This window comes from Ochotona curzoniae, unplaced genomic scaffold, assembly GCF_017591425.1.
Source record: "Ochotona curzoniae isolate NIBS_2020 unplaced genomic scaffold, NIBS_Ocur_1.0 scaffold_4506, whole genome shotgun sequence".
NCBI classification, from domain to species: Eukaryota; Metazoa; Chordata; class Mammalia; order Lagomorpha; family Ochotonidae; genus Ochotona; species Ochotona curzoniae.
In genome coordinates, this window is record NW_024467119.1 from 6,662,977 (window position 1) to 6,805,223 (window position 142,247).

Sequence of the window (142,247 nt, forward strand, 5' to 3'; positions counted from 1 at the left end):
CCCGGGCTGGCTCATGTAGTTGGACCCCTGCTACCTACGTAGGAGACCCAGATGGAGTTCCCACGTCCAGGCTGGGGCACAGCAGTGGCAAGCATTTGGGGCGTGAGGCAGCAAATGAGAGATCTCTGTCACTTTGTCTTCCAAACAGTAAAGGATGTGAAGCTGCTTGAATGCAGATGCTTCTAGAAGCCTAAGTTGACAGTCACTTAAACTGTGTACCATTTCTTTGGATGTAAGGTAGGATTCAGCATGTGCTCCAGAGCTGTGGGCGCCAACCCTGACTTCACATCGGGGTCACCGACTGTGCTTGTCAGAGGCAGGGCCTGGCTCCACCTGCAGTCACCACGTTTCAGGTGGGCCAGCATGGCGGGGCCCTGGCACCTGCCAGTGCATCCACCAGGGAGGCTTGGAGGGAACTTCTGCATTTGTTTTGACTCTGCCCTGGCCATTGCAGCCATGTGGGAAGTGAACCGTGGATGGGAGATCTCTCTGCCCCTCCTTCTCTGTTAGTTGCTCTGCCTTTCAAACAAACAAATCTTAAAAAAACAAAATAAAAACCTTATATATCCCTTTAATATCCCATGTTTGCCTAGATACCATTCCCTTCTTTTTTTTTTTTTCTTCCCAGATCACTCTTGCATTTTGGAATCATGTCCTTATTTTCAGTTTTATATTTACAGCCCTAAATCACCCCCTAGTTGTTTCCACAGGATTTTGAGTTTTTCCCTGTCACTGTCCTCTTTATCTGTGCGGCCACAGCTGATCACTGCAATGTTGATTGCCCACTGAGCACACCCCCATTCTTCAGTTCTGCTAACAGACACTTGGTACTGTAGCTTTTCGTTATCACCCTGGCAGGCTCCTGTCGGGATCTTGGGCAAGTCCTTAGGAACACCTGCAGCATCTCTTCATGGCAGTGGTTGTCAGCACTCACCAAGTCCCCAGATTCCCAGGGAGCTTTGAAAAGCTGTAGGTGCCAGGGCCCTAAGAAAGTGCAGAGCCTAAGATTTAATATGAATAAAAGAGGGCCTGGCACAGTGGCCTAGCGGCTCAAGTCCTCACCTTCAATGCACCAGGATCCCATATTGGCGCTGGTTCATATCCCAGCAGCCCTGCTTCCCATCCAGCTCCCTGCTTGTGACCTGGGAAAGCAGTCGAGGACGGCCCAAAGACTTGGGACCCAGCACACATGTGGGAGACCTGGAAAAGAGCTCCTGGCTCCTAGTTTCAAATCGGATCAAATCGGCTCCAGCCATTGCGGCCACTTGGGGAGTGGATCATCAGAGGAAGATTTCTGTGTGTGTATATATATATATATATAAATCTTTTTAAAAATATGAATAAAAGAAATATTGAAGTGGTATTAAAGTTCATTTATAGTAACTTCAGTTGGAATCTAGAGGCCAAGTTGACTTTAACAATATCTCTGAAGATGCTCCTTTGAGCAGTGCTCATACTCCTGTCCACACTTGGTTACTCAGGAGGAGAAAGCGGCTGTGAGATTGGGCCAACCCTAAGATGCATCCCAATGTGCAGAGCCCTGAATCAAAGAAAGGGGGGACACTTAGTGAGGCCACACGAACTCTGACTTTCACGGAGGAAATCCCAGATGACATGCCTTTCCTGAGAGCGTCAGCCCAAGCTCTTGGCTTTCTCTGCTTTTTCAGGGTTCTTGGCACTTAAAAATGATTTCTGGAGCCAGTGTTTGAAACATCAGCCAAGTCACTGCTTTGGACTTGTGCACCCCTTAATAGAGTGCTTGGTTCCTGGCTGTGCTTCCAGCACCTGCCCCTTGCTAATGTGAATCCTGGCAGGCACCGGGTGGTGGCTCAAGTCGCACAGTCCCTGCCGCTCTCGTGAGAGACCTGAATGGAATTCTGGGCTTCTGGTTCTGGCCTGACCCAGCCCTGGTTTTAATGGGCATCCAGGGAGTGAACCAAGAAAATTCTCTCCCTTTCACACTTGATCTTAGCCAAAGGCCGAGAAGCAAATAAATTTGATAACAACTGTGAAGATGGTATGAAAATATCAAGCTGTTACAGCCTTAATTTCCCGGCTCCTAGTCTCAATTTTGGATGTATAAGCCATTGCTTTCTCTGCCTGAAAAATTAAGCTGCTATTGGTTCGAGGTGTGAGATTGACTAAATTACTCTTAAGATGAGTTGAGTTCTAATCTGTGTCATGATAGGACTGAGTCTGATCTTGGCAGTGTGTTCATCACAGGCCCCACCCTCCCTGACTCCCAGCAGGTCACTAAACTAGGGGAGTGTGACCTACAGTGCCTCTGCCAGTTGACACTGGGCAGCAGGAAGGCAGGTGGAATGAGATCATCCCAGTATTCATTTCTTCTCTGGAGATGCCCGGGATACCCTAGTTTCTTCCTTGAATTCCTCAAATTCATCCTGTATTAGGGTTGCAGAGGGAAGGAGCATGTAAGCTGAGTGAAGCTGGTTTCTACAGATCCCCTATTAACACAGGCACAAAACACCCCTATACACAGAACTCCAGTAAACTAAATAGCACACAAGATGGCTTTCAGTGACACAGACGTTGAGTGTGGTGATGCCTCAGAGGAGCTGGGCAGATCCGCAGGCTGGCAAAGTCGAGGAAGATCTGATCAAGGTCAAAGGTCCTGCCTCTCCAAATCATGGCCACCCACCTGCTGGACAGTGCCGTACAGCACTGAGCTGAGTCCTCAGCATCACCTGTCCCTGGCTGGTCAAGTCTCAACTCGGGTAGCCTAGTGAAGTAAGCTAACTTGGTACCTCAGTTTGCTTATTTGTAAAACAAACACTCATACTTTTATAATGTTAGTGCAAGCATGAAATCAGTTTTTGAAATGGCTAGAACAATATTAATATGCACTCAGCTGAGAAATCGTGTATTTCTTGTAAAGGATTCAGAGATGCAATGCAAGATGCCAAGGTGCATGGACGAATCCCTCCACATTTTGGTCCAACAAAATGACAGGGATCTGCACCTCATGCTCATTTTTCTCAGAATAGAGGCAATTCTATCAAGCTCTGTGGTCGTGAAACTCATTGTCCGGATCTTGAGTAGCTTGCTAGGGCCATTTCAGTCACCTAGTTGTCACTCCATGAGACAAGCATCGTTGCCACCGTGACCACAGCGCAGAGAGAAGCTGCCTCACTAAGACAGCCCTCGGGTTCAGTGGAAGGGTAGGAAGCCAATTTTTATTTATCAGTTGCCTTTCCTGATTTATAAAGCCTCAGTATCTCTCATACTGGACCAAACATGACAAAGAAGGAGACTGTTTTCACAGTTTCTTTTCATTAAGAAATGTTGAAGGACTTTTCAAACAAGATCCAGTTTAGCTTTCCTCAAGAGACCCTGCCATTCCTGTCATTCTCACGTCCCAAAGGGAGGCGAGGGACAAGTGTAACTGTTGTGTTGACAAGAAGCTAGAGATACGCAGGAAATGGAGCAGTTAGTTCCGCCTGGGGGCTCTTGGTAAGCTTTTTCTTCTCTGTGTTACTCATTCTTTTAGCAAATGGCAAAATGACATTGGCAAATATGAACATATTCTACAAATCTCATGCTGGTACACTTTGGTCCCTGTTACAACAACCAAGTCACACATGGTCTCAACCACAATGGGGGAAAACACAGCCATTTCAGCACACTCTTGGGTTCTCTGAGGGCAGCATTCAGGCTCAGGAGAGTCCACTTCTTCCATGTCTGGAAGCTCAGCTGATGCAACTTGGAGGTGGGGAGCCCCCAGAAGACTCGTTCCCTGGCGTGCCTGAGTTGATGGTGGCTGTGGCAGGGAGTTGCAGGTCCTCTCCATGTTGGGTCCTTGGAAGGGGTTTCTTTGGGGAGATGTGTTTGACCCCAAAGCAGGTGGCTAAGTTCCAAGGGGGAAAGAGAGTGAGAGCAAGAGGAAAAGTGAGAGACACTTGATTCAAGCCCAAGTTGGGGCTTTTAGGGAGAGTTTTACTGGATCCTGGGTTAAAGAACAAGCTTTGGAGGTTAAATTATGACCATGACCACTGAACAGACTCAGAGAACTCTGGAGGGATTTACCTCTTTGCATTTGCGTGTGTGTATGTCAAAGGGGGCAGGTGATACCACCCACACCAAGGAGAGTCCCCGCCAGGAGAAGTGAACCCCAGGAGTGTCCGGTCTCCCAGAGACACTTAGCTGTAACACTAGGGTAAGGAACCGCGCACGCTCCCTTGTGCTTCCTACGTCATTTGAAAGGGCTGCTCTGCCATTCTCACATAGATAAGACAAAGGTGTCCATCTGGTCCCCAAGCTCTCCTGGAGCCTGGATGTCTGGAACTTGTCTTCTGACCCCATGGGGAGGTGGACAAGGGAACCTATGGTCTCCAGATAAATACAGATACTGGAAAAGGTGCCATGTGCGGGTACTCACTGATGCATGTGTCACTCAGCTGCTCGCAAAGCTGATACAGAGGGTCACCAAAGGTGCCAGGCAGGTGCACCAAAGGCAAGACAAGCATGCCAGCCACAGTTCCAAGCTGACACCATTATTTCTCTGTATACATTGCCGTAGGAAGCGAGGGCATGGCTGATCCAGAGGGAAGTAGCCAGGCAAGTCGTGGGCTTGGAGAGCACATCATGTGAGCAAGGGCCAGGGCTGAGAGAATTGATTCTGCAGGATCATCACAACACGAGGAAGGAGACCCATGTTCCTGGGAGCCCACACTCACAGAGGGGTGGGACAGAGTGCACTGACTTTCTTGGTCAGTCTACACAGCTCAGAGTTGTTTTAACTTCCAGAGTTCAGGGTTAGGCTTCTGTCACTTTGCAGCTTCTATGAAGTAACTTAATTCATTTAGTGACCTGGGACATTACTCCCTACTTGTTAGTGTCCCTGTGGTGGCTACATGATAAAGTGTCTATGAAGGCATGTACAGCAGGTGCTTAATACGCCATGACTAGCATTGGCTTCTTAGTGGCTCCTTGTTATCTTTATCTGCCTTTCCTTCAAGAGCTATCTGCTCATTCTCCTTATCTCACTGGCTTCCACCTCCATGCCTCTTGTTTTCTGTGAATTTGTCTCTTTGATAAGGAGCCATTGGCCAAACTTTGCCTAATTTATAGTCTCCCTAATGGACTTGGGCCATCTTTCATTCCTTTTCCATACCACAGACAGGGAGCTGGATCGAAAGCAGAGCAGTCACAACACAAGTCAACAGTCTTGTGAAATGCTGATGTCACAGGCTGTGGTTTAACCTGCTACACCACAATGCCAGGGTCCCCAATGCAGTCTCCCTGATATTACTAGTCAGAGACAAATGGAATACTCTTTACAATGATTGAAGATGAGTGGGGGAAAGTCAGAAGGAGCCAAATCAAGGCTGTGAGGTGAATGCCTAACGATCTCCCACAGACATTCTCACACGCTGCCTTTGTTGGAGAGGTGGAATGGGATGGAGCGATGGTGGGACTGGGGACGGGGAAGGCTCTCCAGCAGAGTCCTGGGACATTCTCATACACTGCCTTTGTTGGAGAGGATGAGAGGCCAGAGTGTTGGGGGAGGTGGGGTCTCTCCAGCAGAGTCCTGGGCATTTTTTCTGCTGGAACTGTGGGTGGCTTTCTCCACACACCATCCTGATGCACTTGGATCATTGTCCTTTGGTGCTGGTTTGCTACTGTCGCATTTCTCTTCTGTATTATCTCATGCTTTCTTTTCAAATCTTAAGACCAAGAAAGAGGAAGGAAGAGATGGTTCATTTGCTACAATAGCCAAGGCTGAACCTGTCCAAAGCCAGTAGCTCAAAATTTCTATCAGAATCCCGAGTCCCCAAGTTCTTGAGCCATCCACCTGTGCCATCCCGGGGAGTACACTGGCAGGAAGCAGGACTCGAAAGCGGAGCCAGGATTCAAAACCACACACCATGATATGGGATGGGCCATCCCATGTGGTTCCTTACCCACTGTGCCAAACAACAGCCCTGTCTTATCTCTGCTTAAAACAAAGTATATGCTAATAAACTATTGGGGCAAAGTCCCCACGAACATTTGTAAAGCATCAGTGATCTCACTGATTCTTCGGCCCACCCGTTACCGTCAGTGGGACGGTCCTTGCTTGGGTGTCAGCAGAATTCACGGCCTTGTTTTCCAGACGGTTGTCTTGTTCTTCTTCGCACCCGACATTAGACACACTCAGCTCTGTTGGAACAAGTTGCTATGAGTATCTTTTGGTGGGGAAACCATTTGGAATCCATGCACAACGTTTTTATAGTATAGACCTCCCCCGTGCTTTCCGGTCTTTTTTTTTTTTATTATTGCTTTTCATTTTATAACATTGTTTCATTGGCTCTGATGTTCCCCCATCCCCTCCCTGTGCCTTCCCCCTATGGTGGATTGCTCCACCTTATTGCAGTATTACAGTTCAAATCCAGTCTTGTTTCTTTTATTGCAAGCATGTGCCATGCACAGAGTCCAACAGACTGCTCTTGACACATCAGATTGTTGCTGCTCTAATCAAAGCTTTTATTCCTGATCACTTCGCTGTTTCTCGTCCCTCCCCTCCCCACCATCTTCCCTCCTCCCCTCCCCTCCCCTCCCCTCCTCTTCACTTCACCCCCCTCTCCCCTTCCCTTCTCTCCCCTCTGCCCTCCCTCCTTCTCTGCCCCTTCCCTCCCGTCCTTTCCCTTCCCCTGGCCCCACCTCCTGTTAAGCACCAGTCACTCTTGGGTTCGGAGCACAAAGAAGACTCTTCTTGATTTTTAAGAAACCAGCAGTCACCCAGCTGTTGCCCAGACATCCGTGTCCCATGATCTCCAACCCTTTGTTCACACAAACCACACACCCCACCAGCCCCTGTTGCTGTCCAGCCCTTCCTAGTCAGTCCATCTCATGATCCCCAGCCTCAACGTTCATCTGGATCCCTTCCAGTCCTTCACTCCAGGGGCTGGTCCCGCCCAGCCTTCCTGTAGTTCCACCTTTTCCTCGGATCTTTATCACCAGATGGAAGAACCCTTTCTCTTTCTGTCTTTCTCTCTGTAAATTTGCAATTCAGATAAAGTTAAAATAACTAAAAAGCAAACAAACAACACACATAGTTTCTCCTTTACATGTTGGATAAAGTTCAAACTCTGAAACCTACTATATGGTGTCTCTGGTAATCTGACTTCATCTCCAGTCTCCTCATGGTCTGTGCCATTCTGCTGCTGGTTTTGCTGGTGGGGAGATCACACTCCCCCATGCTACAGCCTGTCCTCTGCACCCCCCCCCCCCCGCAGCGTTTCACACTTCCTCTTACAGACCCAAGTCCTAGTTGTCTCAAGATCCAGTCCCGAGGCCCTCTGCTGCAGGCCTCCTGGAGCACTTGCTCTTGTTCTTGGAGGATCGCTTTGTCTGGTCTGAATCCCGGGATGGGGTTGTGCTAGGGCCTCTGATGACCCTCCAAGGTGTATGCATTGGTCGGAGAAGAATTTCTGCCCACCATGTGATCTCCATGATGGAAATTCACTACCTTACTGCTGGGGAGGCAGAATGGGGGTGAGTGAGTTTCTTCTGAGAGCAGAGAGGGAGTCTGCAGCCTGAGCTGGTGGCTCGCTGCCCATCTAGTCATCCCTGGCCGGTGGCATTCTGCGTGTCTCCACACCATCTCCCCTCCGCCCGGGTCTCCTTCTCTCCCCATGATGCTTTGCCACAGCACCAACCTGGATAAGGGACCACTCCACTCCCAAGGAACCAGATCTAGCCTGAGTAAGGTCACATTTTTTAGGCATTGACAATATCAGCAAAGATGACAATTCAGTCACAGACTCAAGAGAATGCTGTTTAATTGGGAGCCAGGAAAGAAGAGCCAAGGAAAAGCATTGTTTGAACCATCTGGGCACCCTTGCCCACTGCTTGGCTTTATGGCCACTTGAAAATGCTGATCCAGTCCTCACGCTGGGGTCTCTGATTTCCTCGTGCCTCTGGCAAAGTGAGCATTTGGTCACTGTGGTGTGACTCTTGTGTCTAAATCCGTGGATGTGATAATATGGGATGTTTGTCTTCTAGGCTTGCTAACAGCTCTGTTGGACTGCTTTGCTTCCTTGAACAAGTGAGTGGACACAAAGTCCTTAACCTTTTTATCAATTACTTGGACAGTCCCTTGAGCCCGCTCCCACGCTCCCCAGACCCAACTAGTACATCAACAAGGAAAGACTGTTCTTGGTTTTTATGTGACATGACAAAGGGAGGGAGGAAGGACGGAAGAAAGAACAACAGCAACAACAAAAAAATGATGAACCTTCCCTGCGAGCAAAGTTTCTGCAGGATCCTGGCAAGGCGTCTCTCTTGTGCTTTTCTGCTCTCCAGATGAAATTAAAATGTTCAGGGAGAGGGGTGTATTGTACAGAGTGAGAATCCCTCTTCCTCAAGAGGTGAGCCTGAGACTCAATCTTTGGAATCCGCAGATGCTGTCTTCTGTGAATACAGGATCTTTGCAGACAGAAGAGCAATCAGGACCTCGAGATGAAAAGCTTTGGAAGAGCCGGGTGAGACCTGAAACCATGACAAATGTCCTCATGTAAAATACACAGGGAATGTCTTAGAGAGGGCTTTTTTTGTTGTTGTTACTACAACAAAATACCTGAGGTAAGCTACTATTGAAGAAGAGAGTTTCTTCAGCTCAGGTTCAAGCTACATGGCATGGTGCAGGGGGCAGTTGGTAGGACACCGTGCAGCAAGGAGCACACAGGGGGCCAGGGAGAAGAGGCCAGACTGCAGTCGGCTTTTACAGCAGTCCTTTCTGAGAGCTGCCTGCCAGGGACACAGGACCCTCTGAGAACCACTCACTAAGGGAACAACCCAACCCTGCCAGGGGCACAGCCCCCTCTGCCAGGGGCATGGCCTCCTTTGAGAGCTGCCTTCTAGGGCACAGCTCCCAAAGATTATGGATTTCCTGCAAGAGACCTCACTGCCACCCCCGGCTGCAGTAGCTTCCTATGCTATTGGTCCCATGAACGTCTAACTCTGGGGTCTCAGCAGCTGCAGGAGCTGAGGGATGTATCTAAACTGCTGGCAAGGGAGACTCGACAGGGATCAAGGGGAGGCAGTGTGGAGACAGACGCAGAGGTCCAAGTTCAACAGATGAAAATCTCTGTGCTTCTCCCTCCCTGAAACTCTGATTTTTCAAATAAAATAAATATATCATTTTTAGAAAGCACCTTAGAGTTGCAATTTTAGGGGGTAAAAGAGGCAAGCAGCTGAAGCTACTGGGCATGTTTAACCTGTCCTCCTTAGTTAGATGGATTGGAAGTTCTTTGCTGTTAACTCTTCAAGTATTGCCTCTCAGATGTAGTGGATTTCACTGCTTTTACTGTTACTGCAATACGTATACAAATGTATCCCAGGAGTTCAAGAAATTTAATGAACATGCCACATAGAAAATGAATCAAATGAAAGCTGATATATCAGAAATGAAGAATACAGTGGAGCAAATTAAAAGTACAGCAGAGAGTCTCCAAAATAGCATGAAAGATGCAGAAGAAAGTATCTCTGTCACGCCTCTTTGGAGCGACACTAAAATGACGATGACTATCGAGGGCCTGGAAAAACAGGAACCACCACCACAACCAGCACACACACCGAACGAACACACAGAGAAATGAATGAACGAACAAGCGAACGAAAAGCCGGATGAAAAAGAGGGCGAATGAAAAGCCGAACAAAAAGGGTTTCTTGCCAAAAGCGGGCTGCCTATATACAGTTCTCCACCAATCACTTCTCCCCGTGGGTCCACTGGGCGCTACCTGATAGGCCAGTAGCAATGACATAATCACAGAGGGGGCATCAGCCTATCCCCGTGACTTCCTGTTTGCCTACTGGCAGGACCAACCCCGCCTCCTGGCCCTCGGTTAGCCGCCATCTTGCGACCGCCTATCATGCACTTGGGGTCAGCTCCAGCACAGCACTGCTCCCCGCAAATCTCAGAGTTGGAAGATATTTCCTGTCACCAGGGGAAAACAAACAAAAAGTTGGAAGCAGAGCTGGGTCAAGCTAGAAAAAGTATTCAAGACCTGAAAGACACTATTAAAAGACCAAATATAAGAGTTATGGGAATCCCAGAAGGTGCAGAAAGAGAAGCTGGATTTACAAATGTATTTAATAAAATAATAAGGGAAAATGTCCCTAATCTTGAGAAAGAATTGGGAAACAAGATCCAGGAGGGGCACAGAATTCCCAACAAGCTTGACCAAAAGCAATCTTCACCAGAACACTTGTTAATCAAGCTTTCTTCAATCGACTTAAGGAAAGATCCTTAAATGTGCACATGAAAAAAAAAGTTAAATTCACAGGAGACCTCTCATAGGAAGCTCTACAAGTCACAGGAGAATGGAACAAAATATTCCAGATTCTAAAAGCAAAGAATTGTCAGCCTAGGATAATGTACTCAGCAAAGTTTTCCTTTGTCTTTGAAAATGAAATAAAATCCTTCCATAGTAAGGAAAATTTGAAACAATATGCCTCTTCCAAACCTGCCCTATAAATGATACTTAAAGACATTTTCTTGACAGAAAAAAGGAATAGCATCCACCAAAACCAAAGGCAAATGTAAAGAACATCCCAGTAAAATCACAACAGAAGACTAAATCAATGAACAACCCATTGCTAAAATGACAGGAACAAATTACCACCTATTCATGTTAACTCTGAATGTAAATGGCTTAAACTCATCAATCAAATGTCATAGATTAGTAGACTGGATTAAAAAAATCTATTTGTTGCCTACAGGAGACATATCTCAAAAACAAAGATCTTATTGTTGATAAGAAGCTTTATAACAACTGTTCTGAATTCTGTATCCCCCATTTTCTTGATGTCTTCCTCAGTTAACTCTGAGGTTGTCCCCACAGTCTTAAAGCCTTTGCCACACTGTTCAAAGTGGCGCCTGGTGTGCCGCTAACAGAGTTCTTGATCTGTTGGCTGTCAGGTCTGAGGCCTACCCGGACATATCTGAATCTGAAGGATGCCACATTGTTGCAGTTCACCGAACCAGCAATGAATTCACTCCCAGGTCAGTGCATAGGCAGTCCTTTGCCTCCCTACACAAAATGGCACCTGATTCAGCTTGAGGGGGCAGAATGTGCTGTGTAATCCACCCTGTTCCCGCACCACCCATCTGGGGCCTGTCACTCTGACTCTGCTCCTCATCAAATCAAACAGACCAGCAGGATGGGCAGTTCTTCATCTGGGTTCACCTCCTGAGCTCCCAGCGAATGTCTCTCCCCACCTTGTTGTTGGTGCAGTTCTGGCCACGGGTGCAGTTCAGATCACTGCTCACTGAATGCCACTGGGTTATCCCAGTGTGTCCGCTGCTTTCCTGGGTCTGTCAGTCTCCAGGTGCCGCTCTGCTGTTGTTCTGTTCTTTCCTATTTGCTGGAATGTGCCGTCTCTGCTTCACACTGGCTAATGTTTCTGTCTGTTTAAACGTGTCCTTACCCTATTCTGCCATCTTGATTCCCCACTTTTCTGCTTTCAAGTCTGTGTAGAAGGATTGAGGCGGCCTGTGCAATCCAAGACGTCCCTAACCCTGGTTGAGAGTCTTTATTCCTAATTAGTCCCCGAAGCACTTCTTGCCAAATAAGGAAAGGGCTCTGGTGTGGATGTCCTGGGCCAGCCTCCGGCCTCCTGCCACTGCTGCTTCCCTGGTGCCTTGTGTAGTTGTTGTCTGCAGGGGAGTACTTTGTAAAGCTCGCATAGGGCAGGTGTTGCCATCGAAATGTCTTTTGAGAAGCCTTCCGTGTGTGGGTTCAAGTCCAGGTTTTGTTCCCAAGTAGAGCTTCCTGCTAATGCTTATCCTGGAAGGTAGCTTTACCCCATGGGGGTCCCTGGCGCCCACGTGGCAGATCTGGCTGTGGTGTCTGGTTTCTGCTTCCGCCTGGCCTAACCTCAGCTGGTGCCGGCATTCTGGGGGAATCAATGAGGGGATGGAAGATCTCTGTCCATCTTTCAAATAAATTTTTTTTTAATTTATGGAAAACAATGAAAAGATTTATTTTGGCGCAGAATAATTCTGAAATCTGTGCATACAGAATACATCAGAGGTATTTCGCACATGTGTCTCTGCTGAGCCAGGTGAGTAGTCTAAATGCTTCCAACGACCTGATCTAGTTATCTGTTGAATAAACTTTTTAGCACTTAGACTGTAGTTTACCCTCCAAGCTTTTGCATTGGATCCCATACACACCCACTTGTCCCTGCTGCATTTAGTAATTCTTCATGTTTTTAATGGCAGTTTCATCTTCATCGAGCCATCAAGCCTCCACAGCACAGCAGCCAGGAAAGCCATCAAACATTCTAGAGTGCGGGAAAGAACCGCCCAGCAGGTGCCACAGGAGTGAGGCCAACTAGATGGCCTTCCAGGTCACTTCTAAACGGCGGCATCAGAGAGAACTCTCCTTTTCATGGCTTCTCTTGTGGGCTCATGCTCGCGTGCGTCCGATTTCTTCAGCAAAGTCCGTTCGCAGTGACGGCGTTCCTTTTTCTCTGATACCTCTGCCACGTCTCCATCCTCGATGCCCCCATGGAGCCCCGCTAAGGAACATCCCTGTGCCGCCAGGGGGCCAGGCTGCTGTTCCCCCAACCCCTCCGCTGTGCTCATGGCCCTCAGACCTGGGTAAGCAGCTAGCCCGAGCCTGGCTTCCCCAGTCACTCGGAGCAGAGCTATCTTGTGGCTTTGGACTTCCCCTCCTCTGCACTTACGGGGTTTCAGTACACATTTTCTAAGTGGTGTGTGTTTGGGGCAAAAGGAAACTCAAGAGGCATCCTGATTGGCTGGCTGGCTCTTCAGCAGCCATCCTGTTATGTTGATTTACAGCCTCCTCTTTCCAAACACAAATTTTGTTCTGCAACGGAAAAGAAAAAAGAGGCGTGGTTGTGAGCCGCATGGAAGCCCTGTCCAGAACCCAGCCGGTCGCTTGCTGGAAGCGCCGGCCAGCAGCTCCTGAGGCTCAAGCTGACCGGCACACAGAAGGGAGGTGATGCAGCACTGTGCGCAGCAGAGGGGCTGTAACCTACGGAGCGGTTACGGCCGCGGGGCGCGCAGCAGGTGCTCAGCTTCCGGACAGCCGCCGAGGCTGGCCCGGCCGCCAGGGGGCGCCGCCCGCCGCCCGCCCCGACCCCGCGCTTCCGGCCGGCGGGTTCCCGGCGCGCCCTCGCGACCCGGCCCGGTTACCGGGCAACCGCCGCGCCTCCGCCTCCTGCTCCTCCGGGCCGGCCCTGACCGAGGCCCTCTCCGCGCCATTTTCAAACTGCCCCTCAGCCGGAGCCGGCGGCGGCGGGGGCGACGAGGCCCGCGGGCGATGAGGCGGCGGCGGCGGCGGCCGGGGCTGCCGGTGAGTGCGGCGGGGCCTGCCCGGGCCGCTCCGGCCTCCGGGCTCCGAGCCTGCCGGCCGCGCAGAGGGCGCGGGGCGCGGGGAAGGGCAGGGGGCGCCGAGAGGGGCAGGGGCCCGGGAGGGGCAGGGGCGCGGGGCCCGGGAGGGGCAGGGGGCACGGGGCCCGAGAGGGGCAGGGGCGCGGGGCCCGGGAGGGCAGGGGCGCGGGGAGGGGCAGGGGGCGCCGGGAGGGGCAGGGGCGCGGGGCCCGGGAGGGGCAGGGGCGCGGGGCCCGGGAGGGGCAGGGGGCCCGAGAGGGGCAGGGGGCGCCGGGAGGTGCAGGGGCACGGGGCCCGAGAGGAGCGCTCCCTGCGCGCCCCGGGCTTCCGGGGCTGCTGGGCCGGGGGCGCGCTGCGGGGTCTGGGCGCCCGCGGGCTGGGGGTGACCGAGGCCGCGTGCTCGGGGGTCGGGGGCAGGCCGCGGTGGACGGTTCGAGAGCCCCGCGCGTTTGTTTGAGGCTGTCTTGGCTGGAAGCTTGGAGACGTCCCCGCAGGGTTTGGATGGGCGGGATGTGAGCCCGAGACCTTGGCCGTCATGGTGTTTTAAAGCGCCGGGAGTAGCCGAGGTGTGGATCCTGGGGAGGCCGAGCTGGAGGCCCTGTCCCGGCTCCGGCCTGCCCCGGCCGTGCTCAGGCGGTCCGGGGTCGGTTGTTTTTTTCCTCCAGTCTGCAGGAGTTTCCTGCATGCCTGCCGGAAGCCCCTGGCCCAGGAGGGAGGGTGTGGGGCAGGAGTGACACCAGGACAGGGGCTTGGGGGAGCTGAGGGCCCCCGGGGAGGTGCCGGTCTGTGTCCACACCCCTCCTCCCCGCCCCTGCCTTCCCCCTGGCATGGTGTCTGTGGCAGCGGTTCGATGCTACCTGTTGCTGAGCCCTGAGGCCACTCTGGCCTGGCACAGGTGTGGGTGTCTCCTGGGGTTTGCTGCAGTGCGTGGAGCAGCAGGGGGCTGCTTTGCTTAGCGTCCCTGGCATGTATCCAGAGGTCGTGGCGTGCCTGGCTCACCCACCCTTCTGTCGACAGGTGTTCAGGGGGTTTCCACTGGGACACTCTTGTGGAAGTTTCAGGGTGACAGACTGTGCCCCAAGTGGCTGTACCCTGTTTGTGAGCCGGCGCTCCCAGCTTTGCTGCCATCTGGCATGTGTGTGTGGGATGGAGGCCATTGGCCTCGACTGTGGTTCCAGATGATATTTCCCTGGTGACAGGTGAATGCTTTTTCTGCAGTGCTTCTGTGCAGGTTCCCTTTGGCAAAGTGCCAGTACCAAGACAGGCAAAACTGGATTTTCAGTGTTTTGGGTTTTTTTTAAAGTTTAGTTAATTTATTTGAAAGGCTAAGTTAGCAAGAGGGAGATGTGCCATGCAGGTGCAGGGACCCAAGCACTTGTCTGTCCTCCGCTGCTCTCCCAGGCTGGTAGAAGGGAAACTCAAACTGACGGCCGTTTGGGATATTAGAATCACATCCAGTGGCTTAACCCACTTCGCCACAACACCAGGCCCAAGTTTCACTTTCAATCCAAATATGTTTTCCTGCTGGATTCTTATTGAGCTGTGAAGTTCCTGTTGGCCCTCATGCAGGTTCTGTGTCGTGCACCGTGCTTGCTTCTCCCACACTTCGGTTTGCCTTTAAACGTCCTGGAGGACTGTCTTGATGAGCAGGCACTCCTAATCTTGGTGCTGTCCCGTTTGTCAAGTTTTTCTTTTCTGCTTAGCACTTTGGGAAGGACCACTGACTGTCATTCCCCACCTCAGGCTGACTATTCTAGACTCTTCCATTGTTTTAATGCACACGTTTAAGTTTCTGAAGAGGCATACTTTAATACAGCAACATGAATGTCACAGGGATTGGGTTTCAGTGACTGCTGAAGAACAACAAAAGAGTTGTTTCCTTTGCCAAGAGTCGGTCTCGGTCCTGGGCCCGCTCACGTGGTGCTGTTTCATTCTTTGCTCCTAGGACTTTAGTTTCTGGACGTGAGAAGAACTGAGGCCGGAAGACAAGATGACCACGGCTGCCGAGAGGAAGTACGCTAACATCAGGAAGAGACTGGACCAGCTCGGCTACCGGCAGGCTCTGGCCGTGGAGTCTTTGCCGCTGGTGGAGAAGCTTTTCAGGTGAAAACTCGAGCACCCGTAGGAGCGGGGCGCAGTCTGTGAGCCCCACGGCATGAGTTCTCTCCTGTTTCCTCAGCCTGGCCCTGCTGGAGCCTGGTGCCCACCGCTCACTGCGCAGGCCAGAGTGGGGCTGTGGGGGTCTCTGCTGCTGTGGAGAAGCCCGTCCCGGCTCCCCTGTCTGCTTTCCTGGTCTTTATTTTCTGTCCTGTTAGCAATGGCTCTCTAATATCTTGTTGGCCTTGGTTTAGCTGTCATGTGCTGCTTTAATTGGAAAGTTTTTTTTTTTTTTTTATGATTTTCCCCCTTTTCTTCAGGAACTGTGTTGGAGCGGCTTGAGGTTGGGGCAGGGAAGTTGTCAGGGTCTGTCGTGGTGGGCCGCGAGAGGCGGTGACGGGGAGGGGTGGGTGGCTGGAGATCTTGCGGTGTTGCCGGTGGCTTGTCAGGTGCCTCCTGGCTGGCCCAGGTGTCTGTCCCCTGCAGTGTGGTGTCCGGGCGTGAAGTCACCAGCAGGTCCTTGCTCTCTGCGCTCCTGAGCCGCATGTGCTGCAGGATGTACCTGGGGCCTGCCGTCTGCACTGTGGAGTGGCACTCACAGCGGCCTGTGCCTCTGGAGGGCCAGCCTTGTGACTGGAGACCCTTCATCACTGATCAGTGCCTTTAGCCCATGGGACATAGAACGGGCATGGAAATGGTAGGACATTTTGCCAAACTGTCAGAATACAAGGGTACTTGAGTCTAGTTCCTAGAAGGAGCTCCGCGTAGTGAGCAGCCTGCACCACGCTCACATCCCATGTCGGAGTGCTGGTTTGAGTCCCACCTGCTTCCTGTGGCCCAGCTTCCCATTAGGGCTCCTGGGGGGACAAGTACTTAGGCCCCTGTCACCATGGGGCAGCCCTGGGTGGAGTCCTGGCTCCTGGCCTCACCCATTGCAGCCCTGGCTCAGTGGCCGTCTGGCTGGACCATCTGCATCTGCGTCTTTCTCATGTTACCCTCTGGCTCTAATTAATTATAATTTTCTTTTGGTGTTTTATTTTTGATTAGTTTTTTAACAGATTCAAATAATTCTTAAGAACATGGTGATACGGCCTTCCTCCCCTCTTCCCACCTTCCTTTCTTCCTTTTGTTTCTGTTTTTTAGTTTTTGAGATAACATTGTAAATTTAGGTTACAGTAAAAAGGCTTAATACTCACCAAACACAGAGTTTCACAAGTGCAAGCGAAAGCCCCTTAGTTCGGTGGGAGTACAGCGTGGTGGTAACTAATGGTTACATGAAGAAATGACTCACTCGCATATAGCGAATTTAGTCACAGGTTATAAGATTTTACAAAACTAATTGCAGCAATACTGATACACACTGACGTTTCTTTCTCTTAATAGCTGCATGATATGCCGTCGTGTGTATATGCCACATTTTCTTTTTCCATTTATCTGACGGCGGGCAGCTGGGCTGATGGCTGGTTGTGGCTCTTGTGCTGCTAGACACACAGTGGCGCCGGCGTCTCTAATACGCCATGTTCAAGTGTTTGGGGCATATATCCAGTAGCGGCATCACTGGATCCCACGGCCAGTCTCTTTCTAATTTTTTTAAAGGATTTATTTATTTTTATTTACAGCAAAATTTACTGAGAGTAGAGATGAAGATTCTTCATCCACTGCTTTACTCCCCAGATGGCCACAATGGGTGGGGGCTTCCTTGGGGTCTGCATGCGGGTGCAAGGACCCGAGGGTTTAGGCCGTTTGCCTCTGCCTCCCAGGCCACTAGCAGGAGTTGTATGGGAAATGGAGCAGCTGGGACAGAAACTGATGCCCTCATGGGATGCTTGTGCTGCAAGGTGGAGGATGAGCTAGTTGAGCCAGTACATTGGCCTCCTGCCTCTAGGTTTGTTTCTTTTGTTTTTTAAAAGAAATCTACACACTGTTTTCTGCAGTGGCTACAGTAATTAATGATTTGAATGTTTGTGGGAAGAAGAAGTTAAAACATATCCTGTGGCCCGTGAACTTGCAGACCCCCTTCTGCAGCCTGCACGGTGCTGACGGCTGTGTGCGTTCCTGCTCACTTGAGTTTAGGGAGCGGTTAGTCCGTTGGTTTGTGTTCTGAGAACTAGGGGCTCAGTCTTCCAGAGACCAGGTCCCTTTACAGACTCCAGGTGGCCCTGAGGGGATGGAAAGTGGTGTGTGTGTGTGTCTGTGGCTTGCAAATCATCCTGTTTGCAAGGGCTTCTTGCTTCCTTAAAAAACCCTCATGCTTTTATTCAAAATTTGATCTCTCTTCACATGAATGCATCTGTTAAACGTGTAGAAATATATTTCTAGCTGTTAGGAAGCGAATGGGCTGTCTCCTCGGGTTTAACATGTTCTGTTCCTGGGTCCTAGTGACTTAGTTCACACGACAGAGAGCCTTCGGCAAGCAAAATTATCTACTGTGAAAGCGGAAAAAGAAAGCGCCAATTTTGATTTTGTGTTGGAGCCCTATAAAGTGGAAAATGCAAGATTGAGTAGGGAAAATAATGAGTTATACCTGGAGTTGATGAAAGTGCGAGAACATTCAGACCAGCATGTAAGAGGTGAGTGGAAACTTGGGAGTTTAAAGTGCAGCGTTTCTTTGCCTTTTTTGTCTGATATGTAACAAAAATTAAGGTCTGATTTTGAAATTGTTGAGAAGCCATGACAGTCCATGTACAAGCACCTGAGCCACTGTGGGGGTCCTCAGGTCCTGCGAAGGGGGCAGTTGCAAATGCATTCTGTAGCTGCATTGGCGCCACTGCTTGGGGGTTGACATGTTAGAATTAAGTTAAGTTGGATTAAATAATGGGGAACATTGAATGCTAGAACTGAAGAAACATTCTGGAAACAGTTTTTTTTCCCCCTTATTGAAAAACAAAAGTGATGAAGTAAGGTAAAAGTTATATGAGAGAGAGAGTAGGGTGGTTTCAAAGCTGGTAGGCCGGGGTAGTTAGGTTTGTCTCATGAATTACCCTCGAGCCTCTGTCTGAATGGGCAGTCCTGCCTCACACCCCGTTCATTGGCTCACAGGCCATGAGTGTGTCAGGCTCCCGGAGGAGCAGGAGAGTGAAATTCCTTTGTGTACGTAGAGAGTTATTTTCATTAGCACTGATAGCAGACTACAATGAATTAGGTGGAACCTTCAAAATGGCATTGATTGAATTTTGTAAGATGGAGAAATTGCATGGATTTCTTGATCTTTAAAATATAGCCTTGAATCTTTTTAACATTAAGACCTGAAAACCACTTTGAAGAAGTGTGCCCGGGAAACAGCCGACCTGAAGTTTCTTAATAATCAGTATGTTCACAAGCTCAAGCTTTTGGAGAAAGAGGGCAAAGCTAAAAATGAAAAAATTCAGCAACTTCAAGAAAAGAATTTGCATGCTGTAGTACAAACTCCAGGTCAGTGTTTTCAAGACAAAATTCAGTCTACTACTGTGGAAGGAAAAAAGGCAGACTGTACTTGGTCTTGGTGGGTTTGGCCTCAGTTCGCCGTGGGATGCTGGGCTCCTCGCCCACCTGCAGTATCTCTCCAGAGTCCTGCCCGTGCTCACCCTGGGAGGCATGTGACGGAGCAGATGCCTGGGGTCCTGCCAGGCGTGTGCGAGACCCGGCTTGGGTTCCTGGCTCTGGACAAACCCAGCGTTTGGGGAGCGAACTAGCAGATGGAAGCAAGCTTGCCCACTCTCCCTGTCTCTCCCATTTAGGAAAATAAGGTTAAAAATCTTGTTTAAGGATGGTGATTCACCCCTACCACTTGTAAACATAATTTGGAAAACATTCTGTACAAACAACAATTTAGGTTATAGCATGGCTTGGCTTTATGACAATGTTGCATCATGTTCTAATGTTGCTGAGTAAAATTTGTTATTTGCTCTTTTTTACATATATATTTTACTTTTTATAATGATTACATAGTGGATCAGGGTGGGAAGGATCGAGGGTTAGGGAAAATTGGATGAACTCACTGTTTCCAAATTTGCAATTTCTTCTTGTTCCTGGGGAAGGGGAGAGACAGAGAGGGAAACACTCCTGACTTTGCACACGTCCCAGACCCAGGCACGAGGAACCGCCACCTCATATCAGCCCAGAGTCTCAGTGTGTCCATATTCTGAGGGTTCTGTCCACGTGGTTTGGATAGTTCTGGAATGCTGCTGATTTCACCGATCTGAGGGTGATGTCACCTTCCCAGTGTCTGTTGGCTCCATTCACCTGGGTTTCTTTCTGTTGTCATTTGTTTGGGGTTGTTGTCCAATTAGTTCTGTTCTGCTCCAGCACCGAATGAGCTGCCGTATTCTTTTAGAGCAGGGCCCATGCCCACTGCTCCACCTTTTTCATTAAGTAGGACCTGTTCTTGCAGGCGAGTCCAAGGACCCAGGCCAGGCGTGCATTGTCCTCCAAGCTCCTTGCGTGACATTGTAATGACATAATTGTGATTATTTCTTACACTCAGCTTGTAATCCTGCTAAAATCTTTTCTCGTGGAGGAACACAGGAAGTCTGGGCACTTAGACAGGTGCATAAAATTTGTTTTATAACCACTGTCTTGGGATTTCTAGGAATACATTGTTTAAAGATCAGATTGAATATCTACAGCTGAGGGGAAAATGCTTTGCTGAGGTGGTTTTGTATCAGAAAGGCTAGCCTGGGGCGTTTAAATGGAATACCTTGTTACTTTGTTTCTTGTAAAGATGCACCTTGTGATTTTAGGTGGCAAGAAAAGAAGCATTGCTTTTAGGCGGCAGCGCATGCAGATCGACGAGCCGGCGCCCCCGTCGGAAGTCAGCTCTTACCCGGTCCCCCAGCCCGAGGACCCCTACATCGCAGACCTGCTGCAGGTGGCTGATAACAGGTGTGCCTGGGCCCGGCTTTCCTGGGAGGAGGACTTGGGTCCTTTGTGTGTAGTCGCCAATCTCTGGCCAGAACTTCTCACAGGCACTCAGTAAATGGAAACTTTGCTCTTAGCTAGGCCTGTCTCCATGGTTTCCTGTCTGCGGTTGCCGTAACATCCCGGTGCCCTGCTCGGGTGCAGGCGCTTGGACAGTCAGCTTCGCTTTGATTAGGTTACTGTTTATGGGATTCCTTATTATGCAGACTTAGGTCAGATGTGGGCGGACGTGAGCTTGTGGGCACCTGGATCCGAAAACGTCTCGTGATTTTTCTGGCTGGCTGTTTGTATTACTTCCTTCAGTTGGAATCCCGCATCAGTTCCACGTATTGGAACTCCTCGAGCCTGCGGGGCAGGAGTGTTCTCGGACTGTCAGGATGAGTGAGGCGTGTCACAGCTCTGAGAGGCACACACAAAGTGTCACTCAGCAAATTGGAAGGAATTCACAGCAGCCTGCGAGCGGGGGTCATGGTCTGCCTGGTGCCCGCTGGGCGGGCATTTCAGCTGCAGGGGAGGGAGAGGAAGTGGTGCAGGTGACCTTTTAGGCTGAAGGTTGTGCAGATATGGGGGAGATTTTCAGTTTCTTGAGCAGAATAAATGATAGGAAGCATTGATTGGGAGCTCTTCATCCAGTATCCTTGCCTGTGGGCACAAAGATGTCTGACCTCACCCATGAGCTGTTTAGTACTTCCAAATTTATGGAATTTTGTTAGGATCCGGGTGTCGCAGACTAACCATTAGTTATTAAAATTATTACTTGTGTTGTTCAGTTTTGTGTTTTGAGTCACTCGTGCATTTGTGAGGGCAGTCACACGTGCACGCCTGCTAAGCCCGGTCTGCAGATGCCCCGGCTCCATCGGTACCAGGAGCTGGCTGATCTAGCCTCACTCCACCCCTGGCAAGGAGTCTCCTGAAAGTGGGCCTTGATTTATCGCCCCGGTGTGAAAGTGGGTGGTGCCGTTTTGGGACAGTGCAAATATATGCCTTTAAGATTCAGATAATTTGGAAAAAAAAAAAAACCTCACTCTCAGAATTAACAAATTTTGGAAGGAATAGTTTTGTTGAGGTAGTTGCTTGAAAAATTCTGGTATGGGTTTTTTTCTCATCTGTAGAAGTGGCATGGTTTGTAGTCGATGGAGGGCTGATTAGGGTCAGAAAACACAATTTAGTTCCTCGTTTCACTTCTTGGGAGTTTTGCACTAGACCACAAGTTTCTTGAAGCTAAAAGTTGTCTACAGATCATAGTGAGGCTTTTGATTGCATAGTGGATCAGTTTTATATTATTTACCACTCAGTGTTTCATCTGTTTTTGATAAAGCTGACTCTGAGTCAGTGTGCTGTCCTGGGGCGGAGCAGGACGCGGGGGGACTTTGGGCTCTCTGGGCAGCGCCTCGTCCCTCGCTCAGAGCAGAGAGCCCAGGTGTAACCAAGGATGTGTTGGGGCGGGTGAGGTGCTGCTCGGCTGTACCCCACGTAGGATACATGCGCTTCAGTACTGACTCTGCTTCGGGCTCCAGGTTCCTGCTTAGGAGCACCTGGGGACCCAGCGGGTGAGGGCATCAAGAGAGGGTGCCCAGCTGCCAGCCTCACTGTGTTTCCAGCTTCGGCTGCCAGCAGGTGGGGCGTGGCTCGCTCGCTCGCTCACTCGGGCTCTGTCTCTTACTGTCTATCTCTCAAATTGAAAATAATGTTTAAAATTCAAAAGCCTCTTTAAGACCATGTCGGCATCAGTTATAAATGTGTTTCAGGATTCAAGAACTTCAACAGGAAGTCCAGCAGTTGCAAGAAAAGTTAGCGGTGATGGAAAGTGGAGTGAGAGACTACAGCAAGCAGGTACGCTGGCCCTGACTTGCGCCTCAGAGCTCGCGGTGGCTGTGCTGTGACTCTGAATGCAGCGGTATGTCTCCGATGCCGCCGATAGAGTGGACAGACTGCCTGGCCCGGGCAGCTCAGGCACTAGTCCCTGCCCTTCCTTGGGTGGCAGTGAAGAGCAGTTTTGGTTTTGTTTTGTTTTTCGTTTGCCTCTGCAAGTCTAGTTTCATAGCCATGTAACTATTGGCATCTCAGGAAGAATCTTATTAAAGGATGCTGCGCTTTATAATTGTTTGCAGGCCTTTTTGAAGCGTAGGTTTTGCTGTTTGAGCGTGTCTGTTGCCGTGCTGTTTTCTGTCGGCGGGGCCAGGCCCTGCTGAGGCGGGGCGCTGGTGGACACGCAGGGAGGTGGTAACCACGACGAGCTTCGCCCTCTCCTGCTTCCTGCTGCCGCCTTGGCTACATTCTGACTGCGGGGGCAGCGGCTGGCTTTCCTGCTGAGCTCACTGTGGGCGCAGTTGGGCAGTGCTGCTCGTCTCCTGCACGGGACGTGACCACGTTTCTCTGCAGCGAAATGATTGGTGCAGGCAGAGATGTGCCTGTGTGCTGAGTGCAGCTGCTCAGGTTGTAAAGTACTTTGAAGATGATTTGGCTCAAAGTAGAATTAAAAGAAAAAGATGTTAGAAATGTGAATTGCATGTGTGAGTTAAGTATTACTAGTGTTTTTCGGTTCGTAGCCATCCATGTCATTTCCCCCGAGTGCTTTGTGAGCGTGGACTGGCCAGTCTTCCCTGGCTGGGGAAGCAGCAGGCCCACTGTTGGAGTGGACCTGCCAGCGTGGCGTGTTGAGGCATAGCCCAGCCTGCTCTGCTGTCCAGCGCCTTCACCTTGTCTTTGCTTGAAGTTATTCTTGCTCTCTCAGCTCCATTTCTAAATCTTGCTGTCCTCAAACCTACTGCAGCCTCCAAGTTCACCCTTCTTGGTGACAGCTTCCCTCCCCTCCCTGTGAGGTTGGCAAGGCGCTCAGCTCTCCCAGGCCAAGGCCGGATGGTGCCCTCCCCGGGTAGGCCTGTGCCCTGCAGTCCTGCCCTGCACAGGGCCTTCCTGTGGTCAGTGCCCATCAGCGAGCAGTTACTGTGCTTGGACCAACACTTGAGCAGGGATAGCAGAGGAGGTGGCAGCACCATCACCGTGTAGGCCCTTGACACGTGTCTGCCGCTCACCGCTCCCTCCTGGCACCTGCGCTGGGCCCACCTCAGGCATCCCAGCAGAGCTGTGTGCTTGGTGCCTCCTGTTCTGCCCCCATCGTCACCTCCTGCTCGCTCCCTACCTTCTGCCCCCAGCCCTGTCATATCGGTCGATAGAGTTAACGGTCACATCCACCAGGACCTTTTCTCCTGTTCTGCGGTATTTTCATTATTACTAATTTCTCTTTGAAACTTGTCTGTAACACTGTTGTCTGTCAGTTTTTCCTTTTGTTTGGAAAGCCTTTGATTTGCTTTGTGCCTTTGCACCTGCCGCCAGGGCTGTTTCTGTTCTCTGGGTTCTTTGAGCCCCTCTCCTCTCCTTGTGTGTTTCCTCAGATGTCTTCACCTGCTCTCTTGGTTAGCATTTTGCCGCGTTGGTGACCTCTGACCCCCGACCACGAGCTCTGCCGAGCCACTGACTGTGGACTTCCACTTGTTTCCTGCTGCAAGTCTGTTAGCCTCGTGTTCTGTGCCGTGTTGGTGCTGTGGGCACTGGGCAGTGGGGTCGCTCTGGGTCGCCTCCTGCCTTCACAGTGCCACCCCCCATGTTCTGTCATCTCTCCTGTCCCAGCACTCCTTACGCTCTGTGCTGCGTTCCACCCTGGGCCACTGTCGTGTGCTAACCCTAACTCCCTCATCCCTTCCTGCAGTGGGCCTTCCTGCCTGTGGTGCGTTCTAGTCGGTTCACCCAGTAGTCCAGCATAATCAAAGCTCCTGCCTGATTCTTTTTTCTTTTTTAAAGATTTATTTATTTTTATTGGAAAGTCAGATATATAGAGAGGAAGATCTTCTGTTTGATGATTCACTCCCCAGGAACTTCAATGGCTGGAGCTGGGTTGATATGAAGCCAGGAGCTTGGAGCTTCTTCTGGGTCTCCCACATGGGTGCAGGGTCTCAAGGCTTTGGGTCGTCATCCACTGATTTCCCAGGCCACAGCAGGGAGCTGGATGGGAAGTGGAGCTGTTGAGATTAGAACCGGCGGCCATATGCGATCCCGGCGCATGCAAGGTGAGGACTTTAGTCGCTAGGTTACCGTGCTGGGCCCCTGCCTGATTATTCCCACTCATTGGCAGCTCCAGCCCATGCCCACTGTGGTACTGTCCGAGTGAGTCATCTGACATGCCCAAGACACAGCGAGCCTTTCTGTCACTGCGAATGAGATGGCCCTTGTCTCATTGTGGCTTTGTGACGGGCTTGTCTGGTGAAGACCTCGCCGATGCCGCAGGCGCAGCACACCATGAGACTGAGTCACCTCATCCTATAACTACTTTGGCGACTGTGTTCTGGCCTTGAGGGCTCATATTTCATTGCAGTTACTGGCTTAGCTGCTGCTTTTCCCTGTGAAGCTCTGAGTCCCTGAAATTCAGCAACCACATTTTATTCATCTTTATAGCCCTAACCCTGTACTCTAGAATTGCTTCTTGAATTACTTGGTTTCTATTTTCAATACTTTTTGGAAAAAGAAACCAAGCAGGAAGTGTGTGTTTTCCCAGTTTTGTGTGGGGATTGGTGTCCGTGAATGGCCAGTTTTCCCGGTTTTGCGTGGGGATTGGTGTCCGTGAATGGCCAGTTTGCCCGGTTTTGCGTGGGGATTGGTGTCCGTGGATGGCCAGTTTTCCTGGTTTTGCGTGGGGATTGGTCTCTGTGTACGGCCAGTTTTCCCGGTTTTGCGTGGGGATTGGTGTCCGTGTATGGCCGGCAGTCTGTCTGGTTGTGCTCGCTCGTGCTGTCTGCCCGGTGGCGGATGGTTGGTTCCCGGCACTGTGGCTTCCTGGGCTTTGCAGCAGGACCCGCTGTGGTCGCTGTGCCGGATTCCTGTGTGTTAGTTTGAGCAGGCCCAGCACGCCCAGCCCCAGGGCTTGGCACCTGCGGGCTCCACCACCAGGTTTCTTTCTGTGGCATTAACAAGTATTGCAAGTGTGTGCTCACTGTTAATGAGTTCAAAGCAGCAGTTCCAAAGTGATAGCACGACTTTATGCCCACAGATTGAGCTGAGAGAACGAGAGATAGAACGGCTGTCCGTGGCCTTGGATGGTGGTCGCTCCCCTGATGTCCTCTCGCTGGAAAACAGAAATAAAGCCAACGAAAAGCTGATCGCTCATTTAAATATCCAGGTAACGGCCTTCGCAGTTTGCTGAGGCTCCACATTTGCAGATGTTTCTGGTGGTCTCCAGACTTTAAACCCTGAGTTTCTCACTCAGGTGTGATTTACAGGGAAATAACTCAGTAGAGTCAGAGTGTCCAGAAACAGGTTACTGCCATGAAAAAGTCATTTTAAAAATAGATTTATGTATTTATTTGAAAAGCAGAGTTAGAGAGGGAGAGCCCGAGCTTCCATCTGTTGGCTCCTTGCTGAAACAACACAGTCCTGGGCCGGGCCGGGCTGAGTTCAGGAGCCTGACCGCCCCCTGGGACTCCCACACTGGTCAGGGCCGGGGGACTTGGTTAGGCTCCCTCTGCTTCCCCAATGCGTTGGCAGGGCTGAGCAGCTGGGCCCTATAGCACTGGCCACGCGGGGTGCTGGGGCTGCAGGAAGTGACGTGGTGTGCTGTGCCACAGTGACAGCCCGTGCAGTGGCCACATTTTGAAAAGTAAAAAAAAAGAGATAGATGTAATTGTGATAATATGAACCTTGTCTCAACATGTAATCACCTTGCTTCCTGTGGCCCCTTTGTAGTCCTGGCGTGTTTCCTGCCTGCAGCGCGTCTCGCAGTGTCCTCCTGCATTGCCAGTCCTCGGTGCCTGCACCTAGATGCTAGTGATGGTCGTACTGGACATGAAGTCCAGACTCCATCATTACCATGAAACGTCCTATTTGTAGGACTCTGTCGGGGAGAAGTTCACACAGACTTCCTATGTTCTGGGAAATCAAAGTCACTGGCTTTCATTAAACCACACAGTGTCAGTTTTGCAAATAAAGACAGCATGAATTTGTAAATACACCCTAACAGTGGCTTTAATTTTCAGCATTTAAAAGACATTTTAAGAAACATGTTATTTATTTGACAGGCAGAGCCACAGAGAGCTGGCTCCTGTGAGTCAGTCCCCCAGGTGCCCAGGGCGGCCTCCTGTGTGGGCAGAGGCGGGGGCTGGGAGCTCAGGCTGGGCCCCGGTGGTGGGAGGCACAGAGGTGTTTGCGCCTCCCACCATCTTCACTGCAAATCTTTTTGAAATCGTGTTTGAACTATGAGTTTGGAGTTTGGTGTTTAGGATAGCTCTCTAATCCAGGCATGTTACGCATTATGAATTGCATCAGGTGGACTTTCTTCAGCAAGCTAACAAGGACCTGGAAAAACACATCCAAGAGCTTATGGAAACCAAAGAAACCGTGGCCACGGAAGTTGTTAATTTAAGTAACAAAAATGAAAAACTCTGCCAGGAATTAACTGAAATCGACCAGTTGGCACAGCAGTTGGAAAGACACAAGGAGGAGGTGCTGGAGACTGCCGATAAAGAACTCGGGGAAGCAAAGGTACCGGAGGCTCTGGGTTCCGGGCATGGTCCCCAGGCGCTGTGTTGTCCCGACACCGTGCCTCCACACGCACGCTCAGACCCTTTAGTGTGCCTGTTTAGTGTGTTTCTGGTTTTGTGTTTTAGTAATCCAGAGTTGGTTGGTTGATTGGTTTTTCTTCTTTTGTAGAATTTATTGATTTATTTGAAAGGTAGGGTTAGAGAGAGAGAGAGATCTTCCTCCCACTGGTTTGTTTCCCATATGGCTATAAGAACCAGAGCTGAACTGGTCTAAAGGCAGGGACTGGGAACTTCTTCCAGGTCTCCCATATGGGAACAAAGGCCCAAGCCCCTGGGTTATCCTCCACTGCTTCATCAGGCATCCTGGCGGGGAACTGGATCTGAAGTGGAGCAGCCAGGACTTGAACCCATCCATGCCCCTGTGGGGTGCTGGCTTCACAGGTACCTGCTGCGGCACAGCACTGGGCCCTTCCTGGTTCCTAAGATGTGATTTGTCTCCAGGTCAGTGGGGTCATCCTTCTGTGAGATGTTGTTCCAGAGTACTCCTGTGCTTAGTACAGATGACCAGTCATCTCTGTTGTCCCTCAGGGTTTTTTTTTTTTTAAAGATTTATTTTTATTATTATTTTTTCATTGGAAAGGCGGATATACAGAGAGGAGAGACAGAGAGGAAGATCTTCCGTCCGATGATTCACTCCCCAAGTGAGCGCAACGGGCCGATACTATGCCGATCCGAAGCCAGGAGCTTCTTCCGGGTCTCCCACACGGGTGCAGGGTCCCAAAGCTTTGGGCCGTCCTTGACTGCTTTCCCAGGCCACAGGCAGGGAGCTGGAAGGGAAGCGGGGCTGCTGGGATTAGAACCGGCGCCCATATGGGATCCCGGGCTTGCAAGGTGAGGACCTTTAACCACTTGCGCCACTGCACCGGGCCAGTCCCTCAGGGTTTTCTTTGCCGTTTTTTTTTTTTTTTTTTTTGTCTTTGAATTATGAGAGTTTCAGAGATTGGTTTTCTGTGTTCTCTTTGGCTGAGAACCCTGTAAAAGCATTCTTAAAACTATGTATTCCCTGGGGCTGGCACAGTGGCAGCATAGGCTAATCTATAGCCAATGAAAATTAAATGGCCTTTTCTCCTTGAAATCTTCAAAATGCTGTCTTATCTTAACATCGTATGCTTCAGGATGTCTTGTATTCACTTATGATTCAGCTCCATTGTAAAAGCACATGGATTGGCGTTTGTATTTTTAAAGATTGTGGCTTTCAATCATGTGTCAGCCTTTCAGCAAGATCAAGTATAAAGATTTTGTATGTCAGAATGTTATCATTTTCCTTCAGATAGTTCTCTCGTTACAAATATAACTAATCAGTGCTCCAGGGTGACAAGTAGGGCACACAAACATTGAACTTGTAGTGGCAAAACACCTGTAAGTGTCCCGGGAGAAAGGCGCTTGCCTGTGGAAGCTGCCTGCCGGCACAGTGTCTCAGGGTCCATTCCTGCCAGTCACCAGGAGTGCTGCGTGTGTGCCGGGCAGGTGGAGGCGACCAGGGCCTGTAGGCAGGTCACAGGCGGGGGGTTCAGCAGTGTACATTTTCTGAGAATATTTCGGTGACCCCTATCTACCTTTCTTTGAAAAATGAGAGGGAAATAGCTGTAGGAGGGATGGGAAGAGAGGACTCCCACAAACCTAGACCCAGACAGGCTCTCTGGAGGGTCAAGTTTAAGAGGCGTAGTGTGGATAAAGGACCTAGCTCCTGGTGCTTGAGAACAGGTCCATGCTGTAGTTTGCGTCCTCCTTGGGGAGTTTTTATGGTGTTATGTGAAGAGGTATATGCCAGTCTAGGAGCACTGTTCCGTGTCACTGAGTTGATTTTATTTAGTGGTTGTCTCTTAACGATGGGCCAAAAGGAGGGAAACTGCCTCGGGGTAATGAAACAGCGCACGTTCACAAGCAGTGGACCAGAATCTTTCCTTAGTATCAGTAGCAAGGTGATGATGCCCACTGCCAGCTCTGTGTAATGCAGTGTGGTGGGTCATGCCAGGGCACTTGACAACCTGCAAAGAACGAGTGAAACAGGTTCGGGCCTTGGCGTTGGGGGCAACTGCAGCTCCCTGCAGTGTGGTGACTGGGGGGGGTGGTGCTCTGCCAGGTCAGACCCAATGCTGGGGTCTCACGCCAAAGACACTGCCGGGAGGCGGTGAATGAGTCCTCGGCTTCCCCCAGGACCCAAGAGAGCTCTTCCCTCAGAGTAAGTCTGCCATAAGGGAACTTGGGAACTGGGTTAAAATTCCTAGCTCCGCCCTGCCACTAAGATCTTGTGGCTGGGCAAGTTTGGGAGGGGTTCGGGCCTTGGGGTTGGGGGCAACTGTAGCAACCTGCAGTATGGCGGTTGTGGGGGGCTCCCCTGTCGGGTCTGACCCAATGCTGGGGACTCATGCCAAAAACACTGCCAGAAGGCAGTGAATGAGTCCTCGGCCCTGGGTGGCCAGTGCAGCAAGTGGTGCCAGGCTTTGCGTGCTGCCATCGGTGGCGAACTCTGGGGTTTTTAAGATATAAAGTTGCTGCCTGGGGATGCCCATGACTAAGGCCAGTTTTAGTATAGGTGAGAAATGAATTTTGGGTGATTCCCAGTGCCAGGGTCATGAAAGTTTCAGGCATGTGTGGGGACTGAGACCTGGTGGTTTGGAGGGAAGTATCCAGAAGATAAGTTGGGTTATACAGATTCACCAGCCCACTTAGGAATCTAGAGATGAGCAGTTAGCATAGAACATCACTGATCGCCACATACCAGCCCACACCAAAGCTATGGATGGGGCCTCTTTGGCAGTGTTGGGTACCATTACCCTACTGGGTGGTGGAGTGGTAGAGTGGTGATGTTTGTCAGGGTTAAGACACTATCCAGCATGCGTGAGAACTTGGTCTGGGGGTAAACTCTGTGGGGTTGTGTGGGCCCAACCCTGTGGAAATATAAGCCCCCCCTGGTTAGCTTGCAAGCTGGGGTTGTGATGGACTAAGCTAGGTGTGACCATGCCACCTGCCATCACTCACGGGTAAAGGAACCCACAACAGTCAGGTCAGGCCAAGGCAGCAGCACCTGAATGTGCATCCTAAAACAGGATGTGGGGTGGGCCAGGCTGCCACTGGAAGGGTGCAGAATGGGCAGGACTAAACAAACCTTAACTCACAAGAAACAACAGAAATCAGGATGGAGCACAGGTCATGCCAAGTAGGTACTTGTACCTACTGATCTGTGTGAGACAGGGACGCTAAGCCACAGCATCCAAGGGACCAGGACAGGTGAGGGGCTCTGCCAGGCTGAGTCAGAGCAATCACTGGCCTGCACGTGATCTAAGGCTGGGAATAGGCCCGGCTGGGAAGCTAAGGGGACACCCTAGCTGGGTTGAGGCTCCCACCAAGGAGCGCATGGGCTGGAATGTGGGCTGTGTTCTGATCAGGATATGATTGTAATCTCATTTGGCACAAGTGTGGACTGGGCCTGGAAGCACCGAGCCGGGCCAGACTCCAACACTCCTCCTCTAGAGGACCAGGGGAGATGTGTGACAGACTAGGCTAGGTCTCAGCCCTTACTGAACCATGTGTGAGCTGTATGGGGGTGTGGAAGAGCCATGGCTGGGCTGAAACATCCAACAGCAAGGACCAGAATGGGTTGAAAGCCAGTCAGGAAAAGCCACTGTTTCTGCTAGGACAGGAGATGAACTGAGTAGGGCTGGCTCATGGACCCACTGGTATGTGCGAAATCTGGCACTGGGAGAGTTTCTGATGGAGGAGCCTAGACAACTCCTCTGGCAGGATACAGACCTGGCAGGTAAGCGGAAGAAGCATAATAGGAAACAGCCCAGAACAGGCAATGGAAAGTTTCCCACTGGCATACACATGGCATGGGTTGGGGGCAGACCAGGCTGAACCTGTTCACATCACCCGCTGGCAAACCAGAGCACCAGAACAGATTGTGGGTCGAGCCAGGTTCAGTCGCAACAAAAACCAGTGCACAATATGCAATGCCAAGGTAAGATGAGCCGTACCAGATGTGGTTGCCCCACCCAAACAGCACATGTGATAATCAGGGGAAGGAGGCAAAACCGACAGGGGAATGTGGGCTCCCCTGCTGGACAACTACTTCCATGGGAAAGCGTGAGTTGGGATGGGGCAGATCAGATTAGACAGGGCTATAACACCTGTCGGCCTCATGTGAGCTAGACCAGGGAAGGGCCACAGTGGGCTGACTGTTTCGACTGGTATAAGCAAAAATTAGAGTGGGTGAGGGTTGGTTGGGCTTAGCCACAGTATTAGCTGGCAGAGGCTGGCGCTGGGAGCTAATTCTGTCAAGTCAAATGCCAGAACCACCTGGAGAGTGCATAATCTGGGAGTGGGTGTGGCCTAGAAGGGAAATAGTGGGCACCTCCCTCTTGGGTTACCACTCTCACTGGACAGCATGAAAACCAGGACAGGGGCAGGGGTGGCTAGACAGAAAGGCACCTGCCAGTAGGTGTATGGGCTGGATAGTAGGTTGGTTGGGTTGAACTAGGCTTCAATGCCCATTGACGTGTGTGAGAGCTAAATGGGATGTGGGACATACTGGACAAGCCTGTGATACATACTGGCAAGCTTGGGAGCCAGGGTAGGGGGCAGAACTGGTGGGGGTTTTGGGGAGTCGCCCCAACTAGGCTGCAGCTCTAAGTGGTTTGTGTGAGGACTGAGTATGAAGTGGGTAGGATTGAGCTGGACTACAACACCTGTTGGTTCACAAGGAAGACAGGGCTGAAAACAGAATGGACCCAGCAATCACAACGACCAGCATGTGCATAAGTTGATTGGTGTGACAGATGGTGTTGGAGTCTGTACTAGCAAGTTCACACAAGAATCAGGTTTGAAATCATCTCAGATGAAGTTTCTTTGGAGATCCCTCCAACTGAACTGCTGATCTCAGAACCCAACCATGAAGAGACTATGTCAGCCAGTGGATTCTAAATAGGTTTCATTGTGATTAGAACTGCAAGATTGGCAGCAATCCAGAACTGATGAACTATCCAGAACTGATGAACAATCCAGAACTGATGAACTATCAGCAATCCAGAACTGATGAACTGCTTGAGCAGGACCCTTGGAGCATGCCTCCCATTGGGGATCGGGGATGGGTGGGAGGTGTTGGGTGGGGTTTTCCCTTTGTTACTCCCCTAACCCCAGATACAGGGGAAAATGATAATATTAGTGTGGAAACAAGGGTATTATCCACTTTCACCCTGTAGCCCTTGACCCTTTGTACCCTAAGCAACTAAGTAAGATTATTAAAAAATAATTTAAAAAAACTTTAAAAGAACGAGTGAAACAATCTGTTTCCAGATGGATTTATACATTAGGAAGCCCCCCAAGAAACAGCTACTAGGGAGTTGAGCAACACTGCAGGATACATCACAGGACTCAGGTGTGTTTCTGTACACTAACAATAAGCAATCCCAAAAGGTAATGAATGAGACAATCCCATTTATGTAACAGCATGAGAAAGAAATAGTTCAGAACAAACCTAAATAGTACAAATGAAGGCTCGTAAATGTGAAGATGCTGTGTAAAGCACTGATGCACAAACCTGCAGAAAGCCCTGGGAGATGGACAGCCGCCGTGTATTCGGGGAGACAGCATTACAGTGTCCATTCTACCCAGGAGAGTCTGCAGGTCCAGTGTGATGTGTATGAAAATTCCAAAGACTTTTTTTTTTTTTGAGAAATAAGGAAAAAACACTAAAATTCACTTGCAGCCTCAGGGGACAGCCAGGACAGTTTTTTTTTTTTAAGATTTATTTTTATTATTTTTTTATTGGAAAGGCGGATATACAGAGAGGAGAGACAGAGAGGAAGATCTTCCGTCCGATGATTCACTCCCCAAGTGAGCGCAACGGCTGATACTATGCCGATCCGAAGCCAGGAGCCTCTTCCGGGTCTCCCACGCGGGTGCAGGGCCCCAAAGCTTTGGGCCGTCCTCCACTGCTTTCCCGGGCCACAGGCAGGGAGCTGGAAGGGAAGCGGGGCTGCTGGGATAGAACTGGCGCCCATGTGGGATCCCGGGCTTGCAAGGCGAGGACCTTAACCAGTGCGCCACTGTGCCGGGCCCCAGCCTGGACAGTTTTGAATAAAGTGAGGATTAGTGCATTTCTGCTCGGGTGGTTGTAGTTTCACTGCATCCTCTCCTAGCTCCTGTCTCTCACATCACCCGTGTACTTGCACATGGCCACATGAACAACAAACACAGTTTGTCGTGTCTCCCTGCAACTGCTCAGAAATGCTGGCTGCCCAGGAAGCTATTCCCGATAGGTCGCACTGTTTTCTTCCTGGCTCTGGGCTTAGTAGTGGCATGGAGAATCCAGATTGGTAAGAGGTGGGGAGAGAGCAGCTAGGATGGGAACATCAGGGAGGGGCCACGAGATGGGCCCAAGGAGCTTCTTACCTGTGGAGGATCCAGGAGACCTGTGCTATCAGAATCTTATACCTGGGCCTCTGGAAGCCTCCAGGGCATGGCAGGGAAGAGCAGGCCACACGTGGACTCATTGTGGGCAGTGAAATGGAGGCCATGTGGACTCAGTGTGGGCAGGGAGCATGGACCTCGTGTAGGCTCAGTGTGGGCAGGGAGTGCGGGCCATGTGTGGGCTCAGTGTGGGCAGGGAGCACGGGCTGTGCGTGGGCTCAGTGTGGGCAGGGAGCACGGGCTGTGCGTGGGCTCAGTGTGGGCAGGGAACATGGACCTCGTGTAGGCTCAGTGTGGGCAGGGAGCGTGGGCTGTGCGTGGGCTCAGTGTGGGCAGGGAGCGTGGACCTCGTGTAGGCTCAGTGTGGGCAGGGAGCATGGGCCATGCGTGGGCTCAGTGTGGGCAGGGAGCGTGGGCTGTGCGTGGGCTCAGTGTGGGCAGGGAGCGTGGGCTGTGCGTGGGCTCAGTGTGGGCAGGGAGCGCGGGCCATGCGTGGGCTCAGAGTCGGCCAGAAGCCTCAGGTTGCTTAGCTGAGCATAAGCGTGAGCTGCTTGGTAATCTGTGTGGTCCCATTTGCTCTGTGACTGACCTTTGCGCCACTGTTGACCCTTCCGGTCTTTACTAAGTGGGCTTTTTCTTCCTAGAATGAGATTAAGAGAAAGCTGTCTGAAATGAGGGATCTGGAAGAAACAGTGGCAAAACTTCAGCTGGTAAGTTGATTTCATGTTGAATTGCCAGTATTGTTTGTAGGGAAATTTTTGTGCTTTATTTTGCATAGGTACTGTCTTTATTGAGATAAAACTGACTCTCCTGACACCGTTTTCAGTATGCATCTCGGCTTTACTCCTGGTGCTCAGTGGCACAGCTGTCGCTGCCACCCAACCCCACCAGGGTGATCATTCCAGAAGGAAGCGTGCTAGCCAGCAGTGGTTGCCTCGTTTCCCCTGCTCAGCCCCTGACCGCCAGGAGCCTACTTTGTCTTCGCTAGGTGGGCCTCTTCCAGCCAGTCCGTGGAATGTAGTCAGATAACTGCTTCCGCTTGGCTGCCTGTCTTCCTGACATATGTGTTATGGCTGCCTAGTTCTTTTTTATGGCAGAGTAATATTCCACTACATGGGCCTATAAATTTATATTGCCCAATTCTTTAATCTCATTAAAATTCTCCCCTGGGACCAATAAATTTGAGGTAGGTGTTTTGATAATGTGTTCGCTAGAAGGTAAGCTCTGTGAGGGCGAGGCTTTGCAGCTTGCTCACCGCTGTGTGTGAGTGCACCCTACTTGCAGGATGGGACTGGGATGCTTGATCAGAACTGGGGCCGAGCGTCAGCAGTCTTGGTTGACAGGAAGATGTTGTAGTAATTATTTATTAACCTTTCTTACTGTTTCCATTAGTGCTTTTTTTTTTCTAAAAAATGTATTTTATTTTTATTGGAAAGTCATATATACAGAGAGGAGGAGAGACAAAGAGGAAGATCTTCCATCTGTTGATTCACTCTCCAAGTGGTCACAAAAGCCAGAGCTGAGCCAATCCGAAACCAGGAGTCAGGAGCCTCTTCTGGGTCTTCCACACGGGTGCAGAGTCCCAAGGCTTTGGGCCGTCCTCGACTGCTTTCCCAGGCTGCAAATAGGGAGTTGGATGGGAAGCAGGGCCACGGGGGTTAGATCTGGCACCCATATGGCATCCCAGCGCAAGGCAAGGACTTTAGCCGCTAGGCTACCGTCCTGGGCCCTAGTGCTTTATTTTGAAATACTATGTTTTAGTTACTGTTTTTTCAGCGAGTAAGGATGATCTTAAAAGAAAATGTTTATTTTTTGAAAAAATGTTTATTTAGGTGAAAGAGTTAGAAAAGGAGAGGCAGAGAGAGCTCTTCCATCCACTGGTTTGTTCCCTAAGTGGCCGCTACTGCCAGGACGAGGTCATGCTGAAGCTACAGGCCTGGCACTGCACTGGGGTTTTCCTTGTGGGTGACAGTAGCCCAGACCTTTGGATTGTCTTCTGCTGCTTTCCCAGGCCTGTGAGCAGGAAGCTAGCTCGGAAGCAGAGCTGAGGAATTTGAGCCAACTCTCAGATGGGAAGTCAGCATTGCGAGCAGTGGCTTATCCCACTCTGCTAGTTCCAGCAAATGCCTGCTAAGTGCTACCCATCTGAGACACAGTACAAAGTGCACTGTGTTCAGGAAGCCTTCCTCGCAGTGAAGCCTCAGGGCCCTGGTCTTGTTACCGTGTGATAAGAGGAGGCGGAGAGAATGACAGCACTGTGATGTGGGCGCTCCCGTGTGCGAGTTCTGGGGCACCCCTCTTGCTGCTGCACTCTGAAAGACATGGCAAGCCTAAGTCATCTCCATTGCGTGAAGACATAGGTCTTTGGGGGAGAAGTGGAGCCTCACCACTCGCAAAGCAGTGGTGTTGGCATTCGGGTTTTATGGTGTTTGTTGCCACAAGTGGTAGTGAGCTGCAGTGGAATCTGGTTAATGGGATGTGTAAACACACATATGCATTTAAATTGCTGTTACCTAAACGTGCTTACAAAATACCTGTTTTACTTTTATGTGCCATATTTTTTATAAGTTAGGAAGTTTCATTACGGAATTAAAATTTGCAGGAATTAAACTTATGTCATAAAGAGAAGGAAAGACTGAGTGACGAGCTGCTTCTGAAGTCAGATCTGGAAACGGTTGTCCACCAGCTTGAGCAAGAAAAGCAAAGACTGAGCAAGAAGGTGCAGAGTTTCGCAGTTTCAGGTAAAATGTGAAAATGTGCTGGAGAGTCCCTCTGGCTCGGTCCTTTGGTTAGTGGTTGAGTTCGCGTTGATTCAGTACGTATGTGTTGCATGTTTACTGCAATTACAAACCGTATTACACATTGTGGATAAGTAGAACATTCCTCAAACACATTAAGAATTATTGAGGGGAGCAGGTGGTTTTAGCCCGGTAGCCGTGCCTCGCTCCTGCTCCTAAGGTTAGCTCCTTGCCAGCGCACACCTGGGAGGCAGCAGTGAGGGCTGGGGTAATTGGGTTCCTGGTCCCCGGCTTTGGCCACTGCAGTCACTGGTGACAGAGCCGATGGATGGCAGCTCTCTAACTCTTTGCCTCTGCAAGCAACAAAGTTTTCCGAAAAGATTTATTTGTGAGCCTGGCGCAATAACCTAGTGGCTAAATCTTTGCCTTGCATGCTCTAGGATCTCATATGGGTGCCACTTTGTGTCCTGGCTGCTCCACTTTGTTGGCAACGCCTGTATTGCCACGTACTTCCAGCCCCGAGTCGAGCGGAGGGACTAGGGTTATGAGACAGACAAGACACACAACACACTGAGGCTCATTCTTGTGAAGTGAAAGCCTTTATTCAAAGTCAAACTCTCTTATATAGTCTGCTTGGCCCCTCCCAGGATCTTCCCAATGGTTAAGCAACACCTAAGCTCCCCCAAGGACGTGCAAAAAGGGGAAGCAGAAAGGAGGGAAATTGCAGTCAGGATGTGCAAAAATGGGAAGCAGGAAGGAGGGAAATTGCAGTCAAGCCATGGGCTAAATGTATCAGGCCATGATTGCCCTTCCTGTTACACCTTTGAGAAAACAGCTGAGCTGTGGAGTTAACCCTTGGGAGACCAGGGCCTACACACTTCCCGTCTAGCTCCCTGCTTGTGGCCTGGGAAAGCAGACAAGGATGGCCCAAAGCCTTGGGACCCTGCACCTGTGTGGGAGATCCAGAAGAAGCTCCTGACTCCTGTGTTCGGACCTGATCAGCTTCGGCCATTGCGGCCACTCGGGGAGTAAGCTGGTGGACAAAAGATATTTCTGTATTAGAGCAGCTGGGACACAAACCTGTGCCCTCAAGGGATGCCAGCATTGCATTTGGAAGCTTAGCAAGCTACTCCGAAGTGTCAATCCCATCCCTCTTTAAAAAAAATTTGAATGGCAATTTCTGAAAGCAAGGGAGTCTTCATTTATTCCCAGTACTTCTTTCCCCAAATGGTTACATTGTCCAGGGCTGGGCCAGGCTGAAGCCAGGAGTCTGAAATCCCATCCGCATTACTATTGTGGGTCCAGGGGCTGCGCGGGGAGCTGGATTGGAAGTAGAGTAGCCAGGAATCAAACCAGCAACACCAGGTAACTAAACTGATGGCAGGCAGTGGCTTAACGCACTGTGCCACAGTGCATCTGTCATTGCCTTCTTGCCTGCTCCCTACTCACTCCTTCTTGGGACAGAATTATTTGTGCCATCCTCCAGTCTGCATTGTTTATTGCAATATATATAATGTGGCTTTCATCCTTCCTGTCCTGGGATCACTGTTTGACACAGTAAGTGCTCACTGACTGAGCTGAGAGAGTAGGGTGCACAGGGAGCTGGCCCTCGCCTCGCAGCAGCTGCAAGTGTTGGCACCGTGTACATGTCAGTGCTGAGTCCCAGGCGCTGTCTCTGGTCTGAGTGAGTGATGATTTAGGGAAAGACTTGAGTTGTTCTGAGTTCTGTGTATGTAGATACTGCATTCAAGCTTAACATTGTATCTGTGCATATTATATAGTGCTGTCTCGTGACCTTGGGATGTGCCATGTGCTAATTTAATGCATCAGTTTCTAGCACATTACGTAAGCATTGACTTACCAAAGACTTACATTTTTTTGTTTTTGCTCTTGATGTTTTCCCCTTCTTTCTCATTTTTTTACCTTTTCACTGTATCTGGCACAGGCACAAAATAGTCTATGACTTCTAGAAACCCTTTTTTCTAAAATATGTTTAATCAACATTGTATGTATAACATTTTAAATTTAACCTCTTTAATTCACAGAAAGAGAACTCACTTTGGAAGTTGAGAGAATGAGGCTAGAACATGGAATAAAACGTCGAGACAGGTCGCCTTCCCGTTTAGATACATTTCTGAAAGGTATAGAAGAAGAACGAGATTATTATAAAAAAGAGCTAGAAAGACTCCAACATTTAATACAGCGAAGATCTGGCTCTACAAGTTATGGTGCACGTGAAAAAGCTCCAGCATTTAAAACACAAGAAAAGGTAAGTATTCCTTTCGAAAAACAGTTAGTCAGGCAAGAATATCCTTCCGAATGAACCATTCTGGTTTATTACTGCATTAAGGATATTCATACTTGGTTTTAAAAGGTTTTAATTTTCGTTTTCTTCCATGATTTGTGCTGTGTGAGTTAGGACAGGAACAGAGTGTGACCTGCTGTTTGCTGGAGGTGACAGAAAAGCTGGAACTTGGACACTGCAGAGGTCTCTGGGCGCGAGGACCGGGCCCAGGCGCCTGCTGCCGGACGCTTCTGTCTGCATTTAGTTTGTGTAAAAGCTGCCTTTTCCTTCCTGCAGCAGGAGGGTTTGTCCACCTGGCAGGCAACCTTGGAGCAGTCGGGAGGGTGCCTTCTGTCTCCTTCTGCCCTTCCTGCTGGGAACCCAGTTGTGGGAGATGGAGCTGGGGGTGTGGGCTGTGCGGGTGGTGCTTCTGCCCAGGCCGTACTGGCCTGTTGATTGTGTAAAGGTTGCCCCCGTTAAGGTAATTTTCTGTTTTGGTCTTCTGTTGTGGATAGTGTTGAAAGTTGACCATGGTATGTGGGAGGTAAAAATCATGTCTCTCTGTTAGGTCTTCATGATCTGCAGTTTTTCATGGTTAACATTTGGGCTCTTGAGATCTCCTTTTTTAGAGCTGTGGGTATAGGAGTTCTGAGGGCTTGTGTGGCCCTGTCCGCATGTCCACACTAGGGTGAAAGAGAGAGGCTCAGCGGAAGTCGTGCAGCCCACAGCGTCTCTTTCACACTGTGCTGAGTTGGCCACTTGGGTCAGCTCCCGCCTGAAGGTCCTGTGTTGTTGTCAGAGCGGTTTTACATCTTCTGGTTGGATTTAGTTTTTAACCTTGTTGGATGGTGGCTAAATTTTGCTTTATAGTTGTTATCTGTAATGCTGTTATCTATTAATGAACAAAACGAATTGGTGATAATATACATTGCAAGCTAATGTATCTATTGCTGAGTGTTTTTTTTTTTTAAGTTATGTATACTTAGCTGGACTCGAGAAAAATGAGCCGCAGGGTAAATCATTTGCCTCTGTGGGGGATTTGTTCGTGAATTTGGTAGCACTGAGAAGATAGCCATCTCAAAACTTTTAGCCAAAATAAATCTTTGACTCAGTTTCTTTTGTTTTAAGATTTATTTATTTTTATTGTAAAGTCAGATATGCAGAGAGGAGAGACAGGGAGGGAGATCTTTCACTTGCAAGTTCACTCCCCAAGCGGCCACATTGGCCGTAGCTGCTCCAGTCTGAAACCAGGAGCCAGGAGCTCTTCTGGGTCTCCCACGCAGGTGCAGGGTCCCAAAGCTTTAGGCAGTCCTCGACTGCTTTCCCAGGCCACAAGCAGGGAGCTGGATGGAAAACGAGGCAGCTGGGATTAGAACCGGCGCCCATATGGGATCCCGGCGTGTTCAAGGCAAGGACTTTAGCCACTAGGCTATCATGCCTGGCTCTTTACTCAATTTCTTATTGTGAAGTCAAAATTGAAAGACAAGTGGGAGATACTGCTTCAAGTTCTAGAGAGTTCCAAGGCCCTTCCTCCTGTCATTTTCCCTCCCTGAGATGTGGCATTGCCTGACGTGGACAGTGTTTATTTTCCAGCTTCCAAGAAGTCAGGATGTTGAGAGCATTGCAGAGTCCCAGGAACAAGTCGCGGTTATGGGGGGCAGTGTGTGTGACAGTAGTGGGTAGGTGTGCAAGTGAGTGGGCGTAGCAGTGGGGGGTCCTGGGAGCAAGCGAGAATGTTCTTCACCTGACATTTCAATGTGCTTGCCAACACTGTCTAGAGCTGGATTGGCAAAACCCGCTGAGTACCCCACGCTGCTGTATAACCAGCTCTTAGGCATAGCTTCTTGAAAATGTAATGACTGAACAAGAAAGAAACCCTGCCATGTCAAAGCTCAGCAGTTGTTAGTAATACACTCACCGATCCTCGGGTCGTGAGGGACTGCCCCTTTTACCCTGTGCGCACCACCGATTCCCATTCTAACTAAGATGGAGCGTCACAGTCTGGCTTTCTGACCTTGGAGAAGTTACCAGAATTGTCACATGGGAAGTGGGGGAAGTAATCACAACCCCTTATGAAGATTAAGTTAATGTAATCTGTGCAAGGCTCCAGCAGCATGTCTGGTCGCTGGTATTTGTTATCTTACCTTAGTTGACTCAAAGCAGGTGAGGTCTGAGTACAAAGTTGGGCTAGGCTCAGCAGGTGCGTGTGAGGGTCTGCCGTGCGAGAGGCACAGGTGGAGATGAAGAAGCTCGTTGCTGTTCTCATTTCCTTCAGTGTTGTGCACACGTGTTCACACACTTGTGTGTATTCTTGGGAACAATGGAGTGACAGAGTTCCTAACAGCTCGTCTTCATCCACCCTGACACCAACATCTCAGCTACCAGGTGCACTTAGAGAAGAGTTGGTCTCGACTCAAGATGAGTCAGTAAGTAAATGTTCAGGAAGTGGGTGCATTTTACCAGGTAATGTGGTAGGCACTGAGCAAAACCAAGGTGGCCCTTGTAGAGCGTAAACTTTAGTGACTTGGACACAGATTAACATGGAATCATGGAAATGACTTTACAGTCTTATATAATCCATATTAATGAGGAAAGTACAGGAAAGATTGAGCAGCTCCGAGTTTATGGAAGGAGATGAGATCAGATTTGAGAACCTGGAAGGATTCCTTGGAGAAATGGACATTTAAGCTGAGACCTAAATAGTAAATTGTCAAATCTTTATTCATTGGAGAGTTCTTTTCTAGAATCTACACAAAAAGATTTTTGAAATTTAAACATGGTTAGCTTACAGATGATCTTAAATAGTTAATTTAAACCTAGATTTAATCTCAAAATACTGATCAGCTGTTTTTGTTGAACGTCTTGTCCTTTAAGGTATTGAGAGGCTAAGCTCTCCAGTGTGCTTTGATTTTGCCTGATTAATTGTGATAGGGGAGAGGTACATCATAGCTAGCCTACCAACGACTAGCTTGATCCTGGAGTGGTCTGTGCACAAGAAATGGATGGTCTGGACTAATTCCAGGGTATAAGTGACCAGATTACACCCACTCCTCACTTAGGGCTTCTGCACACTTTGCACTTCACGACATGAAAGCCCTCAAGTCTCCACCGACCTCTTTGTTTTTTCTACAATGGTGGTGAAGGTAGTGGATACTTGGAGCGTATCTTATTAGCAAGCATATTCTTATTTTAAAGTGTTGGATGTAGTTACTTAGTCACTGTGGACATTTTTCAGTAGAAGAATTTATGTTTTTCTGATTGTGGAAATAAACCTCACAGAAGTCTGAAACTGGGACAATTTGAGTATCTGGAAATGGATCTTAAGTTCAGAGAAACCCTGAAGGATGTACAGGCTGCTGTGTTGGGTGAGCGTGCACACACGGGCACACACACCCTTCCTTCCCGGACTTTTCTCTGGAGAGGGCTGCAACTAGTGGTTCTCGAGAGTCAGCCTGTGGTAGACTCGCTGAGGGCTTAGAGAAGCAGCCTGCCCCCAGCTTCTGACTGGGGTCTAACACGGACCCAGAACTTGCATATGGGACACGCCCTTGGGTGCTGCTGACGTGCTGGTCCACTGTTGCTCTCTACGTCCCTGCTGTCTGAGCAGTTGCCATGGCGTCTGGCCCACTCAGAGCCGGGAACTCGGCTCCAGCACTGGCACTGCCTGCATCAGCTTCCGTTTGATGTTTGAAAATGGATTCCTAATGACGTGAGGGGGACGTGGGCTCTAGTGTCTGTTAGCATCGCTCAGCCCGTCTCACCACTTAGTGTCCTCATGTCAACCGTGTGGCGATAATTACAGCACAGGGTAACTTTGTTCTTTCATTATATTTCAGAGTGATCACAATTCAGAACTCCATCTGATCACAAGAGAAAGAGATGAGCTTCAGCGTATGCTGGAAAGATTTGAAAAATACATGGAGGACATACAGGCCAATGTGAAATTATTGACAGCAGAAAGAGATAAACTCAGTGTCTTGTATAATGAAGTAAGAACATGTGTTCTAATGCAGCCAACAGAGGGTTTAGAGCCAGTGAACTTTGCTGGAATCAGTGTATATCCCACTAGGTGACGTCAGATGTGGTTGTGATGCTGTTCCTCCTGGCCCGAGTCATGGGGCCTCACCATCCCATCCTGTTCTCAGACTAAAGATTCCTCTCGCTTTTTTATTCTTTTGCTTTTTCATATTTCTCTTTTCTAGCCTGTCTGTGTCAGATCAGTTAGTCTGTTTTTTCTTCTGAAATTATCTGGAATGACTCCTGCTGCTGAGCCACATTTATGCTCAACATCAGACATGTCCCCCAGCATATCCAAATGGAGACGGCTCCCACTGTTGTCTGCAGTGTTGGCTGCTGGGGACCTAGGCTTTGGTTAAAAACGAAAAGCAAAACAAAGCCATTCCTGGGAAGAGGGAGTCTGTGGAGCCTGGCCCTGCCCAGAGCCTCCCCAGGGAGCAGGTGCGTGAGCAGAGCGTGCTGTCTCTGGCTCTGCGCTCACACCCGTCTGCCCTGCTCTGAGGGGAAGCCATGTAAACTGCAAGTTCAAAGGGCCACTCTAGTTTGTGAGTGTTTTGGGAATTCGGGGATACCCGTTAGTTCCCCATTCACGTCCTCCCCTGGGCCAGCTTGAGCTCACTGCTTTCTCCTGTCCTCTCAGCGGCGGGGTCCCTTCCTGACTCCTCCTCCTGATTTCATTCCTGTTTTAGTTCTGTTACTTTGTTGGCATCTGGGAAGGACAGTAAGATAGCCTGTGTATCCAGAGTGCTTGTAACTCCGTGTCTTTGTCCCTCTAGGCTCAGGAAGAGTTATCCGCGCTCCGGCGGGACTCCAGCCAGGCCGCCGTCTCCAGCAATATCGTTAGTCTCATGGAGAAGGAGAAGGAGCTTGCAGTGTCCGACCTTCGAAGAGTGATGGCAGAAAATGAAACTTTGAGAGAAAAGTTAAATGTGAGTAAGGAGGTGGGATTTTTTTTTTTAAAGATTTATTTTTTATTATTTTTTTTATTGGAAAGGCGGATATACAGAGAGGAAGATCTTCCGTCCGATTCACTCCTCAAGTGAGTGCAATGGCCGATGCTATACCAATCCGAAGCCAGGAGCCTCTTTCAGGTCTCCCACGCAGGTGCAGGTTCCCAAAGCTTTGGGCCGTCCTTGACTGCTTTCCCAGGCCACAGGCAGGGAGCTGGATGGGAAGCGGGGCTGCCGGGATAGAACCAGCGCCCATATGGGATCCCAGGCATGCAAGGCGAGGACCTTAACCACTGTGCCACCGCGCTGGGCCCAAGGTGGGCTTGTTTTGAGGGACAGAGTCCGAGTGTTTGCCCATGAGGTGACTGCCGCTCACGCACAGCTGGCGTGGGTTAGCCAGGGCGGCGGCAGCACGTCGCCAGCCTTGGACCTCTCTGCTGCTGTGTGACCCTGAGCTAAGAATGGCTCTTACATTTCTGGAAAAGTGCTGAGGGAACTTGACTTCATCGCCGAAAAGGTGTGCACGGGACTTGGTGCCCATTTGAGTATAGATTGTAGCTCTTTCGTGTGGCAGTGGCCATTTGGGGTGGCTGTGTGAGGAAGGGGGAGAGACCCATGACGCCCACATGGCTGCCCACCTGCCCTTCAAGGAAGCGGTTGGACCCCCAAGAACTTCCTCCCTCAGGGGGGGACCGCCTGTCCTGCATGTGTTCGTAACTGTTTTCTAGAGACCTTGCTGTGCCGTGCTGAGACTGGCGTCTGGTCTAGCAGGCAAGATACTGATGAACAGGCCATGTCCTGTATCAGCAGGCTGGGTTCCGCTCGCAGCTCTGGCTCCCATTCCTGGCTGCAGGCCAGTGCAGGTCCTTTAAGGCCGCAGATGAGGGCTCCAGTGCTTGGGGCTTTGCCCCCCAGGTGGGAGACCTCACCTGGGCGTCCGGCCGCTGGCCTAGTCCTAAGCTCAGCGCTGGGATTTGTAGGCGTTGGGGAGTGAGCCGGGGGTGGGAGCGATCTGCTTCTGCGGGTCTGTGTCTGTTTCCGCTCTGTGTCATATGCGTGTTGGGATCTTTAACAGTAATTCCTTCTAGAAAGTGGTTTTTTTTCCCATAAGAATAAGTGTTAAAATGATCAAACAGAAAGCTTCTGTGCAATATGGCATATTTTAGCACAAGCTACTACTTATTTCCATATATGTTGAAATGTTCAAAGAATATAAAGTGGGATTTTAAAAATACATTAGTATTGAAAACTTGGAAAAAGTGACATTCCTAACTGAATCCTTCAGAGTTGTAGGGGGAAAGATGTTAATGAGTTTTCAGTTTTCACTTAGAAACTGAGCTAATCATCACTGGTGCTTGAGCCTCTCCATGCCCGTAAGTGTGCCAGCCACCATTCATGGAACCAGTCATCGCTGCCACAGCACTGTGTGTGAGGGCCGGGTCTCAGTCACCACGGCCCAGCAGTGCAACTGCCTCAGTACAGCTTAACATCTGCCAGCCTTCCCTGGCGGAAGGCTCCGTTCCGGGTGCTGTCTGCTGTTCCTATTTGGAATGCATCAGCTGTTGTCGAGGGCCTCAGTGATTGCACGTGCCTGCATGTTAGCAGGAAGCTGGATCACAAAGGGCGTATGCGCAGCTTTAACTGACACTCTGATGGGGGTGTAGGCAGCAGCTTAGTTAGCTGTGCCACTGTGCCAACCCCAACCCCAGTTAGCTATAGCACAGTGACCCTTTCAAGCAAATGTAGAACCCAATTTTCAGATTTTTTTATTCATTTGTATTGACTAATAGAGATAGAAGTGTGAATCCGCATTACAAGACTTGTAGTGAACACCAGGTTTATTTCACCCATCCTGGTAAAGCAGGGAAGCAGTCCTCTGTTTCCATATCGACTGGCTCATTCTTGAAGGTCTGTCCTGTGTACATGTTGACTGGTTGTTCTTGAAGGTCAGTCCTGTGTACATGTTGACTGGTCGTTCTTGAAGGTCAGTCCTGTGTGTTGTAAGCCGCATCTGTATGTACTGGCCACATGCCGTACCCAAAATGGTGCCGGCCGGAGAAGCCACACCTTCGTGCCTGGTGGAGAGTCACGTAGCCTTCGCAGTACTGCGCATGCGTGTGAGCTGCGGCGTGGCCGGCGCATGAACACTGGGGACTGACGAATCCGGTCGCCCAGGACCCTGCGTGATCATGATGCCGACCTATCATCAGCGGAGGTGGGGCCAGTCAGCACATAAGAGCAGACAGCCTGCCGGGGTCGGAGCCCTTTCCTCTTCCTCATCTTGGTGCAATAAATTTTACCGCAGAAGGCTTCACTCGCATCTGCCTCTTATTGCGGGGCGATAAGACACGTGGGCGCGACACTGTGTACTTGTTGACTGGCCGTTCTTGAAGGTCAGTCCTGTGTACATGTTGACTGGTCGTTCTTGAAGGTCTTCTCTCTTGCGTGGCCCTCTCACCTTGTGCCCTGTGTGTTTTTGATATCAGCGTTCCTTGCTGTGTACCGCATTCCTCTTCTGTCTCTTGTGAGGTCTTACCTTGGAGCTCCTATTCTGATGAGGAAGCAAGTCTGGACCAGCCGGAGCCTTCTGCCGTCACACCTGGCTAGAAAATGTAAAAGCAATGTCTTTAGTCAAAGACATTGTTTCCATTAAATGTCTAAGGATTTTCTTTCTGAAACTTGTCTGTGGTTTATGAAAAGACAAATAGAATTTAGTATTGCTATAAGCTTGCATTGCTTAATTTGGTCATGTTTTGTTCTTTGATATAAATTAATATTTTGTATGAAATTCTCTTTCAGAATATTCAAGAAATGAATGTTTTTGAAAAATCAGAATTAGAAAAAACTGTTGATCATTTGACACGTGTTAATCATCAGGTAATGTATCAAACTGAATTTGGGGCATATTGTATGAATGTCTGTGCCAGATAAAGCTATTTTTATATTTTTAAGATTTATTTATTTATTTGTTTGAAAGGCAGAGTTAAGAGATTTTCCATCTATTGGTTCAGTTCTCAAAAAGCTGAAATAACCAGGGCAGCCAGTCGTTCCAGCCCTTTGGGGAGTGAACCAGCAGATGAAAGATCTTTCTGTTTCTCCTTCTCTCTGTAAATCTGCCTTTCCAATGAAAATAAATAAATTTTAAAAAGAAAAGCATGAATAAATAGGACCACATTGACTAAATCAGCCTCACCTAATAACCATACATTATCTTAACCACACGGAGCAAATGATTATGCTACACATTTCTGCATAACCTCTCCCAAATCAACAGAAGATATGAATGGACACTCAGCCAAGGAAAGGATTACAGATGGCCAATACACAGATGGTCTGCCACGGTAATTGGGGAAATACAAATGCAGAACCATTCGTTCGTATCTGGCAGATTATCAGAAACTCAAGAGTTGTAACAAATCTTACCCAGGTGCAGGACAATGCAGCCTGTTCTAACAGAGGCAGCGCTGGGTTTAGAAGGTAGGTGAGGGTCTGCCTGACTGAGCCCCTGGTCAAATGCAGCTAACGTGTTGCCTGTGTTGCTGAGGTGGAGTAGGGTGACAGTCCCAGGGCCCCATGGTCTTAGAGTTCACTCCCTGCCAGAGAACAATGCTAAAGGGCTCGTGCCTGTAAGATGGATGAATGATGGTAATCCATGCAGCCGGGTTGGGAGCATCAGCCGTGAACCAGCTCGGACGGAGGAGTGTCAGGCTGCGACTATCTTTAAGATGGGTGATGGGCCCCAAATGTTCATTCTGGTTTCTTTCATCCAACCTGCACTCTTGTTGGAGTAAATACACCCAGGGGTTTTTAAAAGGCTTTTCATGTACAAAAGCAGTTTCCTTCCCCACTTCCCTGTCTGCAGAACAACCCCACTCAGCTCCCAGTGCTGATGGAGGCTCAGGTGCTGTGGGGTCTCACCTGACTGAAGTGCCCCCCACTGACCTCCCGCGCGTGGGGAGAAGGGGTGGCAGTGTGCCACCACCACCTGCTCCCTCAGCGCAGCTGCTTGTGTGTGTGCCTCACTCAGCTGTGGTTCTCAGCGTGGTGGCTGCACCTGCAGCCTTCCTTTCCTTGTTGCTCACAGCTCTTCGTGCTTGTGTTCCCTGCCTGGGTTGCACTGAAGGTGTAGCTTGGTTCTCCCTGAGTCCCAGAGTCCCTGCACCTGTGCCTTTTGGTCCTCATCCGCGTGTCAGCGTCCTCAGGGAGACGCCCCTCTTCCTGCACTGTGGTCGACTCCACCTCTCCCTGGCCCCATTCTCATGTCTGTCACATGTTTTCTTCTTTCCTGTTTGATCCTTCTCCAGTTGTTTCTGGAGCAGAGTTCATGTTGGACCTTTTCTGGTATTCTGAGTGTTTGAGAGTGTCTTAACTCACATATTTGATTTACCAATTGGCTTGGTATATAGAAATCTAAACTGGGACAGTTTCTTTTTTCCCCCTAAATTTATTTGAAGTCAGAGTCACAGAGAGATTTTCCATCTGCTGGTTTAACCCCCCAGGTGGCCGCAATGGCCAATGCTGAGCCAGGCGGAAACTAGGAGCCAGGAGCTTCTTGTAGGTCTCCCTGTGTGCAGGGGCCCACACAGTGGGTCTGTCTTTTGCTGTTTTGCAGGGAGCTGGCCTGGAGGCAGAATAGCCAGGTCATGAGCTGCTGTCCATACGAGGTGCTGGGGTCGTAGGTGCTGGCTTTACCCACTGTGCTATAGTGCCTGCCTCAAGGAAAATCAGCTGTTACTAAGAGGTCGGAGCGTTTCCCTGAATTCCCTGTTTTCGTTGGGAGTTGAGGTGCTGTTCTGCTTTCTGGCTTTCTTAGCATGTTTTCATTTCAGAAAGGTTTAAGGGTTTGATCATGGTCTCTCATTGTCAATTTCTTGAGTGATTTCTTCCACTGTACTCCTATATTCTGTCTCTAGGCCTTTTGCTAATCAAGGTTTTAAACTTCCAGAAGCAATTCTCTAAGGTTCTTCTCCTCGGCTTTTGTTTAGTTCCTGGGAAATTTCAATTTTATTGTCCAACCCTTCTATTAATTTTAGGTTTTTAGTTAGTGTGGACTTACACACATGTATAACCATGTGTACTCACATATGTACATGCGTATTTCTCTCTTCTATTTTAGTAATAGTGAGGAAAGAACGTGACTGTTCCTCTGACATGTAGGACTTAAATATAATGTTATGTTTCTCCTAGAAATATTACTACAGACTTCCTACTTTGCAAAATAGATATTTGTGTACTAATTTTTATAATTTAAATTATAGCTTGAAGATGAAAAATATGAACTAAAATCTGAAATGTTACTAATGAAAGAAAAAATGGAGTCATTAGAGAGCAGATCAAAATACCAAGCTCAGAAACTTTTCCACGTTGCTGGTGACTCCGCTCATCACAAGTCAGAGATGCACTCCCTCAAGTAAGTCCTGAAACTGCCCGTTTCTTGTCGGGGAGCAAATTGTGGCTCTGTAAGTTCATGGCCATGGCGCTGCTGGACTGTCCCTCTGAGCAGCAGCTTCCTACAGAAGCCTTGCAGCAATGGCCTTGGGGCTCTGGGGTACTACAGCCAGCACTGGCAGAGTGGGTAGGTTTTCACAGCTCCCTTCTGAAAACTTTCACACATTGATAAGATTGCAAGCCCATTTTAAAACGTACCTCCTTTTAAACCACTTTAGTGGATATTTCAGTTAATTTGTATTCCATAGTTTAGGATTACTGAAAATTACAAAATACTGAAATATGCATGCCCCCCCTTTTTCCTTTCTTATTTTAGATTTGTTTGTTTATTTGAGAGAATTACAGAGAGAGAGAGAGGCTGAGACAGGAAGAGGAGAAAGAGATCTTGCATTGCTGTGGTTCATGTCCCAAGCTGCCACAGCGGCCAGGGCTGGGCAAGGCTGAATCTGGGTGCTTCATCCTGGTCTCCCATGTGAACGACAGGGCCCTGGTGCTTGGGCCGTCTTCCACTGCTTTCCCAAGCCGTTAGCATGGAGCCGACTCCGGAGCATCCTACCTGGCTTTAATGCAGTCATGCTGGTCCCTGTCTCCTTTTTAATCTGCTGTAAAAACAATTTTTAAATTACTTCTGAAAATTTTTCTTTTATTAGAAACTCAGAGGGAAAAAGAGAGATAGGTAGTGGGGGAACCTTCATTTGTTGGTTTATACCCTAAATTCCCACGGCAGTCAGGCCTAGACCAGGCTGAAGCTGGAAGCTAGGATTCAGTGTGGGTCTCTCAGAGGTGGCAGGGACTCACATACTGAGCCATCGTCCCTGGTAGACACCAGGAGGAAGCTGGGTTCAAAATGAAGTAACTGGACTCCAGGCAGGCACAGCAGGACGGGGTGTGGGATGCCAAGCTGCAGTTACTGAGCTGCCTGCACCAGGAGCTGTTACACAGTTGCCCAGGAACAGGCCTCTGCTCCAAGGAGGGTGTACAGGAAGCAGGCCTCTTGGGATGCCAACACCGGCAGAAACATGAAGTATAGCCTTCAAGTCTCAGACTGATGGCAAATAGTTTGAATGTAACTAGATTTAAGAAACTGGTTTACATAAAATAAGGCTCGAGTCACTTAAACGGAGATGACTGAGATGTAATAAGGCAGAGTGCTCGCCTTCGGATTCGGGGTTGTTGGGCAGCAACTAAAGGAAGACTTAAGGAAACAGCTGACAAAGTTAGGTGTTTTCCGGGCTGAATTCATGCATGATTACAAAACCAGACACGGGGTGTCATTCTGAAGCCGCAGGAAGCAGCTCTCTAGACTAGCTTGGTAATAAATACCAGAAACAGCTTGTCGGATGTCACAGTGACCCTGGCGACAGCCATGAAGTAGTGAACAGATCAGAAAGGATATGGACACATTAAAACTGAAGGGTTGGGCCCAGCGCGGTGGCCTAGTGACTAAACTCCTCTCCTGGAACGCACCAGGATCCCATATGGGCTCTGGTTCTAATTCCAGTGGTCCCGTTTCCCATCCAGCTGCCTGTTTGTGGCCTGGGAAAGCAGTGGAGGATGACCCAAACCCTTGGGACCCTGCACCTGCATGGGAGACCTGGAAGAGCTCCTGGCTCCTGGCTTTGGATTAGCGCAGCACCGGCTGTTGCAGTCACTTGGGGAGTGAATCATCAGATGGAAGATCTTTCTCTCTGTCTCTCCTCTCTGTATATTTGACTTTGCAATAAAAATAAATAAATCTTTAAAAAAAAAAAAACTGAAAGGTTAGCCACCTATAGATTGGCAGCTGCAGAAAACTGAGTTGGTAAAATCTGAAGTAAAGTCAGGAGTTTCACCCAGAACTCGGAAGGGCAAAAAGGGAGGTTGAATATACAAAAACCAAGAACCATAAAAGTATATAGCAAACAGAGCAAAAGTGAGAACCTCATGAATAATTAGAAAAAGGGAGAGCTGCAACTGTAGTCTGTAGGGTTCCCGGATGATCAGCCAGCCTAAGTTAAGTCCAAGAAGTGGGTGTGTGTGGTCAGGTCAGGAGTGCCAGACGAGTGCTCCTGCAGGGCGAGTGCTCCTCCAGGATGGCCCATCTGGTCTTGGGAAGATGGCATCAGCCAGCACCACTGCGCCCCTGCAGGCGAGCCGGGGGAGTACACCTGCCTCAGCACGCTGGTCACCTTGTGGCACCTTGTGTGTTCAGTCCCGTTGGCGTTTCCTCAGATGCCAGCCTCCACCCTCTCTCGCCTCCTCACAGGAAGGTCTGCAGTGTTTAGGTATTCCAGACGACAGTGTCTTGGGTGTTCTTTCTCGGATCAGCATCCTTTCCCCCTCAGCCCAGCTTCCCGCCTCTTTCCTAACATTCTCTCTGGAAAGCATGTCGGTCATATCCTCCACTGAAGTGAACCTGGTTAGGATGCAGTGACAGCCATTTTGTACAGATCCAAGACTAAGTCCTGTACCCATCATAACCACATTCTGGAAGCAAAGGCGCGTGGTCCAAACGTTCTGGTGCTTTCCTTGGAGTTAACAGAGCTGCTGCTGTTCCTTTCATCACTTCACGCCCTGCTTCTGTGACAGGAACTCTGAGAACCCGGATCTCAGGCACACAGCATCTTCTCTTTCCCTTCCTGCGTCTGGCATCCCCACCACACTGCAGAGCCATCACATGGCTTTTGTCTGTCAAGTACAGGCTGTTGTCTCCATTTAAAGATGCCTGGCGTCTTATGCCCCAAGTCTGTCCTCCGCAGCACTGTGAGGGGACTTCTCTCTGCCGCCAGAGACCATCACCAGAGCCAGGTTAGCAGCCCTTGTCTGTGAATAGAGTCAGTATGTGGGCCATACTGTCGCTGTCGCACCTGCTCAGCTCCACCCTTGTGGCTTGGGTACAGCTGGAGACAGTGCTTAAAGGAAAGAGCGTATTGGTGTTCTATGCATCTCTTTTTTGGTGCACATTGAAATTTGAATTTCACTTAATTTCCATGTATCACAAATAACTTAAAAATTTTGTTCACACACTGACATGAGGCTTAGTGTTGTAGAAAGCATGCCTAAGGCATTCTAGCACGGAATCAGGCGGCAGGCCACACTTTGGCAACCCCAACTCAAGGTGGGTTGTTTGCAGTCCAGTCAGAAGCTTAACCACTCGCAGTCCCCGGGCAGACGTGCCGTGTCCTGACACGCTGTTGTGAAAGTGAAAGCGAGGTTCTGTCAGACCCTTCTCAGCTTACCTCAGTCGTTTCTCTGTTGTTCAGAACCAAATGGTTACAGACTAATGCTCAGCTTACCTCAGTCGTTTCTCTTGTTCAGAACCAAATGGTTACAGACTAATTCAGGGTCTAGGAGATGCGGTAGACATTTTTCCTGGAAATGACCCTTGAACTCCAGCTGCAGTTAGTTATGCTAATACGTAGCCGTCGTATTCCTAGGATTTGTTTACACAGATTCAGAAAACCAACTGCGACTTCATCCTGCAGGAGACTACTTGTTTGTTTGTTTTTTTTAAGATTTATTTATTTATTGGAAAGTCAAATATACAGAGAGAAGGAGAGACAGAGAGGAAGATCTTTTGTCCAGTGGTTCACTCCCCAAGTGACTGCAACGGCCGATGCTATGCCAATCCGAAGCCAGGATCCAGGAACTTCTTCCGGGTATCCCACACAGGTGCAGAGTCCCAAAGCTTTGGGCCATCCTCGACTGCTTTCCCAGGCCACAAGCAAGGAGCTGGATGGGAAGTGGAGCTGCTGGGATTAGAACCGGCGCCCATATGGGATCCCGGGGCATTCAAGGCAAGGATTTTAGCCGCCAGGCCACGCTGCCACGCCCGAGACTTCTTAATTGTTAAAGCAATTGAGAATTGTTTCAGCTTACCCACAGCACCTGAAAACTGTCTTAGGGGAATTCTTTACTTTTTTCCCTACTAAGAGAAGAAAAGGAACCAGAGCTGTGGCTGATGGTAACGGGGGTCTCCATGGCGCTGCAGTCAGGACACAGGGTCCGGGCCACCAGTTAAGTCGTCATCCCTCTGCAGACACCAACATTTAAAACAGAAAAAAGTATCCTATTTGTTCTCCACTCTCCATTACACCAAAGGATCACAACCATAGACTTGGGAGAAATTCGAAGACAGGGACTCCATGTTGGTCTCTCTCTCTCACTCTCTCTTTTTTTTTAAATTTGGAAGCATAGGTGAAGAGAGAAGAGAGAGGGCTTTTGTCCTCTGTAATGGGCAGAGCTGGGCCTATCTAAAGCCAGGAGCTTTTTCTGGCTCTCCTACATGGGTGCAGGGGCCCAAGCACTTGAACTACCCTCTTCTGCTTTGTCAGGCCACAAAGAGGGAGCTGGATGGGAAGTAGAGCAGCAGGGACACGAACCGGCGATCATATGGCGGGGACCCCGAGTTTCTTTTGCTTTGAACAACCCACTGACATTCCAGCCCTACCTCTCTTACACAGTACTTCAGTACCATTTTAGAATTGTGACACAGTTTTTGCAGTTTTGGAAATGCTATATTTTCTGTAAATTATGCTCTTATCATGAAGGAAGAGAATGACTTTTGGTCCCCAACATAAGGGAGTGTATCACTGCATAGTGTGGTTGGGCAGATGGAGGCTCAGAGTCAGAGCTGCACAGACACCTGTCTCAAGTGGGAAGCTTGACCCTGTTCCCTTGACTGTTTCTCTGGGAGAATCTATCATTGCTTTGTTTGGTGGATAGCAACTTCAAAGCTGAGGAAACAGTCCTCGTTTTCCTAACTTAGTTTTCAGATCTTGTGTACAAACACCATTATTCACAAATAGCAGAGCAGTCACTCGGCTCTTTTGCCTGCTGTGCTTTAAACCTCACTTTTTACATTGGATGGGCCTTTGTCCTACCAGCAATATTTGAGTCAGAAATGTTACTTTGGGGCTGGTCTACAGACTCAGTTGTCTCTGTATCTCTGCACTTGGCTGTAAAAAGTCAAAGCTCTTTAGGACTCAACTAAGAATTTCCTTTGTATGTCTGAAGAGTCTTCAGAAAGCTCTCAAAATACTTATATGCAAAAACTGTGCATAGCTTTATGTATTGTTTTTTTGTCACTATAAACAATACCCAAGAAAAGCTACTTACAAAGGAAAGAGATTTTATTTTGTCCTAGTTTTGGAGGGACATAGTCCCAGTTTGGGAGGGCCCCATAGGCTCAGCTGTGTGAGGACGCTGGGGAGAAGCAGAGATCACCCGGGACCTAAGGACCGCATCTGGGCCCACCTCCCCAACACTAGAACTGGATCAAAGCTCCACCCTCCTAATGCCGCCAACTTAGGACTTCATGAATTACATTTCTGCACAGAAAGCCAAGTTATAGTTGAATGATAGGCAGTTCCTTCCCTCCCACAAAAGTTGCACCAGCATAAATTATGGACTTCATTAAACATCATCATGTGTCAGAATGTAGCCTGTCTCTGATTGTCAGCCCCATTTCCTTAAGAGGTGCTTCTGCTTATGAAGTTGAGTGTCAAGAGGTCTTTACACTTTTGCCAGGAACTACCAGCTCTGCCATACCCAGTGTCCTGGACTGTTCCATTTTAGGGTTCCATGTAGCTCCCTGACAGTTTCCCTGTCGCTTGGTTATGTTGGTTCCCCATCTAGCCTGGCCTGTTTCCTTGGCCTTCACTAATGCGTGAGGTTGGGTGAATTGTTTGTTTCTGTAAAATTGGGATAGCAGCCCTAGTGATGGGCCGGATGGTCTGATGTCCACAGAGCACCAGTTGCTGTCACATCGCCCAGGAAACGCTCTAGATTTGAGGAGTCACTTAACTCTGGAGTGCAGTTCCCTGGACCTCAGAGATCATTTTGTAACTAAAATGGCTTGAATGTGCTGTCTTTCTGAGTTGAGCGTGCATTTTCAAAGTGGTCAGTCCTACAGCCTGGTTGCTCCCTCTCTCTTGTCATCATTCACTTGTTATTTAGAATACTCAAGCACGTGTATTTTGTATTTCAGAATACCTCCATAATGCTAGTAAATCATCATTTCTGTAGACTCACTCCCATCTTCTAATGATTTGGAAATTCAGCTTTCCTTCCCACTTGTTAGTTCTTTCCACTTGTCTTCCGCTCTAAGGAAGCCCAGGAGCCTATAGCAGTTAAAACACCTAACGGGAGAGCCATGTCTTTCTGGAAGGCAAGGATTAAGCATTCTAGGGTCGGGGCTGAGCCACATTCTGTAGACTGGACTCAATTACAGGAGAGCAGGTGGATGCTATTGGAGCTTCCGTGCTGGGGTGGAGTTTCTGAAAACCAGCTTCCTGTTCAGTAGCCGATGGCTCGGAGGCATGTCACTGGGCTGACCTGGGCCTTTGTGCATCCCTTCACCTGCTTCAGTCCCTGCTGCCCTGTGGGAAGTGCCTCCTCTGCCCTGCATCCTGTGGCTGCCAGCCTACTCCTCCCGGAGAGTCAGAGTTAGAAGCAGGGTGGAGAGCAGTCTGAGTACAGACCGTGCTGGCACGCGCCAGGCCGTCCTGAAAGCACGACTGCGCTCTGCTTTTGGAAGTGGGACTGCAGGGAGAGGAAGTGGCTAGTGGGCAACAAGAGTGGGAAACTACCAGGAAGCCTCTAGAAGAGAGTACACAATTAATTTGATTTTTATACCATGTTATTTTTAGGAAAATGGAACCATTTTGGAGAAGAATGGTGGAGACCAAGAGATTTTAATCTGTAATATACTGCCATTGATTAAACTGGAAGAGCTTTAAAATAAAAAATAAAAGAAACCTTAAAAATAAGAAATCACTTTTTAAGACGTCTCATTTTTAAGAGTTGTTTTTCTGAGAGATAAAGAGTGCCATTTGTTTTTGTCCACTGATCCTTTAGGATAGTAAATGAGCAGCTAGAGCGGTCACTTGATGACTATCAGCACCGACTCGCCATCAAAAGAGGTGAACTGGACTCAGCCCAGGCACACATTAAAACACTGGAGGAAAAGATAGGTGAGTGTCTGTAGTTTCTGTGTCTGCCAGTACTTGCGTATTTTGTCTGACAGGCATTTCTTTCCCTTTACAGATAAACTAAACCTTAAGATCAGTTCGCAGGATGAGGAGGCCCATGTAATGAAAAAGACCATTGGTGTCATTGATAAAGAAAAGGATTTTCTTCAGGAGACTGTAGACGAAAAGACGGAAAAGATGGCGAAATTGCAAGAAAACCTAGCGAGCAAAGTATGTTACTGTTGCGTATGATTTTCCAGCATCTGAGCAGAAAAGATTATTTTATTCTGTTTCAAATAGGTGGTCCTTACCATCTGTGCTCAAGTTCTTTAGGCGAAGAGCCACGTCTTCCAATAAATTCGATTCCATCCCAATAATTTGAATCTGCAAAATGTGGTTTTTGTTTCCAGAATGTGGTTTTGTCAGAGCTGGTGAAGCTCCAGGAAGCTGTGCTGGGTTTTGGGTGGGTGGGGACATGTCGACACGTGGATTACGTGGCATGTGGACCACTGTGCGGGTGCAGGCTGCTCTCTGCCAGATTTTGTGCAGTTGAACTATGTGCATGGGACAGAGCTCATCAACTTAGCTGAGGACATTTTTATCAGGATGGCTTAGAATCTCATGTATTTTTATAATTTCTATAGGAAAAAGCTATTGCACAGATGAAGATAACTGTCTCAGAGTTTGATAAATCTATGAAGTAAGTAATGAGATGGCATTCTGGTTTTCTAGAAATTTTCAGTGACTATAGCTTAATGTGTTTAGAACCAGCAATAAGAAAATTCTTTTCTCAAATTTTCTTTTTTTTCCCCCAATGACAGCAGCATCTTCTCAAATCTCTTGCTTGAAAAATGGTCCCCTGCTTCGCTTCCTCCTCTCTTCTGCCCCCAGATCTAACACCTTGTCCTTACCAGCTCTTTCCCTTCCCTACCTACCTGCTCTTGGTTTGTATATGATTACCCTGTTTGAGTCCTAATCATTAAAATTTAAATAACATTTACAGCCAGGCATGAATTTGTTTTTCCTCTGAACCTGTCAAGATAACTGTTAGGAAATATCACATCTTATATGACTCTAAGCCACTTTATGACACATTTTGTGTTTTGTAAAATGCTGAGGATGTAAAGATTCATTGAGCATTTGCCAATTATGTCTGTACAGTTTACTTAAAAAAGATTTATTTGTTTGAAAGGCTTCAGAATTAGAGGAATGAAACGTACACACACACACAGCCCCCCGTATTGTGGTTCATTCCCCAAATGACTGCAGTGGTTATGCCCGTGCCAGGCAGAAGCCAGGATCCTGGAACTCCATCCCAGCCTTCCACACGGATGTATCAGCCATCTTCTGCCTTTCCAGGCACAGTCATGAGAAGATGTGTTGGAAGTGAGCGTCTGGGACTCCAGTAACGCCCGTACAAGATGCTGACACTGCAGGCAGTGGCTTAAGGCACTGTGCCATACTTCTGGTCCCTACGTGCTTTGCTCTTAACACGCGGAAGCTTCATGTGACTAGCTTTTGGAATAATGCATTCATTTTATGACTGTATTCACATAAAGCACTGATAGAGATAGAAAATACCTGCTTTAGCTAACTAATCAATATCAATGCAACGGTCTTAATTTCTTGTTTGATTAGCATACTCAGTTCAGATTAAAAGTTTTCCTTGAGTAAACTGTAACTTTCCAAAATGTGTCTTTCTCATTTCCACTTGCCTCATTCACCAGCCAGCTAAAGGAAACCTTGAGTACCCGGGACCGGGAGGTCAGCAGCCTCCGGCGCCAGCTGGACGAGGCCCATAAGGAACTTGATGAAGTTGGAAGATCCAGAGACATGGCTTTTAAGGAAAACAGAAGGTTGCAGGATGACCTGGCGACAATGGCAAGAGAGAACCAGGTGTGAAGAGGGCACAGTGGCCTGTGGTACTTGTAGGATTGCTAGTCAGTGTTGGCTAAATGCTCAGGTTCACATATTGTTTTCTCAAGTTTGATGAGTTAATATCCAGGCAACGTAGCTAATTCTTTAGAGTGTTATGTCTAGCAACGGGGTGTTAAGAAATGTCATTTGGAACAGCACTTTAGGTCCCAGGGTGTCCAGCGGCTGCGACGGTCATCTCTCCTTTGGCTGCTTGTTGCAGGGACCTAGAGCTAGAGGCCGGTGGCTGAGTTGACCGTCCTCCTGGGGGAGACCTCGGCATGATGGCCACGGCAGAGCTTCTGCTTCAGAGACTCAGGATCATGTGAATTGTTTGTGTTGACTTCCATTGGCTTCGAGATCACACTTGCAGAGAAATTAAGGAGTGCGTTGAAATGCACATACTCAAACATGTTGATTTGTTTGTGCTGATTTATTAAAGGCTGTACCAGGAAGACCAATGACTGTCCTGTTTTAAATACTTTATTTGTATTTTGAAGGTTTCATGTTGTTGATATATTGTTTTCCAGTGTCAGCTCATGGCCATAACTAGCCCTCTGTAGGAAGGGCAGATAGACATGGTCACCTCTGTTGTGGGGCATTGTAGGTGGATCAGCAAGTCCACATCAGGAGCCTGAGTTTGGCCTTGATGGGCTAAGATATGGTTTAAAATATCCACAAGCCCTTTCAGAAGTGTAGGTTCAATTTCTGGTTCCAGCTGCTGACCATGGCCTCTCACCAGGACAGACCCTGAGATGCAGTAGGGTCCTGGATGGCTCATTTGGGCTAAGCCAGATCCTAAATTCAGCAGCTCCAGCCTTTGTGAGCCAGTGAGTGGCAGTTCTGCCTGCCTTTCCTTCTAGCTCTTTGTCTCAAATTAAATAAATAAATAAATAGAAAAACAAACCCACATCAGTATCAGCCAGGAGAAATATACAAAAGTAGCACGTAAGAATAATTTTCTTTTTTTCCATGTCTCTATTTTAACACCCTTCTGATAATTTCAAATTGTTTAAATTTTTATTCCTATAAAGATAATAGATTTCATGTATTTCATAGATACAATTCTAAGAAACTAACAATCTCTAATAAAGAAACCATTTGAATAGAAACAGCTCATGTGGCACTGTCATCATTTTAGGTTTGTTGTAATTTCTCTTTTATAGGAAATCTCATTGGAACTGGAAGCATCAGTGCAAGAAAAAGAAGAAATGAAGAATAGAGTTCATAATTATATAACTGAAGTATCTCGATGGGAGAGCCTGATGGCTTCTAAGGTGAAAACTGCTATTTCGTTAGATTCATGACCCATGTTTTAATAGTGAATTTATTTTAGTTTGGATTTTTACATAGTTGAGAAGGATGTATGCCCGTGTGGACCACTGATTAGTGTGGGGAGGGCTGAGGCAGGGGGAAAGTGGGTGAGACTGTTTTTCTCAAATTCTTTTTTTCCTCCTGTATCTGGGGGTGAGCGGGACGGAAGGGAGAGGGCCACTCCAGCAGCCTCACCACATCAGTAACCAGGGCCGGGGAAGTGGTAGAATCAGGCCTGTGGGGGTGCCTAATCCTCCACAGGAGATGGGATGTCTAGCAAGTGTCCCAGCTAGTGACACGTACTGACTTAGAAATAATTTATGTGTCAACTAGGAAAAAGAAAACCAAGACCTGTTAGACAAATTCCAGATGCTTCATAACCGGGCTGAGGACTGGGAGGTGAAAGCCCACCAGGCAGAGGGAGTGAGCAGTTCTGTTCGGCTGGAGCTGCTGTCTATTGACACGGAGAGGAGACACCTTCGAGAAAGAGTGGAGCTGCTGGAGAAGGAGATCCAGGAGGTAATGCGTGCCTGTGCACCATCAGGACCTTGTGGCGTGGACGGATAGCACTGCAGTGAGTCACAGCACCCATGGGCACTTTGTGTCCTGACTCTGACCTTCGGCCTAGGAGCCTCAGTACCCATTTCACTGGGGTACAGGCGTGTGACGTCAGGTCTGCCTTATAACGTGTGCAGCTCTCGTACTTTGCCTGTCATTTTTGTCAGTCCTCAGTGCTTGACTTTCTTGACTGTGGCTTTGTTGTCCCCGGCCTGGGGCACTGGCAAGTGCCGCGCTCGCACAGGCGCCCTGAGTTTGACTGCTCGGTCCCTGCAACGCTGGAGTTTCTTTCCGCGGGTCCTCTCCGAGGCTCAGACGGCAGCGTGTGTCTCCACCTGAGTGATAGCCACTGTGCTGAAATGCCACATTTTACTTCACGGTTGGGTTATTATTTGAAAGGCAGAGTTAAAGAGAGAGGGACAGACAGAGGGAGACACGGAGATCTTCCTTGCACCGGTTCAGTCGTAAGTGGCTAAAGCGGTCAGGGCTTGGCCAGCAGCCTGGAGCTCAGCCTGACTATTTTTTTTTTAAAGATTTATTTTTATTATTTTTTTATTGGAAAGGCGGATATACAGAGAGGAGAGACAGAGAGGAAGATCTTCTATCGGATGATTCACTCCCCAAGTGACCGCAATGGCCGATGCTATGCTGATCGGAAGCCCGGAGCCTCTTTCAGGTCTCCCACACGGGTGCAGGGTCCCAAAGCCTTGGGCCGTCCTCCACTGCTTTCCCGGGCCACAGGCAGGGAGCTGGATGGGAAGCAGGGCTGCGGGGATAGAACCGGCGCTCATATGGGATCCCGGGCGTGCAAGGCGAGGACCTCAACCACTTGCGCCACCGCACCGGGCCCCAGCCTGACTCTTCCACATGACTGGCAGGGCCCGCAGTGTTCACCATCTTCTGCCATTTCTCAGGTCCATTAGCATGGAGCTGGACAGGAAATGGAGCAACTGGGCCTTGAACCACTGCCCTGTGGTTTTGCCAGCATTGCAGACAGCTGCTAGAATCCTCTGCACATCACTGGCCCCAGTCCGTTTTTCTTGCCTGGCTTGTTTCCAGCTGTTAAGTATTGAAAAATATGCCAGTATTGGGCTGTGCGATGCTGGGATCCCAGGGGATGCCAGTTTGATTCCCAGGTGTTCCACTTCTGAGCCAGCTCCCTGCTGAGTTTTCTCATAATTTCACAGTTACTAGAAGTTATTACTAAGCTAAGTTTATATATTACCTCAGATATTTAGTTTTAAATTGAACCTCGTTTGTGAAATTTAGAATTTGACTACCATTAATTGAAATGTAGTAAATGTGTAAGTTATTTTTTGTTGAAGTGGCAACATAAAGAAGACAATTCTTACAGTGTATTTGCTTGTCCATTTGCGAGCCAGGAAATGATAGAGCTCAGGCCCGCAGCAGCCAAGGAGCCCAGTCCACGTCTCCCATGGGGGCTGCAGGAACCCAGCCACCCAAGTGCTACTACTGCCTGCCCTCCCGGCTTCCTGACTTTCATTTCCAGGAAGCTGGCATCAGGGCCAGAGCTGGGAACTTCCACCAGGCTCCTGCCGTGAGCCACAGGCATGCTGATCAGCCACCGAATGCCTAGTCCGTTAAGGAGACAAAAGCTCACATATTCACAGCACCCCGACACTAATTTTCATCATTATGTCTTGCACTGTGTGCGTGAGGTATACTTAATTGCCGTGATGAATAACTGCACACAGTTCTTTTTGTTCAGCACTAAACATGCCAGCTGTAAATAAGCAACTGAGGTATTTAAATCTTGAAAATTGACTTCATGTCCTTTTAGAGTAAGCTTAGCTGACAGATCTGCGTTTGCAAATGATCAGTTCGCTTTTAGCTTTGTGTCTTTCTTCCCGCAGCACATCAGTGCACATCACGCCTACGAGTCCCAGATCTCGTCGATGGCAAAAGCCATGTCCAGACTGGAAGAGGAGCTGAGGCTGCGGGAGGACGAGAAGGCCGCGGTGCTGGGCGACCTGTCCTCCCTCCGAGAGCTCTGCATCAAGCTGGACTCGGGCAAAGACGTCACCACCCAGCAGCTGAACTCCAAGAGCCTCGAGTATGAGAGGGTGAGAACTGGGAAGTTGTCCTGGCCTGTTGACTTGAGCCCTGCTGCTTTCACTTTATCATTGACTACTCCATATTTTTGTTCCCTTTTAGAGTAATTTTTATTATTATTATTTATTTGAGAAACGTATTTTCCCTCCACCAAATATCTCCATAGCCAGAGGTGGGTCAAGCAGAGGCCAAGAACTGGAACTTCATCAAGGTCTGCCATGTGGGGGTCAGGAATCCAGCCACCGAAGCGCCTGCTGCCTCCAGTGGTGCATGCTAGCAGGAAGTGGGACTGCCGCTCGGACCCAGCACTCTGTCCCTTCAGGCCAAAGGCTTCCCCTGGTGTAGTTTGTTTGTTTGTTTGTTTGTTTGTTTGTTTGTTTAGAAAGTCCAATTAGAGGGGGAAGACAGAGATCTTCCACCTGTTGGCTCACTTTTCACGTGGCTGCACAGCCAGCGCTGGGTCAGGCTGAAGCTGTCACAGTGTCTCTCATGGGTGGCAGGGGCCCAGGCAATTGGATCATTTTTTGCTGCTTTTCCCAGGTCATTAGCAGGGAGCTGGATTAGAAGTGGGATAGTCTGGACGTGAGCTGGTACCCATACAGCATGCCAGTGTTGGCAGGACACGAACTGGTACCCACGTGGGATGTTGATGTTGGAAGGAGAGGCTTTATTGTTCATGTCCCAAAGAGTTTTGTTTTGACTATAAGATCTTGACAATTACATTTGACTACTACATTCTTTATCAAGATTTTTCTGGCCAATAGCATAATGAAATTAGATGCTCTCTTTTAAAAATAAATGATTATTTAGAAGATTATTATTTTTTTTTCATTTTACTTATAAGAAAGCAAAAAACTATCTATACACCAGCTCACTAGCTGGCTCTGCTAGCTCATTCCCCCAAGTACCTATAGTGACCGGGCCTGGGCCAGGGACTCGATTCAGGAGGCTATGCGGGCAGTGCCAGGGGCCCGCAGACCCTACAGTCAGGAGCTGGCCCTGCGTGCAGGCACGCTGACGAGGGATGCCAGCATTCGCAGTAGCTGTGTCTTACCCACACTGCACTAAAGACCTGCCCGAGAGTATCGTTTCTAACTAGAGTAGGTGCACATCTTTGTTTTCTTAAATTTAAAAGTAAGACTCAACTGTCCAATGCTGCTTCAGTGCAGTATTCTTCATCTTGCTGAACTCAGTCTACATAGCCAGAACTTATTATTCCAAACTGCAGCATTCCTGTCGGCTGCCTGGTGTGTTTCTACCATGCTCAGTTCACTCTTCTACTGAATGTTTTCAGGCGCTGAGTAGCTGTGCTGCTGGCTTGATAGAGGGACAGAGTAAGCACGCTTAGTGGGCCAGGGAGAGGGCTGGCGCTTTGAGGGTTGGGGGTGGGTGTTTGCTTGCTTGCTTTCTTTTTTCTAAAAAAATTTTTTGGAAAACTTATTTCTTTTAATTGAAGTGGTTAACTCCAGAAATGGTCACAGTGATCATAGCTGGCTGATCCCAAGCGGGGAGCCAGGAGTTTCTTCCCTATCTCCAACGTGGGTGCCTTGGGCCATCCTTCCCCGCTTTCCCAGGCTGCGGGCAGGGAGCTGGGTCGAGGTGGAGCAGCCGGGACTGAAATTGGCATGCATACAAGATGTTGGTGCTGGTGCTGTGCAGGGAAGACCAGCTGGCTGTGCCGCTGTGCCTGCGCCGAGGGCGTTTCCTGGCAGGGTCACAGGAATGTGAACTGTTGAGAGGGTGCGTGGCTTGTAGCATCAAATCAGCTCATGATAAACATCAAAGATTTGTTCGTAGAGAAGGACTTTGTTTTAAAAGTCTCACTGGTGCCCAGAATGAAGCTGATGAGTGAATACCCTGAAGAGCTATGTTATCACAAACATGACTTTTCCCAACCCATCCAAAATTGAACTGAAATACTCTTACTCTGTTTTTCATGTAGGCTGTGGCAGAGTTAGAAAATGTAAAATCAGAGTCTGAGATGTTAAAGAAACAGCTGTTAAATGAAAGACTCACGATTAAAAACCTCGAAGCGTTATTGGCTTCAAATAGAGATAAAGAATTTCATTCTCATTTAACCTCCCACGAGAAGGATACAGAGATTCAACTCCTTAAAGAGAAGTTAACCCTTTCAGAAAGCAAATCGTAAGTGTCCATAAGTGTCAACCTGTTTAGGCAACAAAGCTTGTCAGAAATAATTTTCTAGTATGAGTGGGGCGGGCCGGGGCAGTGAGAGCATAAGGGGTCTTACAAGCCCCCACATTTGGCTCGGTGCACATGGACTAATGTGTTCAGAGGTGGGGGCTGTGAGGTGTACCGTGGAGCAAACGGGAAGAGTAACCTCTGGGAATGAACTTGGGTCTGTGGTTTGGCTGAGGAGTTGGTGAAGGAAAGGATCAGGAGGCCGTGTACTTGGCTAGCGTTAGGAGGACTGAGAGGGCCCGGAGACCTGATCTGTGCGGTGGACCAGTTCCCCGGGCAGAGTGGGCAAGGGAGGGTGTCCTTCCCCAGTGGAGAGGTCACCCCGGGCGGGCTGGGGAGGTCTGGTCCAATTGGTTGGAAGGGAGGAGGGGAGGAGTAAAGCAGGAGCTTTTTTACAAGGTCTTGTGGTCGCTTCCTCTGAGGACGGAGTCAGAGGGAAACTCTGAGCGTGCTAGCGCCTTGTCGGTGCGGCCCGCAGGTGTCCCCAGCACGGATAGCACACTGTGTTGTTGAAAAGCTGCAGTCATTTCTTTTCCTATTAGCCATCATTTCCATTTTTATTTTTTTTATGTAAAACTCACAATTCTTGACCTTGGAAAGCAACGTTTCTTACTCCTTTAATTTTTCCATTTGTTTTAAGAACTAGTCAAAGCCGGGAAAACGCCATGCTTCGAGCCAAAGTGACGCAATTAGAAACAGACCATGATGCTCTGAAAAGGCAGATTTCAGCAGAAAAATATGAACGGTAAGAAAAAACATGTAGCACTGTGCAGGTGTTTTCATAGCCTGCTGCTCCAGAGACGGCTTAATATGGCCTACAAAGAGCAGAGGCCCGGCCACATACTGTGCTAAGTTTCCTTGGTAGCTATTCCTAGAAAGCCACCAAATAATTGTTGAAGATTGCATCTCTTCAGAAAATCAAGTAGCAAGGATTGTGTTGCTTCCTGTTGCATGCCACAGAGCAAAATGAGGCTATCATCACGGAGTAGTGGGCCTGGGGTCGGCCACACGGCTGTGAGTCGGTGTGAGCTGAGGTCACACACACGGGGTACGGCAGAGCTGTGCCTGGGGTCGGCCACACAGCTGTGAGTCGGTGTGAGCTGAGGTCACACACACGGGGTACGGCAGAGCCGTGCCTGGGGTCGGCCACACGGCTGTGGGTCTCAGCGTCTACATGTATTGCTTACACCCTAGGACTCTGGCGCATGCTGCAGGCCAGTGTGTGGCAGTGTTTCTGGAATTAAAGTCATAGTCTGATTGGAAAGTCAGTTACCCAGTTGCTTTTCTTTTGAAACATTTTCATGCTGTACCATACCATACTATATCATACACATCAACATCCCTGAGATTTTATTTTCCAGTAGTTTTTCAAATTACTTATAGGCCAGTTTTTCTAATTCTCTATTTGCATCCATTTACATCAAGACATTTGAGTGATGTGCTGTTTAAATTATAAGGGGAATTTGCAACAAAAACAGTATTTATGATTTCATGGGTTGGCGTGGGTCAGCAGGTTAGGCCGCTTGCATTCCCAGCATGCCTTGTTAGAGCGCCGGGTCGAGTCCCTGCAGCTCCGTCTCTGATCTACCTGTCTGCTAATGTGCCTGGGAAGGCAGGAGATGGCCCAGACACGTGGTCCCTGCACACACGTGGGAGACTAGTGTGCAGTTCTGGCTCCGCTTCCAGCCTGCCCCAGCTGCGGCCGTCAGGGCCGTTCATGGCGTGGACAACAAATCTCTCTTGCCCGCTCACTCTCTTACTACTCTTGGTCTCGCGCTCGGTCACTGCTGCTCCCTCCCCTGCCCCACTCACACACACACACACACACACACACAGAATACACGCAGGCACCCTAAGCCTTTTAAGAAAGATTGATGCTTGTAGAGTGTGGCAGTGACAGACACAGTGTTGGCTTGAGTTGTTGGGTCTGTCCCCTGAGCATGTTATGTACGTAGCGATCTCTGTTTCTCATTGATGCTTAGCTTCTTTGCAGCCCAGGGCTCCTCAGTCCAGCTCATAGCCTGGAGTCTCAGACCCTAACCCTGCCTTAACTCTCCCTTTTCCTGTCCCCTTCAAAGAAACGTGAACCACCCAGCCATGTCTGACCATGTCTGCTTGTCCTTTGCTGTCCTGCTAAGCTGCCACATTCTCATAGCACAGAAGTTGGTTTCTGCAGGTGGCAGAGCAGGGAGGATGTGGTGGTGGCACAAGCATTACAGACTGCAATGGCTGCAGGCATCCAAATGGCCGCATGACCTAGCAGTCTATCTGCATTAAAACTTCATGGTGTGGGGAGAAAACTCTTAGAAAGCTGCTTTGGGAGAATAAATATGAAGAAAAGTTTGAGAAATACCAAACGAGGTGGCATTCCTGGATACTGAAGAACTGGAGAGCTGAGGCTGCTAGCCCACAGTGGAGACAGCAGTGGAACTGCCCTGCTGGGTGCAGACTGGTACGGGGTTGCCTCATTGTGACTTTGGAACTTCTGGGGAAGAAGGCTGAGTGCCAGGCTGGTGTGCACGGACGCTTTGGGGGGTGGGTACAGAGGAGGGAAGCACACAGCCTGGTCCTCGAGCCTGAGCGGGGCGCCCCTACACAGCAGGCCAGGTAGCTGGCTGCTGGCATGGAGAAGGCGAGCATCACTCAGCTGCCCCGCAGCAGGAGCAAGTGTGTGTTGAGAGGCCAGAAGACCAGCAAGTAAGTGGTTCCCTGTGAGCAGATCAGTCAGCCTATTCAGAAGGCTACCAAGAGCCTGCTGGTGTGCGACATGTCTGCACACAGGAGTCTGGCTGTTACTGATCGCATAGAGGGCCAGCAGTGTGCGCATGCCAAGACTGCCATTTGAATGACTCTTGGGGTAAACTGACTGTTGGAGCCTGGCCTAAAGAGGAATGCACACTTATGTGAAGGTACCGTGTCCTGATGGATGGGATGGACGTTGGTTTTATGGGTGCAGTGGAGGACAGAACCTGCCGGAGCCTGCATCAGGAAGGAGAGGTCGTGGGAAGGTGTGTGGAGGAGTGTGAGGTGTCCAGCAGGGAGTTTGCTGGAGATCGGGAGAGATGTGAGCACAAAAGGCGTAGGAGAAAAGGATGCCAGCTGAGCTCTGGGACAGCAGGCGTGAGCGTGACGTCAGCTGCAGGGTCATCTTCAGGGTAGAAAGGAAAGTAACAAACCAGTCATGCAAGGTCACATGACACCTGCTGATACGCAAGCGTGGCATGTTTTGGTTATGTGAAAAGTAAGTACACAGACAGGCATGTGGCAGGCACTGGCTCACTCCCCGCGACAGCCCTGGCTGGACACAGCCGGAGCCAGGAGCCAGGAGCCCTGTCAGGGTTCCCACGTGGAAGGCAGGCTCACAAGTGCTTGAGCAGTCAGCTGCTGCCACCTCCCAGAATGCATTAGCAAGAAGCTTGTGTGGAAACAACGCAGCCAGGACTCAGACTGGCATTCAGCGGGTATCCCCAGTGGCCCAGTGACCACTGTGCCAACTGCAGATCACACAGAGGTCGGCTTAGTTGACAGCTACCCTGCGAGCACCTTTGACTCGTGTTCAGCGTTTCGCCTTTCCTGGTGCTTGCCTGTAACCTCCTCTGGTCTCCCCGGGCAGAGAGCGTGCGATCCAGGAGATGCGTCGGCACGGCCTTCCTACGCCCCCGCTCAGCTCCACTCTGAAGTCTGCTCCACAGTCCCCTCAGCACGTTGACGTGTGATCGCCAGAGGTACGTCAGGCTCCCCCGCAAGCGGCCCTGAGGCACTCAGGGTAGTGTACTCTGCCGAGGGAGGAGAATTGGCCTAGAGGGGGGTTGCGGGGACCTTTCTGGAGCTGTATTGGTGAGGTGAGCATGTGAACTGGTAAAAATTCTTGAACTGAGTGTTGGTAGGCCGTGCATTTTACTGTATGCATGTAAATCCTGTCTAAGTTGCACAAAACATCCGCATTGGAGCATTGTGCGACTCTGATGTCACAGGGCAGTGGTTGAAGTACCAGTTCAATAAATAATGGGCACTGAAAGTGTTAGGCAGCAAGTCACACAGAATATCTTTATGTGGGGCAGGAAGAGATGGTTGCAAGGAAGGAGGCAGAGACAGGAAGAGAGAGACAGGTCCCTGCCATAGTGACAGGAGGGGCTCCAGAAGAGGAAGAGAGAGTGAGAGAGAAAGGAGGAAGCAGCCACGCACGGTTCATGGCCCAGGAGGCTGTCACAGGGCCATGAGGGATGGTGGGTAGGACCGGCAGGGCTGCAGGGAATGGCAGATGGGGTGCTAGGCCGGCACTGTGGGGAGGGGCTGTGAGGGATCCGTGGGTATGGTCTTCAGGCACAGTGCCCTGAAGTTAACAGCGTGGCAGCAGGGTTGCGAAGTTACAGCAGATTGGTGGAGAACATGGTTGTGAGGTTATAGTGGGTTGACTGACAACAAAATTTGAACCTACAGGGCACAAAACTTAATTAAACTAAGTCCTAGGGGAAGCAGCTGTTTAAAATGCCACCAAGTTCAAAACGGCGGGGGTCTTACCAAGCTTTGGACCACTCCTCACTACAGTGTAGACAGAAGGCCCAGAAACAGGAGTGTGTGTGGCATAACGGACTCGGCCTGGCAGGAGAGGCAGGTGCTGGGGGCAGGACAAGGGAGATCGAGTAGGATGTTCAGATTCTACAGAAGATGAGGCCAAGTTAGAGCTTGTTGACTGTAAGGGGAGCCGTGGAAAAGTCTGCTGTCTCAGGTGGGGGCAAAGGAGAGGCTTGGCTGAAGGGACGTTCCAGTGCATGCCTGGCACAGCTGGGTTTGAGCCGTGTTGGACATGGGGAGTGTTTCCAGCAGCCACGTAAAATGGACAGTACCGTCAGATCGGCAGCTTGGAAATGAAGACCAGTGTTTGAAAGCGGATTATGACACATGTATGGCAAAGGGCCAGGCCATAGGGTTACAGCTCTGTGTACCTCTGGACCAAATAGATGGCATTACCAACCTCAGCTCCCGCTGGCCGTGCCACGCTCTCAAGATCACTGTGCTGACAACTGAAGGCATAGATTATTTCTGCCAATCCTCGGGCATCTTATCAATGGACTTATCTGCCTGGCTTCTTCCTCTCACCCAGGCACCTGGGAGACCCGTGGGTGCCATTGTGAATACTCATGGGTGGTTCAATCTTGGTGTCTTGTGATGCAGTGCCCATGGGTGAACCTGGCATGTGAAAGGCCCCCAGCTTACACTGCTGCTGAGACAAAGAGCTCCAGGCAGACGGCAAGACTGGCAAGGGAGCTGCACAGTATCAGCGTCCAGAGGCAGGTGCTGACTCAGCAGGCATGGGGTTGAATGGCGAGGCAGCGTGCTCCCGGCTGGGGCTGGAGATAGTGTCTGTGCAGCCTCGTGGACGGGAGTACTGAAGTCAGTCTTTCCGAAGGAGGATGCATTTTTTGCCTTAAAAGTACTGTGCACAGCAGATAATTAGCACTTCCTCCGTGACTCAGATTCCCTACGCTGTGTGACTGACGCCCCAGGGTCTGTGGGCCTGAGGTTGACAGGTTCCTGACCTCTGTGTTTGCCATGTGGATCTCCCCCTGCCTTGGAGGGCCCTGTCTCCATGCTGTCTGCAGCCTGGGGGTTCCTGCAGTGCTGAGCTGCCAGGGAGATGGATGTGATTAGCTCTGGAGCAGTGGGGTGCCTGCTTTGTCCTGGGGATTCCGAGCTGCTGCTAAGTATAGGGTTGGAGAACTGGAGGCTGTGGGCCACGGGAGCCCTGTGGTCTGGTTTTGCCACTCGGGCTTTATTGGGGTCTAGCCACGCCCCCATTTCCATCTGGTCCACAGCTCCCACGCAGTGACAGGCCCTCTGGTGCACTGCCCCAGTTCCCTGGGCCTGTGGATCACCCTGACACCGTGGGTGCTCTGGTCAACCCAGCTGTGCAGCCATGAGAAAACCTAAGTGAAAAGGTAGCTGAGTCCTTCATTTTGTGAGAATTGGCTCTGTCTTAACTCTCTGTGAGGGTCCCAGGGGTCCCCACATGGCCAAGGGTGATGTGATGCTGAAACACTGACGGCCCATCCTGGAGGGTAGGCCTGAGTTTTGACTGCCCCACCTCCAGCCCGTTCTCTGCTAATGTGCCCCAGGAGGCAGCACACGGTGGCCTGGTGCTTTGGCGTCGCAGCCACATGGAGACCCACGTGGAGTTCCAGACTGCTAGAGCTTCCCCCGGCCAGCCCTGACTGCAGCCAGCTAGAGAATGATCCAGCTGACCCAAGATTCCTGTCTCTCTCTCTCTCTCTCTGCCTTTCAAATGTATAAAATAGATTTTACAAAAAATTGAGATTGACCCACAGCATAGTGGACTCCAGCAATCCACTAACGCTGTGATGAATTAGAAAGCCTATAAAGAAAATATTTATAACAAAATTTTGCTATCCTACTTTCTTGAAATTGCTTGTTTGTTTTTTTGTTTTGTTTTGTTTTAAGATTTACTTATTTATTTGATAGAGTTGCAGAGAGAGGGAGAGAGAGATCTTTCCGGTAGTTCACTCCCCAAATGGCCATCTGCAGCTAGGCCTGGCTGAAGTAAGCTGTCAGGGTATAGGGGCCCAAGCACCTGGGGCATTCTCCACTGCTTTCCCAGGTCATTAGCAGGGAGCTGCATGGGAAGTGGCGCAGCCGGGACTTGAGCTGGGCCAGTAGGTGGCAGCTTTATTCACTATGCCTCAGGTCCAGGCCCTTAAGTTATTTTTGTAGGGCACAACTTGGTGGCATTCATGATGCTGCGTAATCATCACCATATCTATTTCCAAAACTTGTTAATCACTCCAAAATAGAAATTGTGGACCCATAAAACGCTACCCAGCTCTCCTTCTCAGGCCCGACGCATTCACCTATTGTGGGTGTTGGAGGAGCATGGTCCCCTGTGTCCTCTGATTTCACTTGAGTTCATGCGGCTCGGCCATGTGGCTGCAGACACCACTGCTGCTGCCTCCAGAGGCCAAGGCCCCCGGGCTGGGTCAGGCTGTCATGAGCACTGACACGCAGGCCTGCTGCTTCCCAGCTGCGTGTCTGCAGGTCACACCTGGACGTGGAGCATTGCTGGGGCAGAGGGTGAGCCCTGCGCCCTCGGAGGAGGGTGAGCCCTGCGCCCTCGGAGGAGCCATGTGCTGCTGGCCAAGCGGCTTGCCTGGCTGCATCCACACTGGCAGTGTCCCGGCCCCCTGCCCTGCACATGCTCACTGTCTTCTGCCCTCTGTAAGAATGTAGCCATCTTAGGATGTGGATCTGCAGCCTTCACAGCCAGCCGATCCCAAATCCACGGTTGATAATTTTACCACTTTCTCAGTGTCCTAGTGAGGCAGTTCACTAGTAATCTGTCGCCATTCACATTTAGGAAATTATCCTGGAAGCCCTCAGAGTGAGCCAGTAGCTGTGAGATGGCCTCAAGGTACCGCAGGTCGCCCGGGTTTGTTGTGAGAAAAGTCATGTGTCCCCTGTTCTCACTGCTGGGGGCCCAGTGAGCTCATTCAGTGCTGAGACGGTGTCAGATCCTGCAGGTGGACGGGCACCCCAGCTGCTGACCTGCACTCTGCCTGGCTCCTGTAGTCAAGGTGCCCTGCCCCCTCCTCAGGTCTTTATTGAGCTAATAGTGCGCCTGCTAGAGTGGCAGAGGGTGCAGATGACAAGGCAGCATGGGGTGGGGTTTGTGGCAGGAGCCCAGAGCCCCTCACCAAGGCCAGTGCCCAGGTGTCGCTGGATTGGGGCACATGCTTGTTCTGGCCTGACTTTGGGCACCATTCTGTGAATGCATCGATAAGGGGTCCTCTTCGTCTGTTTCAGCGTGGTGCCTGTCGGTGAGTCTGCGGCTCGGCGCGCTGCCGCCAAAGCGCTTGGAGTACTTGTTCCTGAAAATCATGCACATGGACCAGATTCTACCTCTGTCAACTGTTCAAATCAGTGAAGACAAATGCAAAAATTGTGCTGTAAAAAACTATTTTTTCATATACAGGGCAGAACAAAATATGCACTAACAGTACCTAACTTTTTTTATTGCTCATTTAAATTACCCCTGAAAATCTGTTTATACTGTGAGTTAATACACTGTCTTTTTGTTCATATCATAATTAATCACCTACTTCTTTGTGAGCCCCGATACATATGTTAATATTCTTACACTGTATGTTTCTAAGTTGCTTTTTGCGTCTATGCATGTTCATATGCCGTATCTTAATGTGTCACAGCCAGGGCGTGGTGTTGGTGCCTAAAGTTAATGACTTACAGCATTGCTGAAGCTGAGAGAAGCACCCTCGAATCTGGGCTCACTGGAGCTGCAGAGGTCCCGATCAAGTGGGGTGACCCTCCTGGCTGCTGCACACCGTGCTGCATGAACGTCACCTCGAGAAACAACACCGAGCCGAACGCTGCATCCAGAGGGGTACAAAACACAACAGAAATTTGGGGCATTTCTCAGGAAATGAAACTTCCCAGCATATCTAAACTTCCAAAGAATCCAAATATAGGGGAGTCAATATAGCAAATGTCGTATGTTATTAACATTCCAAAATGCATTTAATAATACCAGTTTTTGCCTCTGAACCTGCTAGTCTTCCCGAACAGCACTGAACAGTAGCATCTAAAACAGCTCCTTACAAGTAATTTTCAAAGCCATAACTTTATTTAAGTGTATACACAATTATTAACAAAAAAACAGAAGAGTTTCAGTTACAAAAGTAAGTCATGTCTTAACTATAGATTTGGAGAAAATCCTGTTCTGAATAGATTTCATTATGAGTGAGAAAGCAGCTAAAAGCTGTTGTAGGTCAGGGCCAGCAAGTGTATGTCATGTCCCCTGCATGTGCTGTGTGGCCCCGAGGGCGGCGGGCACGGTGTGCCCCGTGGAACACCCACTGGGTCTGAGCTGGCATTCCCTGCATGTGCCGTGTGGCCCCGAGGGCGGCGGGCACGGCGTGCCCCGTGGAACATCCACTGGGTCTGAGCTGGCATTCCCTACATGTGCTGTGTGGCCCCGAGGGCGGCGGGCACGGCGTGCCCTGTGGAACACTCAGCAGGTCTGAGATGAGCCTGCTCTGACCTTCCCCGTCACGTCTGTCCCTGTCGCCCATGGGCGAGCTGGTGTTAGAGCCTGAGGAGTTGGACCGTTGGCAGTGGAATGTGGACACTTTTTTGGTAAACGTGTAAATAAATATCTGCCCCCCAACTTTCCCCTGTAGCAGCATCAAGAAATATTTTGTTAGATATTTTATAGTGTTTTTTATAATTTAAAAATGTGTAACTTGCCATAATTGCTATTTTCATAACTGTGATGCTACATTTTTTTTAAAAAAAGAATGAGTTTTACCCTCTTAAGGTATGTTTTTTAACTTTGATTTAAATAATTCTAAATTATGGAGCTTGACATAGATTTGCCAATAAACTTACCAGTCAGTATATTTCTCCTTTGTATAAGTAGTTTTTTTGGTAATTTCATATTAACAATAGTAGTTCTAAAACTGTATATAACTAAAATTACACTTAAGCATGGTGGAATATGGAGACATCCCCTAGCTTAGACACCAGTGTCACCTTTTTATCCCCCTTTAACTGACTTTGATTTATTTCCAGAATTCAAAAGAAATGCAGTTTCTGTTGGTATCCATGCAGCAAGTCTGAATGCCATGTGGCTAGCCCACCTGCTACTACCCAGCCAGCTCACCTGTGCCGTGCCTGGCTCCCACCAGCTCCCACTCAGCCTCCCTGAGCCTCCCCCCCCCCACACACACACACCTGCTCCAGCCCTACCACCTACGATTTTCTCTTGAACTCCAGTCATACTTTAGTTTCCACTACTCCAGTGAATCAGCCACAAGCCCCTGTTACCCAGCCTGGGTCTCCCTGTGGGTGGCAGGGACCAAGTGCTTGAGTTCCCCTGACAGTCTCCCTGGGAATGTGTCAGCAGGAAGAATTTTGGACCGAGTGTAACACAGGCCCCTTGCAGTTTGGGTTTGTTTAACTGGATTTTAGTCATGGTTGCATTGGACAAGATGCATGGGCGGAAGGTAAGTGTTGTGGCTCAGCAAGTTAAACTGCTGATTGAGATAACCTGCATCCCATGTTGGAGCGCCTGGGCTCCTATTCTACGTCCGGTCCCAATCCAGCTCCCTGCTGATGCACAACCTGGGAAATGGCAGATGACAGCTCAAGAACTAGGGTCCCGCTGCCCGTGTGGGAGGCCCAGGTCATCTCCTGGCTCCTGACTTCAGCCTGGTTACATTTGGGGAGCAAACCAGAGAATAGAAGATCTCTCTTCCTCTGTTGCTCTGCCTTTCAGGTAACAGCAAAGACCTAAGCAATAACAGAAGAAAGCTTGGGTGAGGTGCCCGAGGCATCTTTGGCAACCATGCATGGCATTAGATCCGACCTGTTCCGCAGTCAGGAGGCGCTCACGGACTTGGCTGATCAGAGAAAACGGAGGCTGTGTGAGGTTGTGCATGTGCACAGGGGCGTGATGGGGCCTGTGCCTGGGAGCCGCCCGACACAGGCAGAGTAGAATCGTGCAGGGGTAGCCACACGCCAGGAGTTTGGCTTCAGGCACACAGGCAGGGGCAACAGATGGTGCCAGCCATTGTCGTTTGAGGGCTAGCGCAGACCAAGTGATCCCTGGCAAGGCTGTAGTTGGCATACAATCTAGAGAATAAAGAGCTTTCATTGCCGTGGTCTTGGGCTTCGTTCATTGAGTGTGTGGATTTGCAGGTGAGCTGGTATAATGGACCGGATAGAAATACCCAAGTGAGGCACGCTCTGTCTCCAAGGGGGAACCAAAGGTCACTGGTCATGGGGCCCCAGAAGGACAGAGCAGTTACCTGGATGCCCACGTCCCAAGAAAGTTACCATGGCAGGAAGGTGTTAGCATGGCTGTCATGGATACAGGGACACCCCAGTTAGGGAGCTTTCGCTAAGTGACCCACTGGGCACCATCTGGACAGTGAAGTATTCAGAGGTGCAGGCAGCCCTCGTACGTTGAGTTAACCCAGAAGCTCACATTAGCTGCCCCTTTCCCCCATCTTGTCTTTTGTCCACATCAGCCAGGCTGGGATGCCAGCATCCACCACCATCTCTTTCCTTTGAAGTTCCTCCATGCATTCGTTGGCATGTGATGCGTGTGTCCTTGGGGCCAGAGAGAAGTGGCAGGGCCTCCCTGACATCAGGATAGAGAAGGGAGGAGAGATTCAAGGGCACATAGGGAGGAGGCACCACCTCCAAGCCCTGGGGAAGCGAAGCAAGTGGCTGACAGTGGCCCATGCACAAGCCAGTGAAACCCAGATCCCATCTCAGTGCTAACGCCCTGGATGGTAATTTTGGAGACCCTCTGATGCAGCCTCCCGAACTTGTGGAATCATGGAAACGTTGCTTACTTGCTCAAGCTACTGAGGAGAGCTGTTCAGGCAGTGCCTTGCTGTCCCCTCAGCAGGTCAGATGGACGCTGGCCTAGTGGCTGAGACACCACCCAGAACACCTATATCCTGCACCCCAGCTGGGCTCCCGATTCCAGCTCCCGATTCTAGCTCCCTGCGGAAATGATTCCACATTCCTGGCACACAGCAGGAATGGCTTGAGTTAACTGGCTCCCAGGTTGAGTTCTGAACTCCTGGCTGTTGTAAAAATTTGGTGAATAAATGAGTGGGGAAGCTTTTTAACTCTGCCTCCCATAAAAACAACAGCAACAGAAAGACAAGACCTCAGTGGACATCTATGTGCTAACAGGATAGGCCCATACTTTTATTTCGACCTTCTCATGCGACACTCGGGTGAGCGTGTTCGCAGTATCCAATCCCACACCATATTCTCAGCCCCTCTAATGTCATCATTTCTCTTCCCGTGTAGCAGTGTCACTGTCTACTCACCCTTGCTGCCCACAGAAAAGCAAAGAACTGAGATTTGACCCAACTTGACATCTTGCCAAGTTGTCGCCAATTCCAGCTTCCTAGTGATGTACACCCTGGGAGGCCAGCAGTTTGGTCCCTGCCACGACTTCTGGGTCAGAAACAAAGTTCTTTGTCGCTTATTGGTGGGCCTCGTGGGCAGTCATGTTCGAGGATCCCATGGAACTGTGTAAGTAGACCTAGGGAGGTGCTGCACACACAACTGAAGACCTGGAACTGAGGAAACCAGAGTTCTCCTTTCACTAAGTGGCTGTGAGGAAATCTGCCCAGCATTTGCCCAGATGGAGATTTTTCTCAACAGGACATGGATAACCTGCACCTGCTTGGAGTGACCCACCTCCTTCCCCCAGAACTGTAGGTTGTGCAGATGTTCTTGCAAAGACCAGCAGCGTTCCAGTAACTCCGCTGGAGAGACTCCTACCAAAGCCTGAAACACTGGCATCCCTTAGGGGTGCCAGTTCCAGTCCTGGCGGCTCCATTTCCAATCCAGTTCTCTGCAGCGTTAGTGATATAATGGTGAGCACAGCTGCCTTCCAGTCCAGTTCTCTGCTAATGTGACTGGGATAACAGCAGGGAATGGCCCCCTGCACCATGTGGGAGACCAGAAGCTCCTGGCTTTGGCTTGGCCCAGCTGTGGTCACTGTAGACATTTGGGGAGTGAATCAGTGGATGGAAGATTCCTGTTTCTCATTCTGCCTTTCAAACAATAAATCAATCTTAAAATCTTCTGCCATGAAATAAACTTGATTACTTTGTCCTTTTTTTTTTCTTTCAGTCTTTGCCTTAAACTTGAAAGCTCTGCTGTTAGATACATAGTTTCAGGGCTGTTTTTTTTTTTTGGGGGGGTGACTTACAAGTATTAGTGCTTGATACAGTTATGCCAATGTTGCTACCTTCACTTCCCAAATGCCGACAGCAGCAAGAGCTGGGCCACACCAAAGCTGCGAGTCAGCAAGCCGCTCTGTCTCCCACTTGGATGACAGGAGCTCCGATGCTTGAGCCATCAGCTGCTGATTCCCTGGAATGCTTCAGCAGGAAGTGGGATGTGAAATGGGGCCAGCACTTCGAGGCAGGATGCAGACAGGTCTTAATCGCTGTGCAAATGCTTGCCCACTTCTCATTTTTATTAGCCTTAGCGAGGTATTACTGACATGCTATACAGTCCACTCTGAATGCTATGGCTTCATGATTTTTAGAATCATGAAATTCTTAAGGCAGAGTTGTGCAAGTGTTAGTTCAATCTGAGAAGCTTTCACCATCCCCAGATGAACTAATTTCCACGCGGAGTCCCTGTTCACTCACCCACAGCCATGGGCCTACATCCCCTACCCTCTCTATGGATTTGGCCTCTCTGGACTTTTGATACAAGCAGAATCCTACAATGTGTGCTTTTGGGAGGGGCTGGGTTCTTTCACTTAGCAGCTTAAAGATTTGGAAGGCAGATTTTATTGGGAAGGCAGATTTACAAGAGAATGAGAGACAGAAAGATCCTGGGTCCAATGGTTCATTTTGTTTTGATGATGTTTACTTAGTTCATTAAGCTGGGAAGGGTGGAGGATTAGGGGAAAGTGGGTGAGACCATTGTTTCCAAACGTTCTTTTTCTTCCTGAGTCTGGGGGAAAGGAAGAGACAGGGAAGGTGTGGGGGGGAAGCCACACCCAGACTCCTGATCACCCAAGAGGAGCTGCATTCTTTGAGCCGGCCCCAGTGCCTCCCAGGGTCTGCAGCGACGGGAACAGGTGTGTCTGAAGATTGAGGAGAAAATGGTACCTGCCACAAGTGAGGCGAATAACTGCCAAGTGCAGCTGGTAAAATGTTCTTTCATGACCCATTCTCCAGAACCGATTCCCCTATGAATTGGGAAACCTTGCCCTGCAAAATGAGAGGGTAGTGGCCTACACCTGTGTAAATTCGAATTTTTGTGCAGCTCTCATGTAGCTGGCTAGCCTATCTAATGTGCCAAGATCAAGAACCCAGTTATGCGTTCTGTGTAGATTTGGGTTTGGGCTTCTGGAAACTTACATTGCTACTAGACCAAGCAGAAGAGAATTCGCTCAATCTTAAAAACAAACAAACAAACAAACCTCATCCTTTCATTTGGAATAATAGCAGACACAGTTTAGGATATGCAAACAGACAACATGGGGATACCTAATAGCCACAAAAACAACATACAGCCAGACTTTATTGCCGATATTTAATTAAAATATTTAGACAAACGTGGTTGGATGGGACCACCTGTCCCGAGTTCTTCTTATCAGCAGAGTTGCCCCTTTTAAATCATGCACCTGTGACTGGAGCCGTCGTGACTTTGGGACGGGGACACCTAGTCCCCTGCGGAGTACCCTGGAGGGTGGCCCTTTATCTCTCTTCCTGGAGGATTTCCTGCACTATTCTACATATCTCACAATGGTACTATTTTTTTTTAAGGATCTTTGCTTAGCAACTAAAATATTACCACATCGGATCAATCGTTCTATGGAAATTGTTATTGTAGAAAGTGCGGGGGGCGGGGTGGGGAGAAGCCCTCGGTGTTTCCAGTTAAGTCCATGAAGGGAAAGGTAAGCTTGTCCTTACAACACCTGCAGCCTACTCAACCTGTAATTTCCTTCCGGCTGGGCTCAATAATGCCCAGTGATGCGCCCCTGCAGCTTCTTATGTGTGACGCTTTTCTTGGATTTGCCTCGCAGGAGTCTCTCCAAGGCCGTTTCTCTGTGGGGACCCCTCAGTGCCGACCGCATTCAGGACCGCAGGGCGCTCCGTTAGCCAAGCACTCACGCAGGTACCGCAGGTCGGTTTGGGGGTGTGGGGTGGCCGGCCACGGTGCCGCCTCAGATGTGTCCCCTGCAGCTGTGGGGGAGGATGCTGAGGGGGTCCCCACGCCCAAAGCCCCCCACCCAAACTTCGAGGCGACCTCCAGGGACCCTCGCTATCCTCCGACCCGCGCTCGGCCGGGGTGGGGAGGCCGGGCGGGGCGCGGCGCGGGTCCGAGCGCCCGAGGCGCGGGCGGAGCATGTGACCACGGCGCGCAGTGCCGCGCGGCGGCGGCGGCGGGGACAGCAATGGAGGCCGCGGCCGCCTGAGAGGCGGGTGCTGCCCGGGCCGCTGCCGCTGCTGCCGCGGAGCCCGCCGTGCGCCTGCCGCCGCGTCCGCGCCCAGCACCGTCACCCCAGCCGGCCCGCGGGCGCCCGGCGCCGGGAGCTCAGGTGAGCGCCTCCCCGGACCCCGCGGCCGGGGCCAGACAATGGGGGCGAGCGGGCGGGTCCTCGGGGCGCGCGTCGGGGCGCGGACCTCCGCGCTTGCCTCCTCTCCCTCGCCAGCATCCTGCACCTGGCAGGGGGGCTGCGCCCCGGAACTTGCCGGCAGAGCGTGAGACCTTCCCACCCCCCCACCCCCTCGCCCGCCTTCCTTCCCGCGTGGCGATGGGACCTGGCACCCCGGGGTGCCCGCCGACTCGGATCGGAGCCGGGTCCCTGCACCGGCTGCGCGGCTTTGTTCAGCCGCTGCTACCGCGTTGCCTACAAACTCCCGCCGCCGGTGTCAAATACAGCGTCTCTAACGGCCGGGGTAGGGGGGTGGGGGGGCGAGACAAAGGTTTCCTGGCCGCCGGAGGGGCTGGGGCTGCCGAGGCGTTCCGGGATCCCGACCCTGCGTTGGGCTGCTGGCCGCGCTCCGGGGGGCTAGCCCCCCACAGTGACGAGATGGGACCTGCCGAGCCTTAGGATGCGTTGGGGGGTTGGTGGCCGAGGGTCCGTGAACGCGGTGGGAGCAGGAGTGGACCTAGGTTGGATGCTGTCAAAACGGAGGCGGAGTGGATCATCCGCAGAATCCCTAATTCCATGCTGATCCCGTGCAGGAATTGGGGAGGGTACGTGTGTGTGTGTGTGTGTGTGTGTGTGTGTGTGTGTGTGTGCCGAGAAGACCACCTAGGAACCAGAGTCCTGCGCGGTGACATTTTGATATGCTTTTAGAAATCATGGCCGGACACGCTGTAGGTGGGGAGAGCGCGCGCGAGCTGGGGGTTGGGGCAGGGGCGTGGACAGGGAGTGGTGCCCATACAAAGAACCAGGCGGTTGGCGCACCGGGTCCTTGAGCCGCGTCCTGTGGCAGATACTGAGCTGCTTAACTTGTGGGTGAGTCGCCCAGAGTAGCTGTGAGATTTGCTGTTTGGCCTCGAGGGTGACATCTGCTTCACAAAGTCAGCACGGGGCAGAACCTTCCTTGCCATCTGTTTTCCTCTTGTGGGGGAAGGAATCCTAGTCTAGTGTTTTCAAGAACAAACTGGAAGAGAAATCAAACAAAAAAAATTCAGAGACAGTGTTTTAGAAACCTCCGGAGGAGCACCGGGGAGGGGGCGGCTCGGGGCTGTGTGGATTATTCCAGGGCAGAAACGTGCGAGGGACGTGGCAGCCCCTTCCTCCCTCACTCTGGGTAACTTGAAATGCGTTTCCTGGCAAAGTCTCATTTTACCGTCACGGGGTAGATGGGGAGCGTAAAGATGTGGCAGTGAATTGGAGAACAACACTGCTTTTGGCCTCAGAAGCCGGAAATACTGACTTGACACACTCGGTGCCGCTGAGGGCCTGGACCGAGAGGCCGCTGTGTTGGACACGTCTGTCTTGCGCAGTTTGGGAGCCCGGCTGACTTCATCCGTGTTGTCCTCCAGGGCAAGCGGTGGGCTTTCAGTCCCTTTGCTGTTTTTCTGTTATTGTGGCTGGTCTGACACATAGGGCGTGTTCAATAGTTGCAGAAAGAATGAATAAATGAAAATTCCTGTGGAGAAGGCATGCAGCCAGCGGGCTTGGTCGGCGTCCTAGTAGCTGATGGCCGTGTTCTAGAGACCTACTGCGTGCTGGGAACTGTGTCCACTTTGCTTGTGATGGCCTCTGCGGGCCCTTTCTGCAAGGAGTGGGGCCTCCTGGGTGGCTGGGTGATCCTTCCCCCTGAGTGGTGAGACCCCCTCATTTGGAGTTTCTCTTGGTGGCCTGCGGGGAGGTGGGGAAGAGAGGGGCAGGTGGTAGCATTTCTCTTTTGAAGGTGGGTTGGCCGGTTCCATGTGGCAGTGTCAGGGTCAGAAGCTGCATCTCGCCTGAGAGCCTTCCCGTCTGAGTCCAGGACCAGCTCCGGGACAGCTGCAGCCCCGGCGAAGTCCCACTCCAACGAGAGCTCGAGCTCGCAACAGAATTCACCTTCTGGGTAGCTCTTGTTTTCAAGATCTGTTGTATGGCGCCCATGTGGTAGTGTATGGGGTTAGGCGCCACCTGTGATGCCAGCGTCCCCTGTGGATACCAGTTACTCAACTTCTGATCCAGTTCCTTGCAGTTCCTGGCACACAGTAGGAGCCCTAGAAGCTAGGCTTGTGCACCCGTGTGGGAGACCAGGGCAAAGCTCCCGTTTCCTGTGCCATGGGTGCTCAGGACTGCCGAGGTGAAGAACAGGGAAGACTTGCTGAATCTGGTGTTTTTCCTTTAGCGGTTTGCTATACCAGCTGGACTTCGAGTATTAAACTACCTCAAAGTAGTTTCTTCATACGTGTTTTTGTTGGTTTTCAGTACTCTTGATGCTACCACATGTAAAAATTTTTATTTTTCATAATGCAATTCCATAGGTGTAGGGATTTCTCCTCTTCCCCTCCCCCACCGGATTCCCCTTTATTATCACAATAGTATAGTCCTTCACAAACACTCGCCATTCTGCTGTTGAAGGGCATTATGCCGTTGTAGGCGTAGACAATGGCACGAAGTCCAGCATCCTATTGTCAAGGAGTATGTACCAGTGTCACTGGGAGTCCTGCTTTCATACGGGAATAGAGATGCCTACTGCAGTGTACCGGCTCCTCTTGCTAACCTAGTCCCCAGGTTACAGTTTAGTTTCTTGAGCATTTCTTTGTGGGAACCACCATTTGTTGGTATTGGGCGTGCTGAGCGCACCGTGCTAAGCCTTCTATTTATGTGTTATCTAATTTGGTTTTCACAACCACCCTGCCAGTGGGCCTTGTGTTTCTACTTGATAACTGAAGACTCCGACAGTTGCTGTGAACTTACCCAAGCGCCCACAGTTTGTAGGGGTGAAGCGGGAGTCTGGGGGGCTCTCTCCAACCCCCACACTGTAACAATTTCCTGACAGTATTTTGTGTCCTTTGTAACGACTTAGAACGAGGTGTCGATATGCACTCGCTGTGGAAGGAGTCGGGCAAAGGAGGCACACAGGGCACAAACAGAATCCATGCCGGCTTCACCAGTCTTTGATCTCAAGACTTGGCAGTAGCTCCTTGGGGTTTTTGGCATCGTCATTGAATTGGTGATTTTTCCCAAAGGTCTAATTCATCTTCAGAAGAGACACGAGCGGGGAGCTGTAAGAAGATGCCACGTGTGCTGGCTGTGGTTGAGATGCGAGTGGAGTTGTGAGAGCCTCTGAGCCCTCGTGCGTTGATTGGCCTGCAAATCACATGGCAGGGAAAGGGTTTATTTTGTCAGGTGCTTGTAACAGATCACCCTCAGGGATCCTATTAATGTTCTGTGCTGTTTAAAAGATTTATTTAATTTTATTGCAAAGGTAGATTTACAAAGAAAAAGAGAGACAGAAAGCTCTTCCATCTAATTTGCTCTCCAACTGACCACAACAACCAGACCTGAGCCGATCAGGAGCCAGGAGCTTCTTCTGGGTCTCCCACATGGGTGCAGAGTCCCAAGGCTTTGGGCCGTCCTGGACTGCTTTCCCAGGCCACAGGCAGGTAGCTGGATGGGAAGTGGGACCTCCAGAACATGAACCAGCGCCCATATAGGTGGATCCTGGTGCATGTAAGGCGAGGATTTTATTTGCTAGGCTACTGCACCAGGGCAGTAAAAACTCTTAAACAACCCCCCCCCCAAAAAAAAAAAAACTTAAGCAATTTATGGAAATAAAGTAGAAACTTTGAAGAAGTGATATTAGACACAAACAGAAACACAATGTATAAAAGCTTTTCTGGTGGATCAAGTCTGTGCATGAAAAGGTAGTATCGTTTCAAATGTCAAAAATGAAAATCTTAAATAGTTTGGATACATTTTAAAATTGTCACCAACTCTTGTAGATGTTGGTGGCCCTCTTAGAAGGGCACCCCTCTGGGGCTAAGGAGAAATGTGAATAAACTTGCTTCTGACCCTGGGACTCTCTTAAAAGTCTCAGGGCAAAAGACAGACTTTTTGGAAAATACTTGAGCCTGCTGGTGGCTTGCGGGCTGCTCTCCTTGGGAAAAGCTGCGAGTCCCTGTGGAGTGACTTTCCCTTCCTGGAGTGTCTCTGTAACAGGTGGCTGAGCTCCCCTGGCTCTGTTGGGGAGACAGCTGCCCTCATGCCTTCTGGCTAGGAGTTAACCATTCTTCTCGGGAGTTAATGAGGTTGGGGTCACAGGTTCAGTTCCCGGCATGGCCAGTTAGCTTGGCTTTGTTCTCTGATCTCGCCCAGACCTGCCATCTGGCAGAGGTGGCTCCCTCATCTCAAAGGCGCTAATCGGCAAGACCACGTGGGAGGAGCCAGGGAAAGCTTTTCCTGTGAGATGCTAAGTAATTGGAGAAGCTATTCCAGAAGTGCGTGCAAATTCATGTTCCACACATAACCTCTCTTACTGCATGGAAAGTAACGAGGTTTACAAATCGAGCGGGTCTCTTATAGTCCCACCTCGCTGCTTCTGGCTCCCGCCTCCATCCCGTAGTTCTCCGATGTCCTGAACCGACTGGGAGTTCTGTAATGTGCTCACTCACAGGCTAAAATCTTAGCTTTTTGTAGGTCGCGTTCCATGGAATTAAAAAAAAATACAAGTGAAACAGGAGAAACATACCAGTTTGAATGAGAATACATAGGCTGGGAACTTCCCAGGAAAATGTTTTATGGTGGTCCTGAGCACGGCTTGCTCAACTGTCTGTGCCTGCCTCTATTCAAAGTCACTTCTAGTGTCGCGAGAAGATCTCCCCTAGGTCTGCGCTGTCCATAGGGCTGGTTCCACGCAGCCAGGCCAAACCAGATGCTTGGGGATGAAGAAAGTGCCTTTAAAAATATCAGAAGCAATTTGTGGTGTTAGTGATGTGTTGAAATAATAAGGTTCTGTGTTGGCTTGAAGAAAATGTGGCTGAAATGAATGCCGCCCATTATGGCCGTGGCTCACATTCCTGGCGTGCGTGGTCGGCCTCCTGGGCGGCGCTGGGGAGAGGGCTGAGGGTCAGGGGTCAGGTAACGGAGCTGACTTTTCCATGGCCTGTGACCCTGCCCAGCTCACAGGTCAGGCGCTTGGCAAGACGGGGCCTCTCTGAGCAACTTGAGGACCACTGACACTGCACGATGCTCAAGTCCTGTCTGGTAGACTCGGTCAGGGATGTGTGTACGCTTATGCCAGCTGTGTGTGCAAACACAAATGCCCACGGACTCGGGGGGCAGCTTTGTTTTGCTCATGGGTTACTGTTGGAGCTCAATTTTACTTTCCCCTGTGGTCAGGGGTCGTGCTTTATTTAGTTCTCAGAAAACGTGCTAAAACAGAGGGTATTTCCAGAAGATTGTGGGGGGAAAAGGGAAATAAGACAAGTTTGTTTCTGTGAAAAGATGTTTTTGAAATCCCTGCATAAGAGAAGATGTATAGCGTGGAAAAAGAATGCATGGATTTAAAAATATATGGTTGCATTGGCACAAACGTGGTTTATTTCCATTTTTTCCCCGTGAACTTTTGGCAATTCCCTGCTAGTAATCATTCAGTTTTAGTTCTGGGATCCGTGGATAATGGTGGCAGTCCAGGAAGGACACTGGACACGAGGTGTATTTCCAATGGCGCTAAGTTGAGCTTCTAGGGACCCAGCAGCAATGCACTCGGGCTCAACCTTCCAGAAGGAAGACAGCTGTGGGGAGGAAGCTGTTGCTGTCCTGGAGCCTTGGCTCTGGTCTTTCTCTTGGCCCTTGCTGAGTGCCAAGGTGCCATCAATTTGTTATCACTGGCCGCGTGACGGTACATGCTGAACCATTTCAACAGGAAGTGTCTGACGCTGCAGTTAACCCTTGCACCCTTCCCTAGCTGTTGCTGCTCACGAATGTAGCCATTTAGAAGGCAGAGTGTGGCAGTTGGAGGAAGTTCTGTGATGATGCAGAATATAAAAACATTCCTGGATCTTGCTTTTTCTTGTGCTTTAAAAAGCGTTTTACGGCCTGGCGTGGTAGTCTATAGGCTAAAGTCCTCGTCTTGCACACCTGGGAGCCTATTATGGGCACTGGTTCATATCCTGGCTGCTCCACTTTCCATCTAGCTCCCTGCTTGTGGCCTAGGAAAGCAGTGGCAAGTGGCTCAAAACCTTGGGACCCTGCACCCACGTGGGAGACCTGGAAGGAGCTCCTGGCTCCTGGCTTCAGATCGGCTCAGCTCTAGCCCTTGCAGCCACTTAAGGAATGGACGGATCTTTCTGTTTCTCCTTCTCTCTGTAAATGTGCCTTTCCAATAAAAATAAATAAATCTTTTAAAAAATTGTTTGAAAAAAACAATGTTGCAGAAAACTGTGTTATGGGTTTACAGGTCATTTGCTGAAAGAGACAGTCCCCACTCTGGTTCATTCTGCAAGTACAACAGAACAGAGCTGTGGGTGGAGCCAGTAACTAGCAGCTCTGTCGGTATCCGCTGTGTGGAGCCTAGGAATCCAGGGGCTTGGGCCGTCACGCGTTGCCTCCCAGGGTCTGCACTGGCAGGAAGCTGAACCCAGGCATCCCTGTAAGAGCTGTGGATGTCTTAGCTTGCATCTTATCTGCTGGGCTAAATACTTGTCTCATTTTTTCAGTGGATTATTTTGTGTGTGTGTGTGTGTGTGTGAGAGAGAGAGAGAGAGAAACAGCTATGGTTTTTCCATACAGAGAAACAAAGCAAGATGGCCTTCTCTGAGTAAGCCTGTGTTATGAGAAGAAAACTCCCTTGTCTGCGCCCATCACAGCCCGCCAGGGTCGCCAGGGACCCAGGATATCTCATGGCGGCACACCTGTACTGCACAGATGTCACGTGTTGGGTAGTCTGAGGGTAGGGTAGGACAAGAGCCATGTTTGGGGACTGCTTAAGTCTCCCTCCTACAACAGAGGGAGAGCTCGGCCCCAAGCCCTGCTAGCTTTTGTTGAAGTTTCTACCTTGAGGGGGATGTGGAGCAGTTCTCTTTTGTTGCGGAGGACAGTGTTGTAGGCGTTCACAGTTCATTTGCTGATTCTGTGTGCCGTTGTCTTTGCTGACATATCCGCTTTCCTAGCAGCAGTGTGTTTTTTTTCTCCTTTGGGGGCAGTCACTGGCGCATCTGAGCTCCCATGTCATCCTGAATTTGGTCGGGTCCAAGGAAGCACTCCTCCCCTGATGTCCTCCCATGTTCCTGCCCTTTACGCCAGATGCCGTGGAGTTGGGTACGGATAGGAAAATAGTCCAGTAAAGGACAGGGCAGGGCACACAGTGTGCCGTGAACCAAGGTGTGGTGCCGGGAGACCTCGGAGAGGTGAGTCTTCCAGGGATGGAGGGTGGAATGAGGTAGAGCTGACAGAGGAAGCTGTGCTGGATCTGGGCGAGGAGGGGGAGCATGGAGCTGATGTGTGGAAAGGGGTGGAGGGCCCTGCTACAGCGACAGGGGGACTGGGTGGGCATGGTGGTGATGGCATGGCAGGCAGCAGGCACCTGTGTGGAAGGAGACAATGCTGCAGGTGTGGGTCAGAACAAACTGGGAGCTGGGTGAAGGGCTAGAGCCAGGGAGAGGTACCCTTTCCTTGCCCAAGGCTATTGGGATATTTATACCATTCTTGCAGCTCACACAATTTACCTATTTATTTATTTATTTTTACAATTTACCAATTTGACAGTTGACCTACTGTAGACTTACTGAATTTTGAGTCCAGCCTATAGTTGCTTTGGCAGGGCCAGACCAGGTGGTTTCATAGCTTCCTCTACTCCAGGGGCTTTCCAGCCTCCAACACCAGGAGGTTTGGGTTTGTCTTGACAGCCCGAGTGGACTAAGACAGGTGCTGGCACATCCAGCATTGGGTGTGATCAGAGGCAGGAGTGACGTCTGCTTTGACTGGCAGTTGAGAGGCCTGGTTCTAAGGCCCAGGTTCACCTCCTCTTGCCCAAGAGACCTCAAGCATGTCACTTCATGGTTCTGGTCCTTAGGGCTGGGCAAGGCCTAGCTGGTTGGGCCAGCAGACAGACACAGTAGTTCCCAAAGGTCAGTTCTATGCCTGTTGCTGGCACACAGGAGCATTCACTTGGACAGGCGTCTGGTGAGGGACACAGAGTGAACAGTGATCAACTGCATACTTATTATGTGTGTACAAATGTATAATACAGTTGGCATAGCTTGGAAAATATTTGTCCCTAAGATATATGGATTTTGCTCTGCTCCCCAGACAATGCAGCGTATCAGGTATTTGCCTTATCTTACGTATTTTAAATAAACCAGAGAGGATTTCCAGATTGCGGGAGGACGCATGTGGGCTGTGTATAAATAGCGAGACATTTCTAGAAGATGAGCATCCTCAATGTTGATTTCAATGTTGATTTCCCTGTGGGTCCTGGAGTCTTTCCCCTGAGGAAACTGGGCAGAGGTGAAGACAGACTGCACTGGAAGGAGGCTGACTGGTGGATAGAGTGAAAGGTTGGTGGTCGTTCCTCCAGAGGGGAGAGCAGAGAGCTTTGGGTGAAGTAAGGGAAGCCCCAGGAGCACTGAGAGCTTCTTCCAGATCTTTCTTGGGAATGCAGGTAAGCGAAGAGCTTCGGGGCTCAGTATTTTTCACCTTCTTCAAGATCAGTTTCCAAATGGATGATGTTCCTCTGATCTTACAAGTTCCGCCATGGTGATCTTGGATGGACAGGATGTCCTTGGCACCCTTGTCTTTGAAATTCGCTTGGCTGAGTGCAGCGTTGGCTTTATTGTAGAAACCATCTTACTGTTAGTTACTTCAATTCATCAATCAAAGTGAAGTGGGAGCCCTGGGACAAGTGTGTTTTAATTACAGTTGGAACACATTGGAGCAGACCATTGTGCCTGCCGGATCGCTGTTGTTAGGATTTAGAAGCTGGTCTGTCCTGAGCTCATAGCGCTTTGTGCAGGATTTGTGTCCAGTCCAGGGTCAGGCTGAAAACCTGCACACATTCAGCGTTTGCCCTAAACCTCCTTGGTGATGTGAACAGTTGAACAGTCCTGGGTCCTGGAAACCCAGAGTGTATTTCATGCTGCTTGTTCTTGTTAGGATGTGTTAGGGATGAGTGAATAGGGTTTACTGTTGATTGAGGACCAGTCACACAGAATTAACTTTTTTAAAATGTGCTTTCATTTATTTTGAAAGGCAGAGAGAGATCGATCGATCGATCTATCTTCCATCTGCTGATCACTTCTCAAAACAGCAAGGCTGGGTCAGGTTAAAGCCAGGAGCCTGGGGAGTCCAGGCAAGTCTGCTCAGAGGTGCAGGTGTCTCAGTCTCTCAGCCACAGTCCTGTGCTGGGCCAGGCTTCCTGCTGGGGAGCCTAGCGCCCCATGCACTGCTGCCGAGCACTGGGCGAATTCTAGGCTTGTCCAAACCTGAGGTATGAGAATTTCCTCTGTCCGCAGTGATCATGCTCTGGGCGGATCTCGGACGGCTCTGGGCATGCTCAGGATCATGGCTCTGCCCACCATCGCCATTTTGGTGGGCAGAGTCCAGGTCTGCTCAGAGGTGTGGGTGTCTGATTTCCTAGGCAGCGAGCTCTGGGATCTTGGGGATCTGGAATTACTGCCTAAGGACATCCATGTGTAAAGCCACAGCACGTGTAGGTGAGGAATGAATCCTGTCAGACATTCAGCGACAGGGCCAGTGTGCTTGCAGGTAAGTGAGGGGACTGAGACCCAGTGGTTTGGAGGGGAGACACTGGAAGATCTGTATGGGTTAGACTCATGCACCAGCCCACATGGGAGTCCTGAGTCGGACTTGTTAGTGTGGAACATTGCTGACCACCTCATGCCAGTCCACGTGAAAACAGGCATGTCTGCCTGTCTGGCAGGGCTAGATGCCACTGCCTGACTGAATGTTGGAACAAAGGATGGGTCACATTAGGCAGGGACATGACACTAACCAGCATATGAGAGAAGCAGTTCCAGGGGTAGAGTCTGTGGGAGATATGTTTGCCAAACCCTATGGAAATACAAGTCCCTTTGGTTAGCTCAAGAGTTTGGGTGAGGATCGGCTGAGTTAGGTGTGGCCAAGGAACCTGCCAACGCTCATGGGTACAGGGACCAGGAATATTTTGGGCAGGTCCAGGCTGCAACACCCGCATGTGTATCCTAAAACAGGGTGTGGAGTGGACTGGACTGCACATTCACCAACTCATACTAGGCCAACATGGAGAAGCAGGCTATGCCAGGCAAGAGCCTAGTACTCATTGGCATGTGTGAGATCTGGGAGTGGGCCGAGTTGGAGAACTTGGGAAACTCCGCTAGTGGGTCATAACTCTCGCTGGTGAACACATACACAGTCCAGGTCTGGGAGTCAGGCAGGTTGGGCAAGGTAGCTCCAACTGTTGGCTAGTGTGTGGGTTAGTTTGGGAGTAGGTGGACCGGGCAGGGCCAAGTAAACTTTAGCTCACCAGCAAGTATAGAAACCAGGCTAGAGTGCAGATCATGCTGGTTTAGGTTGTCACAGCTACCGGATTGCATGAGCAAGGGATGGGAGCAGACTGAGTAGGGCCAGGTTGCAGCACCTGCCAGTGAGAGTTGGGACTAGGAGAGGCTGGGCAGGCCAGGTTACAGCATCCAAAGGCAAAGGCCAAGACAGGTAAGGGGCTACGCCAAGCTGGGTCAGAGCAACCACCGGCACTCATAAGATCTATGGCTGAGAACAGGTCTGGTTGGGGAGCTAAGGGGATGTCCTGGCTGGGTTGTGGTTCCCACTGGTGAGTGTGAAGTCCAGAGTGGAGTTGCTGTCTAGTCTGGGCATGACTACAGTATCCCTCAGCACAAGTGTTGACTGGATCTGGGATGCACCAGACTGAGCTGGAGTCCAGCACCCACTGGTGCTTGTAAGAACTAGGGTAGGTATAGGATTGGATAAGCTAGGTCTCTACCCCTGTTGAGCCATGTGTGAGCTGTGTATGGGTGTGGACCAGGCTTGGCTGGGCTGTAATACCCAACAGTAAAAACTAGAACAGGTGAAGGCCAGTCAGCAAAGGCCATTGTTCCTGCTAGTTCAGGAGGTAGACTAAGCAGGGCTGGCCCATGGATCCACTGGTGTGCGTGAGATCCGGCATTGGGAGAGGTTCTGATGGAGGAGCTTGGGTAACTTCTCTGTTGGGACATAGTCCCTGCAGGTAGGCTCAAGAACCACAATAGGGAGCAGACCAGACCAGGCCAGGGAATGGTACCCACCTGCATGCATTTGACCCAAGTCAGGGGCAAACCAGACTGGGCCAGTTCATATCACCTGCTGGTGAATCCAAGCACCAGAATGGAGTGTGGGTCAGGCCAGATTGGGCCACAGCATAAGCAAGTTCACATGAGGGCCAGGACTGGGATCAAGCTGGGCTAGGCTATAGCCCCCCACCAGTGTGAGTTGGAATTGGGGGTGGGCCTGGCACAGCCAAGCTACAGCCCCCACTGGCAAATGCCAAGGAGAGGTGGGCCATGCCGGACTGGGCTACAGCGTCCTACCAGCACATGTAAGACCCAACAGGGGAGGGGACGAAGTCGGTAGGAGGGCTGTGGATGGCTCCTCTGCGGGATTACCACTCCCATTGGAGAGTGTGAGTTGGGATGGAGGCAGACCAGGCTGGGTTGACTATTCCTACTGGTGCACACGTAAGCCAGAGTGGGTGTGGACTGGTTGGGCTTTGCTGCAGCTTCAACTGTCAGATGTTGGCATGGGGGGCAAATTCTGTCAACTGGAATTGCAATACCACCTGGAGAGTGCAATATCTGGGAGTGGGAGTAGGTCCAGTAGGGAAATATTAGGCACCTCCATCTTGGGTTGTCACCCCATTGGTGAGCATGAGAACCAGGCCTGGAGCAGGCATGACTAGACAGAGAGTGGCATCCACCAGCACATGTGTGGGCTGGCTAGTGGGGCTGGTTGGGTTGAACTAGGCTACAGTGCCCATTGACAAGTATGAGAGCTGAATGGGATATGGGACAAACTGGAACAGCCTGCTACATACTGGCAAGCACAGGAACCAGGCCAGGGGGCGGGCCTGGTGGGGGTTATTGCAGTTCGCTTCAACTAGGCTGCAGTTCCCACTAGTGTACGTGCAGGCCGAGTGTGTGGTGGGCAGGATCGGGCTGGGCTGCAACATCCATTGATTTGTGTAGAAGACAGGGCTGGAGACAGAACTGACCCAGCAATTTCAACCACCAGCATGTACATGAGCTGATTGGGGTGATGAACTGTACCAGACACTGTATTGGCAAGCACACACAGATTCAGGTCTGGGATCACCTCAGATGAAGTTTTTATGAGGATTCCCCCTGACTAAATTGCTGGACTCAGAACCCCAACCATGAAGAGAATTGCAGGTTTCATGGTCTGACTGTGGAGTACATGTGAAGCCTCTTCAATGGTTTAGATGGAGCAGTGGGCAGCATATCTAGATGCACATGGAGGATATGGCAGAGGATACCTGGTACTACATCAGAGGACGAGGACAGAACAAATCAATCAACTACCCCAGCCAAGTGAACACCTGGGTAAACAGACTCTAAGGTGGACCATGTCAACTAGTGGATTCTGGAGAGATTTCATCCTGCTTGGAGTGGCGAGATCGGCAGTAATTCAGAACTGTTAAACTATCAAAACCTCATGAGCAGGACCCTCAGAGCATGCCCCACATCGGGGACCCTGGGGTGGTGTTGCGTGGCTGTCCTCCATCCTAGGGTACAGAGAAAGGCATTTGTGAGGCTGGGTGTGTCTTCTCTCCTTGTCCCTCCCCTACCCCAGTTACAGGAAGGCAGAAAAAGAGAATGTGGAAATGGTGCTCTCACTCGCCTTCCTGTAGCCCTTGACCCTAATCACAGATCAATTATGTAGAAATAATCAAATAAAAATAATGAATAATTAAAAGCCAGGATCCTGGAACTCAATCCTGGTCACCCCACATGGAGTGGGGGCCCAACCACTGGAGCCATCTCTGCTGCCTCATAGGGTAGCCCTTTGCAGGAAGCTAGGGTCAGAAGTGGAGCCAGGGCCTGCATGGAGCATGTGGGCATCCCAAGGGACAGCTTAACCTCTGTGCCAAATGCCCATCCCATTTGGCCTCTTGGTGGGCTTCCTATAAGCGCTGTGTGCAGCAGAGAGGAGCTGAGTATAGGCTGTGCTCGTAGAGACTGAAGACATGATCTCGACCTTGGCTGTGTGGAATCCAGGCTGTGGTGCCGTGTTCCTTGGAGAGCTGTTCACAGCCAGGGAAACTAGCCATGCTTGAATTATTTAATCCTGTTGGCCTTAAAGCAGGTTACAAGGAGAGGTAGAGAAGTCAGCAGCTTGTCCATCTGGACCTGGTGAATGTATTTCTGGTTCCTCATTTTTCCTTTGCTGAAGAGAGAAGTTCCTCCAGGGGCTTTGGTTCAGCCCCTCATTCATATCCCTGTTCTCAATGACCTCATTCTGACGCCCCTGTTGCCATGATTTATTTTTTTAAAATTTTCATCAGAATCCCCTCATGCTGCTGTCTTCTTTGGAATGTTTAGTTATTTTGTATAGAATTTAAGAAAGGACTGAGTTAGCATGTCATGGTAGTGTTTGGTCTGCTTACTGCATCTGAATTTTCAGTATTCTGGTATTTTCCTTCAACACCTAAATTTTTTTTATTGTGGTAAAATAAGTGTTTTTTTATTGTGCCATTAAGTGTTACAGTTCATTGATGTTCGGTCCCATCAGTCTTGTAACATCCGCACCGCCATCTGTTTCCAGAGCTTTTCCAATACCATGACCAGGAATTCCCCAATCCCTCTAGCTCCTGGTAGTAGTATCTGTCCTACTGTTCATCTCCATGAATCCGCTCATTCCAGGTATCTCATCTACAGATCATGGAGTATTTGTAAGCATGGACCATGTTTATACATTTCTGTGATTGAAAGAGATGCCATCATGTGTGTATTACACATAACCAATCCTTCTATCTGTGTGTGGCCATTTTGGTTATCTCCATGTTTTGACAACTGGACAAGCGCCGGTGCCCAAATGGAATACCAGTGTTACAGGCAGTGACTTCATCCACTGTGCCACAGCTCCTGCCGCGGTCGGAGTGCTTCGTGTTTTCTGGACATCTGTCATCTGATGCCTGATAGATGATTTCAAAGTTCCCTCTTTATGGAGAGGTCACAGGTTTCTTAACTATGATACTTAGCTGGATATGAATGTGAAAAGGATTATAAAAATAGCAGCAAATACAAATGTGATTGTTCAGGTAGGTGGTAATTACTGCTAGTTTTTGATGAAGTTCCCCAGGAGAAGACAAGGTGAACCGAGTCTGGGGGACAGTCCGTGTGTGCATGCCGAGCGACAAGGCTCCTGGCCGCCAGGACGCCTTCCGTGGCGTGGAGCCGCAGAGCTGTGTGTGTGTCCTCTTGCTTTCCAGGACTGTGTCTTGTTTATTTGGGTTCATCAGCCCTGGCGTTCCACCCGTGGTGTTTCCCTGCTTCTCGCTGTCCTCACTCCTTCTGTGCTAATTGTCTGTTTCCTGGGATTGAGTCCTGGTGTGCCCTTAGTTCAGGCTGGCTTGGTGAGTAAGCAGCCCTGTTTTACCCTGGCTGCTTCTGGTATGTGTCACAGTACCACCTACAGAGATATGCTTCATTATAAATGTTCTGTTTACAACTGCTGTAGCCAGCTTTCTGCAGAAACTCGCCTTTTTGACTGCAGTAGCCATTGTTTGATTACATCCTAAAGTTGTGGTGGTGTGCGTGTGGCTTTTGTTGTCAAAACGAGAAAAAAAAATGGCCTTTATAGTGGCGATCTCCAAACCCGTATTTAGGGTGATGGCGAGAAAACACCCACGCATCCATTTTGATTCTCGAAATCTGGCAAAGACTTCTTTGTGGTAGTATGTGAAGCTGAGTAAGTAAGCAAAATCCTTGCAGTATGATTTTCAGGAAATCATCTTTCTGAAGTGTTATGGAAGAGGGGCCTGAGGAAAATAGCATGTTTTTAGTGGATGATTGCTTATCTTTAATTTTAGTAAATCAAACCAAAACAAAACTGAACAAATGCATTACAAAGTTGAGGCTGTATAGACGCTGGGAACTTAGTCTGTAGAGGTACAGAGGTATGTCTGTGAGGGGAGCCTGGCAGAGAGAGCCCTGCTCTGGGGGACCAATCAGTTCAACTCCAGTGGCAGTGGGTTGCAGAATTAGCATTGACAAACAGGTTACCATGGAAGCCGAATACAGCTGTTCCTGCCCCCCCGCGGGGTCGGCGCCTTGCAGCTCCAGCTGTGGACCCCTGCCTTGACCCCAGTGTTGCACAGAGATTCATCAGTGCAGATTTGGGTGGAAATTGTTTTCATGAGAACAAGAATTGTCCTCAGATGCAATTCAGTCTTGCCAGTTCGTACAACAGTAACACTGCTTTACTGGAATAATCTTGTGGTTATTGGCTTTTTAATGTATACAAGTATGTGGTATGTATGTGAATTAAAAAAAAAAAGAGGAGCTGAAGGTAGAAGTACAGACAGAACGGGTGACAGATATCACTGTGAATGGCTGCCATGGTCAAGGCTGGGGCAGACCAAAGTCAGGAGCCATGTGGGTCCTCCGGGTGGATGGCAGGGACTCAAGTACTTGGGCCAACATCTGCCTTTCCACCAAGTGCATCAACAGGGAGCTGTAATGGAACTAGAGCAGCCAGGACTTGAACCTGGTACTCGGAAGAGGTGTTGGCATCTCAAATGGCAGCTTAACCTGATGGACACAACAGCATCCCTTGTATGTGACTTTTTTATGCTATCTGACAATATAATACTTATATTTTATTGATTAGGGAACCCTAGTACTTAGAAATGGTAATATGGAGGGCCCAGTGTGACAGCCTAGCAGCTAAAGTCCTCGCCTTGCAATGCTGGGATCTCATATGGGCGCCGTTTGTAATCCCGGCAGCCCCGCTTCCCATCCAACTCCCTGCTTGTGGCCTGGGAAAGCAGTAGAGGACAGCCCAAAGCCTTGGGACTCTGCACCCACATGGGAACCCCTGCAGAAGCTCCTGGCTGCTCTCTTCGAATTGGCTCAGCTTTAACCATTGCAACTGCTTGGCAAGTGAACCACTGGACAGAAGATCTTCCTCTCTGTCTTCCTCTCTGTATTTCTGCCTTTCCAATAAAAAAAAAATCTTTTAAAAAATCCAAAATGGTAATAAGGAAACAAGTATTTCCTCAGTGGATATCTCAGTTTTATTGCACCAAGTAATATTTCCATGTACAAGAAGTGAGCTAATTGTGTACTTCGCTTGAGAGTATTTTCTGGCTGTCTTCCTTCGGCTGTGATGAATATGCAGCATGTGTCCAAGAGCTAAGAATGGTTTAATATTTGTGTGTGTGATAAGAGAAAATAGTAAGAATGTTTCCTGTCTGAGGGGATTCAAACCCTCTGGCTTTAGCTTATTCCATTAAAATCTCTGGGTAGCTTGACACTGTTCAAATAGTAGAAATAATATATTCACGCCTACGGGACTCAGGACTGAACTGGGAACTTGTCCGAATCAAATGCACCTGCTAGTGGACCGTGGAGTTCTGAACTAAACCCTCACACTGGACCTTTCCCCTCCAAGTCTGTCTTTCAACTCCACCATTTACTTAGAGTGCTAGCTTTCTGAATGCCATCATTACTTTTTTAACCCATTCCTATATTCCCAACATATAATTATCTACCTTCATTCTCAAGGTAGTTAGGCTCCATGAACAAATACTTCTTTAAAAATGATTTTTTTTGAAAGCCGAGGCAGGGGTGGTGCGGTGAGACGGTGAGACGGTGAGAGCGAGCGCCCAGGAACGAGAGACGGGGCTAGGGGGAGGGGGCATTGAGTGCTCCAGCAGCCGGGGCTGGCAGAGCTGCACCTGGGAGCTGTGAAGTCCGCTCAGCTCGCCCACACCAAGGTCAGGAGCCCAGCTCCCCGTGCCTGGTCCCTCCTAGGTGTGTGTCGGCTGGCAGCCGCAGTGAGGTGCCGGTGCCATGGCGTGTGCACTGAGGATGCACAGTGTTCAGAGCAGTTACTTGACACCTTTTCCTGAGGACTTAGCTTCTGGCTTTGCTCAACAAACTAAGCGGGAACTTTCTTCTTCTTCTTTAAACTATTTATTTACTTTTATTGCAAAGTCACATTTCAAAATCAGAGCTGGATGGGAAGCAGGGCTGCGGGGATTAGAACGGGCCCCCCTATGGGACCCTGGCATGGTCAGGCGAGGACTTTAGCTGCTAGGCCACCTCGCCAGACCCGAACTTGCTCTTCTTAAACTCAGGTGTTTTTCACAGATCACCCCATCATCTTGGGTTTTCTCTGGATCTTGTGATTGTAACCGTCTTTGCCTGCCCGCCGCCTTGGAGGATGCCGGCATAAAGATAACTGACCGTGGCGTGGACGGGGCCACAGCCATCGTGCTTTCGTGCACGCTGCCTCAACTGAGGGTTATCCAGCTCTTCTGTGTGACTGTGGACGTCTGTCTTTTCCCACAGCCTTGTTCTGCTCGTTCTTTCTACTCTAGTTCTCTCCACTTCCTCAGAAACAGGGCTTAACATGAAGTCCCTTCTCCTGGTTGGTCCTTTCCCTTCTCAAATCACCTTAGGCTTCACCTGTTAGTAGGGAATACATCCAGACCGTACTCCCCTGCCTGCGGACACCTGTCGCCTTTCGTCTCCTTTGCTGACGTGGCTGCCCCAGGGAGAGCCTGAAGCGTCTGCCTCGTCTCGGGAGGCCTGGAGGTTCCTTGTCTCCTGCGTCCTGGGCTTCTCACCTGGAGCTGCTTTGTCCCGCTGCACCGGAAACATCAACCGCAGCTTCATCCGCGGCTTCAACCGGCGGTGGGGGTGATGGCGGTGTCTGAGGTGACCGCCGCCCCCAGACACGCCGGAAGTCCATGAGCTTGGGTGTCTGAGGTGTCTGAGGTGACCGCCGCCCTCAGAGACACCGGAAGTCTGTGAGGTTGGGTGTCCTGGCTCTGGTGGTGATGGGTGTCTGAGGTGACCACCGCTCCCAGAGACACCGGAAGTCCGTGAGGTTGGGTGTCCTGACTCTGGTGGTGGCGGGTGTCTGAGGTGAGCGCTGCCCTCAGAGACACCGGAAGTCTGTGAGGTTGGGTGTCCTGGCTCTGGTGGTGATGGGTGTCTGAGGTGACCACCGCTCCCAGAGACACCGGAAGTCTGTGAGGTTTGGCATCCTGTCTATGGCAGTGGCTATGGCGGGGGGTGAGGGGGTGACCTGACAGGCTGGATATGGTAGGAGTGAGAAAGATGGGAGATGGCCTGGGAGCTTCTGGACCCGAGCCCTCCATGTCCCCACGGGGCACATTTGGTGTGAGGGGGAGCCCAGGTGGCCTTGTCCTGGCCTGTCCTCCCGTCCCCGTGGCTTTTGGGAAATACCCACAATTCCCTGGGAGAGAAAGGGAGCGCATGCGCATCGGCGACTGCCTTCCTCAAAGTGTGCCTTGCCGGGTAGGCCTTTTTCCCTTTAGGTTGTGGAAAACTGTTCAAAGTGTCTGGGGTGGGGGCCAGCCTGGTAGGGGTTCTGGAGAGCTTCCCCACAACCCCCACCACCAGCTGACTCACCTGCAGATGTGTGGGAGATAGGGCAGGTGGCGGCAGGAAGCAGGCTGTGGCACCCACAGGGGGCACGAGAACCAGGGCTGGCGGTGAGTTTGAGCTGTGAGAATTGCGTGAGTCCCTCAGACCGACAGGATTCCTGACCCGGGGGACATCCCATTGGCATGTGTTCCCAGTGTGGAGCATATGTTGCAAGACCCCGCCACCCCTGTTATGATTAGAGATGCACATTAAAGCCAGGGCAACCAGCTTCTTTAACTCAACAGAACACCTCCAGTACCTCTTCAAACGGTGGGAAAACAAAGCAAGCTGCATGACTCTTCCAGCCAAGTTCATCAGAAAGCACCTGGGCCCATGGACAGTCTGAGGTAGGACAGACAACCAACAGGTCTTAAAACTTATCCAGAGAGCCCCTGGGAGGACAGATGGATTAGTTCACCTCTTGTACAATGACACCCCAGGGTGTGCTTTCCGCTGCTGAGGTCCCTGTGGCGGATTCAGGAGACCATCTCTGTCCCCTGACACTAATGTAGTCTGACGACCGGAAGCAGTGTACCCCTGCCCTGCCTCCCCACCAGCCGCGGACATGTCTGTCATTCTCCATCCCTACCTGTGGTCCACATGGGTCTGCGATCCCCAGCCCCTCACCCCTGTAACAGACATTAACAAAATAAGATGAAAGAATATGACAAAAAGAATGAAATGAATTTTTAAGTCTTTATTGAGTAGCTACTATGTGCTGAAAGTCACTTTGGATCCCAGAAGAGCCACAGTGAACAGGCATACTGAACTCCTGTGCTGACAGTCACATTGCGTGTACAGTAGGGGAGGCAGACAATGGACAAGCGAGTACGGGGACTGTGGAGTATTTTAGGTCATGATTCAGGGGTGCAGGTTAAGGCAGAGGAGGATCCGGGGAGTCTGCAGGTTGGAAGGGTGGTGATGGGCACACTACTGTGTTGGAGCATCAGCGAGCAGTCACTACAGCGGGAGCTGAGAGCAGGGAGGGACGGCCCGAGGAGGTCGGATGAGATGTGTGGGGCCCTGTGGACCTTGGAAGGACTCCAACTGCTGATGGGGATATGAGGCCTCTGAGTGAAGCGATCTGACATGTACTTTCAAAGTTCACTCCTGCATTGAAAACTTGCTTAGAGGAGCATGCATAAACGTTGGGTGGCTATTTATTTAGAACAGGGATGTGGATGCTTTTTTTTGGCCAGAGGCTACTTGGATATTTATAATATTCATAAGGCAGGGCCCGGCGCGGTGGCGCAAGTGGTTAAAGGTCCTCGCCTTGCACGCCCGGGATACCATATGGGCGCCGGTTCTAATCCCGGCAGCCCCGCTTCCCTTCCAGCTCCCTGCCTGTGGCCTGGGAAAGCAGTCGAGGATGGCCCAAAGCTTTGGGAACCTGCACCCGCGTGGGAGACCCAGAAGAGGCTCCTGGCTTTGGATTGGCATAGTATCGGCCCGTTGCGCTCACTTGGGGAGTGAATCATTGGACGGAAGATCTTCCTCTCTGTCTCTCCTCTCTGTATATCTGCCTTTCCAATGAAAAAATAATAAAAATAAATCTTTAAAAAAATATATTCATAAGGCATACAAAATGATCAACTTAAAAATTAACCTGCAGGCCCAGTGCGATGACTCAATTAGGTAAATCCTCACCCTGTAAGTGCCAGTATCCCATGTAGGGGATGGTTCATGTTCCAGCTGCTCCACTTCCCACCAAGCTTCCTGCTTGTGGCCTGAGAAAGCAGTAGAGGATGGCCCAAAGTGTTGGGACCCTCACCTGGCCTCTGGCTTTGCTTCTGCTCTGCTCCAGCCATTGTGGCCATTTGGGGAGTTAACCAAGGGATGGAAGGTCTTCTCTCTATATCTCCTGTCTGTAAAGTTTGCCTTTCCAATAAAAATAAACATTAAAGAAAATTAACCAACAGAGACAAGTGCTGGTGGCATAGTGGATAAGGCTGCTCCACTTCCAATTTAGTTGCTTGCTGATGCTCCAGGGAAAGCAGTGGAAGATGGCCTGAGTGCTTCAGCTCCTAAACACATATGAGAGACCCAGAGGAAGCTTCTGGCTTCATGTTGGCCCAGCTCTGGCCATTGTGGCCATTTGGGACGTGAACCAGTGCATGAAATATTCATATTCATTCATATTCTTTCCCTCCCTCCCTCTCTCCCTTCTTTCCTTCTCTTCCTCTCTCCCTCTTTACCTCCCGTCCTGTTTCTCCCTATAATTCTGCTTTAAAATAAATTAGTCTTTAAAAAATGTTAACAGGGCCCGGCACGGTGGCGCAAGTGGTTAAGGTCCTCACCTTGCACGCCTGGGATCCCATATGGGCGCCTGTTCTAATCCCGGCAGCCCCGCTTCCCATCCAGCTCCCTGCCTGTGGCCCAGGAAAGCAGTCAAGCTTTGGGACCCTGCACCCACGTGGGAGACCTGAAAGAGGCTCCTGGCTTCGGACCGGCATAGCATCGGCCGTTGCGCTCACTTAGGGAGTGAGTCATCGGACAGAAGATCTTCCTCTCTGTCTCTCCTCTCTGTATATCTGCCTTTCCAATAAAAAATAATAAAAATAAATCTTTAAAAAAATGTTAACAAAATTAAGCTGCTGTAAAGATGTCTTGAATTTCAAGTCCTACCTATGGTTATGCTGTGGTGGGGGTGCAGACAAGATGGTTTTGTGGGCCTTATACAGGCCGTGGGCCAGCCGTTCTCCCACCTGCAATGGAAACGTTAGTTCGGGCTGGATAGTGATGAAGTATCAGGTTCTGGTGCATCTTGGAGGTAGAGCTAGTGTTGGCAGCATTTGCAGTTTGGAAGTGGGGTGAGAGAAAGCAGATTCAAGGATGACTCCCAAAGTTTTTGCCTGGTCTGAGGTGGGAAGGCTAACAAAATAGATTCTGTGTGGCGAGATCAGGGGCTTGGTTGGAGGCAGTGAAGATGCTGGAGTGGACTGAAGAGTGACCCCTCCCAAGATCATGTCTGCTTGGCACTTGGTGTTTGGAAATGGGTCTTGGAAGATGCAAATTAAGGTCTTGAAATAAAATCCTCCTGGATTTAGGATGGGCCCTACACCCACAACTGTTCGAATAAGAAGAGAAGTGGACACAGCAGCACACATGATGGGGAAGGCCATGTAAAAGCGAGGCGGGGGTGGAGGTGATGCCACCATAAGCCAAGGACTGGCCGGAGCCTGTAAGCTGGGAGAGACCAGGAGGGATCCTGTCCTGGAGACTTGGGAGAAAGTGTGGCCCTGCTGACACCTGTGTTGGACTCTGGCTTCCATAATTGTGAAAGTTAATTCACTGTTTAAAGCCTCGCATTTGTGGGTGTTTGTCCTGGGAGGCTAATGTGAATGACTGTTGGACATCACTGTACAGACCCTGGGATGGCAAGTGAGGCTGGATTTCAGGGTCTTCCTGGCTGGAGAAGGAACGTTGAGAGCTGGTTGTACAGAGGTGGTCTTTAAGCAGTGAAGGTGAGTGCCGTGCCCTGGGGGAGTGCGAAGAGAATGGATCATCTTTGGTGTAGGATGTTGCTGTGTGCAGAGGTGGGATGGGTCTGGAGACTTGGGAGAGGCCAGCTAGTGAGCCCATTCTAGCACAAGTTTGGGAGTAGGCACTGACTGTTTCTCAGTATCAAAGGGGAAAAAATAGCTATTGAGGTAGAAGCTTTCTACATTTAAAGTATTCAGTTAACTTTGATTTTGTACAATGGAAAAACAGACACTGAGATAAGTTCAGTAAAGCTCATTTAACTAAGAAAAGGTTCTAGAACCAGGCAGCCTCCAGAGCAAGATTGTTACAGGATGCTCAGTTGCATCCCATGAACGGGATTGTGTTTACAGCCAGAGGAAAGGCAGTGACAATAGAAATGACTTGATTGGCTGCAGGTGGTGTTTTCCTTATAAGGTCGTGATTTGGCAGCCTGCAGCCTCTGATTGGTTACAAGGGTACACTCTTAGCTTAGGTTGCAGTTTGGTCACACATCAAGCTAGGGCACGGCTGTCTGCACAAGGTTTCTGTTTTACCATTCAAATATGGAAAAGGACTTAGCAGTGTAACTGTCCTGGGCTCAGGCGACTTGCACCCAGGGCCTGTTTCATTCCAAGGGAGAAAGATATGATAGGGAGGACCGTTTCAGAACGAGTCCTAGACGGCTGCCAGAGTAGTACAGGAGCAGCCAGGAGCCTGCTGCTAGCTCCTTTCCTCTCTGAGAGAGAGAGAGAGAGAGAGAGAGAGAGAGAGAGAGAGAGAGAGAGAATGAATGAATGAATGGATCTTGCAGATCAAAGGAGGAATTAGAATCAATTAGAGCTATAGACTCTTTCAAATAGTGGCAGGTCGGAACTAGAAGGGGCTTAATTAACATGTTACTGTGTATTCAAGCTTAGCCACAGCCCTACTGTGATGGGTGAGCAACCTAACATAATTAGTATTAGTTAATGGTTATTTTCTAATCCTACTCATTCGTTTTACAGATGAGGAAGTGGGGTCACGTGTTCCAAGAGTCAGTAGAAAAAAAACAAACAAGCAAGCAAACAAAGCCTTTGGCTGTGGCCCGGGCTGGTTTGTGTCCTGGTTGCTCACACTCTCCTGAGCCTTGTGTCCAGCCGCCTCCAGTCCTGCTGCGCACGTGCTCTTCCTTCTCAATTCCAAACCTTCCCTGTCTTGTGCTTGGCCTGCGACCTCTTCTTCCTCTCTTGCCCGTTTCCATGTCTCCCTCACCACCCCTGAGTTCTTTCTCCAGCTGATGGACACACTGCCGTGCCTCTTCCTGCTGCTGTGGCATGATCCCCGGGACACGTGTGGGTGCTGAGCCTGCATCGCTGCTGCAGACGGGCAGTTTGGAGTGACCAGCCTCCAGTTCATTTCTGTCCTAGGCAGACTTTCCCACCTGTGCTGCCTGCTGGTTAGGTTTAGGGAAGAGCAGTGTGGGTGTGGATGCGTGTGTGTGTGCCCCTTCTCGTGTGGAGGCAGTGGACCTTCTGTTTGACTGGCACCTGGCCTGAGAAAGCCCTGAGATGGTATGTTGGGACTGACATAGCCCGTTTGACATCTTGTTGTCATTTCTTGCTTAGAACTGGTACAGAGACCTTTAATGTTCGTTCCTGCTCATATTATTATCTGAATTAAAATACTTAGGTAAGAGTTGATAACAGTGATGTGTTGCTGTGGGGACCTGCATCTTTTCAGGCAGATAGTTTCTGTCATGGCTGAAAGGCATGAGTTTCCTAGGGTGACAGTAATGGGTCATCAGTCCTTCTATCTAAAACTGTATTTACCTTGCCAGAGGGCGGTCCAGGGCGCTGCTTTAATATGTTGAGGCTCACGGTTAGTGTTAGCACATGTTGGATTTCTTTCTGGTGGATTTCAGAGTTGGAGGATTTGCGTCTAAATGAAGCCTGAAGTGTGACAAAGGTCTGTAAGGTAGGACACAGGACTCTCTCTGTGGCCTCTCAGAAGTTGTTTTTTTAAGACTTCCTGTAAGGTCTGCCTTAAAGTTCATTAGAACTTTGGGTGAATAAGTAAATGCCTGGTTTTCTATTTCTAGCATATATGAGTATACCCACAGTTTATCTTAAAGAAATCTTCTTGAAGATGATTTTAAAATTAATTAATTTATATATATCTGAAAGCTAGAGAGAATCTCCTCCCCACCTGCTGGTTTACTCCCTGCATGCCCATAACAGCTGGAACAGGGTCAGGCTGAAGCCAGAAGCCAAGAACTTGCTCCATCTCGTGTGGGTGGCGGGCATCTAAGCTCTGGAGCCATGCCCCGCCGCCCCCCCGGGGATACGTTGGACTGAGCTAGAATTCGCTGAGGGCTCAGGGTTGAGTCTAGGCACTCTGGTAACGATGTTCATGTCCTAAGCAGTACTGTAACTACTGTGCCAAATGCCCATCACCTCCCACTGCACGTGGTATTTGAAAAAGGAAGAAAATCTTCCATCTGCTGACCCACTCGCTGCATGACTGCAGTGGTCAGAGCTGGGTTGACCTGTAGCCAGAAACCAGGAGCTTCTTCTCGGTCTCCCATGTAGGTGTAGGAGCCTGAACACTTGGGCCATTTTCTGTTGCTTTCCCAAGTGCGTTAGCAGGACATTGGATTGGAAGTGGAGGAGCTGGGACACGAACTGATAACCATATGGGATGTTGGTTTCTCAGGTGGTGCTTCGCCAGCTGCACTATATTTGCAGTAATACTTATGTATAAGGTATTAGTTTTGACTGTTTGTGTTTTAAATTTTAGCTCCCACATGTGAGTCTTGCTTATTTCACACCTCATCCTGTCCATGTGGTCATTTCAATGCATGCAGAGGAAGCCTTTGATAAAATTCAACACTCCTTCATGATGAAATGTCCTCCACAAATTAGATATACAAAGAACATTCCTCAGAATTATAAAGGCCATAAAAGACAGTGAGTGGAGAAAAACCAAAGCATTTCCCCTCAAATCTGGAACAAGACAAGGATGTCTGTTTTTATCACTCTTATTGAGTATAGCACTAAGGACAGAGAAATAAAGAGCATCAAATTGGAAAAGAAGTCAAATTATCCATGTTTTCAAATATCACGATGTTGTATGTGAAAAAACCTAAATATACCACCAGAAAGGTGTTAGGGTTGATAAACCAATACAATGAAGCTGATGCTACAAAATAAATGTAAAAAAAAAAAAAAAATAGGCCCGGCGCGATGGCGCAAGTGGTTAAGGTCCTCGCCTTGCACGCCTCGGGATCCCATATGGGCACCGGTTCTAATTCCGGCAGCCCCACTTCCCATCCAGCTCCCTGCCTGTGGCCTGGGAAAGCAGTCGAGGATGGCCCAAAGCCTTCGGACCCTGCACCCGCGTGGGAGACCCAGAAGAGGCTCCTGGCTTCGGACCGGCATAGCATCGGCTGTTGCACTCACTTGGGGAGTGAACCAACAGACGGAAGATCATACTCTCTGTCTCTCTGTATATCTGCCTTTCCAATAAAAATAATATAAATCTTTAAAAAAAATAGTATACGGGCCTGGCACTATAACCTAGTTGCTAAAATCCTCTCCTTGCAAGTGCCAGGATCCCATATGGGCACCGGTTCGTATCCTGGTTGCTCCGCTTTTGTTCAGCTCTTTGCTTGTGGCCTGGGAAAGCAGTAGAGCTTGACCCAAAGTCTAGGGATTCTATGCCCATGTGGGAGACCTGGTGGAGTCTCCTGGCTCCTGACTTCAGATCAGCTCAGCTTTGGCTGTTGCAGCTACTTTGGGAGTGTACCAGGGGACTGAAGATCTTTCTCTCTGTCTCTCCTCATCTCTGTAAACCTGCCTTTGTGACAAATATAAATAGACTTTTAAAAACTCCTCTTACCCTTTAAAAAAGTAGCATACACTAGTGATGAACTCTCAGAGAGATCAGGAAAGAAGTCCTGTTTACAGTAGCCACACACACAGAAAATCAGGTATTTAGGAAGAAGTTTAATGAAAGAAATAAAAGATCTCTACCATGAAAATTATCAGCTGTCAATGATAGAAACCATCAAAGACATAAAAATGGAAGGATATTCCTTGCTCATGGATTGGAAGAATCAATATCATTAAAATGTAGCAATCTATAGACTCAGTGCAATCCCTATCAAAATATTAATAGCATTTATTACAGAATTAGGAAAAGCAATCCTAAATTCATTTGGAATCGCTAAAGACCCAGAATAACTTAAATAACCCTGAATAAGAAAAATTAAGCTGGAGATCACAAGAGCTGGCTTCAAAGTATACTCCAAAGTTGTAATTAAAATAGCAAGGTACTGTCATTAAAAACCCACGTACGTGATCAACAGAGCAGAGCGGAGAACCCAGGAGTTAATCTACATGCACAAAGTGATTTTGGACAGAAGTGCTCAAACCATACAGTGGAGTAAGAATAATCTCTTCAACAAATGGTGCAAAATGGGATGTATACAAAAATCAGCTCAAGGTGGATCAGAGGCCTACATTTAAGGATTGAGACAATGAGGCTGCTGGAAGCCAAGGGAAGCACTCTAGGATGTTGGTGTAGGGATGACTTCTTGGATAAGAGCCCAGAGCACAGACAACAAGCATAAAGCTAAACAAAATGAACTACACCAAACTCAGAAGCTCTTGCACAGGAAATGAGCAACGGCATTAACCAAAAAGTGATTGAGCCAGTTGAGAAATGGACAAAGGGCTTTAATAGCTCTGAAAAGAAGAAATACAAGTGGCCAGTAAATATATGCAAAAATGCTGTCAGGGAAGTGTAAATCAAATCATAATGAGACATCAGCTCACCCCTGTCAGAAAGGCTAAAATCCAACACAGAGAAAAATAAATGCTGGTGAGGATATGGAGAACAAAGAACATATTGATGGCAATGCATGTTAGTTGAAACCAGTGTAGATATTTCCTAAAAATCAAAAAGCCATCAAAACACTAGAAACAGACTTGACATATACTCTGGCAGTACCACTATTTAGTATTTCTCAAAAGTCTTGAACACAGAATCAGAGACTCCTGCACCACCATTTTTATAGCAACACTGTTCACAGTAGCCAAAACTTGGACTCAAGGTGCCCATCGCCATGTGACTGGGTAAAGACAGAGTGGAATGTATGCACAGCGGAATATTGCTGAGCTATACACATGGGGCCGTGTTGTTCCAGCACCGTTTGTTGAAAAGACTATTTTCTTCCCATGGACTCACTTTTTTTCTTCTCTTTTTTCCGTTTTCTGTCTTTCAAAAATAACTTTGTAAATGTGAGGGTTTATTTATGGACTTTTAAAAAACTTTAAAGATAAATTTGAATTTATTTGAGAGGAAGATATGGGAGAGAAAGGGAGGGAGGGTGAGAGAGTGAGCGGGAGAGATGGGGAGAGAGAACGAGAACAAATTCGCACACCATAGGAGAGAACATAGACCCAGAAAGAGCTCATTTCTCGACCACCTCCAGTGGCTGGCACAGGGCCCTGGGCTGGGGACCAGGCATCCCACGGGGGAGGCAGTGATTCAAGTACTTTGGTCCACAGGTGCTGCGTTAGCTGGAATTAGGAATTAAAGACTGGAACCCAGGTGCTCTGAAGCGAAATATGGGCTTATCTGGTGTCTTACCTACTGTGTCTCTCACCCCTGGACTGCCAGATTGTTCCCCAGGCCTCTGTGTCTTTCCTGATGACTCATGTTCCGGTGTGTGTGTGGGGGGGGGGGGGCGGGGAAGGTGGGGCGAAGGAGCTTTCCAGTTGCTCCCAGTGGAGCTACCTGAGTTGTAATGCAGTGGGAAAGGCGTCAAGCCAACCCGGGAGAAACGGCCCTTCGGAAGGTGCTGTGTGGGAAGTCAAGTCCAGTTTTCACTGAGTCACTACAACTGGCTTTCAACCAGTGGTTTCTTTAGCCAAGTGCCAGCTGAAGGATTTGGCTCCTGGTCTGGGCTCTGTCTTGTGAAATACAAGTCAAATCTACCGTATCTTCACAGCCTTTCCAGACCCTTACCTTACATAGGTGCCTGGGTGCTGATGGAGCTGCTGGTCCCGCCCTCACACCTGGCCCTCCTCCTCCTCCACTCTGCTCCCTTTGTCTCCCACATCCCTGTTCCTCTTCTCAATCACTTCCTTCACTTCTCCTTTCTGTTTTCTGCTCCCCCCTTTTCTTTATTTATTTTAGCCCCCTCCTCACCCTCCAAGGACCAATTTCTCACCCTGGGTTACTGAAGAGTTGCAAAATTAGCTTTCAGAGTTGTTATCTTATTAGTAAGCACCATCTGCAAAGGGAATTTACCTTTCCACATTTTATCTAATATGAATCTCAAAATCATTCCAAAAGGTGATTAGATGTCTATTTCATGGATCCCTTTGGGCCTTTATGCAAGAATCGAGGGGGCTAGGAAGTTTTATAGTTCCACAGAATGAAGTAGAAGTCTGTGGCTGCTGGATTAGAAGTTGACAATGAATTTGTGCTTCATTGCCCATGTTTGTGTTTCATGTAACATTCAGATTAAACTGGAATTGTCTGATCGGGTTGGGAGGGTTTTAGGAGAGGATGCAGAGCAGGGAAGTGTCAGACCCCAGGTGTCCTTCCTCCCCGTGTGTGATGGATTGCCTGTGGGATGGCCTTGTTCATCAAACCAGCGTTCCAGGGCAAGAACCCTCAGATGGGGCTCTAGGAGGGGTGCAGGGGCCCAGAGAACTGAGTTGGCGGCCTGAGCAGGTGGAGCGGGTGGCAGGAAGTGGAGTCCGAGGAACTTGGCTTTGTGGGCCGTTCAGCTTGCCTTGCTGGGGGCGGGGACAGCATTTGAAGGCGCCACGCTGGCCCAGATGCCTGGTCTGGAGGTTTTCCCAAAGCAGCGTTAGAGGGAGGCTGAATGGCCTTTTCAGTTTGGGCTGTGTCCCCAAAGCCTCCGCTGACTCTGAGGGTTCCGAGTAAAGGTGTCTCTTTTCTAACAGTCCTTGTAGAAGGAAGTTTGGTTTTGTTTTTGTTTTTTTTTTTTAAAGTGGTTAGTTAATTCATTTTTTCGCTTAGTTAAATCATTATTCTGTGTTTGTTTCCCTTTGTGTGATCTTTATCCCTGTGACCCAGCAATTATTATTGGAACTGAGCTAAATTTTTTTTAACACTCTCTGCCAATCCTCTTTTCTTTTTAAAAAAGTTAATTTAATTTTCATCTATTTAAAAAGCAGAGCAGCACGCACATGCAAGGCAAGGGGGAGGGTGTCTTGCTTGTAAGGGCTCATTCTCCCAGCGCCCGCACGTTGGATCTGGGCGAGGCCAGAGCCAGGAGTCGGGGACTCCCTCAGGGTCTCCCACGTGCATGGCAGCGATCCAGCCACTTGAGCCTTCATCTGCTGCCGGTCAGCGTGCATGTTAGCAGGAAGCTGGACAGGAGTGAAGGCAGCACTTGGTCCCAGGCACTTCAGTAGGGAGGTGAGGCATCTCAGCCTGCCGTTTAATCCTCAGAGCCACAGTGCCAACTCGTCTCATGTGATTTTTTTCTGTTTAATGGGCACGCAGTCATTGCACATATTTTGGGGGGTACAGTGCTAGCTTAGTGCATGTACACAGCATGAGTAGATCAAAACTGGAGAAGGAGCATGTCACAAAAACCTCTTTGTGTAAGCTGTGTAGCAGAGGTGCTCTCGCCCAGCTGCACAGTGCTGGGGCAGGCTTGCATGGGGCAGCTTGGTCATGATTCAAACTTGAACAGTGGACGAGTGACTTGAGAAGGCTGTGGAACAGGAACAGGACAACTGCAACTTAGAAACACTGTTTCCTAACAGGCTGTAATTTGTGTTGTTAGTTGACCTTTTTGAACAGTAAGATGTGCTTCAGGACCATGTTGAAAGCAGTGAGGATAAACTAGAGAGCTTCATCCTAAAGCAATGGCCTCTGCTGGTCTCGGGAAACAAGATTACGTGTTCTTGCCCATTAAATGCGGTTTCCCAGAGACGGTTTAAACAGTTCTAACCTCCATGGTCATAAGTCACCTTACATTATTTGCAGGCAGCTAAGTATGCTGTGTCACATATTGAATTATAAGAGGTTTTGTACTTGTCTTATGGGTGTGTTATGGCATTAAGTCCAGGATTAGACCTCTGCCCAGGAAGTCCTACCTCTTAGTTTTTTCTTATGGTGCTGTCACAGCATGCACCCACAGGCACACTCACACACACTCTCTCACACACAATTACTGCATGGGGGATGAAGGTTCTGGTTGTCAGATAATCTCTGATTGTAAATGAAAGCATAGCTCCCACTGCTGTTAGGGAACTGCCTTTGAAAGTGCGAATTGTGCATGCTGTGGTAGATGGTGGTAGCTTGCCAGCTCATTCGGAAGGTTGGCTTTCCAGAAGATATGGTTACAAAATAAACGCCCCCCCTCCGATCAACAGATGGTTTCAGTGGCAAAGTCAAGTTGATAAGACTTGAAATATTTATTACTTTTAAAGACACCCACCCTTTAGTGACCAGCACCTGGTACACCAGGTCCTGTTTAAGGAATTTAAAATAGTGAAACCCTTCTCTCTAAAAACAAAATACACAAGTGTGTTTTTGTCAGGCTCCTCCCATCCATCTGCTTACTATTGTGTCACTCCAGCTAACTTTTTTTTTTAAAGATTTATTTATTTTCATTGGAAAGGAAGATTTACAGAGAGAAGGAGAGACAAAGATCTTCTGTCCTCTAGTTCATTCTCTAAGTGGCTGCAACAGCTGGAGCTGAGCCAATCTGAAGCCAGGAGCCAGGAGCTTCTTCCAGATCTCCCATGTGGATGCAGGGTCCCAAGCCTCTAGGTCTTCCTCTGCTGCTTTCCTAAACCACAAGCAGGGAGCTGGATGGGAAATGGAGCAGCTGGAGCCTGAACCGGGATCCTGGTGCTTACAAAACAAGGATTTAGCCACTAGGCCAATTCCCTACATGTCCCTCCATCCCCCGTTACCTTTTACATGAGACTAAAATAAAGATTCATGTGATTATTATTATTACTTTTTAAAGATTTATTTATTGGGCCTGGCGCGGTGGCGCAAGTGGTTAGGGTCCTCGCCTTGCACTCCCCGGGATCCCATATGGGCTCCGGTTCTATCCCGGCAGCCCCACTTCCCTTCCAGCTCCCTGCCTGTGGCCCGGGAAAGCAGTCGAGGATAGCCCAAGGCTTTGGGACCCTGCACCCACGTGGGAGACCTGGAAGAGGCTCCTGGCTTTGGATCGGCATAGCATCGGCCGTTGTGCTCACTTGGGGAGTGAATCATCAGGTGCAGGGCCGCAAGGCTTTGGGCCGTCCTCGGCTGCTTTCTCAGGCCACAAGCAGGGAGCTGGATGGGAAATGGAGCTGCTGGGATAAGAACCGGCGCCCATATGGGATCCCGGGGCATGCAAGGCGAGGACTTTAGCTGCCAGGCCATGCCTCCGGGCCCCATGTGATTATTTTTATTAGTTTTTTCCTGGGCTGGCCTCGATTGGCTAATCTTCGATGCAAAGTACCAGCATCTGGTGCAGGTTCATACCTTGGCTGCTCTGCTTCCCATTCAGTTCCCTTCCTGGGGCCTGGGTAAACAGAGAAGATGGCCCAAAGCCTTGGGACCCTGCACTGGCATGGGAGACCCCGAAGAGGCTCCTGGCTTCGAATCAGCTTAAGTCTGGCCGTTGCAGCCATTAGGAAGTGAACCAGTGTATACAGGATTGTTCTCTTTCCTTCTTTCTCTATCTGCCTTTCCAATTAAAAACAATGTTCCCATCAACATTTTGAGCTTAATTCTCCTTTAACCGTAGGGATGTTTTATGGAAAATATGTTGCAAGTGATTTAAATTTTAGAGATCTGGATGGTTAGACAGAAACCAAATAGCTCCTGAGGTATAGCACTCAGATAAATGGGCTAATTAATATTTAATAGAAACATTTTTATTAAACTTCAGAAGGCACATATTTAGTATTTGTGGTTGCTAATGCTGACATCATAAAAATGTAATGTGTTAATTTAAAGCTGCAATTGGAGGTGTAGCCAGACATTTAGGAGTGAACATTATGCTGAGAAACTAAAAAGGAAAGCTGCCACTGCAGTCAAGGAAAGGCTCTGGGAGAACTGGACTCGCCCACTCGTCTATCGGCTGCTAGTGGAATCCCTGGACACGTGGTAGTGGAGCAGACAGGCTGTCTGCTTCCAGAATGGTTAAGGTTCTGGAGGGAGGAAGAGACCACATGCAAACTCAACAAGCTGCACGCCTGGCCATGGCCGTCAGAGCCTTCCCGGAGCCTGCCTGGACTGCTCACCTCCCAGGAGACTGCAATCGGCTAGTCCGTGTAGGCTGCGCTGGGCTGCCATCAGCACGTGGCAGGCATTGAGACCCCTGGCAAGGTAATGGCGGATGTACCGGGAAGCTGACCAAAGAGGGCTTGCTGGTTTCTGGCTGGAACAGCTGGGTAAGTGATGGTGAGCTGCGGAGAAAGGGATTTGGAAAAAAGGAGTGAAGGATGTCCGTTCTGGAAGTGGGAAGAGACCTGGCATATGAAGAAGGCTTTTAAAGATTTGGTGAAATTGAAAAGATTAAGAATAACATTCTGTAGGGCCCGGCATGGTGGCATAGTGGTTAAAGAATAACATTATTCTATTCAGTAAATAAAAACAATAAACGGGGCCTGGCGTGGTGATCTAGCGGCTAAAGTCCTTGCCTTGAATGTGCTGGAATCCCATATAGGCATTGGTTCTAATCCCGGTGGCTCCTCTTCCTATCCAGCTCCCTGCTTGTGGCCTGGGAAAGCAGTCGAGGACGGCCCAAAGCCTTGGGACCCTGCACCTGCATGGGAGACTTAAAGAGGCTCCCGGCTTCAGATCAGCGCAGCTCCCAGCCATTGCGGTTGCTTGGGGAGTGAACCATCAAAGGAAGATCTTTCTGTCTCTCTCCTTCTCTCTGTGTATCTGACTTTGCAATACAAATAAAATAAATCTTAAAGAAACAAACAAACCTGGAGATTGGGGAAATGGGGGAGGAGTGGGGAATGAAAAGGAGGAATAAGCAAGTCAGACATGAAAATACATAGAAAAACTGTAGCTTAGAGACAGACACTCCAACTTAGAGGGGCAGGTGCACTCGTGGGGTCTGCACTGCGCACGTTCTGGAGCCAAAGAAAGAACCCGCAAGTGATGTAAGGTCTGACTGGACTGTCTGTTGCAGGAGTTAGCTGTAAAAGTGATACCGAGAAACAGACCGAAAGCAACCAAAAGAAGAAGAGATCAACACTTTTTCAGAAGTAGAAAAAACTTGCTTTTTTTCTTCATTCTTTCTTATGAGAAAAAACCTTGGACATCAAGTTTTTTAACATCGCAATAAAATACCTAATAGGAAAGCTGCACTGTTTCCTTTGGACTTTATGCTTTTTAGGATGTCTGTGTTGTTGCTTGCGGTTGTGTTAGAATTGGAGTTGGCTCTGACCAGCTGCAAGGCAGAAGGAGCCACAGGCCCTAAGTATCAGATGACTAGAGATGCAAAATAAATAGTATGTGGATATATAGGGGTGTGTGTGTATAGGTGTATATAGGAGAGAGATTTATTGGGGCTGGCACGGTGGTATATCAGGCTAAGCCCCTGCCTACAGGATTAGCACCCATATAGGACTGGTTCAAGACCTGGCTGCTCCATTTCTGATCCAGCTCCCTGTGAATGGCCTGGGGAAGCACTGGAGGATAGCCTAAGTCCTTGGGCCACTACATCCATGTGGCAGACCTACAAGAGGCTCTTGATCCCGGCTTCTGATTGGCTCAGCTCCAGCCATTGAGGCCATTTAGAGAGTAAACCAGAGGATAGAGGATTTCTCTGTCTCTCCTTCTTTTTGTAAATCTGCTTTTCCAGTTTAAAAAAAAAGTCTTTAAGAAAATATTTATTATTTTGTAAGAGTTAAATGGAAAGACCCAGAGATAAAGATCTTCTACTCACTGGCTTACCCCCAAATGGCTGCAACAGCCCGGACAGGGCCAGGTGAAGTCAGGAGCCAAGAGCCTCATCTCGTCTCCCACGGAAGTGGCCGGAGCCCAAGCACTTGGGTCATTTGCTGCTGCTTTTCCCAGTTCATAGCATGGAGCTGGAGCAGAAAGGGAGCAGTTGAGATACTGGCACCTGTAGGGGTTCCAGCATCACATGGCAGCAGCTTTACCTGATATGCCACAATAATGGCTCTTGCTTAGTAAATTATATTAAATTGTTACAAGGAACATTTTTCATAAATCCTCATGTAGGGTGGAATGCTAAACTAGAAAATAGCTTCTTGTTAGCAGTGAAAGTTTTAAAAGTTTTTATGGGGGCTACTATCATTTGAGTGTTTTTTGAAATTTCAAGTTGAGTTTTAATGATCACATACTTCAAAAAGCCATGGAAAATAGAACTATAATTTTGGTACAGTATAGTTTTGACACAGCACCTGTTCGTGATCCTTTGGAAGTCTCTTCGTCCACATGGATTCACTGTATAGCTTCATCAAAGTTAGGCTTGTGTGAGAAACTGCTTTGAGTATTAACACAGAGTCATTTTGGCTTAGATTTGCGTTGAGGTCACGTGGAGGTGTCTGGGGTGTGCTTAAGCTGAATTGATGTGCCTGAGATGCCCATCTGGTGCTACCTGGCTGCCAAGTTTGGTTTTATTTTTATTTTTATGTTTTTGAAAGATCTATATATTTGAAAGGCACCTGCTGGTTCAGTCTTCAAATTGCTGCAGTGGCCAGCGCTGGAGAGGCCGAAGTCAGGAACCTGGAGCTTCTTCCAGGTCTCCCATGTGGGTGGCATGGGCCCAAGCCCTTGGACCATCTTCTGCTTTCCTAGGCACATAAGCAGGGAGCTGGATTTGAAGTAAAGCAGCCTGGTACTTGAACTGGCATGCAGGCAGTGGCATAACTGGCTTAGCTACAATGCTAGCTGCAGTCTAGCAGCTAGTCTGGTTTGATTGGGAAAGGGCTGTGTGTTTGGCTTTGGACAAATCACACTTCTGGTACGTTTGCTCCACAGACTACAGAGACTAAAATAGATGTCAGGTTGAAGATGAAAGTAGGAAGGACCAGTCTAGCAGGTATGTGGCACACAGCACTACATAGTTCCTTCCTGTGTAGAATTACTCAGTAGGGATTCCTAAAAACCGTATTAGGGAAAATTTTATTTTTAAACCCCATTTCTGTGGCTCTTATGGAAACCTCAGTGACGCCCCCTTCTGCCTTGCCTCCAGATGGAAGTGATGTCATGTCTGGGGGTGGCTGCCTGTTGTGTCAACATCACAGGGGCGTTTGGGAGGACGCTTCGCACTTAAACCAAGGGAATTGGCTTCTCCCCCCAGCTGTGCTGCCGAGTGATGCGTGGCCTGGAGAGCATCTTTGCCTCTTGCTGGTCCCCAGGTCTCTGTGTGTTAGGGCGCCACAAGTGTTTCATGCCAGGCCAGCTGGGCCGATTTTGGGCTTCCTAGGACTCGTGCAGTGTGTGGGCAGTGCCCTCCTTTCATTTTGTGTGGGTCAGTCCTAGCCCCCTGGCTTTACTAAAATGAGTTGTGGGCTGGGTTTGCTCCCTGTTGTCCTTTGCTGTCCCTCGTCTGCATGTGAGAGAAGCAGAGCCCGAGTGAACAGGAACGGTTTGGACAGATGGTTTCTTGATGCAGGACATGGCTCTTCTGAGCAACAGCGGGCTGAAGAACAAGCCCAGAGGCAGGGAGCTCCTGTTTGTGTATTCATGATAGCACCTCTTTCTGTAAAATGCAATTGCGTCTGTCCCCTGACCTTCTCCGGCCCATGGGTCACCTGAGAAGCAGAGGGTGAGAGGCGTGGCCTTCTGGGCAGGTGCGGCACGGCCATCCCTGCATGTAAAGGGGAGGAGCCATATCACTGCCTGCAGATGTCAGAGCATGAAGGGGCTAAGATGCAGCAGGTTAGGCCACCACTTAACTAATCCAGCACCCCATAGCAGCACCCATTTGAGCCCTGGCTTTCTGTTCTGATGTAGCTTCCTGTTAACATGGCTGGAAAAGCAGAGGAAGACGGCCAAAGTACTTGGTCTCTAGCCATCCACATGGGAGACCCAGCTGAAGTTCCAGGCTCTTGGCTTCAGCCTGGGTTAGCCATGGCCATTATGGCCATTTGGGGGAGTGATCCAACAGATGGAAGATCTCTCTTTCCCTTCCTCTCACCCTCTCTTTCTCTACTCCCGTGACTCTACAATTCAAGTAAGCTTTAAAAAAGAAAGAAAGAAGAAAACAAAACAAAAAAGAAATAAGTATTCAGCAGGTAGACCCCAGTGAGGCCAAGTCCCAGGAGCGGGTGAGATCCACCTGGGGAGGCAGAATGACTGTTCATGGTGACCCAGAGCCCTTCTGTTACACTTCTTTATGCTCAGAGCTCTGTCCCAAGAGGCTGGGAATATGCTGGGTTGGTTTGTTTCTTGCAGGCAGGGCCAGAGGGAGCACTGTGGACTAGGCAGCACAAGCTCCCCTGACCTGCTGTCAGCATGTGTTTGTTCTGCGCTGCCTCACTGACCACCCTGGGCGTCAGGAGCTGTCCAGCACATGGGGCCCTTTGAGCTCCTCCCCTCTGCTTTGTGCTGGCATCGCCTTGGGCACTCCACCTTCGCCTGGCCCCTGGGGTACTTCCCTCCCAGCCCCCACTTAGTCCCAGAGCCTGTCTGTCCCTCTCTGTCCTCTCCATCCCTGGAGTGCCGCTGATGGGCAGGGCAGGCATCCTGTCCGTGTGATCCTGACCGCACAGCTGCTGTGCCGAGTCTCCCTCCCCTGGGGGTTCTCTCGCACCTCCCTCTGTTCCTCTGTGCCTGGACTGCCCTTTGTCTTTCAAAGCCCTCCTCTTCCTCTCCTACATACTGTCATCAGCTGGGCACAGGCAGTCTTTTGGTGTCAGCTGTGAGCTGTGTGCCTCATTGCCCTGGGGTGACTCCATCACCACCCTCCTCAACCACATCACCCCAGTCTTTTCTCCCCAAGCCCAGGAGCTCCAGGGCACTCCCTTCTCAGCCACTCTGTCCTCAGAGTACCAGCATCTTCCGAAGTGCAGGCATCTTTGTCTTCCTTCTTCTGCCAGTTGTCACTTGGCAGGTTCTCCTGGCCTGCTCTCTGGCTCAGTTCTGCAGGCCTTGCTGGTTCAACACTCCCTCCCCTCCCATACACATGCTGCTCGTGGTGGTCTTTTGTCCCTCCTGCCCTCTAGGGATGCCTTTGATAGCTAAGTTTACTACTGTGTCACACTCTTTAAAAATTCTTCAGTTGCCACTCAACTCATGGAGAGGGTCTTCAGCATGGGTGGTGCCTTGGGGTTATGGGCCCCCAACACATCTCAGTACCCTCTCTTGGACCCCTGGTCTGTGTTCTGTACTGGTGAGCTTTTGGGCTATGCCATGCCACTCACAGCCTCCCCACCTGCCTTTCCTAGGTGCTGTTCCTTGCGTCTCTGATCCCGTTTGCTCTCCTGCTTCCTTCTGCATTCCGAGCTCACACCCTTTGTGGAGCTCTTGGTAGCAGTCTTTGTCCCCATTGTGGACTCTGCCCTCTTCCAGGACAGAGGGATCCTGTTTGTGCCGTTGGCTCCTGCAAGGGTCCTTTCATTTCGCCCTTCAGACAGCTCTGTCCTGCCGAGGCTATTATACACATTGTATGGATAAAGGACAACTCAAAGAAGCTAGCTATCTTGGCTCAGAATTGTGTAGCTAGTGAGGGGTAGAGCTGGGCCTTGGGAGTGTTTATAGTCACACAAGTTTAAATCTGGAGTGAAACAAGGGCTTGCAGGCATGGTAAACTTAAGAAATACTCACCTTCTTCCAAAAGTGGTTTCTGAACGAGTAGAACAAAAGAAAAGGGTTTAATAGCAAAGATTATTACAGGTTAGAGGATTGTTTTAGTGATGTCTAGCTGGCCTGGTTTGCACATGCTGCCTCTTGCATCTTTGGCGTCTTTGGCATAATCGTAATACCAACTGAGCAAACCATGAACTGGCCCTGTGAGGCCACATCAGTCTATGAATGGGATCAGTTTTTCACTGATATTTGCTTGTGTAAATTTCTCAAATACCAGGTTCTGGCAGGTTATTTGAGATTTTTTTTGATTTTTCACAATATTGAATCCTGATTTCTTCACGAACAAATGGGATATGTTTCCCTTAGGCCCAAGCAGTAAATGGAGTCGTATTTAGCAGACTTCAGCTGTTGGGTGTCTTCTGTGCGTTCATCTGCTTGTCGGGTCATCTGTCAATGCCAAGTGCAGTTCTGTGCACTGGCTGAATTAGGTCACCTTGTGCGTGAAAGGCGCTTGCGTGGCTGCCGTCACACGGCTCCTCATCCCTCCCTGCTCTGCCGCCCCATGGCTGCCTTTGTTCCCGGAGAGTTGTTTGGTTTCCTGTTAGTCTGCAGCCCAGGGCACTGCTTCCCATCGGGGACCTGCAGGTGAGGGAGCAGGCGGTGGAGAAAGTAGGTCTGGTTAGCTGTTGTTACAGGAGTTTATGCAGTGGCAGGACTGGTGCCACCCAAGGTAGAGGGTGTCTCAGTTCCTGGATTGCCATTCAGCAGCCTCTAGACAAAGTGCGTATGAGTTTGTGTTTGCTATCTGTTTTCTCCTTAAAAGCTCATTTTACAAGAGTTCTTTTGGTTCACAGAAGTATGTTGAGGGTCACCTGTGTGCCAGACAGTCGCTGGAATACTTCGGGCACCTAGCAACACAGGTTCTGCCTTCCTTGCTTGTATGACTTGGAGTGAAAGAGATATTGAATGGGTTGCCATGCTAATGCATGCAGTCCAAAGGCAGGGCTGAGGGAGCTGTTAGCGGGCTACAATGGCACTCTCTTTTCTAGGAGTGCACGTTTTTTTGCTTTTAAAGATTTATTTCTTTTCATTGGAAAGGCAGATTTATGGAGAGGAGAGACAGAGAGAAAGCTCTTCCATCCTGGTGGAGCTGAGCTGATCCAAAGCCAGGAGTTTTCTTCAAGTCTCCACGTGGGCGCAGGGTCCCGAGCCCTTGGGCCGTCCTTCACCACCTTCCCAGTGGCCTTCTCCCGGGTCTCCCACATGGGCGCAGGGTCCCAAGGCCTTGGGCCGTCCTTCACCACTGTCCCAGTGGCCTTCTCCCGGGTCTCCCACATGGGTGCAGGGTCCCGAGGCCTTGGGCCGTCCTCCACACCTTCCCAGTGGGCTCCTGCCTGCAGGCTTCAGGTGGTGGTTAGTGCACTGGTCCTGGTGCTGTACCTGAGGAGGAGTCCTCCCCAAGCCCACACTGTTCTCCCCGGGCACGTTTGAAGTGAACCTAGGCGAGAAAGCCAAGGGATTTCAGCATAACTGTAAGGCGAGTGTGTGGTCACTGTGGGAGAAGCCACAGCCAGGGAGTGGGAGCAGAGGGCCTCAGTATGCAGGAGCTGGAAACTGGGCATGAAGGGAAAGTTCCAGCAAAGCTTATGTTTCTGGCTCAAGGTCTTCCTGAGATCCGACGGGGGTGCGCACAGTCTGCACAGTAACTTTCCCTTTTGTTTTATTGAAACTTTCCTGGGTAGAATCTGTGTTATGGACCGCACGGCAGTTTTTCCTAACACAGACATGTATATAAGACGTGAGGGCCTGACTGAGATGCAGGAGCCAGGGCAGCTGCCTGATGCACGGTTTTATTTGGCGCTCTGATTGCTGGTTGGAGTGTCAGGATTGTCCGGAAGTGGTCATTTAGCCCAGCGTGTGGTTGGACATGATTTCTCTTTCTCCTGAGGCGGGTTGTTCATCATCGGGAAGGCCTGCTACGTTTGAGGGGCTGCGGGGCGCCCTGGGAAAGCACGATGATTTCCTCACGCTCAGCCTCAGAGTGGCTCTCACTAAGCCTTTGGTTGACACTGCCCTCAGCTCTCTTAGTGCCTCCCGGGTTCCGCCTGGTGTGGGTGCGGGGTCTCTGGTGGCACTTCCGAGTGCTCCTGTCCTGGGCGTGCCTGTCCTGGATGCGGAGGAGCACGTGTGCCTTCAGCCGTGGCGTCGCTGACAGCCTGTACTGATTCAAGTGTCTTCTGTGTGTCAAAGGGGCTGCTGCCAAGGAGCGTAGACTCTGCCTGAAGGGAGATGGGCACTCCACAAGTGCACAAATAAATGAGATGGTTTAGTTCATGATAGGGGCCATGCAGAAAGGTGACAAGAAGCTGCCATGGAGGAGGGGTGGCAGGGGAAGGGGTCTCTGCAGATGGCAGGTGCCTGCCGTGGGCACAGGACATGCCTCTCCATCCCACCAACCTGCTGTGCAGAATCCTCCGTGGCCTTAGGCCTGGAGAGGAAGCTCTGTGGAGTAGGTGTGGGAGAGGCCTACAGGGCAGTGGCTGGTAGCCACACATGACTATTAAGCACTGGATATCCAAATTGTAATGTTCTGTAAATGTAAGATATGCCGGATTTTGAAGAGTAGTACAAAGAAGCAATGTAAAATTTTCAGGGCCCGGTGCGGTGGCGCAGTGGTTAAGGTCCTCGCCTTGCACGCCCAGGATCCCATATGGGCGCCGGTTCTAATCCCGGCAGCTCCACTTCCCATCCAGCTCCCTGCTTGTGGCCTGGGAAAGCAGTCGAGGACGGCCCAAAGCTTTGGGACCCTTCACTCATGTGGGAGACCTGAAAGAGGCTCCTGGCTTCGGATCAGCATAGCACCGGCCCGTTGCGCTCACTTGGGGAGTGAATCGTCGGGACGGAAGATCTTCCTCTCTGTCTCTCCTCTCTGTACATCTGCCTTTCCAATAAAAATAAAATAAATCTTAAAAAATTTTTTTCCCACAAGTTTTCTATCGGTTTTATAATGAATTGAGAATCTTTTGGGTCAGGGCTGGCTTAGTGGTGCAGCAGGTTGAGCTGTTGCTTGTGAGGCTGTGTTAGAGTCCTGGCTGCTGTTCCCTGTCGAGCTGCCTGTTACTGCATCTGCGGAGGCCGCAGAGGACGGGCGGAGGGCCTGGGACACTGCTGTCGGCACGCGAGGCCCGGGGAGAGTTCTGGGCTGCTGCGGCCGGCCGAGAGGAAACCAGCAGATAGGACGTCTTTGTCTCTGTCTCTCTGCTGCTTTACCTTTCAAATAAATGTCTTTTTTTTAATCACCAGAAACCAAATATTTTTAACAAAGAAACAATATTTTGGGAATATTGATTATAAAAGATGTTTTATTAAAGTGGATTTCCTGTTGGATTTTTGTTTTTAAATGTGATTTCTAGAAACTTAGAAATGACATATGTGACTGTGTTTCTGTTGCATGGTGCTTGTATGGTGTACTTCAAGGACTTCATGCCAAAATGGAATAGGACTCTCCGTACAAAAATTTTGTAATCCGGACCTGGTGCAATAGCCTAGTGGCTAAATCCTCACCTTGCAACCAGCAGGATCACATATGGGCACCTGTTTGTGTCCCGGCTGCCTCATTTCTCATCCAGCTCTCTGCTTATGGCCTGAAAAAGCAGTAGAGGACAGCCCAAAGCCTGCACCTGTGTGGGAGACCTGGAAAAAGCTCCTGGCCATTGCAGCCACTTGGGGAGTGAACCAGCAGATGGAAAGTCTTTCTGTCTCTCCTTCTCTCTGTGAATCTGTCTTTCCAATAAAAATAAATAAATCCTTACAAAAATTTTGCAATTTGTGCAATCTTTTTAAAGTATGCATTGCCATGCGCTTGTTTGGAAACCCCTGTGTGCTCATAGATGAAGTGGTGGCTGCCTTGGAGTCAGGTGTGGTGTGACTGCAAGTCCACTGGTTACTGGAGGTTTGTGTGGAAAGGGCTTCGAAAGTTCATGGGAAATGCATGTTACTAAATAAAGCTATGCATGGATTTCAAAATTATTTTTCACCGAGGTAAAGTTACCTTTTTATTCCATTTTGCACGAGTGTTCCGAAGCACCCACCCCCATTTGTTTTGTTTTGATCAGTTTATATTCTTAGTCCTTTGCTGTCCATCAAATTGGGCTGTTTGGAGGAAGGCTTCAGCGAGTGAAGTGCCTGCTGTGTGCTGGACCCGGAGAAGTCATCCTGGGCTGTGATGAGTCCCTCTGTGTGCCTCTGATGGGGCTCAGGTCGGGCATGCCTCCCGTGGGTACCCAGGAGTGCCCGGGAGTGGGCGCTCAGTGTCAGGGTACTGAGAAAGTGCTGTGCGTGCTCTTAACCCCTATTCAGTTGTGCTTTTGCTTTGCTGTTTTCACTGGAGATTTCTGAGACCTGTCTTGACAGTAGAAATAATTATTTCTGTTTTACAATAAGGGAGTCATGCCGTCCCCAGAGGGGCCCATGGAGTGATGGCCAGGCCTGCTGCTTGCTGCCTTCAGCCTGAAGGTCCTACCCTGAAAGGCCGTCGGCTTTGCGAAGTGCCCAGGGCCTTCCCCTGGCAGGCTTGGATAGGATGTCTGGTGCCAGAATACACTGGAGTTCCTCAGCATCAGAAGGATGGCTCGCTCCCGAGTGTTTGCAGCGCTGTTACTCCTCTACAACAGTGAGTGTCAGAGTCCTGAAGACCTTGGTTCCGTTTCACGCGACTAAGCACTCAGAGACCTCACTGGTCCTGGGCCGTTTTTGATGGCGAGGGTTGGGGAGAAAATGCGGATGCCTTTTCTTAGGACAGAAACACAAAGGCCTCTACTTCTTCAGTGCCGCATGGTCTGAATTGCCTTGTCAGTGCCGCCTGTGCTGGACTCGTGCTGGGCTTCGAAAGAGAACTTGTTGACTAGGGAAATAGCATCTTGAGTTGACTGTTCAATATACTCACTGGAAATCAGTTGTGAAGGTTGGAGTCTAGTGCAGTAAATGTGAATTTGCTAACTTAAAACAGATCAGGACTTTAAAATTACATCTGAAAGAAAATTGTTCAAAATGCAGGTTGTTTGTGTATGTGTTTTCTTCCAGTAATTGTCTGTTTCTCTGAAACTCTGGTCTCCTCAAGGACTGTGCTTCTGTTCGAACAAGTAATGATATTTGTGTCTTTTTTTTTTTTGAGTTTATTTAGTTGAAGGTCAGAGCTACAGAGGGAATCTTCCATCTGCTGGTTCTCTCCCCAAATGGCTGCACCTGCCGGGGCTGGGCCATATTGAAGCCAGGAGCTTCTTCCTGGTCTGGCACGCGGAGAGCATGGGCCCTAGCACTTGCTTCATTCGCCCTGCCTTTCCCCGGGCCATTCAGAAGGAGCTGGATGGCATCTGAAACTGCCAGAACTGAAGTCACTGTTCACATGGGATGCTAGTGTTACAGGCATTGGCTCTAACCACTACACCACCAGGCCCTTCCTTTAAAAAAAGAAAAGTAGGGGAATGTCCTGGTTTTTGAACCCAGCTGCCTGATTATTTCCTGGGAAAGCAGCAGATCACTCAGCAATCAACAAAGCAGTCCACTCAAGCTCTGGCAGTTACGGCCGTCCGGGGAAAGAGCCAGCGAATGGAATATCCCTCTCTGTCTCTCATTGTCTCTGGAATACTTTCTTTCTTTTTTTTTTTAAAGATTTATTTATTTTTTTAATATTATTATTATTTTTTTTATTGGAAAGGCAGATATACAGAGAGGAGAGACAGAGAGGAAGATCTTCTGTCCGATGATTCACTCCCTAAGTGAGTGCAACGGCCGATGCTATGCCGATCCGAAGCCAGGAGCCTCTTCTGGGTCTCCCACGTGAGTGCAGGGTCCCAAAGCTTTGGGCCGTCCTCGACTGCTTCCCGGGCCACAGGCAGGGAGCTGGAAGGGAAATGGAGCTGCCGGGATAGAACCGGCGCCCATATGGGATCCCAGGTGTGCAAGGCGAGGACCTTAACCACTTGCGCCACCGCGCCGTGCCCTGGAATACTTTCAAATAAAAATACAATAAAGCTAAAAAGAATGTATGTAACTTTCAAAATATTTTTTTACATTGAAAATGAATCTTTCTTAAAATGACATTTTAGTTTTTTTTTTTTAATCTGCATTTTCTTCCCAGCAGTAGGGCTGACATTTTAGGGTTATTAACCTGTGCAGTTTCCGGCTCTGTGCATCTCCAAGTCACCACTGTTGCCCTTTTCAGCAGCTGAGTTTTGATTTTATCTGTTTCCAGTGTCAAAGATGTCTGTCTCTCTCTCTCTCGTGTTTGTGTGTGTGTGTGTGTGTGTGTGTGTGTGTGTGTGTTTTGGAGCTTTTCTCCATCTGTTTGTTTTTGGGTTTTATTTTTGTTGTCTTTAGTCAGGAAGAAGTAAACAGACTTATGAATTCTTTTTAATTTGTACTGTTTTGTTCTCTTTAAAGAAATGACGTGGCTTACAGATATGACGTATTTGGATGGAGAAGGGTTTCTTAAGACATTAAAAAACATAAATAATAATTAAAACATGACAGATTTCACCAGAGTTGGCATGCATAATATGGTGTCTAGTTTAAGTCATACGATATATTCAAACATGATCAGGTGCTTTCAGAGTGGTAAGGCCATAGAATGCACATTTATGTGTTCATTCATATAAAAGCCAGTTTGTGCCTTCAGTGTACTGAGAGCTTCTCGGGGCACTGAGGGTACAGCAGAGTACAAACATCCCGAGTTCTCGTGTTCTTGCGTTTCTCTGGAGTAAAGCAGGTACTAACTTCAAAGCCAAGGTGCGTCATTTAACAGTAGTATCATTGGTGCGATAGAGGCGTGCTGGTGGCCTCCAGGAGAGGGAGAGTTGTTAGGGAAGCTTCTCTGAGCAGAGAGCAGGAGTGGAGACTGGCTCATGGCTGTTCAAGGAAAGCCTGAGTGCAGTGAGTGGGGCTGACGACACAGCAGGTAAAGGTCGGAGGCAGGAGGTGCCTGGCCAAGTGTGGGCGCAGCGTAAGAGGGGACCTTGTCCCTAGGCTGGGCCTGGTAGGCTGAGGCACCCTTCCACTGTGACTTCAGAGAGAAGGGACGCCTTTGGTGGATTCTGACAAAGTGACTAATCTGACCTGTAGGGGTCGCTCTGACTTCTGGGTTGAGAGTGACAGTGGGCCAGAGAGACTGGGCAGGAGGGTCTCAACATCCAGGTGAGGGATGGTGGTGTTAGGAAGTAGTGACCAATGGTCACATTTGAAATATGCATTTACATGTTTTTCAAAGATAGAACCAACAGGGGCCAGATGTGGAAGAGGAAGAGCGGAATCCAGGATGGGGCCAGAGTTTGCCGTTTGAGTCCTCCCCCAGCCCCTCATGTGCATTGGAGATACAATTCAAAGTCATTACCTTTAGCCATGGTTTCACCACCCGTGGATCTACTCATCTTCAGGAAACTGCAGTCCGAAAGGATTAATTGGAGAATTCCAAAAGTGGATGGTTGGTATGGTTTAAATGTGCACTGTTGTGAGTGGTATGATGCACTCGCTCGCTTGCCCTGTCTGTCTCAACTGGGATTGGAATCTGATCTTCACTTTGTCCAGCATGCCCAGGCCTTATACACTACCTGCTTGTGAGCCACAGGGTAGCTGCCTCAGTTACCAGACTGGCACTGCTTGTATTCAGGTCACCCTTGTTTGACTTAATAATGTTCCCAAAGTACAGGGATAGCAAAGGTGGCAACTCACAGCAGAGCAAAATTCTAAAAAGTGAATCTTCTCAATGAGGAAAGGCAAAAAGATCATATTTTGAGGTTGTTAAGGTGGACAGTAATAGCATGCTCTATGTCTGGGTCGGAATTCTCTGCACTCTCAGACATCCGTACAGGTTTGGGGTCATACCTTATATGGATATGAGTGTTGAGATAAAGAGCGTTGTAGAAGGAGCCCATTTGCAAACGACAATCACAGGTTCCGTTTTGGACATACAGAGTTTGAGATGCTTGGTAGATAGGCAAGTAGACGGGTTAGGAGAGGCAGGAGAATAGAGGAGACGAGTTCAAGGGAGTGATCTGGGCTGGAAATTTCATTTGGGAAGCATCAGCTTGTGGTTGCTATTCAGAGCTATGAGACCAGCACTTTGAGGTCCCAGCGCTGGTGCACTTTGGTGTCAGAGATGTGAGCTAAGAGAAGAATTCAACAGAGACCAAGACAGAGTTCACAGTGAGGAGGCGATGAAGTTCTGGAGCCAAAAGTTGAAAGCATTTCAGTCCAGAGGACCCCAGCCCACTGATTGAAGTGCAGTGATGAATCCTCTAGGATGCAGACTGAGAACTGACCGTGGGCCAGGCAGCTTGAAGGTCACTGGGCGCAGTGACAAGATAAGTTTGGAAGAATGATCACGATGACAACTAATTTGGAATAGATGAAGGGGCAGGGAAGGAACTGAATTGGACTCAGCAAGCAGAAGCCTTGCTGTAACGTGTATAGAAATGGGACAGAGAACTGTGGAAAGGAAACACGGTTGGGGCAGGGATTTTTGGGGAGAGGGAGATTTACTTCTCTTTTTCCATAACTTTACCTTTCAAAGAGATAAGAACCAGTAGATTGATTTTGTATCTACTGGCTCCTCCCCAAACGACCACCATGGCCAGGACTGAGCCAGGCTGACTGAAACCAGGAGCCAGAGCTTCCTCAGGTCCCCCGTGTGAATCTTTGGAAGGTAGCATTAGCAGGTGGTTGCATTGGAAGTGCAGCAGCTGATGCTTGGACTGTGTGCACATGGGCTGCTGATGCCATAGGATGTGACTTGACCCACAGCTCCACAGTGGCAGCCCTCAGAGTTCCTGTGTGTGTGCTGTGTAGCAAAGGAGCTATCAAGAAAGTGAACAAGCAGCCAACGCAACAGGAGAGAATTTACACACTACACAACTGATGGAGACAAATATCTGGCAATTATGAAGAGCTTCAGAAACACAGTGACAGTTAAAAGCGAAACAAACAAGCAAGCAAAAACATTCCTTTGAAGAAATGGGTGGAGGAAATGAACAGATAGTTTTCAAAAGAACCAATGCAAATGGCTAATACATATGAAAAATGCTCGGGCTCCCTAGCCATCGGGGAGATATAAATGAAAACTACATAGAGGTACCACCCGACTCCAGTGAGGCTGGCCTACATTCAAAACTCAACTAGCAACGCCTGCTGCCATGCTGTGGTGAGAAAGGTGCCCTCCTTCACTGCTGGTGGAGAGCAGCCTGGTACCACCACTATGGAGAGTGTTTAGAGAACTTGAAATAAACCTGCCATGTAACCCAGCTATCCCACACCTAGGAATATATCCAAAGGAAATGAAAACTGCAAATGAGAAGGGGATCTGTAATCCTATATTTACAGCAGCACAATCTACAATAGCAAAGACATGGAAACAACCCAGATATCCATCCGAAGAGGAGTGGTTAAAGAAACTGTGGTACATTGGCTCCGTGGAATACTACTCAGCCATTAAAAAGAATAAAATCATACCATTTGCAAACAAATGGTCCCAACTACAATCATTATGCTCAGTGAAATAAGTCAATCCGAAAAAGACAAATACCATATGTTCTCTCTAATATAAGGCCACCTTCATACAAATTATAAGATCAATAACCCCTTCAGTACTGTTTTTGCTGCAACCAATGGGTTTTGATATTTTTGTTTTTTATTTTCATTTTTCAAAGTGGTTTCCTTTCTCTTATTAAATTCTTCACTCATAGATCACACAGTACCATCATTTTTTTCCAAGAAGTTTTTGTGTTTTCTTTTTCATTTCTTCATCGACACATTGGTTATTCAGTAGCATGTTACTTAATTCCATGGTACTGTAAATTTTTTAGCTTTAGGGGCCCGGCGCGGTGGCGCAAGTGGTTAAAGGTCCTCGCCTTGCACGCCCGGGATCCCATATGGGCGCCGGTTCTAATCCCGGCAGCCCCACTTCCCTTCCAGCTCCCTGCTTGTGGCCTGGGAAAGCAGTCGAGGACAGCCCAAAGCTTTGGGAACCTGCACCCACGTGGGAGACCTGAAAGAGGCTCCTGGCTTCGGATCGGCATAGTATCGGCCCGTTGCGCTCACTTGGGGAGTGAATCATCGGATGGAAGATCTTCCTCTCTGTCTCTCCTCTCTGTACATCCGCCTTTCCAATACAAAAATAATAAAAAAATAAATCTTTAAAAAAAATTTTTTTTTAGCTTTATTCCTTTTGTTGATTTTGTTTCGTGTCTTCTCATTTAAGGGAATGTATAGTAATGGCATAATAGAGACTGTCATATCCAAATGTGAAGATACAATGCAGTAGGAATCTCTACTTCCAAATCAAAGATGGACTCCCAATGAAACTGTTGGCTATATCTTGACAATAGGATGCCGGAATGTCTGTTATTATCTGTATCAGCAATGTCAGGACACAGTTAAATAACAGAAATTATGGGCTTATGACTGCTTATGAAGGACTGGACTACTGTAAAAATATGGGAGAAATCAGTTGTGGGGAGGGAGTTTGAGGAGGCGGCAAGGGAAATTCCAGAGCCTGTGGGTCATCCATCTATGCCAATGAAGGTTTCAGCAGAGAGGGGGAAATAGTGATCCAGGAGGAGGATTATTGGAACCTTGTCCTCGAGGGGTCTGATGCACAAAAGGTGGGCAGAGAAGCTGGCCTGAGACACAGGGAAGGACAGGCCAGCCACAGTGAGAGAAGGGCAGGCAGAGTGCCTGGCATGAGGGCTCAGCATTTGATTCAAAAACTAAGTTGCCGCTGGAATGTCCACATCTCCTGTGGGAGTGCCGGGCTCCAGTTCTGGCTGCTCAGCTTCTGCTCCAGCTTCCTGCTGATGTGGCTGGGAAGACAGCAGATGATGGCTCGATTGCTTGGCTCTCTGATACGCACCTGGGAAACCGGGATCGAGTTCCTGGCTGCCGACTGGCGTGGCTCAGCTCTGGCTGTTGTGGCAATTGAAGAGTGAAGCACTGGGTAGAAGATCTGTCTCTGTCTCCTCTGCATTTCAAATGAAAATAAATCTGTTTTTAAAATGCTGTAAGTGAGCCAGGCCATGGTGAGAGCCATGAGCATGATCTTGTGTTGGCCCATGTCATTGACTGACAGTGAGAAGGGAGGAAGCCTGGAGGAAGCTTGCTGAGAGGACAGGGTGAGGTATGAACCCGCAGTGTGGAAGGATGCAGGGGTTGATTTGTGCTTTGTGTTAGGATTGTCTGACCACAGCGAGGGCCCTGCCACTTGGAGCTAGCGACCAGACCGCCTGGTGAGTGACGCTCCGAATCACCATTGCTGTTGTGGGAGGAGGTCTAGACTACACTTAGCTGGGCTTAGTATCTCAACAGGTTCATTTGGCTGGTTACCAGGAGGCTGCAAGGTTAAGCCTAGGCAGCTACATTGACTGAAGTGTTTCTTGTTGGTGGGGACTCTCCTCAGAGACCCGAGGTGGGCTCGCTCTAATGGTGACACAGGGACAAAACATCCCAGCTCAGATCCTCCTGCTGTTCTTTCAAAGCCACCATCCCGTTAGGCTAGGACTCCACCCCTGTCGCCTCCTCAACCCTGGTCATGTCCCAGAGGTCCTACCTCCAAATGCCATCATTGTGTTCAGTGTCTCCTCCTATTTTTTTTTAATTCTTTATTTGAAAGGGAGTGTGTACACACACACACACACACACACACACTTTCATCTGATGGCTGTAGTGATTGGACCTGACCAGGTAGAAGCAAGCTGGAGTTCCATGCAGATCTCCCACATGCTTGGAGGTGTAGGGGCAGTTAGGGCCCAAGAGCTTGAGCCATCCTCCACTGCTCCGGCCAGCAGAGCCAGTAACGTGGACCTGGAGAGGGTCTGGGGATGAGGCAACAACAGGAAACCAGTGATGATGGAAGTCTCTCTGAAGCCTCCCTTTATTACTCCTTATATACTCTTTCCCCAAGCCCTTTAACCAAACAATAGGATGCCAATGAGTCCCATTAGACCAGGTGCTTTTAGCCACAAGCCCATTTCCTGTAGTGCTCAGCTTAACGAGTGCTAATCAACTCCTTAGCCCACAACACTCCACTGCTGTCCTAGCCCCATTAGCAGGGGCTGAATTGGAAGCAGAGTGGCAGGCACTCAAACTGGCGCTCAGGCAAGCTTAGTTAGCTGGCTGTGCCATTGTGTCTACCCTCTTAAGGCCTCCTACTGAGGACTAAATGGCACCATGGGTGTTGGTGGAGACTCCAGACCTTGGCGGGGCGTGGAAGGCTGACACGGGAAGGGGCCAGGGAGCTGAACCTGTGCGCAGGAGTGATTGTTGCGATGGCCCTCCAATGATTCACTCCCCACGTGAGTGCAACGGCCAATGCTATGCCGATCCAAAGCCAGGAGCCAGGAACTTCTTCCGGGTATCCCACATGGGTGCAGGGTCCCAAAGCTTTGGGCCATCCTTGACTGCTTTCCCAGGCCACAAGCAGGGAGCTGGATGGGAAGTGGAGCTGCCGGGATTAGAACCGGCGCCCATATGGGGTTGGGGGGGGGCATTCAAGGCAAGGACTTTAGCTGCTAGGCCACGCTGCTGGGCCCTGAAAAGTTTATTTTTAAGCCTTCAATACTTTTCTGTTTTTTGGTAGTTCTTTATTTTTTTTCCCCCTAAAAGCCCTTTGGAAAATGCAGTGAGTGTAGACTGAGTTTGAAGTCCTGGTACATTAGCATCCTGGTTTGGTACATGTTTCACTCTAAGAGACTGAGGGCATGAGGAATCTGAAGTCAGACTAGCTGGCGGCTACTGCAGGGCGTGAAAACAGTGGAGACCTCAGCTTCCTGCAGAGCGGCTGGCAGATCCTGGGTCGGCAGATGTCAAATCCCCCTTAATTCACCACATTTCCTTCTAATACATTTGGAAAGATATTAGAAGGTTATTTTCATATCTGAAGATAAAACTCTTGAGACAAGGATACCTCAAAAAGATAGGTTTGTTTGGGTTCAAATATATATATATTTTTAAATCCGTGCCTTAGAGGAGTTTTCAGTAAGCTCACAAAAGTCTGGATTTTGAGAAAATTATGTGTGAATTTCAGAATTTGTTTTGCAGCAGAGTAAACTTGTGTTTTAGTTCCATTTTCTGTGGACTCTGAGATACTCTGCACACACGTCAGTAGAGACATGAAGTCGGCAGAATGGTCTTGGGTGGCTCCATCAGCCGTGCCCAGCTGAGAGGGCCCGAAGCTCGTCCGGGGCGTCTCTGGGAACCTACAGTTGACGTAGACCTGGGGCCGCATTGCTCCTTTGTAAGTAACTGGTATAATTAGATGTTCTCTTAGTTGCTAGTTACAAGAACTTGGGGGATCATCCCAGGAGTCTGCCCCCTGTTTCCCCGGGAGACAGTGAAACAGGATGCCACCAGCACCCGGCCTTGACCAGGGTAAACAGTGTGGGTCCCCTGGGGAGCTGGCATCCTGCTGCAGCCTAGTGCAGGTCACCCAGGACACACATGGCAGGTTAGTTTGTGCCAAGGCATGGGCCGTTGTGTGCCTCTGAATCGTCAGTGTTTCCCCTTTCAAGAGTCCTGTAGGCACCGCTGCAGTCACGTGGGAGACTTTGGGCAAACTTTCCTGGGGACTGTGTTCTCTTGGGCACCATCTCCCAGGGCCAGGAGCCAACATGAATATTTGATGTTCTCTGTTTCCTCTGGCTCTCTTGCTGTTTCAGATGAAATTGGATTTGCATATGTGCATGCCTGTCCTGTTGGGAAATGCTTTGCTGCTTCTCTCACCTGCCTGTGCAGTAACACACAGAGTTAGCCCAAGCCAGGATTACCTCGAGTTGACAATAGGTCTATGGCATCGAGGACCGGCATCCTTTAAGCTGCTCTCACTGTGGCATTTTCAGCTTTTGGCACTTGGACCGTTCTGAAATGGCCAGAGTCCATGCTTCCCAGCATCCATCATGGTTTTGCCCCAGTGAGTGCTTGGCTCCCATCCCTGTGACTTCCAGGCTTGAGACAAGAGACTCTGTGTGGGTCAGCGGGTGTGGAGGCTTCTAGGGCCCGAGCCGTCAGAGTTCCATTTGTCACTCCCTGGGCTTAATTAATTGAGAAGTGTGCTGGAAATGGGACAGGCTGGCCAATTCTACACCACACTGTGCTGCGACAGCTCTTTATCAGCAGGCGCTGTCGAGAGAATTAGCTAGAGAAATCATGTGTATGTTGTTTTGGGCACCAGACGGGGGTCCTTGAACCCAGTTGTGTGGGGTTCTTCCACCCAGATGACTTCTAGAAGGAGTTGTCTTTTGTTAGAACACTTTAGTTTCAACATCAGAAAGAATCTTGCTGTTAATGACATGCAGGGCAAAATGTGATGCTTATTTTACACCATTTTAAGCAGCATCATAAGATCATTGTAGGTTAGCTATAAGAAAGTTTATCATGGTAGTTACAAGAAGTAAAAACAGTTATAGAATTAGCACGGTGACCCGATTTCCGTTGGTAATTCCGCTACCTCTTCCATGAATATATCAGCAGGAAGATTTAGGACTCCCCTGATGGGCTGGATTGTGTTTCTCATCAGAGTCATACATTGCAATCATAGCCCTCAGTGCCTGAGCATGCATCTCTTTGGAGATGAGGTCTTTCCAGATATAATTAAGTTAAAGGGAGGTTAAGCTGTGTGCCGTCATCTATTATGACTTCCATCCTTTAGGCACAGGAAATTGCACAGAGGCCAGGGAGGCAAGAGCCTTCTGTGACCAAGGAGTGAGCCCTCGGGAGGGACCAGCCCTACTGACCCTTGGCCCTTCACCTGCCCGCAGCACTCTGAGGAAGTTCCTGCTTTAGCCACTTTGTGACGCTGGGTCGTGGAAGCCCATGGAAGGTGTCACGAGTGAGCATGACAACCAACACCTAACATAGGGAAACAGTAGATGGAAGTTTAAAAACTTTTGAATCAGTTGTCTCGTGAGCGGAGGACCCATGACTTGGCCCTTCAGTTGTCAGTGCCGGAGCCCCAGCTGAGAAGGAAATGATGGCGTTTGGGTCTGGAAAGCACTGTGACATCCTGGCTCTCAGGAGAGGACATCAACGCCTTGGTGCTCCAATGATTCATCCAGGGCTACAGGGCCACCTACGGGCACGTTCATGCCAGAACCCGGGTCTCTCTGTTCTGGTTCAAGGCCCAGCCCAGCCCCCTTTCCTCCTATGTGGCATCAAGTTCTGCTGTTTTTGAAAATTGATGTGGAGAAGTGATCTTTTTGCTTCTTTCTCCTCTCCTGGTGGTGGTGGTGGTGGTGGTGGTGTTAGGAATATTTTCTGCATGCAAAATATCCGTAAAGAGAAATCATAATTACATGTGCACCCACACCTGCCGTAGAGCTGTCAGAATTTTACCAGTCAAGGTGCAGGTAAGATAAGGATATCCCACGTGGGACTGTCCAGGTTTGATTCCCGACTCTGGCTCTTGATGAGCCTCCTGCCAGAGCAGACCCTGGGGGGCAGCCATGATGGCACCAACACAGGAGACCTGGGGTATGCTCCTGGCTCCTGGCTCTGGTTTCTGGCTCTGGCCCTGGTCTGGCATTGTAGATGTTCAGAAAGTAAACTAGCAATGAATGGCAAGTTCACTGTCTCCTTTTGTGTCTCTCTTTGTGTCTGTCAAATAAATAAGTTAAATATCTATCCCAGATAAAGTTAGGCCTTTTTTCCTAGTCATACCGGTCTTCCTTTCCTACAGATGACTGCTATCTTCAATTTGGCATTTAGCATTCCAGTATTTTCTTTTATACCCTTATTGAAAATGAATGCATATATGTGGGTATCATTGGTTACATGTTAGATATTCTGCTGGTAGAAGAGGCCTTGTGGAAAATATGTCCTTCCCAACTTGTTTTTGGTCCACCCAGGTTTACATGTTTGCTTATTTATGTCTGCTATCACGTTTTGCTCTGTTTCACTCATTCCCACTGCTGCATTTGTTCCTTGGTATGTTCAAGGGCTTGGTTCCAGCACCCTTGATGGATCCCAAATCTCAGACTGCTCAAGTCTCTTGTGTAACAGAAGTGGTGTAAGACTTGTGTAAAACCTCTGCGTGTCTTCTCATTGACTGTGAGTCGTGTCTGGACTCCTGGCAGGGCCCGGGATAACGCGGCGCCGAGAGGGCAGTCGGCATGCTGCGCTGTTTACGGGGTGATGGTGAGGAACGAAGGCCTGGGCAGCTTCCACCAAGTGCAGTTTCCCTGGTCAAAACACTTTGTATTGAACCCACAGATGTGACACCCGTGATTGCGGGGGGGAACCCACAGATGTGACACCCGTGATTGTGGGGGGAACACACAGATGTGACACCCGTGATTGCAGGGGGAACCCACAGATGTGACACCCGTGATTGCGGGGGGAACCCACAGATGTGACACCCGTGATTGTGGGGGGAACCCACAGATGTGACACCCGTGATTATGGGGGGAACCCACAGATGTGACACCCGTGATTGCAGGGGGAACACCCAGGCTGCATTTCTCCATTCTTTTGCTGATACTTGGACTGGTTCCAGCTCGTCTGTATCGAAACGATGCTGCTATGCGTAGTGTTATATATTTCCCTGTGTCTGAATATCTAAAAGTTGATTTGGAGTATGTACCTGTGCGTGCAATCGCATGGGATACGGGCATTGTCCATCTTTCTGGCAAAGTGCTAAATTTCCACGAAGTGGGTGCCTGTTTAGACTCCTGCTCCATGGTGTGACCCCCAGTGTCCCTCACTTTTCAAATGAGGATATTGGGTGCTAGAGAAATCAGTAACCACCTCCAGGTCCCAAACCTCCCCGGTGCATGGCGCCCAGTGCTCTGCACTTGCTGGTGACTTGGTCAGGCTGGCCATTGGAGCAGGTTGCTTCTGTGGCATTGACTAACCAGGAGTCACCAGTGGGTGTGCACAGATTAATGTGTGGGTGTGACTTTGTTGTATCGGAACTTTCTGGAAACATAGATTACTTCATTGTTTAAAGCCTGTCTGGGTTGCATGCTAGAAGTGCAAACTGCTGGCTTTGGTGACTTTGCCCTTCTGCCTCTTCTTCAGCACCCCTACTTCACGGTCTGGCCTCTGCCCGGCTGCACTGGCTGCCTGTCAGCACTGTGTCTGACTGCATGTCTGCTGGCAGCTGTCGTCTTGAAGTCATTCCTTGCTCTTGGCTCCAGGGGTCGCTTCAGCAGCGCCGCCCTGCCTTCCTCCAGCAGACCGTTCCCCACATCGCTCTCACAAAGCCCCGGCCCAGGCTGGTGTGGCGGAAGGCTGGAAAACCGCAGCCCGTGATGCCAGCTCCGAGCTCCAGCTCCCTGTTGGTGGCCTGGAGAAGACAGTGAATGTGACACAAGCGTCCAGGTCCAAGCTGCCCACAGGGGAAACCAAGCCGAGGCTCCTGCCCCAGTCCCAGCCATTATGCCATCATGGAAGGAATCCAGCAATGGAAGCTCTACCTCTCGCTCCCCCTTTCTTTCAAGTATCTGTATCTATCGAGCTGGCTAGCTATTCATACATACATTAATGCATAAATAAATAAGCATCTAAGTCCTTCCCTTCACAGCATTCATTTATAGTTACAGATTCACATTTACATATTGAGTATTTATTAAGGTCTCTCTGTGTGCTAATCCATCTGGTTTAGCTCTCTGTCCTGTTTCTGCCTCTTAGCAGGATGACTGGCCTGTGCTTGAATGACCAAGTGAATGAGTGAGTGTGTGGCCAAAGACTTTCAAAAGCCCTTCCCAGCTAATCTGTTGGAGGCCCAGCTCTTCCGTCGGCTCCACCTTGCCTTCTCAGCCGAGTCCCGAAGCCGTGTTCTCTAGGAAGAGGTGCCCTGTTGGCTATGGAAAAGATGCATATTCATGTATTCATGTCTCCGAGACATAGCAAGGGGGGGAGAAGAGAGGGAAATGGAGAGAATGAAGAGAGGGATTAAGACCTAGTTAGCGATTAGTTAATGATACTTAGTAAGTTGTTACCGAAGAGCTTTTGAGAGGAAGGCAAGCTTTGTCTATATTGGACTGATGAGGCGGCCCCTGGAGCCAGTGATGTGAACTAGGCCAGGGATTCCCGGGACGGTTAGCTGGGAGACCGCCACGTCTGAGTGAGTTGGGATTGTGGCAGGATGGGCTACTGCTAATCTACAAATCAGTGTTGTCTTAGAAGGACTGCTGGGGAGACCTTAGCTGGGCCTTCACTTTTAAGATTCTGGGTTGAAGAACTCAAAATGTGAATACAGTATAAGCATAGGAAGCAGTGCTGTTCTCACCATCTAACAAATGATTCCTGTCACTTGCACAGGACATATGTGGGTTCTAACTGTAATTAAATATTTGGTTACATTAATTCTTTAAAAAAATAGAGCCCAGCGCCATAGCCTAGCAGCTAAATCCTCAACTTGAATACAGGGGATCCTATATGGGCACCAGTACTAATCCCAGAAGCCCTGCCTCCCACCCAGCTCCCTGCTTGCGGTCCGCAATGGCTGGAGCTGCACCGATCCGAAACCAGGAGCCTAGAACTTCCTCCAGGTCTCCCATGCAGGTGCAGGGTCCCAAGGCTTTGGGCCGTCCTCGACTGCTTTCCCAGGCCACAGGCAGGGAGCTGGGTGGGTAGTGGAGTGGCCAGGAGCCCACGTGGGATGCTGGCACTGCAGGTGGTGGCCTAAGCCTTAGTGCTGGCCCCAGCCAGGATCTGTAGAACATTAAGTTGCCATTTTTTTTCCTGTTAATTGCTTTCAAAGAAAATTTATTATCTTTGCATTATTCACTCAGTAACAGGTGCAGACGCCTCTTTAGGGTGGGTAATACGGAGCCCCAGATTTTGTCTGGCATTGTTTTGTTTCTCAGGGATTTCAACTTCCCCTGCACGTCTTCAGTTCGCAGTTACCCTTGGGAGCAGAAGGCTCCGGGTGCATGGGGCTCTGAGCGCAGTGCTTTCCATAAACACAGAGTGGGGATAATGGCGGCAGGAGTTCTGAACAGGCTTATTAGAGCTAATTAAACAAACCCACCTGCCACCAAGCCTGACATCATTCTTTTGCTGTCATAGAAGTTACTGGCGTCTAGTATATAACTGAACGTTCAAATGACTCCTTGAAAGAACATCCAGTTATTACCATTTTTGAGTGAAAGTGATGGAGACTCAAGCGAGACCTAGTGGCTCATCTGCAGAGCCCAAGTTCGAATATGTTCTCATCAAGAGGTGTTTATTTATTTTAATTTATTCCAAGTGTAGAGCTGGGGGAGGGGAGGAAGCTAGGTCTTCCATCTGCTGCTTCACTCACCAAATGCCCACAAGCAGCTGGGGGCTGGGCCAGGCCACAGCCAGGAGCACAGGACTCCGTAGAGGTCTGCCAAATGCCTGAGCCATCACTCGCCGCCTCCTGGGGTGTGCGCTGTCAGGAAGCTGAAGCAGAGCTGCGACTTAACACCAGGTACCCCACAGTGCAGTGTGGGAGTCTCCACTGGTATGTCACCTGTTGTGGCAAACAGCTGCCCCGTTTCTTATTTTTACTTAAATAATCTGTGCTGATCCATAACAAAAGGGCATTTCATATGAGAGGTTCGATGAAGGTTTATAAGCGAGTAGATATGTTTCGGAGTGTAAGAGCTTGCCTGTGTATAATCAGCTCTGTGTTAAGTATTGCGTGTTACTACTTTACGTTGTTCTTGATGCTTTTCAGCACAGCAAGCGCATGTACTTTCCAACCTTTAATAAAGCCTTTGTTTTCTACCCAGACTTAAGGAGTCCACAGTCTAACCGGAATATGGTTCTAAGTGTTGAGCATTTAGGATGTTTCTTGAGTGTTTTTTGCATGAAATCCTATTGCCGTGTTTCTGGTCTTGCTGTTTGGCCAATCTTTCCCTGTAAAATGTAGCTAACTGCCCCTTGCTGAACTCTGAACTGCATCCCTGGCCTTTGGCAACACGCTGCAGTGGATGATTTTTTTCTGGATTCTTCTTCCAGCCCCAAGTGCTGTCCACACTACAGCCTGCTTTCTGTAGACACACAGTGTGTGCACGGTAGCACACTGCTTGTGCCATTCAGACCCAGCTGCAACGTTGCAGAAGGCAGCTTTCTGGGTGCTGTCCCCTTCAGGTTTCCAGTTGGGGGCCTGGATGAGCCTCTTGGGTTGTTGAAATCCTTTGTGATTGTACTTGTTTCTAGGCTGCACACCTTCGAGCCGAGCCTCCTCTGCCCCGTTGGGCTTGTGTCTGAATTGAGGGAGGCCCTAGGGATCCCCGAGTTATAAACCGTAAACACCTGGTTGAGTTCAGCAGGTGGAGGCGTGAAGTTCAAGTCTCTAGACACCACTCTAAGGAGCTGCAGAAGTAAACCATGGAGCCTGCTGGTGCTCAGAAGCACTTATCTTGTTGAAAGGACTTTTTAAAATCATCACTGGCCTTTGTCGCTGTCACTCTGAAAGGCAGATTGGGGAAGTTCCACGGTTGGCGAGATTGATTCTGATCTGCCGTCCCCTTGGGTGTTAGATGTGTGGAAATGTTCTCGTGAGCCGTCCCCTAAAGCTGACAGCAGGCCAGCTGATCTGCACACTGTGAAGGAGATGTTCTGATTCTTCCTCTGGTGGTTTTTTTTTTTTTTCCTGTACTAGCTTTCTGTATGGACCAGAGCTCCTTGAGGTTGTGCGAGATGATGAGATGGTTTCATGAACACCGCTGAGCTGTGATAATCATCGTATTGGAAAAGCACAGAGAGTCATTTCAAAAACACAAGCCAAACCTATTGACTTTGCGCTTGGGCTGTGTAGCCTTGGGTACTGCTGCCTTCCGTGGCACGGAGTGCATTAAGGAAACGCATCAACCACACGCATCAGTGTCTGCTGGAGGTTGCTGCGGACATGATGTTTAAGGATGAGAGGTTCCCGTGTCACCCTGCCTTGGTTCCTGTCACGCGTGGACCACCTTCTGTGTGGCTTCTTACAGCCTCCGTTCGCCCCTCTGTACAGTGGTGATCGCACCCACCCTTCAAGGGCTGCTGTGTTTTTAACGCACTTGGAACAGTATCTGCCACATATAAAGGTACTTCAAAAAGCTCGTGACCAAAATACATATTAGGAAAAACTATGCATGGATTTCAGCATGTATTGCAGCCGAATTTGTCTTTTCTGCAAATGTTTGAAGTACCATCATATATGGTTAGTACATTTTAGCTGATGCTGTTCCCTTCAGTTCTCCTTTCCTATCCAACACCCCTCAGTCTCTTCTCTCCTTTTGGGGTTCATCTCTTGTCAATTTTTTAGCCTCTGGGCCTGTCCTCTCCCCTCCCCCAACCCGGGACCAAGCGCATGGGGACATCTCCAGGCTTGCTCTGCCTGCCTGGCCGTGAGCCCCCAGGTCCCCACGTGCCATCACCAGTGTTACCCCTCTGCCCCCTGCAAGCCTGCACCTGTAGGCACAGAAATGGCAGAATTCTTGATTGAACTTGTTAAGAGAATATTTGGAGCAATTTGTGGGATAATTCTGCGAACAATTGGTGTTAAATACATAAACCCAAACAATGAGCCGCTTTTGAGTGGGAAGAGAAGTTGTTGAGAAAAGAAACACAGTCAACTAACTAGAACCCATGAAGTGATCACGTGAACACAGACTATAGACCCAGACAGAAATAACAGCACTAGTGCAAGGACAGGAGGTGCAGGAGTGGGTTGTGAAGGGGTCACCTCCAGAACAGGACGTCAGAGCTGGGAATAGCAGCACGTTGTTGCACGTGAAGCCACTGAGGTGAGTGCCAGGAGAAGCCAGGAAAAGGTTGGAATGTCGTCGCCTTCTGGAAGTAGGGAAATAGAGACGTGGTTTTATGCAATGAGCCCCAGGAAACTTATCCTTTCAGTGTTACAGGAAAGGCGAGTACATAGAAAAGGAAAGATGTGAATACACGTAAAAACCAACCCCTAAGATGTTAAGTTTCTTGACACATTTAGACATGTAACTTACCCTGAGAAGTGAGTCGTCTTTGATCCCTGCATGGTCATCCTAAACGGAGATGAGTGTTGGTGTGCCAGAAGGATTTATAGTTTGAGGAACTGGAACTGCGTGTAGATGCCAACTGGCCAACTGTTCTGCCAAACCCTCTAAAAAACTTGTTTCCTTTTGGGTAAAAGACACTCATGGGCTACAACAGAAATGGCACCTTCGTGTTTAGTGTGGTCCTTTTTGCTGTCTCGGTCCCATTTCTTTGGCCAGGCTGGGTTAGGTACTGCGCCTGTTTATATTGGGTTGTTGCTTTTTTAGTTTCCATTTCAACAGTTAGCCTCTCTTAACTTTTGGCTTGAAAACGTGGTCACTGTGAGTCGAGGTGTTGTGTTTAAGAAAAAGGAATAAGAAAAAAAAGGAAGAAATAGTTGTGCATAGACTGAAGTTGACCTACTTGCCTGTCTGCTCGGCAGCCTGCTTGTAACATGAAACCCTGGCACTGAAGGGCCGTCTTAGGCTCTGTGGCACTTGGCTTGTAATAGTGATGCAATGAACTCAGTCACTGTGTTAAGGGAAAGTTTGTGCTGCTGTCAATTTTTGTCTCTATCTGACAACGTTTGCTCTATCCTGTTATATGTTGATAAATTTAAAAAACACCCTGTTATCTTTGATTGCCCATCTTTATTGAAATGCTAACATAGAAGTCTGGAATGAAAAATAAATACTTAGTCTTTCAGGAACTTTCTGGAGACACAGTTTAAATAGATTATGACTGGCATTTGAATAGACAAACTGTAAAAGGACTTTCCAGAAATAGATATTTTCTCAATTTTTTTTTCACGGAGTGCTGTGTCTAACTGGAGGTCATGACTCAAAGGCATAAAAATCAATATAATCAGATACTGCCCCTTATTAAAGGAATGCAGTGGTCTCAATGCAGAAATCAGAATGCCCTCAGTTATGAGGGTGAAAAACTGATTCCAAGAGCTGACATGAAACGTGAGCCTGGAACTCAAGCTGCTGCTCCGGGTGCCCAGAGTATCAGGGAGAATTTTGGGGAAATTGTCTTTAACCCCAGGTCTTAGTTTCCCTTGTAAACAGAGCTAACTCTTATCCCTGTTTTAGTAGAAAAATTTGATCACACTTGTTAACTGTGCTCCTAAAAGAAAGAGCTCTCATAGAAATATAAAGATCATTGGGGGAAGGTCATTGACAAGCCCAGAGCCCCGCGGCTCCCGAGGTCCAGCACCAGACGGCTTGCGCTGCAGCCTGCCCTCAGTTATGAGGGTGAAAAACTGATTCCAAGAGCTGACATGAAACGTGAGCCTGGAACTCAAGCTGCTGCTCCGGGTGCCCAGCGCGCTGCTGGCTGCTGCTGTCCTCCGACGGCAGCAGGTAACTCAGACGAGGAAGCGAGAACCAGGAGAATGAATGCCATTCCAAGATTTTTCTGGGAACAAAAAATGATTCAGACCTCAGACACGGTTTGATGCTCATGTAAGCCAGAGCCGCCAGTGTTGTTTGGTTCACTGCTGTGGTCATCCGGTCGGCCTTCTGTGGCTCACGGGCTTGGCTTCCACTGTTGTTGGAATTCCGAGGTGACCCATTTTCAGACTCACACAGATCAGCTAATGTGTCTCTTGCAAGTGAGTGACGGGTGTTTGCCGCGCCCCTCTGTCCGCCCTGCCTGCCTGCTTAAATAATTGCTGTCACGGAGCAGGCCGAGTCTCTTCTCTGCTGCTGGAAGTGACGACAGGCCGCTAGCCCCATGCTGGAGGAGATATAGTTTTCTCTCTCCTGGGTGCAGCCGATTGATTTTATCCGTTTCTGAAGTGGCTCGGCTCCTGCTGTGTGACTTAGAACAGGTGGCACTGGCATTCTGATTCTGTAGCAGCACAGGGCCAGGGGAGCTTTTATAAAGCAAGAAAGGGAAGAAATTCTACCTAGAGCCCAGCTGTGCTGAAATAGACCTGTTCTCAGTCCACTGGAGGCAGTGCTGTCTTCATTTCTGTGGGTTAGGCACCCCATCTTTTTAACACTCCTTATTATTCTAAGTAAGCCACATTAAAAAATATGTGCCTCAGGTTGTCCTTGTATTTGTCCCACAGACTGAATTTTGATGTTTGAAATTGTGATTTTCATCACGAACCTCTGAGGGCAAGTGGAATCAGCTAGTTACAAAAAGGCAAATGCCGTGTGGCTGCACGCACACAGGCACCTGTCCTAATCCAGACGGGCGGTAGAACGTCAGTCCAGAGGCAGAGAAGAGGGAGATGGGGAGGCAGTGCTCACCGGGTGCGGAGTCTCCGTTTCGGGAGGTGCCAGGTGTCCCAGCCATGGCTGGCTAGGATGATTGCTCTGCTTTTTGCGCATGGTCACGTACTCTCACTTCCCGGGTTACCCGTAACACCCACTGGTGGTGCATACCAAGCAACTGGTTGTTGTCCTGTATTAGTTAGGAATAATGACCAGAAGAAAGGTCTAGAATCTCTTCAGGACAGATTCCACAATCCTTAGTGTAACTCCCGTTTTATCTGTTCCTGGTTTAAGCCACAGGTGTGTAACCCACAGGTGAGAAGGGACAACTCCATATTTGGTTAGCTTTTGTAAGAATGTTTTAACACAGTGGGGAAAAGTGGAAAATTTGTTTCTAAAGATTTATTTTTCATGGAAAATCAAGTTTACAAAGAGAAGGAGAGACAGAAAGATCTTTCATCTGCTAATTCACTCTCCAAATGGTTGCAGTGGCCAGAACTGAGCTAATCTGAAGCCAGTTGCCAGGAGCTTCTTCTGGGTTCCCGCTTTGGTGCAGCGTCCCTAGGCTTTGGACCATCCTCTAATGCTTTCCCAAGCCACACGCAGGGAGCTGGATGGGAAATGGAGCAGCTGGGACACGAACCAGTGTTCATACAGGATCCCAGCATGTGCATAGCAAGGATTTAGCAACTGTATTGGGCCCTGAAAATATTATTTATCCATAGAGGTATACATTATAATTATCAAAACTGCTAAAACCAAGCCTTTCTTGTGTATCATTTGTTGAAATTATGGACTTCTGCACTCATTCCATGGGCACTTGTGTAACACTTTAAAGATAAGATAGACCAGCCTCAGGCTCGCCATAGCTGGCCTGGGAGATAGCTGGCCTGGGACGGCTTCCTCCTCCCCTTTTTGCACAGTCTTCAGGACCCTGTTCGCTTGCTCGCCCCTGGGTGCCTGCACGCCCCTGGGGCCGTTTGTTCACTCAGGAGCACTTACTCAGTACTTTGTATGCTAAGTACTAAGTGGAATCCAGAACGTGCGATCTCTGACCTCAGGGTTCCTGTAAATGAGTGGAAGGAATGGACTCACATCCCGCCAACTAGGCCAACTAGAATAAAGCTGAATGAGTAAGGTAGCAGAGACCTAAATTATAGGAGTTTGAGAATACATTATAGTTTTTAATAAGTTATTTATATAAGGTGAATAAATTTCTCACATATTTCACAACGTAGATTCGGTAGCATGGCAATCCTTCCTATTCTGCCCTCCCCCTTGCCTCTGTCCCCCCCCCCTCCTCACCAGCTTTCTTTTCAACAGTTGTTTACAGTAGTATGTTTTCA

The 142,247-nt window shown here is 49.3% G+C and overlaps 1 protein-coding gene across 1 annotated transcript; it reads left to right on the forward strand.

The window, feature by feature from the left end:
* The first annotated feature begins 13,286 nt into the window (after positions 1 to 13,286).
* CEP135 (centrosomal protein 135) lies at positions 13,287 to 73,223 on the forward strand. The gene is made up of 26 exons (XM_040966553.1): positions 13,287 to 13,325; positions 15,309 to 15,466; positions 17,840 to 18,030; positions 18,704 to 18,871; positions 20,179 to 20,320; positions 22,105 to 22,189; positions 25,401 to 25,529; positions 26,672 to 26,887; positions 34,002 to 34,067; positions 35,960 to 36,098; positions 38,141 to 38,364; positions 42,216 to 42,368; positions 43,173 to 43,325; positions 46,146 to 46,223; positions 48,605 to 48,756; positions 55,632 to 55,747; positions 55,821 to 55,975; positions 56,389 to 56,444; positions 57,472 to 57,640; positions 58,825 to 58,935; positions 59,306 to 59,491; positions 61,405 to 61,614; positions 63,546 to 63,748; positions 64,446 to 64,550; positions 67,419 to 67,530; positions 71,621 to 73,223. Exons 2-25 carry the CDS (start codon positions 15,354 to 15,356, stop codon positions 67,519 to 67,521), a joined length of 3,423 nt encoding a protein of 1,140 aa, XP_040822487.1. The 5' UTR covers positions 13,287 to 13,325; positions 15,309 to 15,353; the 3' UTR covers positions 67,522 to 67,530; positions 71,621 to 73,223.
* Positions 73,224 to 142,247: the final 69,024 nt, after the last annotated feature.

Bases quoted from the DNA above. Each gene is read 5' to 3' on its own strand.
- CEP135 (XM_040966553.1), top strand. From the start codon at position 15,354: ATGACCACGGCTGCCGAGAGGAAGTACGCTAACATCAGGAAGAGACTG. The intron at 22,190-25,400 runs GTACGCTGGCCC...TTATGCCCACAG, and splicing joins TGAGAGACTACAGCAAGCAG to ATTGAGCTGAGAGAACGAGA. The intron at 63,749-64,445 runs GTAAGTGTCCAT...ATTTGTTTTAAG, and splicing joins ACCCTTTCAGAAAGCAAATC to AACTAGTCAAAGCCGGGAAA.